The sequence below is a fragment of the Pelophylax lessonae genome, assembly GCF_965119305.1.
Source record: "Pelophylax lessonae genome assembly, chromosome: 2".
NCBI lineage: Eukaryota > Metazoa > Chordata > Amphibia > Anura > Ranidae > Pelophylax > Pelophylax lessonae.
The window spans coordinates 554,758,711-554,902,889 of NC_138769.1; the positions used below are offsets into that span (position 1 = coordinate 554,758,711).

The 144,179-nt window shown below is 45.2% G+C and overlaps 1 protein-coding gene across 1 annotated transcript; it reads right to left on the bottom strand.

The window, feature by feature from the left end:
* Positions 1-1,925: 1,925 nt before the first annotated feature.
* On the bottom strand, positions 1,926-108,071 carry FKBP11 (FKBP prolyl isomerase 11). The gene is made up of 6 exons (XM_082245106.1): positions 107,870-108,071; positions 104,966-105,028; positions 74,287-74,374; positions 48,855-48,888; positions 11,139-11,209; positions 1,926-2,164 (listed from the first exon to the last, which is right to left on the bottom strand). Exons 1-6 carry the CDS (start codon positions 107,978-107,980, stop codon positions 1,947-1,949), a joined length of 585 nt encoding a protein of 194 aa, XP_082101232.1. The 5' UTR covers positions 107,981-108,071; the 3' UTR covers positions 1,926-1,946.
* Between the last annotated feature and the right edge of the window lie 36,108 nt (positions 108,072-144,179).

The window sequence follows — 144,179 nt, forward strand, 5'->3', positions numbered from 1 at the left end:
TTTCTGAGCACTAGCACCAATAAAGGCGGGGGGGGGGGGGTAGTCTCAGTGTGTCAACCTCCTGGTTGGCTGGTGACCTATATGGAAACGGCTGATTCCAAAATGGTGCCAGTGCATCCGGCTCCAAGCAGAAGGCAGCCAGCCATGCCTGCACATAGACACAAGCCAGGGAGAGGCATATGGCACATGAACCCTATACCTTTCTAATGGTGCAACCAACTGGGACCTGAGGATCCCGCACAACAGGAGCACTAACACACAAGGAGCAGAGGTAAGGAACTGACTCAAACTTCACCTTCTCTTGGATATGCATATCCTGCAGGGTCCTTGGGGACTATGCTCTGCCACAGTAGACGACAGCCCTGAACCTTTAAAGCACCCCACCAACTAATTCACAGAGGCAACTGCCGACCAAAATGAAGGCTATGCACAGGAATGGATCCAGTGCCATAGCAGCTTACAGGACTCCATTGTTCTTCCACCGGGATATGCATACTACCCCTCCATAGGGACCACTCCAGAAGACTTCCACTGCCCAGCAGAAAAAGGCAGTTCAATGTAAAAATCCATGTATAAAAGCAAAAAAAAGACTCTCTCAGCAGAAAAGACAGGTCCATCACCTACGGACACTAGCAAAAAACTAGGCAATGCTGGGGAGAGGGAGGGGTTTTGTTGAGTGATCTCAAGCTTTAATATTTGCCATTGTCCCAACCACCTGGTAGAGCATAACCTTATAGTCTAAGAACTAACTCCCCTGTGATGTACGATTATGAAAATATGTAGGCTGCCATTGCTGACTGCCTTCCAAAAATCTAAGACACACAGGGGTTGACTTACTAAAACTGGAAAGTGCAAAATCTGATGCAGCTGTGCATGGTAGCCAATCAGCATCTAAGTTAGGCCCCTTTCACACATACCATCCGTTCAGTTCATCAGTTCAGTTACGTCAAATGTATCAGTTTTCCATCCATTTTTCATCCGTTTTTCGTCAGTTGCCATCCGTTTTCCGTCAGTTGTTATCCGTTTTTCATCAGTTTTTCATCAGTTATCCGTTTTTCATCCGTTGTCGTCCGTTTTTCATCAGTTGTTATCCGTTTTTCATCCGTTGTCGTCTGTTTTCATCAGTTGACATCCATTTTTCATCCATTGTCATCCGTTTTTCGTCCGATCCGTTTTTTTGACGGATGAAAAATAGGGCATTCATCCGTTCAAAAAACGGACATTGACGGAAGCGGATGAAAACGGATGTTAACTGATGATCATCCGTTGTCGTCCGTTTTTACATAGAGATACACTGATGTCCGTTTTTCATCCTTCAACGGATGGATGAAGAACGGACAAACGGACAGCATGTGTGAAAGGGGCCTTAAGCTTGTTCAATTAAGCTTTGACAAAAAAAACCTGGAAGCTGATTGGTTTCTATGCAGAGCTGCGCCAGATTTTGCACTCTCCACTCTTAGTAAATCAACCCAACAGACACAGTACTGGAACAAGCTTGCGGCCACAGTGTTGAATTGTTAAATTTGCATATATAATTTGGAGGAAATATTGCCAACCAAGCTTTGCTGTAACATATAAATAATGAATGTATCTGACCTGTGCGGTTTGGCAGGGACTACTAACTAGTGTTTTCTAATTCACACTTCTGTTTTTAGTCTTTCCCTGCTAGCTTAAATATTACAACAAACACACATATTAATATTAAAATAAATGAATAAGCTAACATTCTTTTGTTTTTATCATATGGTATCCCAGGCTGGATGGAAATTAGCACAAACGTTCCACTGTCTCAGCATTGTTCTTGTCTGGATTAGCTTCAGCAGCACATTGAATGATGTAAAAAAAGATGGTTTTCAATAACGATAATGTCTTGATCACCAAACACAAAAACACCCAGAAAATGAAGAACTAATCAGACTTAGCAGTTTGTTGAAATTAGAGTGTTTTTATTTCTTTTTGGCTTTGTTCCTTTTCTCTTCCTTTAATTTCTTCTTGGACACAGTCGGGGTCTTTGACTTGGAGTACAGGTGGTATCCAATCAATGCTAAGAGTGTGGGCACAATGGCAATGCAGAGCAGGGGCAGCACATCGTCCACCAGGGTCTGCCACTGTGTAGGCTTCTTTAGTGATATTACTTCAGTCTCAAACTGTAGCACAGCATTACCTGCAGATGGGGAGTTAACAGCTTGTTAGCAGGAAATGCAGTATATATAGAATATATACAAGTAAAACATCTTGCTTAGCCAGTTTATTGTTGTTTGTTTTTTCAGTTCAATGCTTAAGCCATTTTAATAATACATATACTGTACAGTACCATCAACAAAGAAAAAGCAATAGAGACTTTGCTTATTCAACCATCTAAAACAATCAGAACAGAAAGACTTCTGAAATATTTTGCATGTTTATCACTCCAACTGAATAGTATGTTTGGCCCTATTTGCAATTTTTGTGTGTTGATCTGCATTGTATTAAGGCAAGCCCATCCATTTTGAATTGGAGCCTCAAGGCATGGGAAAAACAGACTTGCATTACTTTTGGGCAATGCAGCTCACAGAGCATTAAAGCGGAGTTCCGCCTCCCCCTCCAAAAATTAAAAGTCAGCAGCTACACATACTGTAGCTGCTGACTTTTAATATTAGGACACTTACCTGTCCTGGAATCCAGTGATGTCGGCACTGCAGCCGATGTTTCTATCGGCTGTCGAGTGCTGCCGCCACCATTGCCGGTAAGGGAACCCGGCAGTGAAGCCTTGAGGCTTAACGGGCGGGTCCCTGCTGCGCATGCGCGAAGCGTGCTCCGCATTCCTACTGGCTCGGCAGCGGAGGAGGGAGGAGGGGGCCGAGCTTCCGAGGGACCGCGCCGCGGCACCGTATCCTGGAAGTGGGAGAAAGTACCTGTCAAAAACAGGTACCCGTTCCCCACCTCCCCCCTGAAAGGTGCCAAATGTGGGTGGAACTCTGCTTTAACATCGGTAGCTGTTCTTTGTTGTATATGTGGACACCAATCTAGGTTTTCTGAAGTTCATGAAAATTAGGCCTAAAATGCCCAAGAAGGGAATTTCCAATATATTTTAAAATAGATTTTATAGAATTTTCACAAGTAAACTGATTTCTATCACATCCATTGAGGGACACAAGTCCTATACGTTCAGGTTATACTGCAGCCTACAGGATTAAACACTGACAAAAAAAAAATTCCAGCTTACAGGTCATTGTCGTTGGCCTTAGAAATCTGCCTAGCATATCTTTCTTTCCAAATATTATGCTACTATTGCTTTAGTACTACTAATACTACTGCATACAGTACATTCATCTGTTCTGTGCCATATTTGGATCGTATCAGAAATGTAGAATCATTGTTCTCCACACAGTACAAGTTAAAGCACAAGTCCAGGCAACATGTAAAAGCATTCCGTTTACTGTCCCTCCGCACTCTTTGAATTTGTGACAGGAATGATGACAAATCTATTTGTTATAAGAAGCCAGTGTTGGATTTCTTTTACTTTGTTTTTTATTAAAGAAACAGTAGAAATGCTTATACAATTCAAGACAAATTTTGTACAAGTATGCATAAATGGAGAGCGAAGAGTGTGACCAAAAGAAAATATTCTCAGCATGTCAAATTTATGCTTATTACACACAATGAGAAAATCGGACAACAAATACTGTTTACGGAGCGATCGTCCAATAAGCTGATGGTGCAAAAATTTCATGCAAAATTACCCGAAGGGACAAGCACAAACATTTTTCTCATATGAGAACAGTTACAGAATGAACGCTTTTCGTTTAATTTAATAAGTACAGTATTTGTAAAAAATATAGTTAACATTTTAATAACTGTAGTAACCATTTCTGTAACTCTAGTAATTTGTTTTTTTATATGCGACAAGCATACCAAAGAAAAAAACAAACAAAAAACGGACGATTATTTGTCCAATATTCTCATCGAATGTACGAGGCTTTAGGATGTCTTTGTGGTAAGCAGGTTATTCGTGTGGTGGTGGATGCACAGTGTTGGTGATGGAAGTTCATTCGATCACTTTTTATACTTACTTCATCTACAGTTGGATTTCAATTGACTCTTCACTTATTTGGACTTTGAATATATTTAATTTTCCACATATATATTTTTTCACATAAGATTTATTTATTTATTTTGGACTTTCTATGGTGAATTAAATTTCTACTTTTTTGTAATACTCTTCACTTTATACATTACTATTCATTATTATTTATCATCAATTTTTATTATAGAGCAGCTTTTGTTCCTGTATCATTAGAATCACCATGACTTTCAAACTACAGTAATGAGTGTGCCTTGTACATGGGTGTTTACCTTGACGAAGCAGAGAGTAGGCGATTTCCACGCCCTCGCTAATATCCGTTTTATGGCCCTAAAGATGTGAATGATAAGTATGCACTGCCGAGGAGTATTGTGGTCTATTGGTTTATGCAAAAGAGTCTTCCAGAGGTTTTTAAAAACGCAGACTGATATGGAGAACAGTATTGACCATAGTGTATACCCGTATGCATAGTCGCATATCTCCTAGGTCCGAGCATTCAACAAAAACAGGAAGGTGATTAGGAGGGGGGGCACTTAGCAAGTCCAACGGAGGTCCTTCAACTTAACTTTAAAGGAATTTTCTGAGGCTAGTATATTACAGGACAATTTAAAAAAGGCCTCCTACAGTTTGTTCCAGTCTTAAGGGGATAAGTATCAAAATCGCGTTCCCATCTTGAACAATATATTGGAGCTTGGGTATTGGAGTTGGCCAATATGGATTACAGCAGGGAATGTTGGCCTTGGGTCATCAGGGATTGCGTTACATCTAGACTGAAGCACTGTCATGGTCGTGGAGCAGTCATGGTTTTTAGTCAAAGATTCCACCACTAGATGGTGAATTTGGAGGTAACAGAACATTTCAGAGTCTGGTATATCAGTTGCTGAAAAGAACAAAATTCCCCTTGAATTTATAAGGTAGCAGATTGTGGTAAAACTGCAGATGCACCACCAGGGTTTTCCAGCCCAGGAGGGAAAAGAGGACAACTGAATATTTGCAGAAGTGGGGGGTGTGGGGACAGCAGGTGAGCTGAATACTTGACAGAATTCCAAACAGCGAGAGTATTGATCAGTATCAAATTAATGGGCCATACACACTATAAGATTTTCTGAAGACTTTTTCCTTTAGACTTACCAAAACCAGATAATATGAGGTCAAACCTAAACACTTTCAATTTGTATGCAATCTGGCAGGCCCTTGCACTACATAGAAAAGGTAAATCTGAAGGAAATCTAAACACAAAAGTTGGATAGTGTGTATCCAGCTTAAGAGGTTTGCGGCGAAGTGAGGGTATCCAAAGAAGGGAAGAAAGGGAAATAGGATCAGTATCAAGCACATCTATAGGGGTCAATGAGGTGCTACTTTTACCTGCATGCAATTGAGTCAAGGGAGCTATCTGGGCTGCTTTACAGTAATAGGAGACGTTGGGACCCCAAGTCCCCCTCTGATCTTGGGCTTATATAGCAGATGTTAAGAGCTTAGGGAGAAGGGACATCTTTATCGCATGTATGTGACCAATCCAGGAGATGTGGGAATTATCCTAGCTGTCAAACAGGTGTTTAACAGATTTGATGAGAGGATGACAGTTGTTTTCATATAGCAATTGGTAGGTAGAGGTGAAGGTTATGCCCAGGTAGGGAATAGAATGCAACCACTGAAATGGGAATTAAGCCTGTATGAATTTGTACATGGACTTTGATAGAGATACATTTAGCGAGCATGACTTAGCTTGGTTCACATCTAATCCTGACAGAGATGCAAACCTTAGCAAAAAAGAAAACAGACCAGGTAAAGAAGTGTGAAGGGGTGTGTCATACAGCAAAATATCATATGCAAACAGGGCAACCTTATGAGAAATGTCTGCTAAGTCCACCCCATTTATGTCTAGAAAATGGGTGACAAAGGGTACCCCTGGCACATGCCTCGAAAGGTAGGAAACGAGGATGATTCGTAGCATTGGTATTTGACCAACGTAGAGAGAGAGGGCCATATAAAGAGTTCAATCATGCTTAAAGTGATTGTAAAGTCTCTATTTAAAAAAAAAACAAAAAAAAAAACATGTTATACTTACCTCCTCCGTGCAGTTGGTTTTGCACAGAGCAGCCCAGATCCTCCTTCTCTCAGGTTCCTCTTTGCAGCTCCTGGCCCCTCCCTCCTATCAAGTGCCCCCAGAGTAAGCAGCTTGCTATGGGGCACCCGAGCCGAGCTACAGCTCTGTCTGTCTATTCAGACATGGAGCTGGCGTTCTGCCCGCCCCCTCTCTCCCCCGATTGGCTGACTGACTTTGATTTACAGCCGTGGGAGCCAATGGCGCCCCTGCTGTGTCTCAGCCAATCAGGAGGGAGAGTCTCGGACAGCCAAGGGACTCATGGACATCGCTAGACAGAGATCAGGTTTAGGTAAGAATTAGGGGGTGCTGGGGAGGCTGCTACACACAGAAGGTTTTTTATCTTAATGCAAAAAATGCATTAAGCTAAAAAAAACCTTCTGACTTTACAACTCCTTTAAAAGGGCCCTCCCAGGCCTCTGTGGATTTGAGCAGAGCAAAGGTAAGACCATGAAAGTCTTGCAGAAATCCAAAGAAAACAGCACCATCTGTTGTCATCGTTGCTTTGCAATATAGGTAAGAAGGATCGCCCATCAAATACAGCCAATGGGGGACAAAACTGACTTGGTTCTTGTGCCCCAGTTTATATAGGACCTTATTCACATGTTTAGCAAGAAGTCTGGCCAATATTTTTAAGTCTACATTTTTTAGTGCTGTGTTTCACAGGAGTTTTGTGAAAGGAGTTCCACTTGGCTCCTTCAGGATTATACTGATGCTTTTTTTAAGCTCCACTTGAAAGAAGCCATGGTTTCTAGATCCTGCACTGGCAAGGGCTTACAATACTAAAACATAATATTTTTATATATTTGACACCGTTATGCAGGCAATACACAAGCCAACTTCCAACTGAATTTTCTTTCGAACTAATGATGTCACCAATGATTTCGAAAATTCCACCAACCAAGCCTTTCAATTTCACCACCTGTTGCTACAGAAAAGAGTTTTCGTGGCTGAAATCTTCGTTTCTTTCCGGGAAATTTCTTTTCTTGTGCTCATGTGCATTTATTTTTAGATTCTAATTCTCACACAATTCTCCCTTCATTAATTAGACATTTGTTTGTTTTTCAAAAAATTTCAAACATGCCTGATCCCTCAAATTTGTTGGACGCATGAAACTTGGCTGTTGCTGAAGCCCGCTAATGGTGCAAAATTCAAACGAAAATTCTTAGATAAGATTTTCAAAAGAAAATTCTTTCGAAATTCGACCCATGTATGGCCTGCCTTATGCTGGCCATACACTATACAAAAAATCGGCTGAAATTCGGTCATTTGGACAGTTCATTTGTTTTTTGGACATGACATTTTTGAGCGGAAAAAAAACGAAGGACAAGCTTGGAAATTTTCTGCCAAACGAACGATAAACTGAAAAGCAAAGGTGTTTCTCGTCCGAACTGTTTGCACTAAGTATATGTGACAAAAAAAACAAAAAACTGATTATTTTATGTTCATTGAACGATTAATGGTCATTATATGATGACACCATTGTTTGCTCTCTCGGCCGAGTGTTCGTTTTTCAAAAATTAGTTTGAACGATTTTTCGTTAGTGTATAACCAGCATTAGTGTGCTAAAAAGCGATAATTATGAACAATGCAAGAGGAGCTGGAAACAACAAAATTGGCAGGTGTACGGGAAAAGAGTCAGGAACTATGGCTGGAAGGTCTCACTATTAGAGTATGGACACACAATAGGCCATGGGGCTGACTAACACTTTTTTTATATCACTTCCCCGCTGACTAAGTCCTGCCCACAATAGGACGTAACGCATACGGGGAAACCACGTGACCCGTGGCCATCTTGGTACACCAACTATGCTGAAGTACACCTGATCAGCTGTGTGTGTTTTGCCTGTTATACGCTGCCCAAATGTAAGTGTATTACTTTTTAGTCCTTTTAATAAAATTTTAAAAATGGAGAGCACTAGATGTCTGCTTCCTTTTTATACTTATATGTACCGTGGAGGAGGTCAAGAAGCAGCCATTTAGAGGTATAGAAGACTGGAACTATAGTGTTCATATATGCCATTTGACCCTGCAGGGTCTGGGTCTGAAAGTGAGAGCATAAGTATTCCGTGGTGATGGGATCATGATAGGAGCACTTTGGTCATCACATTGCATGGACTACTATCACTCTGATTGCACTCTGGGGAATCCTTCTTTTACCTGATCTTAAATCAATATTGAGAGAAGTCTGCTCTGTCAATTGGTTTTGTAGACTGATATAGATTTGATTTTACTTTATTTGGCATGCGTGGCTTAATGATCAATTTATATTGATCTATTCATTTCTATGTACTTATCTTATACCCATTATTCCATGATTTATGTGGAAATTGTTCTATCATGATTGCGCTGTACTTGTGTGTATAATACTTGGTAGAATAACAAAAAAATGTGGTTTGAAATCAAGCTAGGGTAGTGAAAATAAGCAGCTACCACATCAACTGATATAAGTTGTAAGTACGCAAAATGTAAAAAAGTGCAGAGCTAAATATATAAATATATATAAATAATATGAAAAATGCAAATCAAACATATACAAGCAAACAAAAAATGTAGTGGTGCACCGAAATGAAAATATTAGTGTCGAAACCAAAAATTCAGGATGTACTTGGCCTGAAACCGACGTTTTAAAAAATATATATATATATTTTTTTTTTATAAAGAATTGTATTATATTCGACTTTATAATTAATATCATGAAATTAAACGAATATGCATTTTTTGTCGGCCATTATCAGCACTTTTTGAAGCAGTGTTAAAAATCCTGCTTGCTGCATTTTTTGTGCATATTTGGCAAATTCGCAACAAAACCACACCTCCCCATTGAAATGCATTGAAAATGCAGCAAGAACGCATCACAAATGTATCTGTGTTGCGTTTGTTATGCATTTTTTTTGTCACATGACCTATGAAAAACACTATAAGCTAAGTAAAATCACTGCAAAATCGCATCATCGTCGTGGCAAAATCGTTGCCTTTTCAGCAGCCATTATCTACACTTTTTTTTCTTTCGGCACAACCCTAAAAACCCTATTTTCGCCCGCTAATTTTGGGCTGCCGAAATTTTCGTGTATCACCAAAAAAAAAAAGGAAGGTTGTGCAGTGTCCAATTCGATGGAGACTAAATGTAATAATTCAAACTGTAAGAAAGTATAAATAGAAGTAAACACTTTGAAAGAGAGTAAGGCCACATCCACATAAATCCATGCTGAAAGGTAGAATGGCAACACTGCTTCCATACACCTTCACCATCCACTCAAAATATGCTTACCCAATGGGACTGACTTCCAAATTATAAGAAATCAGAATGCACCTGTATCACAGAAAAACGAGTGGCTCCACGGCAGCAAGGGATCGATGCGCTCTAATACCACTCACTCCAAGATCATACTCGTGGCTGACCGTCGAGTTCTCTCCATCAGACCAGGGTCAACCATGTTTAGTTCTTGTACAGTCGATACACTCAACTTGCCCGCTCATCAGTGTCTGATTACAAGGCCACCAACTGCCCAAGAGGAGAACCCATTGAAGACACCTTTGCTCCTACTTCAAGGCGACTGACCCCCCAGCTCGGTTTGTTGTCCCCTTGGGATGCGTGTAGATGTTGGTGCAGGCAATGTCTTCAAGTAGAGCTGCGGTCTTACCATGGGAGCACACGCGAACGAGTGGCTATGGCAGCGCTCCATAGGCAAAGGTGCCACCCTCCTTTATCTGTAGGTTTATAGTAGGTTTCTGTGTTTGTGACCCAGGAACAGAAACCTTTGTTTATGTGATACAGGCGCATTCTGACTTCTTATATCTTGGAAGTCAATCCCATTTGGTAAGCGTATTTTGAGTGGATGGTGAAGGTGCATAAAAGCGGTGTTCCCATTATACCTTTCAGCATGGATTTATGTTGATGTGACCTTATAAAGTGTTTCACTTCCTTTTATACTGAATTACAGTTTGAATTAGTACATTTGGACTCCATTGATTGGATACTGCACAACCCTTGTTTTGCTTGTTTGCTTGTATGTGTTTGATTTGCATTGCTCATACTTGGATATTTAGCACTGCACTTTTTTGCACTTGGTAGAATAACCCTTCAATTGTCTTATACCAAAAGTCTAAAGCCCCGTACACACGCACCGATTGTCGGCCGAACGATCGGCCGTCTTTTGTCCAGTGCTGTCGTGTTGGTTGAAAAGTGCTCAAGACTGCACACAAATTTTGTCGGCCAACAACAACCAACTTCAGAAGTGATGTCATGTGATGGTTAACTTTCCGTGTGCTTTTTCTTCTCTGAGCATGCCCAGTCTTGCTCATCTGGCTTTTGTCGGCCGAAATCTGTACTGACTGACGAACAATCGGCCGTTCTGGTGACGGGCAACAAAAATTTTATAGCATGCAGACCAGATTTTGTTCGGCCGAAAAGTCGCAGTCGGTTGTCGGAAGCATCATACTAACAAGCCGACAATCGGCCGATCGGACGTTGGCCGAACATTTACGGGCGACAATCGGTACGTGTGTACGGGGCTTAACAGTTTGCTCTGACTGAGAAAAGAATAATAATAAAAAAAAGGTCTTTAACCGACTTGTATTTTATTGCTTTCTCTTGTTCCTTTTAAGCCCCTCAGTATTGCTTTATAGAATATATTATACTGTAAACACAAAAAGGACAGGCTATGCTTTGCTTCAGCTAGCAGATGAAGATGTTAGGTTGGTTTGTATTCTGTTGACCCACTAGCTCATGATGGACAGCCCAAAATGAAGTGCAATTTGTGGAGCCCAAATCCCATGGTCCAATGCAGCGAGTAAGCGGGACATGTTTTAATCTAACAAGTGTGCACAGACCCAGCTGAGATTTGTTTCTTCATTTTATAGAAAGGCTTTAATTGCTTTTTGAGAATTGTTTTGGTGCATTATGTTTATCCTGCACTGAAAAAAACTAAACAGCACTATTGGAAAGAATTAGAAGCAATCAGAAATTACCTGGTATAGAAGGGGGGTATCCTCTTTTTCCATATGCCAAACTAGGTGGGATAACCACTTTGCGCTTTTCTCTGAAGACAAAATAAATACAGGATTATCAAGATGGCAAGTCAATAAATCAGCCTAAAAAAAGGCAGTGTGACAGCGAACTACCCCACTGTGGCATTGTTAGAAAAGGAACATGTTCAGAGCATTAACTCAGGAGAAAATTGTATCCTGCTACAATACACAGGGAAAGTAAATGGAAAAGTATCATGGGTGATGGATGGGGTCTGTCCCCCAGGAGCTGGCAGCAGGTGGTTTTATGTATTTAATTTGTGAAAATCAAATAATTTCCCTTGCCCAGCAGTTATCTACCACAGAAAAAATTAAGAAGGAAAATTGCACAGTACTTCCAGTCTTCACTCTCCAGTAAGCATTTAATCATTTTATTTAGCACTGACATACACTGTAAAATTTTACATAGCAATATTTACACCATCCCCTGTCGTTAAGAGCTTACAAAGGAATACCCCTACAACACATACGGAATACCCTGGTTTGAGTCCAATTAAAGTCAATTTCTGTAACTGTCATGATCTGCATTAATATACTTCTGTCACAACATACAACAGTATAATTTTTCATTAAAAAGCAGTCCTTGAGCTTCAGGCAGGTGCCTTTGTCTAGACTCAGGTGATGTCTGCCTGCTGCAGGTAGGAAGAAGCATTTCCTCTGTCCCTTCTTCCTGGTGATCAGACCTGCAACACTGTAACTATGTAGTAAGTCACGAGGCAGGGGCTGATCTACAGTATCTCACAAAAGTGAGTACACCCCACACAATTTTGTAAATATTTTATTATATCTTTATATGTGACAACACTGAAGAAATTACGCTTTGCTACAATGTAAAGTAGTGAGTGTACAGCTTGTATAACAGTGTAAATTTACTGTCCCCTCAAAATAACTCAATACACAGCCATTAATGTCTAAACCGCTGGCAACAAAAGTGAGTACACCATTAAGTAAAAATGTCCAAAATGGGTCCCATTAGCCGTTTTCCCTCCCCGACGTCATGTAACTCGTTAGTGTTACAAGGTCTCAGGTGTGAATGGGAAGCAGGTGTGTTAAATTTGCTGTTATCGCTCTTATTCTCTCATACTGGTCACTGGAAGTTCAACATGGCACCTCATGGCAAAGAACTGTCTGAGGATCTAAAAAAAAAAAAAAGAATTGTTGCTCTACATAAAGATGGCCTAGGCTATAAGAAAATTGCCAAGACCCTGAAACTGAGCTACAGCATGGTACCCAAGACCATACAGCAGTTTAACAGGACAGGTTCCACTCAGACCAGGCCAACCAAAGAAGTTGAATGCACATGCTCAGCATCATATCCAGAGGTTGTCTTTGAGAAATAAACGTATGAGTGCTGCCAGCATTGCTGCAGAGGTTGAAGGGGTGGGGGGTCAGCCTGTCAGTGCTCAGACCATACGCTGCACACTGCATCAAATTGGTCTGCATGGCTGTCATCCCAGAAGGAAGCCTCTTTTAAAGATGATGCACAAGAAAGCACGCAAGCAGTTTGCTGAAGACAAGCAGACTAAGAACATAGATTACTTGAACCATGTCCTGTGGTCTGATGAGACCAAGATAAACGTATTTGGTTCACATGGTGTCAAGCGGCTGATGGCAACCAGGAGAGTAGTACAAAGACAAGTGTGTCTTGCATTTAGTCAAGCATGGTAGAGGGAGTGTAATGGTCTGGGGCTGCCACACTGGGGAGCTACAGTTCATTGAGGGAACCATGAATGCAAACATGTACTGTGACATACTAAAGCACAGCATGATCCCCTCCCTTCGGAGACTGGGCTGCAGGGCAGTATTCCAACAGAACGACCCAAACACACCTCCAAGACAACCACTGCCTTGCTAAAGAAGCTGAGGGTAAAGGCGATGGACTGGCCAATCATGTCTCCAGACCTAAACCCTATTGAGCATCTGTGGGGCATTCTCAAACTGAAGGTGGAGGAGCACAACTCCACCAGCTCCATGATGTCATCATGGAGGAGAGGAAGAGGATTCCAGTGGCAATTTGTGAAGCTCTGGTGAACTCCATGCTAAAGAGGGTTAAGGCAGTGCTGGAAAATAATAGTGGCCACAGAAAATATTGACACTTTGGGCCCAATTTGGACAATGTCACTTAGGGGTGTACTCACTTTTGTTGCCAGCGGTTTAGACATTAATGGCTGTGTTAAGTTATTTTGAGGGGATGGCAAATTGACACTGTTATACAAGCTGTACACTCACTACTTTACATTGTAACAAAGTGTAATTTCTTCAGTGTTGTCACATGAAAATATATAATAAAATATTTACAAAAATGTGAAGGGTGTACTCACTTTTGTGAGATACTGTATGTCAGACATTGGTTAACACAGGTGAACAACTGCTGATGTACTAGAATTTACATGAATAGGTCATTTCTGAGGCAGCATTTCAGTCTAGAAAGTAGATTCTGAGTTTGGATACTGCCTGAGCAAAGATATCACTGTTTTAGAGAATCAGAGAGAGGCATTGTCTGCCGGTGTACTGTAATCTTGGTGACAAGTAATAAAATCTGATCCTCCCCAATACTGTATTGCTGGTACTATACCCCAGCTCATTTGGCAAGCATTCTTCCACAGTACTCTCCATTATGCTATCGTGGTTGTGCCCAAACAGGCATGATGGCACACATTTGGTGGATATGTCCAAGGGTGCACAGACTGTGGATCAGGGATTATGCGTTACTAGGTACACTACTTTACTCCAGTTTAAAAAAAAAACCCATATGAGGTTCTACTTCATAAACCAATCGACTCTCCCTTCTGTTCAGAATGACAATTGGCTGCCCACCTCTTTACAGCTACTAAATTAACAATCGCCAGGGCTTGGAAAACTTCTATCCATAGTTTTGGAGGTAGTAAAACACTGCACGAATGACATTAGGATTAATGAAAAGTTGACAGCCATCTTGGTAGAATCTCAGGATAAGTTCCTCCAGACCTGGTGCCCCTGGATTGATTATGCCCATTCATCTAGATTTGATCTCTTTCTTTTACATATCTGATCACATGCTCCCCAGGGATCTCTCTTTCTCCCTCCCCCCTTTTTTTGCTGACTTTCCTTCCCTTCCCATCCTTTTTTATTTATTTCAGCGATCGTTCGGAGCAGGGCCGGACTGGCCTACCGGGATACCGGGAAATTTCCCGGTGGGCCGCCGGCCCTGGGGCCGCTTTAAGATCGTGGCCGCTTTAAGACGCGGCCGCTATTGGTTACCGCGCCGTGGCCGCTATTGGTTGCCGCGCCGCGGCCGCTATTAGTTAACGCGCCGCGGCCGCGCTGTGATGGCCGCTGCAGCCCTGTCTTTCCTACGTCAGCCGCTATGAGCGGCATGACGTCACACATGGCGCCGGCGGGAGCGGCTGCGCGGAGCCGGCGGTGGATTATGGACTGTCACTGCTCCGAGAGTAGCCAACACACAGTACACAGTCAGTGTACTACACAGAAGCCAGCAGCATGATTTCACCTTGGGGAATCGAGTCCGACTGACCACCAAGTTAGTAAGAAAAACCAGCAGTGCAATTAGTGATCCCATCCTCCAACCTCCACCAGTCCAGACAACCACCCACCACTGCCCCCTGCTGATCTCACCACCCCCACAGACAGATCTTATTCCTGATAGGATGGGGGGGGGGAGCAGTGGCGGTGGGGAGGATGGCACCCCCCCCCATCACCACTGCCACTAATTTCCCCTCACCACTATAGCTTCCACTGATCTCACCACCACTACTGATCCCCCCCACCACCCCTGCCACTGATCCCACCACCCCTGCCACTGATCCCATTCCCCCTCACCACCACCGCTGCCACCGATCGCACCCCCCTCATCACCACCACCACCACTGCCACCAACCCCACCCCCCTCATCACCACCACCGCTGCCACCAACCCCACCCCCCTTATCAACACCACCGCTGCCACCAACCCCACCCCCCTTATCACCACCACCGCTGCCACCGACCCCACCCCCCTCATCACCGCCACCGACCCCACCCCCTCATCACCACCACCGCTGCCACGGATCGCACCCCCTCATCACCACCACCGCTGCCACCGATCGCACCCCCCTCATCACCACCACCACTGCCACCAACCCCACCCCCCTCATCACCACCACCGCTGCCACCAACCCCACCCCCCTCATCACCACCACCGCTGCCACCAACCCCACCCCCCTCATCACCACCACCGCTGCCACCGACCCCACCCCCCTCATCACCGCCACCGACCCCACCCCCTCATCACCACCACCGCTGCCACCGATCGCACCCCCCTCATCACCACCACCGCTGCCACCAACCCCACCCCCCTCATCACCACCACCGCTGCCACCAACCCCAACCCCCTCATCACCACCACCGCCACCAACCCCACCCCCCTCATCACCGCCACCGACCCCACCCCCTCATCACCACCACCGCTGCCACCGATCGCACCCCCTCATCACCACCACCGCTGCCACCGATCGCACCCCCCTCATCACCACCACCACTGCCACCGACCCCACCCCCCTCATCACTGCCATCGATCCCACCCCCCTCATCACCACCACCGCTGCCACCGATCCCACCCCCCTCATCACCACCACTGATGCCACCGATCGCACCCCCTCATCACCACCACCGCTGCCACCGATCCCATCCCCCTCATCACCACCACCGATGCCACCGATCCCACCCCCCTCATCACCACCACCCCTGCTGCCACCGATCCCGACCGCCCCCTCACCATCACCGCTGCCACTGATCCCACCCCCCTCACCACCACCACTGCCACGATCCCACCCCCCTCACTATCACCACTGCTTCCACTGATTCCACAACCCTCACCATCACCCCTGCTGCCACTCATCCCACCCCCCTCATCATGTCTGCAACCTCTGACATCTCCTGTACTATGTCTGCAACCTCTGACATCTCCTGTACTATGTCTGCAACCTCTGACATCTCCTGTACCATGTCTGCAACCTCTGACATCTCCTGTACCATGTCCGCTCAGCCTCTGACATCTCCTGTACCATGTCCGCCCAGCCTCTGACATCTCCTGTACCATGTCCGCCCAGCCTCTGACATCTCCTGTACCATGTCCGCCCAGCCTCTGACATCTCCTGTACCATGTCCGCCCAGCCTCTGACATCTCCTGTACCATGTCCGCCCAGCCTCTGACATCTCCTGTACCATGTCCGCCCAGCCTCTGACATCTCCTGTACCATGTCCGCACAGCCTCTGACATCTCCTGTACCATGTCCACACAGCCTCTGACATCTCCTGTACCATGTCCACACAGCCTCTGACATCTCCTGTACCATGTCCACACAGCCTCTGACATCTCCTGTACCATGTCCACACAGCCTCTGACATCTCCTGTACCATGTCCGCACAGCCCCTGACATCTCCTGTACCATGTCCGCACAGCCTCTGACACCTCCTGTACCATGTCCGCACAGCCTCTGACCTCTCCTGTACCATGTCCGCACAGCCTAAGACATCTCCTGTACCATATCCGCACAGCCCCTGACATCTCCTGTACCATGTCCGCACAGCCTCTGACATCTCCTGTACCATGTCTGCAACCTCTGACATCTCCTGTACCATGTCTGCAACCTCTGACATCTCCTGTACCATGTCTGCAACCTCTGACATCTCCTGTACCATGTCCGCACAGCCTATGACCATCTCTTGTCTTTTATCATGTCTGCAGTCTCTGAGGGGGAGTCTGGAGAGGAGACGGGAGTGGGAGTGCCCCCGGGATGGGGGTCACGGGAGAAGTCAAATGTCTGTGGACTGTGGACTGTGGAGAGAAGACTATAGGATAAACCCAGAGCCAACAAGCTGGAGCCAACTGACTGAGCCCTGCACGGTCCCCCTGAGAGGAGGTCAGTGACACTTCCGCCAGACCAGACTGAGTGGGGGTCAGTGATGTAAGGGGGAAATGAATACAGTAATGTAAGGGGGGGCATTGATATAAAGGCCCCCCTTATATCAGTAACCCCCCCTTCTATCTGCAGAAGGTGGTCTATGGTCACATTTCCAGAGTTCCTGGGGTTCCCCTTTACATCAGAGTCTGCAGAATTCCTCATTACAGTGCAAGGGGGAACTCTGCGGACCCTCATGTAAAGGCAAACTTTGATTATTTTTTATTCTGGTAATATATCACCATCGCAATAAGTGGACTGTTCTTGATAATTGCTCCACTTTTAACTGGAATTTGCTCGTATGTATGTATATATGTATATAAACCCTATGTGATTTCATATCTGTCTTATCTACATATAATACACACTTCACATGTGCTTTAAAATGCATGGTTTTCCCTTTTATAATCAAAAAAATGACGCTGTGCTGTTGGGCCGGTATTAAAATGCTATGGGGCTGGTATGAAATTATTTCCAGGGCTGGTTTTTATTCCCAGTCCGGCCCTGGTTCGGAGAGCATCATGGGAAATGGTGAACCTTGGCACCCTAGATGTTTTGGAACTACATTTCCCATGATGTCCAACCAGAGTGCATGAGCATCATAGGAAATGTAGTTCCAAAGCATCTGGGATGCCAAGGTCTCACCATCACTGGCCTATGTAAACAAGGCAGATTGCTGTTCTGCTAGTAAGAAAGACAGATCTTGTGTTTCTGCTAGGCAGGAACACGTATCTCTGTCTTTCTTCAGTTAAGCCCCCCCCCCCCCACACACACAGACATAGTAAGAAAGCACTCCCAGGGAACACAGTTAACCCTTTAATCGCCCCTGTTAACCCCTTCCCTGTCAGTGTTATTTATACAGTGACAGTGCATTTTTTTTTAGCACTGATCACTGTATTAGTTTCACTGGTCCCCAAAAAGTGTCACTTAGGGGGAAATTTACTAAAATTGGAGCATGCAAAACCTGGTGCAGCTCTGCATAGAAACCAATCAGCTTCCAGGTTTTTTTGCTAAAGCTTAATTAAACAAGCTGAAGTTATAGGCTGATTGGCTACCATACACAGCTGCACCAAATTCTGAGTGTTCCAGTTTTAGTAAATCTCCCCCTTAGTGTCAGATTTGTCCGCCGCAATGTCGTAGTCCCGCTTTCAATTGCTGATCGCTGCCATTACTAGTAAAAACAATCAAAAAAATAAAAAGTTCATAAATGTATCCCATATTTTGTAGACACTACAACTTTTGCGCAAACCAATCAATATATGCTTATTAGGATTTTTTTTTACCAAAAACGTGTAGCAGAATACATGGCCTCAATTGATGAAGAAATTAGATTTTTTAAATTTTTTTTATTGCATGTGTTTTATAGCAGAAAGTAAAAAATATTTTCTAAATTGTCTGTCTTTTTTTGTCTATAGTGCAAAAAATAAAAACCACAGCGGTGATCAAATGCCACCAAAAGAAAGCTCTATTTGTGGGGGAAAAAAGGACATTCATTTTTAATTGGGTACAGCATGCAATTGTCAGTTAAAGCAATGCAGTTGCAAAAAATGGCGTGGTCAGGAAGAGGGTAAAACCTTCCAGAGCTGAAGTGGTTAATTTTCATGTTTGTTCCCTAAATATGTTTACATATACATTATATTTTGTTGTACCATCTTTAGTTATGTCCTTGATATCTCATTCAGTAGATGTGTGTTTTCTACTACTTGGAATGTTGACATGGCCTCTGTTGGCTTTTTTTGTATGTACAGTTTGCGCTCTGTCAATAAAACATTTGGAAAAGAAAAACTGATCTTCCCCATTAACAGACATCAAACAACCACATGCCTAGGTTGTTGACCATGTGATCAGCAATGGAGGAAGTCCTAAACACTATTTTTACTGGGGAATATGTTTCAGCCCTTAAATTACTTTTTATTTATCAAGCAAGCAAAGCATGGCCATTGACATCGCTTAGGGACACCAGGGCTGCTGAAGATTAAAGACGGCCTGATGTGCAGTGTCAACAGTAGGTTAGATATGTATTAGCTGCTCTAGGTTTGCTCTACAAAAACCTGTATTGCTAGGAATACAAAATCTACCCCTGAAGAAGTCACATGTCATGACGTAACGCGTAGGGCATCCCGGATCAGAAGTGATGTGATCAACAGATGCTGAGTATTGTGACTGCTTTATTGCACTATTATTACTGGCTTGATGTAAGAGTTATTTTAATTCAATAAATTGGTGTTATTTTAATACCATACTATGGGAGGCAATTTATGCTTCGTGCTAACATGCTGATGAGCGCAACTATCGGCACCCTAAAGAGACCAGCACCCCAGGTTTGAAAATGTTCATGTGGGTGGATTAGGAGAACGTTTTGAATCAAGGATTACTACATCATCTATTGAGTTTTGATTATAAGGCGTATTTAAACATTGATGAGGTGAGAGTTCTGTGAGCACGGAGGTGTTTAACAGAGGTGGAAGCACACCATATGGTTTCACATTATCACATGTGGATTTACTCATATCAAGGAAGCAGACTATCACAATTGAAGATTATTGATTTGTCACTTTTTATACATAGCCACAATTCTTTGGCATTATCTTTGGCTGTGGACGTTATCACTTTATTTGAGTATTGTACAGATGTGTGTACATATGTTTTATCACTTTGGATAACCATCACAGATGAAATATTTTTATGACACTTTATAGTAAGTGCAACTTCATCAACATAACTTGGTTACTTTACTGTGGGAACATATTAGGAGTTGCAGCAACTACTCTAATATCATTTACACTTTGTATGCACAATATTTTACACACAGGTAGAGCAGAGGTATTTTTTGTCTATTTAATATAAAAGGCAGCCATTTGTGACCTATATTTCTGAAAACACTAGTTGCCTAGCCTTAATGCTGATCCATTGGCTTCAATTACTTTCTCCGGCCTGGAACAAGTAGGCAGATCAGGCATCCTAACTTCAATCGATACATGCTTGTTCAGGGCAGTAACTTCACACGGGTGGTGGATCGCTTTTCAGGGAGTGGCATTATGATTATTATACAGGATTTATATAGCGCCAAGAGTTTATGCAGTGCTTTACAACATGAAGGCAGACAGTACAATTACAATACAATTTAATACAGTAGGAACCAGAGGGCCCTGCTTGTTAGAGTTTACAATCTAGGAGGGAGGGTCAAGAGATACAAAAGGAAATAACTGTGGGGGAGTGGGTGATAGAAAAAATAAATATGCAGTTGTTAGGTGGGGGAAGGATAGACCTTTATGAAGAGATGAGTTTCCAGGGATTGTCTAAAAGGGGACAGAGTAGGAGATAGTCAGACAGATTGGGTTAGAGAATTCCAGAGGATGGCAGAGGCTCTGGAGAAGTCCTGGATGCGAGCATGGGAGGAGGTGAGATAGAGAGCAGGAGGTCTTGGGAGGAGCAAAGAGAAAGATTAAGTTGGTATTTAGAGACTAGGTTAGTGGGTTAGTGATGTAGCTGGGGGCTGAGTTGTGCATGGCTTTGTAAGTTGTTAGTATCTTGAATTTAATTTGTTGGTGAGTGGAAGCCAATAGAGGGATTGGCAGACACTGAGCAGTTGGTAGGGTGGATGAGCCTGGCAGCAGCATTCATGATGGAATTAGGAGGGGATAGCCTATGTAAAGGTAATCCAGAGAGGAGGGAGTAGCAGTAGTCGAGGCGAGAGATGATCAGAGACTGAATTGGAAGATATATGGTGTCATTGCTTAGGAAGGGGTGTATCTTGTAGATGTTACGGAGGTTGAGGTGGCAAGGTTTCGACAGTGATTTTATGTGGGGCCAAAAAGAAGAGTTCAGAGTCCAGGATTACACCTAGCACCCTTGCATGTGAGGACAGGTTGATAGTTGAGCCATTGATTTTGGCAGAGTGGTACTAGAGCAGCTGTCAGACATTCAGGAGGTGATAGTGCTGACTCCTAAAATTGAGCACTTTGAACGGATGTAGAGAAGAAAGGGCTGCAGATGAACAGTTACAACTTACTTCACTGGGTATATGTAAGTGCCCTATCCACTTGAATGGGTCACATTTGGAGGCCGTACTGCCTGCTGAATATGATATGAGTTATCATTTTTGCCATGGCATGTGCACAAACCTGCCCAGCCATCGAGGAAGCTTATCCACCATTTTCTCTATTGATGCTTCCAGTTTCTGATTTATAAATGCATTTGAATCATACACGGCCATTCCTAGATATTCTTTTCAAAAGAATCTGATACACAAACCAACTCCTTTATGTTGAATAGGTAAAATGAAAAGAAAGGAGGAAAAGGGGGCCAGATCAATGCGGGTAAAAACCACAACAATTTATTAAGTATCCACTTACATCAAAAAAACTTGGATGCTGCGTGCAGAGGTGGTGTGGTGTGCTGATCACAAAGACAGTAAACAGACTGGAGGGCACCTGTAAATCGCAGGTCGGAGCCCGCTGGGGAAAACATCAGGGACCGACTGCGTTAACAGGCTCCAAAAGCCCCACTGTCAGATGGCCAAGGATCAGGACGCCAAATGGAAGAGTGTTCGCTCACAGGAACCTGGACCCGCCCAATAAGGTAGCTGGAAATGACGGTGTCAACAGGTTCTCGCACCCCACCGTGGGCTGCAGCTGTGGCGAGAGGAGACACACAGGCTAGGGAGGGGCGGTCATCTGACGGTGAGGCTTTTGGAGCCTGCTAACGCCGTTGGTCCCTGGGGTTTTCCCCCAGCGGGCTCCGACCTGCAATTACAGGTGCCCTCAAGTCTATCCTGTCTACTGTCCTTGTAAACACCACACCACCTCTGAATGCAGCATGCAAGTTTCTTTGATGTAAGTGGATACTTAATAAATTGTTGTTGGTTTTACCCACATTCACCTGGTGCCCTTTTTCTCCTTTCGTTTAGGGTCTCTGAGAGATCCCATACCTCCATAGGAGCTGCCGGCTTGTGTGTACCTTTCCCAATTCTCACCTGCTGTATCATCCAATTTGCCCCCTGTTCCCCTGCTTTTTACTATCACCTTCCAACAGATTATGGACTACATGGACTTTTGTCTTTTGCTTGTGTCTATCTACACACACACATATACATACATTATATATATATATATATATATATATATATATATATATAAAATCTTATGTCAGTGAGCACTGACTCACTTACTTCTAGTTGGTGAATTGTTTGCAGGTAAAATGAAAAACATAACCGCTAAACCCAGAAAAGCTTATCGCAGTGTATCAATGTCTAGCTGAGAAGAGCTATTTACAGTATTCCTGTATAAAAGTCAGGATTCAATCATATCAGCTCCAGAACACGGGAGTTCACTTCATCGCAGTTTGATTCCAAAGGACATAACATAATTCTATTTCTTGTCACTTGTATGGCTCTATGGATTCCCTGGCATGGTATGGCGATAGTAGAAATGACAGGACCGTATAAACAGATATCAGTGAAGATGCTGGATTTCTAGAGCAGTGACCTTTGAGATTGGCAAGGTTTGTCTAAGTGGATCAATCCTTCCAGAAGCACAGAGATAACCTGACTGAAAAGAACAAGGCGCAGAGATTATGGCATATACAAACTAGGGATCAGCCGATATAGTTTTTTCAGGGCCAATACCAATTTTCCGGCCACCCTTCAGGCCGATAGTCGATATTAGGTGCCGATATTCTGCACATTTAAAGTTTTTATTTTTACACTGTCCCTTTAATTTATTTTTTTGATCACTTTTATTTTATTGGCAGTGACAGATACTCTTTATTTGAGGGATCTGGGGTCTTTGAGACCCCAAACCTCTCCTCTGCACTTAAAACACAAAGTTTGGCTGTTTTGAACACTGTCATTGTTTTAAAATCTGGCTCCTTTAAGGCTTCAGTATCCGGAAGTGATGTCATGACATCGCTTCTGGGTTACTACATCGGAGACCCGATCAAAGCCAATTTCGGCTTTGTTCAGGTCTTCAGCCAGCATACATAACAGCTGGTCACTCGGGCTTCCCGGTAGGATGAGAGACCCGGGCGGAGCGGTGGATGGCAGGGGGACAACCCCTCCTGCTGCTTGTAATAACAGCCAAGCTGCTGCTAATGGGCCATACACACTATAAGATTTTCTGAAGACTTTTTCCTTCAGACTTACCAAAACCATAAAATATGAGTTCAAACCTAAACACTTTCAATTTGTATGCAATCTGGCAGGCCCTTGCACTACATAGAAAAGGTAAATGTGAAGGAAAAAGTCTTCAGAAAATCTTATAGTGTGTATGGCCCTTTAGCCGCATCAGTTGTTATTACAAGAAAGCCAACTGTGGGCTGTAAAAAATGGTACTGGGGTGATGTTTGTAGCTGCAGGAATGACTCCAGTACAACCACTTGAAGCAACATTGGCCATATCGGCAAGTTTGTGGCCGATACTTCAAAAAAAGTGAATATTGGCCTTCTATAATTGGCACCACCGATAATCGGTCGATCCCTAATACAAACCATGACAGGTGTGCCCTGTCTACAAGAATAGCCCTAAACACTGGCCTTGTAAGAGCAAAGAGAAAGTGAAGGCAAAGATGCTCAGACAATCCCTCTGTTTGAATTTGAACTAGTAGCATCTTTCACCAAAAAAATCGTTGCATAGGTCTGTTGTGCAGTGCCATCAACCAAGGGCCAGACACACAGTGATGTATTCTTGACCTTTACCGACTGTATGCAGGGCAGGACGATACAAAGATTTATAACTGCTATAAAACTAAGAGTAAAAGAAGGTATCCACAAGAGAACAACAGGAATCTGGAAGAAAGAGAGGAAAGATCCCTGGTGCTGCACATCTACAGACTCCTATGGTGTAATGAGAGAGACAACCTCAGCCTGGGCTCCCCCAGGCCACGTCCCAATGCGTTTCGCCATCACTGCCCTAAGGGCTCTTCTGCCTTCCCTCCTTTTTTATTCCCAAATGTCCCTTATTCTACTTGTCTTTTCTGAGATCAACAAACAAAGACGAAAAAAATCAGCTGTATTCAAATGTTATTCTGATCTGTTTAAAGGAGATGTACAGCCAAAGCTCGTTTGGCTGTACATATCCTATGGGTCACAGGAGTGCAAATCGTTCTGCACTCTTGTTACCCCGTTTTCAGCAGAGAGTGGACTGAAGTCCGCTCTCTGCTGATGTCACAAAAGTCAGTCCAGGCTCCGCGTCATCATGACCACAAAGTCAGGATCCACCAGGTGACTGGACTGAAACCCTGCTCTGCCTCTCAGCGAGCCACTAAGAGCCTGAGCCGGCCGCTCCCCTCCACAGCCCAGCTCTCCAATGAGCAAAAAGGGGGCAGAGCAGAGAGCTGTGACTGACAGTCAGCAGCTCTCTGCTCGGGGAGGTGTCAGAACCAAGCGAGTGGCGGTGTTCGATCGCTCGGTTCTCAGTGTAAAGGCGCCGGGGGACAGATGCAGCATTGAACCGAAGCTGCATCCACCTAGGTAAGTATAAATGGACAATAAACCCAAAGCCCATACTTCTCTTTTAATGTCCGCCATTTTTTTTCTACTTTCTCTCTTTCTTTGGGCTCCTTGCATGTACCACTGGTGGCTTGAAGGGCAACTAATAGAAATTCTGTGCTTGAATGACACAATCAGTACTTCCAAGACATCAAAAGTAAATATGATGGAAATTTATAAAAACTTGGCTTACAAACTGAGCGATTAGTCAGCCAATCATCAATCAGATGCTTTTGGTTTTTCCTTATCAGTTGCCTTTTGATGTCTGCTAGCTCCCTGGAAGCAACAGTCTAAACTACTTTAAAGCAGCACTATGGCAGAAATATTATATACAGTAAGATGTATGTAGATTATAAATAATAATAATATTATTCATGATATCAATTCCACAAATTCACTTGCATACCAAGCTATCCAGGAAATACTGACAATGCCAGGGGACAAACTATAACCCTGATAGGTATACTTCAATCATATTTAAAGATTCATATGACAGGAATAGGAGGTAATTACTGTATTTTTATGCAGTACTGGTCCATTAATCTGACATTTGATGCTTTTTCTATCCATCTGGTATTTAACAGCCTTGATACAGAACATGAAATATGCATTCTTACATACTCATAAGCACATTCCCTGTTAAAGGTCTTCTATGGTAGAAATTTCAAATCATATAGAAGTTTCCACACTGTATTTGACACATTTCTAGCCTAGTTCTATTACTCTGAGTGTGTAAACTTACTTTGTGCATGCATTTACTTCCTTGAGCCCAGGTTCACACTGGTGCTTGGAAAAACACAGCATGTGATTCGCACAGGAATTGCACGGCATCTGCACCAAAATGGCGCAGGTCCCTCCCCCCCCCCACCCACCCACGAATTGCATTGTATGGATGCAATTCTGGAAATGGCAATGCATTTTGCGGTTTGATTCAGGGGGTGGTTAAGATAACATTGAAACTTGCAGCAGATCGCATGGACGCCATGTGCTTGCTTTGGAGTGCGATGCGATGTGGGGAAACGCAGTGAATCTAACACGTATCCACTATGCCCCTTGCATACGTACTACCGTGTCACACATTTCACAGAACCTGCCTTCTGAACTGTGGAGGTGCTGAGAGGGGAAGTTTCAGGGTCTGTACAACAATCACTGCTTGCAGGCAGCAAGGTACCATGGGATACACAATCCAAAGTACCATGGGATACATAGTCCCCATGAAAGGTTACTTTTCAAGTAAGCCTTTATTGGATTGTCAAATATAACTATTGTTTGTATCGCTATTACTATACTTATGTCAAACATTCCAATAGACACACTCCTGAACTTTGTGGACAGCCTTCCCAGAAGAGTTGAAGCTGTTATAGCTCCAAAGGGTGGGGCAACTCAATAACCCTACGGACTAAGACTGAGATACCATTAAAGTTCATGTGTGTGTCAAAGCAACATCTCCAAAATACGCGCCTTTCTAACCAATGACACAACAAAGCTCCTAGTTCACTCCTTGGTCATCTCGAGCCTCCACTACTGCAATTCCCTTCTCATTGGCTTACCTCTACACAGGCTATCCCCCCTTCAATCCATCATGAATGCTGCTGCCAGACTCCTCCACCTTACCAATCGCTCAGTGTCTGCTACTCCTCTCTGTCAATCCCTCCACTGGCTTCCGCTCACCCAACGAATTAAACTCAAAATACTTACAACATCTTACAAAGCAATCCACAATTTATCCCCCAGCTACATCATTAGCCTAGTCTCAAAATACCAACTTAATCACTCTCTTCGTTCCTCTCACAACCTCCTGCTCTCTAGCTCCCTCGTCACCTCCTCCCATGCTCCAGGACTTTTTCAGAGCCTCTCCAATCCTATGGAACTCCTTACCCCAATCTGTCCGATTATCTCTTACTCTAATAGCTTTTAGACGATCCCTGAAAACCATCCTCTTCAGAGAAGCCTATCCTTCCCACAACTAACAACCGTACTTCCATTTTCTCCATCAGCCCACCCCCCACGGTTATTGCCTTTTGTTTCACTTGGCCCTCCCTTCTAGATTGTAAGCTCTAACGAGCAGGGCCCTCTAATTCCTCCCGTCTTGAATTGTATTGTAACTGTATTCAAAGAAAAAAGGAAGAATCAGCGCAAGATGTCCCTTCTAGGTGAACCATAAATACATGAATAAAACTGATAAAATATATAAAATTCTTCTTAAATCTTCTAAAATAATACAAATATGTGAGTGAAGTGCAACCGTGATCAATAAGGTGCTTATTGTGTTGAATAAATATCAATAATAAAATTCTTATTGAGGTGATATAAAAGGTGCTCCTGTGTTGAATAAATATGACTCTAAAAGTGAAAAATCTTATTTAGATCATAAATGAAGTGATGAGTAAAAAGGAAAAGTAAAAAAGTGATGATCAAGTGGGTGCCCTATGAAGAGTGAACCCCTACAACCAATAGGTTGCACAATTGGTATATAAAATGAAATAAAACATGTGCCAGTGAGAAAGCAAACAAATTACAATCAGTTGATCTCCAAATATCCGGTGAATAAAAAAACCTAATAACTTCTCCAATAAGGAAGTCCCATAAAAGCAAAAAGCAGGGGGGTGCAATAGTGCACAGAAGAAAAATGATAGAAAAAAAACAGAAAAAAAAAATATTTTCTAATAAAAGTTCATATAGGTGCAGTGACACAGGACACTTCCGGTGACAACCCAGTGCAGACTTTGGTGAGCTAGGAAATCCACAATTAAGTGTAATGGCCGCTCACCTCCATTAACACTCAACTGAACGTTTCAGGTATATAAGGTCAACCTTCAGACCCTCTAGATCAGTTTCCAATTGATCATGCTCCTCAAATGTGGATACACTGGATGGATAGGATGGTTTTCTTCTCTAATAACCTCCGGTGTGTGGAAATGGCTGTATAATTCAATTCAGCAGAGAGAAAGAAGCATTCATAAAAATTGCAGGGAATCCCGCTGTTGCGGTCCGTTCCTCTACTTCCGGTCTCGGCCGTAGACCGGAAGTGACGTCACCACGGCTTCTCCCGACGCGTTGCGTCACAATCTCACATGACTTTATCAAGGGTACCCTACCCTAAGATCATGGGGAGATCATTCCGTCATCCCATAGACAAAAGGATAGGAAATAGTGAGTAAAACCACATCGTCACCAAACCCTGATACACGTGGTGTCAGACAACTTCATAACACAGTTAGCGGCACACACCTATAATCCTATTATCTCCTGTTATTGATGTCAAATTACAATTACTGATTAGATGTGCTTTTTATTTCTTCTCTGTTCGCCAGCAGGTGTAGGTTTGTGAAAAAGACAAAGTCGCTAATTCCTAAAGCATTTGCTGCCTGTTGTCATAACACACACCAGCAGACATATTTCACTTTTCACACTTGGCCGAGCACCGTGAAATAATTCACGTGTATAATCCTACTACCCAGCTTTTACTGTTTTCAGCTGATAAGTACGGATTGCATATTTCTTTTTTTTTTTTCCAGCAAGTGATACTGTCTGATTGCTGCAAACCTGAGAACTCCTGATATATCTGCTATCCGACACCTTTTTGAACATGTCATCATTAAAGTAAATATTTCTCTTTTCATGTATCGCTGACTATTGTGAATAAAAGGAGAAAAATAATGAGTGTGAAATCCTATTACCTTACAGCAGCTTTTACAGTTTGAGAAATTCTTTGTGTAGTTTTTCTATGCCAGTCACTGGAAGTAATCTTTTTACCCAACGGACGCCTCCAACTGGCAATTACCATTTAAGTTTTGCTATTTATTTGTATCATATCACATGCTTATATTGTGCAGGAGAGTGCATAGAATGGTATATACAGGTGTGCGTCTATCTCACTATACAATATACTAACACACACATATAGAAAGAAGGTAGATACACACACACACACACACATAGAAAGAAGGTAGATACACACACACACACATAGAAAGAAGGTAGATACACACACACACACACACACATATAGAAAGAAGGTAGATACACACACACACACACACACACACACATAGAAAGAAGGTAGATACACACACACACACACACACACAGAAAGAAGGTAGATACACACACACACACACACACACACACACATAGAAAGAAGGTAGATACACACACATATAGAAAGAAGGTAGATACACACACACACACACACACACACACACACACATAGAAAGAAGGTAGATACACACACACACACACACACACACATAGAAAGAAGGTAGATACACACACACACACACATATAGAAAGAAGGTAGATACACACACACACACACATAGAAAGAAGGTAGATACACACACACACACACACACACACACACAGGCTGAAAGCACTTCAGTATGACAGATCACTGACGTATTAACCACTTCTGAACTGGAAGGATTTGCCCCCATAATGACCAGGCCATTTTTTGCGATTCGGCACTGTGTTACTTTAACGGAAAATTGCGCGCTCATGCGACACTGTACCCAAATAAAATTGATGTCCTTTTTATCCCACAAATAGAGCTTTCTTTTGGTGGTATTTGATCACCTGTCGGATTTTTATTTTTTTGCGCTGTAAACAAAAAAAGAGCAACGATTCTGCTATATAACATTCCCCCCCCAAAAAATTAAAAAAATCTAAATTTTATAACATTTTAGGCCAATTTGCTTTCGGTTACATATTTTTGGTAAAAAAAAACAAAAATGCAATAAGCGTATTTTGATTTGTTTGCGCAATAGTTATCGCGTCTTCTAACTACGGGAAAGATTCATTTTTATTATTTATTTATTTTTACTAGTAATGGCGGAGATCTGCGATTTTTAGCGGGACTGCGACATTGCGGCGGACAGATCTGACCCCTAACTGACATTTTTGACACTTTTGGGGGGGACCAGTGACATTACTACAGTAATCAGTGCCAGAAATATGCACTGTTACTGTAATAATGACACTGACAGGGAAGATGTTAATACTGTGGATGATCAAGGGGTTAAATGTGAGCCTAGAGTGATTCTAACTGGGGGGGGGCGAGGCTTGTGAAATGATCACAGAGACATGTGATCCTACATAGAAGGATCACAGGCACTCTGTGATCATTCCAGAGAGACGAACGGTCAGCTGTGTTTACAACAGCTGACCGTCCTTCTCTCTCAGCGGGGAACGATCGCGGGGGTCAGGCAGCAATCGGAGCCACCTGCCCCATGCATCCGTGTCCCCGCTGCCGAGTGGGGGGCGGGAGCGCTCCGTCAGGGGCGCGACCGACGTATACCTACGTCGGTTTGCGCCGGAGGGGCCGCCTCGGTCCTTAAGTGGTTAAAGTCTCTTTTTAGTTGTAAGACATAAACCTACCTAAGGCCCCTTTCACACTTGTGCAACCTAAAAGTTGCACGATGTTGCCGCAATTTTTTTGCTGCGATTTGAACTAAACTTGAAGCAATGCCTATGTCTATGGACCTCAAAATGCATCAAAGTCGGACCAAAGTAGTGCAGGGACCACTTTGAAGTTGTTGCGACTGGAAGTCGGACAGATTTGAACAGTACTCATTGGAAATCATGGAGCACGACTTGTCATGCAGTCCCAAGTGTGAAAGGGGCCTAAAGGTGCTGACAATGTGGCTACTGAGTCATGCAAAATATGGCTGCTGAAGGTTTATAGTAACAAAAGACGGTGACACGAATATGCATGTGACATGACCCCTGATGACGTCATATGCACGCTGACAAAACGCGCAGGGCGGGACTAAGACGTGACATGCCACTTCCGCTTCCTGGAAAGCAGGTGGGACGCAGAACTTTCCTACAGGCTTGAAAACATTTGCCTCCTTCCTATTTTTCTTTCCTACCTACAATACATCCTGAGACTCTGCATGCATTGGGAAAACGAAACATATACAGAGGTCTATGGAACATTGTCATACTGAGTTTGACTACCTGTGATGGGGGCCAAATATTTCATGTGAGCGGCTTGTGCATGCGATTCTTTTGAAAAAGGCAGATATGCCGAAACATGTTAAGAGGACACCAGTCAGCTCAGCCATTTATACTCGATATGCCTTATAATCACGGATGTTTGTAAGTGTACCGGCTTTTTTATAAATAAATTGTTTTTAGCAATATTACGCTATGTATGTCCCCCTTCTTTTTTGATACACTGATACACCATCCATCGTTTGGAAGTGGAGATTCTGAATGATTACATCTGTCAAGGATCTACATATCACCCTCCATGGTCGGTGAATTCTGTGGGAATACATCTCTACTTTTTCAAGTCTGTTTGACCCCCTTGCTATATGGTATTCGTGGTCCCATCCATCTGGTGAGCGCATTTCATATATATCTTCACTGGTGTTGGGATTTGCTGCACAACCAATTTTTAGTTACAAGTTTGGATTATTTTCATCAAGTTTATCTTCACGAGATTTTCTCATGGGACTTTGTTCAATATATGTCGGACTATATTAATTTATTAGCGCTACACATTTTGTTATTTTGTATTTTTATCACTCTACTGTCTAGTGATTGGTGTTAGCTGCTTGCACACATTTTTAGTTAGCGCAGTATTTCTCCTTATAATTATTGTGCATGCGATTGTTGGTAGGATAAGGGATGCACTGGTGTATATGACTGGATGGCATTGGAGGAGTTTGAACACTCACCCGGATTGTATTCACTATTATTGGGACTTTTTGAGCAGTGTTTCACTTCATTATATATTTAATTGATTTTATTTGGATTTGAGTTCACATTGGAGCACAGTCTAATATTTACTCTTTATACAAATATACATGTACCCATCAAATGAATGAGCATGCTTTCACTTATGGAGAATGGAGATGAGCTCTTTACAGACACCTCTGACACCTGCTTCTAATATTATTAGTTACACAGGAGAAGCCAAACCTGGCTGATCAGCTCCCAAGAAGGTTTGAGCAGTAAATGTCTAGCATGGTTTGGTAGGTCAGAGTAATGCTGGCTATACACGGTTAGAAAATCATTCAGACTGGGTTCACACTAGTGGGAATTGGATTGGGGTTTCCCCGTATTAAATTTCCATGACAGGAGAGTATGCCTAGCTCTCAATAGAGCCGGTTCACACATCTCTGGCGGCTGCGGAGCAGATTGCACAGGGGTCGTGTGCGTCTTTGGCTCCGTTTCATGTACGAATTCAGGCAAAAATTTGGGCCTGATGCGTCCCTGAAAAAGAGAACAGGGACGCTCCGGACCCCTGCTATGAGCCACATCCAATTTAAGTGTGAGAGCCGGTTCACACTGCCACGACCATAAAGTCGCCCCATGTCGGAGCGACTTTTTACCGCGATTTTACCGCGATTTTTACGCGACTTGTGAATTATTTTGCAGGACTTATATGACAGACGACTTTGTGTTTGGCCAATCAGAATATGTTTTGTGACCTAATTCCCCTTTTCTGTTTTTTTTACTCATTTCCTCATTGCCCACCAGTGCCACGTATCAGTGTCCACCAGTGCCACTGCCCACCAGTGCCACGTATGTGTCCACCAGTGCCACTGCCCACCAGTGCCACGAATCAGTGTCCACCAGTGCCACGTATTAGTGCCACGAATCAGTGTCAGCCAGTGCCGCGTATCAGTGTCCACCAGTGCCACGTATCAGTGCCACATATCAGTGCCACGAATCAGTGTCCACCAGTGCCACATATCAGTGCCACAAATCAGTGTCCACCAGTGCCACGTATCAGTGCCACGTATCAGTGTCCACCAGTGCCACGTATCAGTGTAAACCAGTGCCACGTATCAGTGCCACGTATCAGTGTCCACCAGTGACACGTATCAGTGCCACGTAACAGTGCCACATATCAGTGTCCACCAGTGCCACATATCAGTGCCACAAATCAGTGTCCATCAGTGCCACGTATCAGTGCCACGAATCAGTGTCCACCAGTGCCACATATCAGTGCCACGAATCAGTGTCCACCAGTGCCACGTATCAGTGCCACAAATCAGTGTCCACCAGTGTCACGTATCAGTGCCATGTATCAGTGCCACGTATCAGTGTCCACCAGTGCCACGTATCAGTGCCACATATCAGTGCCACGAATTAGTGTCCACCAGTGCCACATATCAGTGCCACGAATCCGTGTCCACCAGTGCCACGTATCAGTGCCACGAATCAGTGTCCACCAGTGCCACGTATCAGTGCCATGTATCAGTGCCACGTATCAGTGTCCACCAGTGCCACGTATCAGTGTCCACCAGTGCCACCTATCAGTGCCACGTATCAGTGCCACTAATCAGTGTCCACCAGTGCCACGTATCAGTGCCACAAATCAGTGTCCACCAGTGCCACGTATCAGTGCCACGAATCAGTGTCCACCAGTGCCACTAATCAGTATCCACCAGTGCCACGAATCAGTGCCACGTATCAGTGCCATGAATCAGTGTCCACCAGTGCCACTTATCTGTGTCCACCAGTGCCACTCACACAGACCAAGCAGAGATAATGGAATATATATATATACCATTATATATATATATATATATATATATATATATATATATTCCATTATAGGCATGGCTGGCTGCAATGTGGGGAATGCCTGGCTAATCTCTTTCTTCTTCCTGGAAAGTCTGATAACAAGTCGTGTCAATTAAGATAAGGAGGCAACTCCCATTGAAGTATATGGGACAGTCGGATCACAGGTCGCCTCAAAGTAGTACAGGACCCTTTTCTGAAGTTGGAGCGACTTCAGTAGTGCCAATTAAGACGGCACTGATTGATTAACATTGCTTTTGTTATGTCAAGCTACCTGGGGCGACCTGGGGCAACCACAAGTTGCCTCACAAGTCGCGCTAGTGTGAATGGGCTCTGAACCCAGCCTCAAAAAAAGGGTTAGTGGGCTCATTTCGATTCTCGAAATGCAAATATTTATCCAAAAAAAAAAAAAAAAAAAAAGAACCAAAAAGTCTGATTTTTTGCACCAAAACAAACGATTTTCAAAACGGTTGTGGAATCGATCGAAAACAATTCAAACAAATCTATAACGCATGCACATGTTAAAATGTAACCCTAGATCATGTAATCGATCATCGAAAAATCTACCATTTATGTTATAGATCGATAATTAGGAGACCTCTATTGATACAATGATGGCGTTATTGCATGCACTTTCGACAGATCTTTAGAAATTCGACCGCTTTTTTTTGTAAAGATTTTTTTAACCATGTATGACTGCTTAAGGTAGGGTTGGGGAGGAATTTTACAGAAGAAATTCTATATTTACAACACGGAGCTGCCTCATAGCACTGTCTCACATCAATAGAGCATCAGCATGGCCTATGGACTCCTGATCATCTTTTAGGAGAGGCATAAAGTTTCATATTGGATATTCTTTTTACACTGGTAGAGGTTGAGATTGACTTTGCAGAAGGTTGGTTTTCTAGTTTTCAGGAGCATAAGGATGATTGAATCTGACAGGCCCCAGTCGCTCAGGACCTGGGCCTAAACAGCAGAGAAACGGCCGACTTTGGTGCCCCCTGATGGTTGTTTTAGGCCATCGCCTTGGCACTGTCAGACTAAACCCTGATTGGGTGACGAGTAGTTCAGCATTTCAGATAATCAAATTACCCTGAGTTTCAGCATTTTGATCAGAAGCCAGGCTTTGGCTGATGACCAAAGTCCTATGCACAAGGTGGGTATCCAGGGCTCTCCTCCTACCTGATAGGCTGGCGTCTATCATGTGCAACTTCCAAGATATCCAGAGAAAGGAATTCCCTAATTCCAATGCTTGATTGGAAATCCACTATGCTAGGGCAAGCCTGGTTTTTATGATCAGGCATATGGGATGCTCCAGAGACTGCTTGTCTCATGTAGCCAGAATGTTGAGTTACAATCGTCTGGGAAAAATTGGGCTGATGGTCTTGAAAGAGCCCTCTGGACAAGCTCCTGTCCTTCTCTCCCAAATTTGGACCCTCGCTATGGTCCAAGAGACTCCCCACTATTTTCTTTTGCATGAGGATCTTTGGCCTTATGGTTGTTTGTGACAAGCTAAACATGTTTTTTTTTTAATCTCTATTTCTTTTATGCTGATGGGCGAATGTTGCTTGAAAGGTAACCAGTGAACCTTGCTAGCTATTAGAATGTGTCTATTATTTTGTACATTGACGTCGGTAGGCAAATGTTGGTGCTTGTAATCTTTCAGTTATATCCATTTGCAGACTGCCCTATAACAGTTTTACTGCTACAGGGCAGCGGCGCTGTGTAGGATCACGTATATATATATACACGTGATCCTGCTCTTACAGGTAGCGGGCATGAGGGCGCGCTGCAAGCGGCTCGCTCCCACTGTGATTCTACACAGCAGTAGCCGGTCAGCGGGTTCATGGACTTCATGTCTGCCGGCATCCGCTGATTGTTCAGTACACAGGCAGATGGACAATCTGCCTATGTAAAACAAGGCAGATTGCCGTTCTGTCAGTACAGAAGGCATGGATCCTGTGTTCCTGTAAAGCAGAGGCACCAATCCATGCCTTCCCCTATTAAAAGCACCTCCCACACTACATTAAAACACTAACTAGGAACCCAGTCAACCCTTTGATCACCACTGATGTTAACCCCTTCCCAGCCATTGCCATTAGTACAGTGACAGTGCATATTTTTAGCACTGATCACTGTATTAAGCACTGATCACTCTATTAGTGTCACTGGTTCCCAAAAAAGTGTCAGTGTCCAATTTGTCCACTGCAATATTGTAGCCCCGCTAGAAGTCGTCGCTGATCGCCGGCATTACTAGTAAAAATAAATAAAAATTCTATAAATATATCCCATGGTTTGCAGATGCTATAACTTTTTATCGCAAACCAATCAATATACGTTTATTGTTTTTTTTTTTATCAAAAATATATAGCAGAATACATATTGGCCTAAATTGATGAAGAAATTCGATTTTTTTTACATTTTTTTTGTTGGATATGTTTTATAGCAGAAAGTAACAAAAAAAAAAAATTATATATACATACACACACACACACACACACACACACACACACACACACACACACACACACATACATACACACACAATATATAACCATAATCCTCCGTGGTTATATATGCATATTGGTCTTTAAATCAGCAGCAGCTTTAGAAATGCACGCTTAGGGTGTGCCCCCAAGGCCTTTGTTTCTTTCTTTCTTTGTATGTACTGTGTATATATATATATATATATATATATATATATATATATATATATATATATATATATATATATATATATACACACACACACACACACACACACAGTCAGGTCCATAAATATTGGGACATCAACACAATTCTAATCTTGTTGGCTCTATACACCACCACAATGGAATTGAAATGAAACAAACAAGATGTGCTTAACTGCAGACTTCCAGCTTTAATTTGATGGTATTTACATCCAAATCAGGTGAACGGTGTAGGAATTACAACAGTTTGTATATGTGCCTCCCACTTTTTAAGGGACCAGAAGTAATGGGACAGATTAACCCTCCTAAAACAAACTTTCACTTTTTAATACTTGGTTGCAAATCCTTTACAGTCAATTACAGCCTGAAGTCTGGAATGCATAGACATCACCAGACGTTTGGTTTCATCCCTGGTGATGCTCTGCCAGGCCTCTACTGCAACTGTCTTCAGTTCCTGCTTCTTCTTGGGGCATTTTCCCTTCAGTTTTGTCTTCAGCAAGTGAAATGCATGCTCAATTGGATTCAGGTCAGGTGATTGACTTGGCTATTGCATAACATTCCACTTCTTTCCCTTTAAAAAACTCTCTTTGCTTTCGCAGTATGCTTCAGGTCATTGTCCATCTGTACTGTGAAGTGTCGGCCAATGAGTTCTGAAGCATTCGGCTGAATATGAGCAGATAATATTGCCCGAAACACTTCAGAATTCCTCCTGCTGCTTTTGTCAGCAGTCACATCATCAATAAATACAAGAGAACCAGTTCTATTGGCAGCCATAACTGCCCACGCCATGACACTACCACCACCATGCTTCACTGATGAGGTGGTATGCTTTGGATCATGAGCAGTTCCTTTTCTTCTCCATACTCTTCTCTTCCCATCACTCTGGTACAAGTTGATCTTGGTCTCAACTGTCCATAGGATGTTGTTCCAGAACTGTGAAGGCTTTTTTAGATGTTGTTTGGCAAACTCTAATATGGCCTTCCTGTTTTTGAGGCTCACCGATGGTTTACATCTTGAGGTGAACCCTCTGTATTCACTCTGGTGAAGTCTTCTCTTGATTGTTGACTTTGACACACATACACCTACCTCCACATACACCTACCTCTTGGAGAGTGTTCTTGATCTGGCCAACTGTTGTGGAGGGTGTTTCTTCACCAGGGAAAGAATTCTTCGGTCATCTACTACAGTTGTTTTCCGTGGTCTTCCGGGTCTTTTGGTGTTGCTGAGATCACCGATGCGTTCTTTTTTAAGGATGTTTCCAAACAGTTGATTTGGCCACACCTAATGTTTTTGCTATCTCTCTGATGGATTTGTTTTGTTTTTCAGCCAAATGATGGCTTGCTTTACTGATAGGGACAGCTCTTTGGATCTCATTTTGAGAGTTGACAGCAACAGATTCCGAATGCAAATAGCACACTTGAAATGAACTCTGGACCTTTTATCTTCTCTATGTAAATGGGATAATGAGGGAATAACACAAACCTGGCCATGGAAAAGCTGAGCAGCCAAATGTCCCATTACTTTTTGTCCCATAAAAAGTGGGAGGCACATATACAAACTGTTGTAATTCCTACACCTTTCACCTGATTTGGATGTAAATACCCTCAAATTAAAGCTGAAAGTCTGCAGTTAAAGCACATCTTGTTTGTTTCATTTCAAATCCATTGTGGTAGTGTATAGAGCCAACAATATTAGAATTGTAAGCTCTAACGAGCAGGGCCCTCTGATTCCTCTTGTTCCAAATTGTATTGTAACTGTAATAAATACTAAAAAATAACCACGCTAAACACACTGTGAAAAATTATATGTGCTTGGTGAAATTGCACAACTAAAATTAAACTAAAAATCAAAGCAGCAGCTGAAGTGGGAACACACCAATAGAGAATATATAATAGAAGCCGCGCTAGTTTGAGACATGCACATTAAGAACAGGTGATAAATAATCAAATAGTGAAACAAATGATACAAAAGTAGTGCTGAAAAAGCAATCAAAAATAATGGTGATCAATACACATCAACATAATATAATAAGTGAATGAAGAGTACAGTCCAAAGATTGTGCAAAGTGTAAGAACAGGAATTCCTTCACCGTGATTGATGGATAGCTCTTCACTCTATACGAGCATAAGTGCCGCGCTATGCGCTTACCACAAATCAGATGTAAACAGGCTCAATAATGAATGGAAACAGCCAAGACACAAATTCATCCACCACAGTGCTTCAAACCGTGATGACAGGTGAAGATCACACTATGCGCTTACCGCAACTCAGGTGAAAACAAGCCCAACTCAATACATGGAACTAAGCTTCTGACCGATCCAACAGAGAAGGGATGATCTCTCCAACTGATGCAGCCTAGCGGGAGCGCCAATCACTTGCAGGGTTAGAGCACGAACCGTCCGGATCAACCTCATTCCGGCATAAGCCATTGTAACTGTAAAGTCTGCCCTCATTTTGTTAAGCGCTGCACAAACTGTTTAGCGCTATATAAATCCTGTACAGTATAACAATTGTGTCGATGTCCCAATATTTATGGACCTGACTGTATATATATAAATATATATATATATCTTTGTATGTACTGTATATATATATATATATATATATATATATATATATATATATATATATATATCTTTGTATATACTGTGAGATATATATATATTTTTTCAATTGTTGTCGTTTGTTTAATGGCCTACACTTAAAAAATTAATTGTTTGCACAAAAAATAAAAACCACAGAGGTGATCAAATACCACCAAAAGAAAGCTCCATTTGTGGGGGGGACAAACACTTTATTTGGGTACAGTGTCACACAAGCGTCAGTTAAAGCAGCGCAGTGCCGTATCGCAAAAAAGAAAAAAACCTTATCAGGAGGGGGGTATATCTTCTGGAGCTGAAGTGCATATTGTATGATGACAGGTGAATCCTCTTTGAAAATGATCAGTGAATAGGGCAAATTCACTTTGATAGTTGATACGCTGTAAAGTACAGATGAATAAATGTCCAGCAAACATTCACTGTGTGAATCACACAGTAAATCCTTCATAAATCTGTCCAATGTTTGAATATTAAATATTGTAGGTAACAAAGCCTCTTTTTTGATCCGGGTGTCATCATTCATCCGGACTTATTTATGGCTGCAAAGGGCAGGATAATTACAATGCAAATAAAGATTACGTTGTTGATCAAGTAATGCATGTATTATTTGGATTTTTAACTGATACATAGACCACTTCCCCCAGTAAATATATCCAATGAACATCACAAATTTTACAGCTTCTTTTGCTAGCTCCAATCTCACGATAAATCCCCGGCACACTGTAATTTCACAATACCACCTGCCTTCGTTGAGTAAAAAGGTTATTGCAGCTTTGTCCTACCTCTACAAATGAAATCTTTTTCTTTATGACATGATGCTGTAAACATCAATCACACCGGTATTCATCTCCAAACACATTACCCATGCTATTCAGACAACTCCGATTTATATTTTCTGAACTTAAGGACAAGAAGAGGACCAAAGCCAGGAGGATGTAAGAGCTGGCATTCATTCACCGAGAGCTTTTATCCATAGGATACAAGGCATAGAAGAAAATGTGATGTTAGAGCTTCAATAAAGCCAAGTATAATGAATGAACAAAGGACAACAACAATATCAGGCTTGTTCAGCAGCTTTGCTCATCTTTTTTTTACGTTCTTACTGAAAAAGTACATACTGTACTGTACGTGGGAACCCTACACAGCCATAGACACATTTCTTCTGCTTCTGATGTACAAAATGTCAAAATAAAAGTTATAGGTTTCTGTTATGTAATCCATATTTAGATTTTGTCTATTGCATATGGGAATACTTTAGTAGGTGAAAAGATTCTTAATATAAAGCAAGATGGACACTTCCTATATGCTGTCAGAAGTAATGGAGGATTCTCGCCCACATTCAGCTTTATATCCTCAAGCAGCAAGAAGCACCCCTCTTTCTGGTCTCTTCCTTCATTTTTGGCTTTTTAGAGCTCTCCTGTTAGTAGCTAACATTTTTCCTCCCACTGTTTTTTTTTTTATTATCATACATGTCTTCAGTGTCCTGGGTACCCTGTCCTTTGTGCTGACAGAATATGGAGACTGTCATTGCGGACCTCTTCTTATGATAATGCTAGCTGCATATAGTTAAGACATAGACCTTTCTCTAAGCCATAATTTGCATAATAAGAGTTTTGGGACTTCCAGGGCACTTTGGAAGAATATTTGTGCAGGTACATGAGCTATGAATTTCTGCTAATGCTTTAATAACTGCCTCAATTTCTAAAGCTGGTAGGCATGCCAAAAATTAAATCAACTTTTCTAAACAAAAACACCCAGAACATTTTCTGTGTTTCTTCATGCTTTAAAGTGGTTGTAAAACTCCAAAATGAAAAATGAACAAAACATATCCCTCTATAGTGTGCATTTTAGTTGAGTTAAAGCACTTATAGTGTTATCTCTGTCTCCTCTCTGCATGAATCACTTCTGACAGTATATGCAGGTATCAGACAATTCTGGGAGATGTCCTTGACCACCACCCCCAGCACACAGTAGGTGATTGACAGCCTCAGCTGTGCATGTTTCCCTATGAGACTGTATAGAGGGGGGTGTTTCTATCCCCTCCACTCAGGTTTCAGATTACACTCAGCTCCCTGCTGCTCTATGCTGTGCTGATCCTCGCCCTCTGCCTTCAGAAATGCTGTGGAAAAACCCTGTACTTTCAAGAGCTATAGAGTAGAAAGGCCTGCATATAAACAGGTACATTGTATATAGGAGAGTTTGTTTCATCCCTGTGTATCACCTGAGGCCAGTCACTTCACTGCGTAGAAGAATGGGTTTACAAACACTTTGAGGCTCTGTTACATAGTTAGTCAGGTTGAAAAAAGACACAAGTCCATCTGGTTCAACCAAAAAAAAAAACAGTATTGAAAACCCTGTCTTAGTGGGCGGCGCGTCACGAAGAGGCTGGAACTTTCCACGCCTCTCGGATCCGCCCTCAGTGCTCTGTTTTCACGGGATTGGGCATTGCATTTTTTGCGCCTTTCCCGGTCAGAGCTGGGGGCGGACCCTTTGCCGGACTGCGCTGACGTCACACGCCAGCACGGCGTGTCGACTCTCGCAGTTGGGGGCTATTTAGTCCAGACCGAAGCTCGGGTCGGTCTGGATGTACAGGTCACGGTTGCTCCAGCTGATGTCTTGATAGACATATTCTTATGGTTTTGGGTAGTGTTTCAGGTTAGTACTTCAAACAATGATTATATGGCCATGATATTGGCTTGGGTCTTTATTCCTTCTATGTGGTTTATTTTAATAATAAACCTCTTCACTTCCCCTTTTTTGTTTCCTGCTTTTTTCAGGCTTATTTTGTGCCCTATTGATTACTAGGGGGACGCCTGCTCAAAGCGTTTTCTACACACCACTCAGTCATTTGTGATTTGTAATACATACCGAGGTATGTTACCCTGTTTACTTTCTGGTCCCCATTAACATCACTTATGTATGTTATTATGCACATTATTTTCTATGTGCCTTCACAAAAAGATTTTTATATATACTTTTGTGTATCCATCCCTATTTCTATTGGTATTTTCTGGATAAGTGTCAGTGTGATTTTATCCTGCACTTTCACTTACATATACCCTATTTCCTTGTTTGTTTACAGTGAACATAGTCTTGCCCATTTGATACATATATCTACCACGTTTGACTGCTTTCCTGCATCCAAACGTCTATATATACGTTCTATTATGACCTCCTGAACTACAATAACCAACTTTCTGTCTAAGGGGTAAGATTTTGGATACCGTCATTTCCATTATTACTTATATCCCATTTCTTATGATATATTCTTCCTGCTGAGTTTTATTTATACATTATTATGTGTTTTTACTAGATTGTGATTTGATATCCTAAATATCCCCCCACCTCCGCCACCTTCCCTTTTCTTGGGTGGTAGTGGCACGCGTTTACGGACTCTGGCCCTTGTGCCCGCCCTGTGACCACAGGCATCAATACCTACACATTGAAAAAGTAGTGTTCTCTCACACTTCGCTATCAATATTGCTATATTGGTAAGAAAATATAGTCAATTTATCTCTGTGTTTCATGTGAAATATGCATTTCGATATCTGTGTATGCTCTTTTTTTAAAAAGATATATATATTTTTTTTTTTTAACGGTTTTTGTATGAATCTTAATTTCTTTTTTCTGTACCCTTATAGAATTGTTACAGTCTTCACATAACTCCTGAAGAAGCGCTCACCGAGCGAAACATGTAGAGTGTGTCTTTGACTGAAATAGATTACTGAATACCGAGCCTCCTAATACCGCCATCGTTGGATTTGGTTCTAACCACTTATTAAATCTATTGGGAACAGCCCCAAGGCGGTCTGTCATTTCTGTTTTGTACCAGTTCTTTCGACGTTATATTTCCCCCAATAAGGTGGTCACAGAGGTTACGGTTAGATTTACGAATATATCAGTATATATATGTTTTTTAAGATTCTGTCTTGATTTAATTATTTTTTTATGTTTTTTGTCTTGCACTTATGGTGGTATACATATGTGTATGGTTTTTAATATTTTCTAAATAAAACATTATATTTTTTATGACTTAATTGTCTGGTTATAGTGCCAATAAAGTCCATTCAGATTTACCCTCCCTTTAAGTATTGAAAACCCAACCATACAATCCCATATAGACAATCCTATAACTGCAGTTGATCCAGGGGAAGGCAAAAAAACCCCAGCAAAGCATGATCCAATTTGCTACAGCAGGGGAAAAGATTCCTTCCTGATCCCCCCGAGAGGCAATCGGATATTCCCTGGATCAACTTTACCTAAAAAAATTTTAGTACCCATTTATATTACGTACACCTAGGAAAGAATCCAGGACTTTTTTTTAAAGCAATCTAGTGAGCTAGCCAGAACCACCTCTGGAGGGAGTCTATTCCACATTTTCACAGCTCTTATGGTGAAGAAACCTTTCCATATTTGGAGACAAAATCTGTTTTCCTTTAGACGTAAAGAGTGCTCCCTTGTCCTCTGTGTTGACCTTAAAGTGAACAACTCAACACCAAGTTCACTATTTGGACCCCTTATGTATTTATACATGTTGATCATATCCCCCCTTAATCGCCTCTTCTCAAGAGAGAATAAATTCAGTTCCTCTAATCTTTTCTCATAGCTGAGGTCCTCCATGCCTCTTATCAGTTTGGCTGCCCTTCTCTGCACTTTCTCCAGTTCCCCGATATCCTTTTTAAGAACTGGTGCCCAAAACTGAACTGCATATTCCAGATGAGGTCTTACTAATCATTTGTACAGGGGGAAAATGATATCTCTCTCTCTCTCTCTGGAGTCCATGCCTCTGTTAATACAAGAAAGGACTTTGCTTGCTTTGGAAACTGTAGCTTGGCACTGCATGCTATTATTAAGCCTATGATCTACCAGAACACCCAGATCCTTCTCCGCTATGGATTCCCCCAGTTGTACTCCCCCTAGTATGTATGATACATGCATATTCTTAGCCCCCAAGTGCATCACTTTACATTTATCAACATTAAACCTCATTTGCCACATAGTTGCCCAATGAAACAGAGCATTGAGGTCAGATTGTAAGTTGGAGACATCCTGTAAGGAAGTCATTCCACTGCAAAGCTTGGTGTCATCTGCAAAGACTGAAATGGTACTTTTAATCCCAGACCCAATATCATTTATAAAGATATTAAAAGGTAAGAGTCCCAACACTGAACCTTGGGGTACACCACTGATAACCTTAGACCATTGAGAGTAAGAATCATTAACCACTACTCTCTGAATTCTATCTTTTAGCCAATTTTCTATTCAATTACAAACGGATCTTTCCAAGCCAGTAGACTTTACCTTACACATTAGCCGTGTGGGGAACTGTGTCAAACGCTTTTGCAAAATCCAAGTATACTACAGCCACAGCCACCCCTCTGTCCAAGGTTTTACTTACCTCCTCAAAAAGAAATCAGGTTTGTTTGACAACTTCTGTCTTTCATGAATCCATGCTGTCTGTTTAAAATATTTTTTTCCAGCAAGAACTCATCCATGTGGTCTTTTAATAAAGTCTCTAATATCTTCCCTACTATAGAAGTTAAACTAACAGGTCTATGATTACTTGGCAAATACTTTGATCCCTTTTTTAAATATAGGCACCACATTGGCCCTACGCCAATCATACTGGCATTAAAAGTAGGAGTTTGGGGCACATTTTTAACTCTCCTTAAACCTTCAGTAAAGCAGTCTGCAACTGATAACATGGAGAGCACACAGTGCTGTTCACATTATAACAACATAAAGAGTTTGCATTGCGTGGCTGCATTTAAAAAATAAAGCTTCGTGTGAAATTTGGAAAGAGTTGAAGCATCTTCCTATTCAAGGTTAAGGTAACACAACATAAACACGCTGGCACGCATTTGCAGAACATTTTCAATAAGATTGCGGCGGGTTGCGTCTTGTTCACAACAGCCCACAAGAAAAAGGCATGTCAAATGTATATAGGGAGTTTGAGGAGCAGTTTTAATGTGCCTTTATTGCATGTTAAATGCATGTTAAAAGGCAACAAACTACTCACATGAACACTATTGGCAAGTTTGTGAAAGCGGAGTTCCGGCCTGGAAAAAAAAATTTAGATAAAAATACCGCCGGGACAGTCAGGGCTAGTGCATTTCAGTAACGATAGCCTCTGAACTGTTCCCGGTTTCACTTACATTTTAGAAGAAATACTTACCTTGAAAATGTCTTGTCCAGTGATGCCATCTCAGGTGTGGGCAGCTGAAGCCGGAGCGTCCTCTTTGGTGACGTCGGAGTCCCAGAATGCCCTGCACCGGCCCTGCTCGTCACTTCCAGGGCAAGCGCGTCATCTCTGCACAGCTTCTGGGCATGCCTATAAGCTGTTTAGCAGGGAATGATGCGCCTGCACCGGAAGTGACGAGCAGGGCCGTTGCAGGCGCATTGACTCCTGGGAGCAGGGGAGGACTGGCAAGGGGGGCAGGGTGGCAATTGCCCCCCGGGTCACTCTGAAAAATGGTAAAAACTAGTAAAAAGGCCGCACTCAGGGCTGGATTATTGTAGGGGCCAGACACTCTATACAGCTGTCAGTCCAAAACCAGGTGGGCATGGATGGTGAGCTGATTCCATGGTTCAATAGGCCACTTGACTGAACTTGCCCCCCAGGCCTAAGACTGCCAGCCCTCCCCTGCCTGGGAGCGATGACATTCGGCTCCCAGGAGTCAATGCAAGCAGGGAAACACGACGCAGGCCGCGGCCACAGAGGGAGGAAGAGTAAGGAAGGTAAGTATATTTTCTTCAAAAACAAGGTAAGTAAACCAAAAAAAAAAAATTGTGATTATCCAATTCTTTTTCAGGTTACTTAGTATTTTGAGCAAGTGTAGACAAGGCCCAAGATCATTGGGAATCTTTGGGAAAAATGGTTTGCCTTTATAGTCAGTTTGAGTTGCTTCTGATGTGCTTATAGTTTTGTTGGCATTTAAATGATCTTGTATGGTACAAAAAACAATTCAGACATACCAGAACAGGAAATGGCGAAGTTATCCAAATACAATGGCAACACATCTATCCATGCAAACACTGCTCCATTGGTCCAAGTAAAAATTCAGAAATTGCATTTCAAATCATTTAGAAATGTTTTTGACAAACTCAGTTTGAAAGCATAAAAAAAGCACACAAGACCAAAGAAAGCCACTGCAGTGGCAGCTATCTATAGCATTACTACAGAACATGCAGCATTTAAAAGGCGCCTGGTTATATTTTGCATGGTCTTGCTTATACACCTGAATGTAAATTTTTCTTACATCTGTTAAAGGGTGACTGTACATTGCAAGGATTATAACAACATTTGTTGCAGATTCCTATCTTTTGTTATTCTGAAGAAATCCCTGTTTTTTTCCTCTGTGCTGAGTGGATCTAATGGGAGTGGTTTCATAATTAACCAGCTGTGCAGCTGCAGAGCACTAATGAGGAGATCTGCTGGGCCTCCATCCTTTTAGACGTATTCCTATTGGGAGTATTTCACCAAAAATGCAATTTTTGTTGCAGGGGATGCCAGAAATTTGACTTGTATTAGTGCAGACTTCTGGTGAAATCGGTGAGCCAATCACACAAGCAGGAAATTATGTTTCTGGGGGGCGTTCTGTACACAATCTGTGTACAGAACAGCTCCAGGTAGCCATATTGCATTGTATTTTCAGAAAATTACAGTGGCTGCAGATTGAAAACAAAAGGTCATTTTTAATAACATTCAATTACAATATGACATGAGTCGCAATTGTATACGCTATATTATTTTTTCTTTATTTGCTATTTTTTTCTCCACGGAAGTGGAGTTACCCTTTAATGTTTAAAAATGTTGCAGACCTTTCAAGGACTGCAGATTCTTCACACATTCTAGACTCATGGCTTAGATCAGCAAATCACCCGAGTTACCTAACTAGAGGCAGTACACATTTGTATGTGAATATATGTAAAAACCATTTTTACTGCAGGCAAATCAATCATTGTCATTAAAAACACATGCACCGGGAATATACAGTCAGGTCCATAAATATTGGGACATTGACCCAATTCTAATCTTTTTGGCTCTAGACACCACCACAATGGATTTGAAATGAAACAAACAAGATGTGCTTTAACTGCAGACTTTCAGCTTTAATTTGAGGGTATTTACATCCAAATCAGGTGAACAGTGTAGGAATTACAACAGTTTGTATATGTGCCTCCCACTTTTTAAGGGACCAAAAGTAATGGGACAGATTAACAATCATAAATCAAACTTTCACTTTTTAATACTTGGTTGCAAATCCTTCGCAGTCAATTACAGCCTGAAGTCTGGAACGCATAGACATCACCAGACGCTGGGTTTCATCCCTGGTGATGCTCTGCCAGGCCTCTACTGCAGCTCTCTTCAGTTCCTGCTTCTTCTTGGGGCATTTTCCCTACAGTTTTGTCTTCAGCAAGTGAAATGCATGCTCAATCGGATTCAGGTCAGGTGATTGACTTGGCCATTGCATAACATTCCACTTCTTTCCCTTAAAACACTCTTTGGTTGCTTTCGCAGTATGCTTCGGGTCATTGTCCATCTGCACTGTGAAGCTCCGTCCAATGAGTTCTGAAGCATTTGGCTGAATATGAGCAGATATTGCCCGAAACACTTCAGAATTCATTCTGCTGCTTTTGTCAGCAGTCACATCATCAATAAATACAAGAGAACCAGTTCCATTGGCAGCCATACATGCCCACGCCATGACACTACCACCACCATGCTTCACTGATGAGGTGGTATGCTTTGGATCATGAGCATTTTCATTTCCTTCTCCATACTCTTCTCTTCCCATCACTCTGGTACAAGTTGATCTTGGTCTCATCTGTCCATAGGATGTTCCAGAACTGTGAAGGCTTTTTTAGATGTTGTTTGGCAAACTCTAATCTGGCCTGTTTTTGAGGCTCACCAATGGTTTACATCTTGTGGTGAACCCTCTGTATTCACTCTGGTGAAGTCTTCTCTTGATTGTTAACTTTGACACACATACACCTACCTCCTGGAGAGTGTTCTTGATCTGGCCAACTGTTGTGAAGGGTGTTTTCTTCACCAGGGAAAGAATTATTTGGTCATCCACCACAGTTGTTTTCAATGGTCTTCCAGATTTTTTGGTGTTGCTGAGCTCACCGGTGCGTTCTTTCTTTTTAAGGATGTTCCAAACAGTTGATTTGTCTACACCTAATGTTATTGCTATCTCTCTGATGGGTTTGTTTTATTTTTTTCAGCCTAATGATGGCTTGCTTCACTGATAGTGACAGCTCTTATATTGAGTTGACAGCAACAGATTCCAAAAGCAAATAGCACACTTGAAATGAACTCTGGACCTTTTACCTGCTCCTTGTAAATGGGATACTGAGGGAATAACACACACCTGGCCATGGAACAGCCGAGCAGCCAATTGTCCCATTACTTTTGGTCCCTTAAAAAGTGGGAAGCACATATACAAACTGTTGTAATTCCTACACCTTTCACCTGATTTGGATGTAAATACCCTCAAATTAAAGCTGAAAGTCTGCAGTTAAAGCACACCTTGTTTGTTTCATTTCAAATCCATTGTGGTGGTGTATAGAGCCAAAAAGATAAGAATTGTGTTGATGTCCCGATATTTATGGACCTGACTGTACATCTGAATGTTTGGTGAATGTTACACTCATTTCTTTATAAATAAATTGACAACCATCTGATGGAAAAAAAAAAAAAAACACGACTAAGATAAGAGAACAGCATGCATTAACAAGTGTGTGCAGGCAAGAGGTAAAGTAGTTGTAAATCTCAGACATTAAAAATAATCAAAGAATATCCCTATAGTGTGTAGTTGTCTCAATCCAGAGCAATACATTTCATTTCTGTCTGATGCTTTATTCCTCTGCCACCAGCATGAATCACTTCTGACCAGTTTTCCTGACACCAAAAGAAAAAAGGGGACAGGGGAGGGAGCTCCAGCACACAGCCTGTGATTGACAGCCTTGACTCTGTTCCTGTGTGCTGTGTGAAGGGGGTGTGTCCCTTCCCTCCAATCAGCTCTCAGACCTCTTCTCACTGAACTCTGCAGAGTGTAATTTCAGTTCTTCACCCCTTTTTTTTCTAAAAGCTCAGACAAGCTGTATATGTAGAGATAGCAGATAAACAGGTACAAATTATGTAGGAGGATTTGTTTCATCTCTGTGTATCATCTGAGGCCAGTCCCCTTTTGGGTATATGTCAGATTTACAATCACATTAATGCATGTATAGGACGAACTTGTCTATTTAACATACCATCATCCAAAAACTGATCAGTAGCAATACAAAACGGTTTTGTCTAGAATGATTTTCTTTGAGATGTTAGTCACATAGGGATAAAAATGAAGGCCATAAATGAAATCTACCTCAAGACTAACATTTAGGTGGAGACACTGATGCTTACCCAACACACATTCCCAGCAGACTCTTCTCTAGACCTGTAGATACAGACAAGACATTTTATTAGTATATAAAAAGAGTATAGTTCCTGCATACTATGCAGAATACCAACATATGCTAGGTATTATTTAATGTGGATTCTCTGAACATTATCTCTATGCTGCCACTTCATAAAAAGCAAATGTGCTTTTATCTGCATGATCAAGCGTTGGCAAATTGACCATGATAACTACAGATGTGTTGCAGCTATGCTGTTTAAAGTCTGGATCTACTGACTTTACGCATGACGATGAATAAACTATAATGCTGACATACCAGTGATCATACGCAATTGGTAACATGCTCACATGGATCTTACTCGACATATGTATTTTTCAATCTAACTTTGTAACTCTTCATAGACTACTCCCTGCATTGTGCAATAATATTAATAGAAATGCATCAAAATGCTGAATATCATTTAAACATACATTGCTCTGGGCACAGACTTAGGGCTCTTTTGCCGTTGTGTTGGCACTCTGAAGACTGATCTACAGTGGATTGCTTTTCACAGGTAGTTTGACAGGTTTGGAGGAGACATTATGTCACCGCCTGTTTTAACCCCTAAAAGCCCACATCACGAAGCCTCATTCACTTCAATGAGTCATATTTGACAGGCAATAATGCCTGCCGAATGTGACAGCAGGAATAACGTTTGCAGCACCACAAAGTATGTGTATACATACCTGCCTTTGTGGTTTAGTAGGAGCGGTTGGGAATACAGCTTCACCCCTCAATCCCAACCGTTAGTGTACACAAGCCCTGCAGGAAAAAAATGTGTGTTTATTATTTTTTCCCTTAGGAGCCTGCACAGCATTACACCCATGATAAGTGGATCACGGGTATAATGTCTGGATCCTGCAAACAAGCCCTGAAGCTCCCAGCATGTATCTCTGACATGAGCAGACGGTTCACAAAATACAGGGCTTGTGATTGAACTACGAGGCTGTTCATCAGTTCCTCGCAGTCTATTAAGAACTACAAACCATCAGCTGCAATGGCTGATGATACTTGTAGTTCTCTCATTCACAGAACACTCACTGTGAATAAATGAGGTGGCCGCGTGGTCAGAGCCCCACACTATTTTAAAAAATGTGAAAGCAGGTGTGGGACAGCAGGATCCCCCGCATGCTGTCACGGGGAGGGGGGGTCTGGATCATGTTACACCCGAATTATGGGTGTAATGTGTAACATGCTCTGAAAGGTGAACCTATCCTCTAACTCAAAAAAGTACCTTCTATTTCTCTCAGCCCCTTCCATTTTTTTTTGTTTTGTTTTTGCTGTGATCCAACTTCCTGTTAGAGGGTGACTACGTTTGTTCTCCATGGTCCCACTGTATGTAGCAATGTAACTACCCTCTCTGGACTACAGTATGGACTTCTAGTGTGCATACGATTGCAACTAATGTTTCAAAGAAATGGAAACGAGGAGGGAAAGGGAGAGGTTTGGAAGCTTTTAGCGGATATTACAAGGAGGTACAAAAAAAACCCCAAACACAGTAAGAAAGGATTTAATGAAATATAGATTACAGGCAGTGCCGGGACAAAATCATCCGGCGCCCAGTGCAAAGATGCCAAATGATGCCCCCTTCCCCTATTTATGATGTTCAATTTTAGAGGTTCCTACACTCAGTAAACCCTCCCACCCACCCCTTGTCCCGGCCCTGATTACAGAACCATTAGGTAGTGGATGTGTATGGATTACTTTTTGGGAATAAGGAAATGGTTTAGGGTAATTTATCTACCATTTTGCAAGAACCAAAGGACCCTCATCCTCATCAATATCTGCATCAAATGGATGATAGTTGATGTTTGTATATTCAGTTAGTGTACAATTCCTTTAACTAGCAGTCAGTAATCCACTCTCTAATTTCATACCCACCTTTCCCTACCTCGTCTTTTCAGTACCCCCACTACCACCTTCTTACCTGATACAGAGAAAAATTACCAAAAATTCAAGTCCCCTCTCTCCTACTCAGGTTGACACAGGTTCATGTAATAAAATAGAAACTCTAATTAAATAAATGATAGAGCTCCAAACCTAACGTCTCTTATTGTAACAGTTTTCATTAACGCTGAATTGTGAAAAGTGAAGGCACATTACGAGTTACGTCCAAGGAACTGCATGACTTCTCCTGAACTTATCTCTAATATTTACATCTGGAAGAAGACTGTCGCAGTATTTACAGGAGCCTGATGCTAATGCTTCAGGTCTTCAACATTATGGTCAATGCAGCTGCTATGCCTGTGCCTCACCACTTCTGCACAAATCACTGAAGCCTTTGTAGTCTGTGAACTCATTAAAAAAAAAAAAATACAAAAGCTCCTCTGAATGGGAAGCAGAGTGGAAGGACGGGCATAGAAGCTCTGTGTGCCTCTCTCTTCTCTCTAACTGCCCTGGGTATGCACTGGCACAGCCATAAACTTTTCCAATCCAAAATATTGAGATAAGTTCAGGAGTCATTGGACTTGGACATAGGGTGTCTGCACTTTTTACAAAGTGGCCAAAATCCTGGAATTTATTTTTTAATGTACTGAGTGGCATCTTGTATATTACCTTGTCAAATTGGTACAATGCTTTATCCCGTGCCTCGTGTTTAATGTATTTATTCTAGATCATATAAATAAAAGACTTTATATAAAAAAATAAATAAATACAATTTTTTGTTTTCCATGCATCTTTAGGTGGTCTCCATTGACCACTATTGGAACACGTTTTCTTGAAAGTGCACATGCAGGACTTTGATGCCCTTTCATGAAAACACACGTTTAATAGAATTCAAGGCGAGTGCACCTAAAAATGGGGCAAACTCCGGCTGTGTCCGCTTGCTTAGCAGAGAATCTGTCCTCTTATCCCGCTGAGCAGGCGGATGACAGGTCAGTATCTGATTATGCAGAGCAGACACAGCCTGCTCTCCTCTATGGGCAGTCACGTGGAGCGTGTCCACAGTTTCTGGCCCAAGATGAGCTATTTAAAGAATGTCCTTGCTTACTGTCAGTGCTGACTGGTCTTCAGCTTTTCCTGTGTACTAAGTGTATCCTGTATCTGATCTGTCTATGACCCAGCTTGTTACTGACCTGATCCTGGATTCTGCTTGTACCTCTGCCCACCTGTTCCTGACTTTGGCTTCGTTCCTGACCACCCTTCTGCCTACGCTTCTGTACCTTGTTGCCTGCTACTAACCTTGGCTACCTCTATGACCTTGCTCTTACTTCCGACTTTGCTTCATACTACTTCTGAGTGTCTGCTTCAGCTGTCCTTCATAATCGCTCCAGTCTTTGCAGTGTGTCCCTACTTGAAGCCTGCTGAGAGCTTCAACAAGCCATGCTTCCAGAACCTGCAGTACATGCGGAGTGCTCCTTTTGCCTCAGCTGGTCCAGCGTGCATCATATATGCTCCTGGCCTGATGTTCTGTCTGACTTCTCAAGCCTGCATCTCCTGCTATCAAGTTCTGCCATCAACACCTGCCAGGACTTGTGTTCCTCCTGTCCCTCGGCACCATCTGTTCCACCTTCAGTGGGGCCTGGCCTGGAGATACAAGAGAAGCCAACCTCGTCAATTCAGTCTCCTACCAGATACAGTATATGACACGACTGCTATTTGATCCAATCTGCTGGACGGAAGGGGAACGGATCTCCATCCCTCTGTTTTTAGTGGATCAGATGTAGGTGGCTATAAATGGACACACATCCGTTTATACCTGCCACTCCACAGAGGAGAATGTAGGTTACAATTAGGAAAACTGACAGGTGAACCTGATCGAAGCAGTAATGTGAAAGGGACCTAAAAACGTACCTAAAAAATGTGTTGTGCCAAAAAAAACAGGGCCCACACGCATGAACGTGGCTAACATACGAGGTGGTATCAAAAAGTTTTGAGACTAGTTTTGTAACACGCCAACAGATGGCAGCACGAGCCCCGACCTTCATAAGTCAAGGTGTTTTGAGTGACACGTGTTTTTCTACGATCATCAGGCACAAGTTGCCAAATGGTTAAGTCATTTCGGGGGTTGAGTTCGTTGAAGGTCTTCCTTATGTCTCGTTGTCTTCCAGTGATGTTCTTCTGCTTCTTGACACTCAAAACACCTCAAACGACTCATTGCCGTAAACTTACCAAATCATATCACATGGAACTTGAACGGTTCAGCCTGGTCTCTAATTTTAAGATCAACCTTGGCAAATCCGAGATTCTCCCCGTCTGTGTGCCCCCACCCCTATCTGCTTCCCTGCGGGCTGCCTTCCCTTTTAGGTGGACTGACTCTTCCCTGACGTACCTGGGCATACAACTTACTGACCGCTTTGACACACTGTACAAGACTAACTACCCCCGCCTCTTGGCTGACATTAAACAAGACCTCCTACATTGGACTAAAATGGCCTTTACCTGGTTAGGCCGTGTGAATATTATTAAGATGAACGCCCTCCCCAGGGTGCTGTTCTATCTACAGATGTTGCCTATACCTCTGCCTCGCGGCTTCTTCCGCCTTTTGGACGGCCTGATTACGGGTTTCGTCTGGAATGGTAGACGCCCCCGCATTGCCCTGGCCACCCTAAAACGCCCTAAACTTCTGGGAGGCCTTGGCCTTCCGGATGTGAGACTTTATTACCGCGCTATTGATCTTCAACACATCCTCAACTGGCGCTTCCACACTCGATCCAAGCTATGGGTCCCTCTTGAAAAGTTCATGGCGGGTAGGAACCTTGCCTACGCCCCGTGGCTTTCTCGGGAATACCGGGGGCTGTCAGACAATGTCTCCCCCCTCACGGTCCATGCGCTGAAAGTGTGGGACCGAGTGAATAAGCTCCTGGACCTGGCGCCCCCTGTGTCCCCGCTGGCCCCCTTGGGGGGCTACCTCTGGTTCCCTCCGGGGGAACAGATGGCCTTTTTTGACCCATGGGTGGATGATGGCAACGCCAGTTGCGGGAAACTGATGGAAGATGGTAAACTTCTGTCCTATGACTCTCTGAAAGCGCGTCACGGCGGGTCCCCTATGAATTTTTGGAGGTACAGGCAACTACACCATTTCTTCGCTGTTCATGGCCCGAGGATTCGCCCTCCGGCATCTCTTACACCCTTCGAGCGTTTGTTCATTCGGGAAGACCCTATCCCCCACATGGTTTCCGAGTTGTACCAACTGTTGGGAGCTGCATCCTCTGATTCCGCACCTATATGTGTTAGGCTTTGGGAGCGGGACCTGGGAATGCGGTTTACGGCTACTCAACTTTCTGGCCTCTACCAACTGACCCACTCGAGTTCGGCGGACTCAAAGATGCAAGAAACAAATTATAAGCTCCTGAGGCGCTGGTACCGTGTACCGGCGGACTTAGCACGCATCTACCCCTCGGCCTCCTCCGCATGTTGGCGAAACTGTGGCGGTACCGGTACCCTGCTGCACTTGTGGTGGGAGTGCCCGGTGATCGCCCCTTTTTGGCGCGACGTCCGGGACCAGATCAAGTCTGTCCTGGATCTGGATGTGCCATTCAGCCCCCTCCATTTTCTCCTGCACGTGCCCTGCATGCCGCTCAGCCGCTATAGACGTAGCTTGCTGCCTCATCTCCTCAATGCCGCGAGGAGACTGATCCTGATTTATTGGAAGCGGCGGCAGGTCCCGGGCAGGGCAGAGTGGCAGCGGATGGTGGATACTATACGAGATGCGGAGGACTGTCGTGGGACGCGGGAGCGCAATGACCTGCGGTGGCAGCCGTGGACCGACCACTCTGGTGGTCTGTCCGCGATGCCCTTGAGCTTAGACCACGCCCTGCTGGTGTTGGCCGACCCTTCCCTAGCTGCCCTTCCCAGACCCGGCCCTTAAAACCCCCCCCATTAGTGGTCCCTGGCCCTCAAGTGGACTGGAGGATCCCGCAGTAGCGTGGCGTTGGCAGTGCTCCGGATTCCGGCAGGTATGCTCTTCTCTCTCCCTTCCTCCCTCTTCTTCCAGGGATGTCCTCCCTTTCCCCTCTGCCTACCCTTCCCTCTGGTCTCCTTTCCGGTGTCCCTGTTTCTAGACTTCTCTCTTGTTTCTCCATCTTTCCTTCTTTCCTACATGCTGCCTCATTCGCCTTGAGTGGGCGTTAATGGTTGATGTTTTGGAGGGTCTGCCGGTGTTGGCTACAAAACGTCCTTCTCCCCTTTGGCCCCCCCCCCCCGCTTCCGGGGTTGGCCCTAGGTCGACGCAGTCCCTCTGTGTGGTACCTCCCGGTCGCCTATTGTAGCCCCGCCGGTAGCTGTGGGGGGTTTGAGTTGCCTGGGGGGGGGAGCCGGCTGGGGTCGTCGCACTGGGGGCGGTATGATGGAGGCGGATGCCCCCCTCCCCCAGCGGCGTGCTCCCGCTTGGGGCTCCCTCGGGCTTGCAGTTGCGCCCTCTGGGACCCACAGACGTCTGTTGCTGACCACGACGAATGCCACCCGGCAGACCACCCTCTACTCTGTTCTGCTGACTATTGATTTGCACTATGGTGTGCTGCCGCATGTTACTGTTTCATTCTTATTATGCTATGCACCGTATTGCACTTTTATGCCCACTGGGAAGCGGCGATATTATGCTGCCTCCCATACTTTGTTGTTTTGTTGTTGATGTCTCATTCTTGTCTGTTCTCTTGTTCACTAAATAAAGATTCATTAAAAAAAAAAAAAAATCATATCACATGTCTCTGTGGCAGATTTGCCCAGTTTCACGCAGAATTTCAAGTTTTCTTTTTTGTTCTAACTTGGTGTCCATGAAGAAATAGCAGATGTGGTAACACACGTGGTCAGAATAGCACCATTTACACAGCTCCAAATGTACACCGGAAAATGTCTTTTGGCACACTGACTTATAAAGGTTGGTGCTCCGTGCTCCCTTTGACTCTGCGTGAAGCCTTATGCTGCCATCTGTTGGCGTGTTCCAAAACATCTTGAAACTTTTTGATATCACCTCCTACTTATTACAGGTTTTGAATCGGGTGGTTGGATCCTCAGGGAGAATTTATGGGAAGACCACTATAAACTATGACAGAATACAGTGCATGCAAAGTTCCACTGCTTGTACGAAGTTAAAACTGGAACATTCCACAGACCCCAGAGCTGAATATTCCATCAATCCTGATCTGAGGTCTGTTTATATGTATGTCAATGTCATAAAGAGGGTGCATTTAATAACCCTTGATTATTATTTTAGTACCACTTTAAAATTTATGTGAACCATAACAATACCAGCCCAACCATCTACGCCACCTACATTTGTCTGTAGCCATTATTTGCTTTTGTATACACTGTAGGATATCTAACAACAAACAGGGGCAATATGTTTTTACTGTGCATCTACCTACATCTTGTTTAGTCCCCTAAAGTAAGCACAATCCTCTATATCAGCTCTCAGGAAAAGTGAAAAAAGAAAGGCATGTTCAGTCTGTTCTACTTCGATTGCTGTATCTTGAGATCATTTGCAATTAAAGTCTAAATCTAGAAGCAGCAGAGAATTCCAAACACTGAAAGAAATTGCTTGTTAAATATGTCTTTCACAGCATAGACTGGCAAGGTGCTACGATCAAAATGACGAGAAATGTTTTTTCTTTTCAAGCTCTTCTTCAAAAGAACATTCTTGACACTTTAATAAATATGTTTCTCGGGTTTCTGCTCCAATTCAGTTTTTACAGAAAACACAGGATTCTTTAGTCTAAAATTCTTTGATTTTCTCTTGAAAACAATGCAGTATTGGATGACCCATGCCCCCAGTATCTGGAATATCATCTATGACCTTTTGGCTGCTATGGTAGCCTGGAAGAAGGCTTAGGATTACTTATCCCTCCTTCATGGTATGATCAGGCAATGCATAGTAATTATACTGCATGCAGTTAAACTATTCATAGCTGGAGAAAATAAGTATTTTCTAGGGATTATGTAATCTCTTATCCTTCCTGATCTCTTTTAACCAGGACCAGAAACATTGGTTACGTGTATGGCCAGCATGAGGCCAGAGTTACTTTAAGGGCTTATTTACACTTGTGGTTGGGGGTGGGAAATTCCCAGGGTTGAGTCATATTTTTACCTACCCTCAACAAATACGCCTTTAGTTGGGAAGGCAGGGGCCGGGGGTGTACACGTGCCGCAGCAGGAATTATACCCCCCCCACTCTATCGGACTCAGAGGGCACTACCAACTGCCAAACATGACCTATTCAAGTGAATGGGACCGCACTGCAACCCTGCAGTTGTGGTGCAGTAGTTCAGCAATTGGGGGAGGGAGGTCAAACAAGCAGTGGAGGCCACCTCACTGTCCGTCAAATGCTCTCTGAAGAGCAAAGCATGTGTAAACACGCCCTAAAGGTTATGGTTAAGACTCCATTCACACTAGTACGACTTGTCAGGCGACTTGTGTGCCCTCAAGTCGCCCCAAGTCGCTTGTCATAACAAATGTAATGTAAATGAATGAGAGCCGTCCTAATATGCACTACTGAAGTCGCTACGACTTCAGAAAAGGGTCCTATACTACTTCAAGGCGACTTGTATCCGACTTGTGCCAATAGACTTCAATGGGAGTCGCCTCTAAGTCGGATCCTTATCTTTTGTCAAGCGACTTGTTATCAGACTTTCCAGGAAGAAGAAAGAAATTAGCCAGGCATTCCCCACATTGCAGCCATGCCTACAGTTCCCATATACCATTATCTCTGCCTGGTCTGTGTGAGTGGCACTGGTGGACACAGATAAGTGGCACTGGTGGGCAGTGGCACTGGTGGACACTGATACGTGGCACTGATACATGGCACTGGTTGACACTGATACATGGCACTGATAGACACTGATTCGTGGCACTGATTTGTGGCACTGGTGGACACTGATTTGTGACACTGATATGTGGCACTGGTGGACACATACTTGGCACTGGTGGACACTGATACGTGGCACTGGTGGACACATACGTGGCACTGGTGGACACTGATATGTGGCACTGGTGGGCAGTGGAACTGGTGGAAACATACGTGGCACTGGTGGACACTGATTTGTGGCACTGATACGTGGCACTGGTGGACACTGATTTGTGACACTGATATGTGGCACTGGTGGGCAGTGGCACTGGTGGACACATACTTGGCACTGGTGGACACTGATACGTGGCACTGGTGGACACATACGTGGCACTGGTGGACACTGATATGTGGCACTGGTGGGCAGTGGAACTGGTGGAAACATACGTGGCACTGGTGGACACTGATTTGTGGCACTGATTTGTGGCACTGGTGGACACTGATTTGTGGCACTGGTGGACACATACTTGGCATTGGTGGGCACTGATACATGGCACTGGTGGGCAGTGGCACTGGTGGACACATACGTGGCACTGGTGGATACTGATACGTGGCACTGGTGGGCAATGAGGAAATGAGTAAAAAAAAAACAGAAAAGGGGAATTAGGTCACAACACATCATATTCAGATTGGCCAAATACAAAGTCGTTTATCATATAAGTCGCTTTAAATAATTCACAAGTCGCGCTGAAGTCGCGGTCAAGTCGCGGTAAAAAGTCGCTCCGTCATGGTGCGACTTATGGTCGCGGTAGTGTGAACCGGGTCTAAGGGTGCTTTTTGTTATTAAACTCTGTATTTGTGGTTACCATTTTAGTCCAATATTGCAAAGTTCTAAAACCTGGCAATTTATGTTCCAGTTGGTGGTGGCACACAAAAAGCAGGTAGGCTTCAGACCAGTTTGCTGCAGCGCGATTGTATGCATGTTTTACAAACAGTTTTAGGCTCAGTTCACACCTATGCAGTTTGCTTTTGATCCGTTTCTGCAGTGGTTTTTGCACACCTGATTTGCATTTTGCAGTTTTTTTTGGCCAATTTGTTGTTGGGCAAAATTAAAAAAAGCAAATCATGGTAAAATGCACTACATGCTTTTCTGCAACTTCTTCATTGAAGTCTATTAATAAAGCAAAAAATAAATAAATAAATAAATAAAACCCACTGTTTTGCATTAAAAGAGTCCCCTACCCTTTCCAAAAACTCAGCAGCTGAAAAAAAGCATATACTGTAGATGTGAACATGTCACATAGGAAACAATGTTTAATGAACTGTAGTGCGTTTCTGTAAAAAGCATAAAAAAAAAACGCATAGGTGGGAACCAGGCCTAAAGTGCGCTCCCATTGACTTCTATTAGATCATGCATTTTCATGAAAGTGCATCAAAGTCCTGCATGCTGCATCTTTGACGTGCATTCAGAAAACACGCGGTCTAACAGATGTAAAAGGGAGCGCACGTAAAATGCGCATTCAAATTCCACTGCACACCAGTGTGAACACAGTCATGTCTGTGTGGATAGGTTATAAAAGGATAAGAGCAAAGAAAGGAGTTTTTAGGGGCAAGGGTCTCTTGTCTATTTGGTCAGTGTTTGTCATTTCTCTCTTCTCTTCTTTTTTCCAGTTTATTTTTTCATTTCTGGAATTTTCAGATACTCAGGATTGCGATCTGCACCTTAGTGGGAAGCTCTAGGCTGATTGTTTGCTATCCCTATACCCCACTCAAAATTAGCTATGTACTTTGAGAATTGTTCCATAGCGATTGGCTCAGATTACACTTGGTCTTTAATATCATTGGTAATTTGTTGAGATGGACCATGTACCTGGAGATGATGCTTCTACCTCTTGCTACGTTTATGTACCTTTGATGTATCGCAGTTGTTTTGAGGATATATACCTCACTTACAAAGCATACTTAAACCAAACTAGTAGTTTTACTACCTGCTGGTATGTGCAGTGAAAAGAAAAAAAAAATTTGATCCCCTATCAATCAGCAAGAGTTCTGGCTCCCAGGTGTCTTCTATACAGGTAACAAGCCAAGATTAGGAGCACTCTGTTAAAGGGAGTGCTCCTAATCTCAGCTTGCTACCTGTATAAAAGACACCTGTCCACAGATCAGATTGCAATCTCTCCACCATGGCCAAGGCCAAAGAGCTGTCCAAGGATGTCGGGGACAATATTGTAGACCTACACAAGGCTGGAATGGGCTTAAAGATCATCACTAGGGTTGAGCGGACACCTAGATGTCCGTGTTCGACGGGTTCGGCCGAACTTTAAAAAAAAGTCCGGGTCCGTGTCCCGGACTTTTACCGAACTTTTCCCGGACACCGAACCCCATTGAAGTCAATGGGGACCCGAACTTTAAGGCACTAAAATGGCTCTAAAACACCAAAGGAAAGGGCTAGAGTGCTGCAAATGGCAGCAAAACATAATTAAGAGCATGGCAAGTGCTCTGCAAACAAATGTGGATAGGGAAATAACTTAAAACAACAAAAAAAAACAGAAAAATAAAACAATGTTCTTCTTCATCTCTGAAGGACGAGGCCCATATGGAGTAGGAGGGAGGTTGAGGTGGTGGTGGATGTGGCGGTGACATAGGCGTGCGCACAGGGTGTGCTGGGTGTGCCTGGGCACACCCTAATCACCTAGGGCACATAGCATTGCCAGTGAGGAGATGGGAAAGATCTCCCTGGGACCTGCTCTGCTCTATTTCTCCTTGCCTACAGGTACATGGCCCCGATACATTACTCTCCCTGCTGGCAAACACATGCATGTGTATTTCAACTTTGGGGTGCACACCTTAATGCAATAGGCTGCGCACACCTATGGGCGGTGTAGGTGGAAGCGGCGGTGGAGGAGGACCAGGGCCGGATTAACAGCATCATGGGCTTGGTGCTGAGGATTTTGAAGGGCCTTAAGGGCCGTGCCTTGCCATGCACCCAGAGGAGGAAGGGTGCAGCCATGCATGCCTAATTCAACATGGGATGCTGTCTCTGAAGCCCATAAACACATCCATGCATCGCCAACTGTCCCTCCTTGTCCGGCCTTCACGCTGTGTGGGGAGGTTCTGAGGGTGCTGCCTGGGGAAGCGAGCATAGAAGCCAGACTTCTGTGTTTACAAGTGACAGAAGAGCGGTAACAGTGAATATGGCCAACCCGGGGCCTATATAAAAGGTAGGGGCCTGGAGCTGCAGCTCCAATAGCCCCTACATTAATCTGGCCCTGAGGAGGAGGACGAGGTAGCCAACACTGCTTCTTTTCAAAAATTTTAAATGAGGGTACACCCCAAAAGAGTGAGAAAGAGCAAAAATGGAACAATGGGTGGGTAAGGTCGGTATCCATTGCTATTCTGCATAAGGTACGGAAAAGTCCCGTGGGATCCATGCCTGGTTCATTTTAATGAACGTGAGCTTGTCCACATTGTCTCTGGACAGGCGGCTGCGCTTGTCTGTTATAACGCCCCCAGCCGTGCTAAATACCCGTTCAGATAATACACTGGCTGCAGGGCACGCCAGCACCTCCAAGGCGTAAAGGGCAAGCTCAGGCCATGTGCCCAATTTGGAGACCCAGAAGTTGAAGGGGGCAGACCCGTCATTCACTACATGTAGGCGTGTGCACACATACTGCTCCACCATGTTGGTAAAATGCTGCCTCCTGCTAAGACGTTCCATCTGAGCTGCTGGTGCTGCTGTTTGTTGTGGCGTGCTGACAAAGCTTTTCCACATTTCGGCCATGCTAACCCTGCCTTCTGAGGTGCTGGCGGTGCCCTGGTTGCGTTGGCGACCTCCTCCTCCTCCTCCTCCTCTGCCTTGTGCTTCCACTGTGGCCCCGCTGTCAGATGGGAATGCCAGCAGCATGGCGTCTACCAGCGTGCGCTTGTACTCGCGCATCTTGCGATCGCGCTCCAGTGAGTGAATTAAGGACGGTACGTTGTCCTTGTAACGGGGATCCAGCAGCGTGGCCACCCAGTAATCAGCACAAGTTAGAATGTGGGCAACTCGGCGGTCGTTGTGGAGACACTGCAGCATGTAATCGCTCATGTGTGCCAGGCTGCCCAGAGGCAACGAAAGGCTGTCCTCTGTGGGAGGTGTATCGTCCGTGTCCTCTGTATCCCCCCAGCCACGCACCAGTGATGGCCATGAGCTGGCCTGGGTGCCACCCTGCTGTGAACATGGTTCCATCTCCTCCTCCAGCTCCTCCTCCTCCTCATCCTCCTCATCCTCCAGAACTGTGCCCCTGCTGGACAATTGCGTCCCTGGCGTTTGCGTGTGCAGGAACCCACCCTCGGAGCCCCTTGCGAATGACTGCCCTGAAAGCCTTGGAAATGTTACCTCTTCATCCTCCTCCTCCTCCTCATCCTGTGCCACATCCTCTTCCATCATCGCCCGAATTGTTTTTTCAAGGAGGCATAGAAGTGGGATAGTTAAGCTGAGAACGGCGTCATTGCCACTGGCCATGTTGGTGGAGTACTCAAAACAGCGCAACAAGGCACACAGGTCTCGCATGGAGGCCCAGTTAAATTAAATAGCGGAATAGAAAATATGATCCAAAAAAAGTGTATGTATATCACACGTACACAACCACACTGGGCCCCAATTACTATTGTTTGTACCCCTAAAAGGCTAGATGAGGAGTAGGGGGAGTATGGAACAGGCAGCACCCTCAAACCTTCAGAAGTATGAGATGAACCCCAACAACTTGGAAAGGTGGATCTCTCTCACACGTACCAACACAGACTATCCCCCAATTTAACTGATCCCCAAAGGTTTTTGATTAAATAGCGGAATAGAAAATATGATCCAAAAAAAGTGTATGTATATCACACGTACACAACCACACTAGGCCCCAATTACTATTGTTTGTACCCCTAAAAGGCTAGATGAGGAGTAGGGGGGGTATGGAACAGGCAGCACCCTCAAACCTTCAGAAGTATGAGATGAACCCCAACAACTTGGAAAGGTGGATCTCTCTCACACGTACCAACACAGACTATCCCCCAATTTAACTGATCCCCAAAGGTTTTTGATTAAATAGCGGAATAGAAAATATGATCCAAAAAAAGTGTATGTATATCACACGTACACAACCACACTAGGCCCCAATTACTATTGTTTGTACCCCTAAAAGGCTAGGAGTAGGGGGAGTATGGAACAGGCAGCACCCTCAAACCTTCAGAAGTATGAGATGAACCCCAACAACTTGGAAAGGTGGATCTCTCTCACACGTACCAACACAGACTATCCCCCAATTTAACTGATCCCCAAAGGTTTTTGATTAAATAGCGGAATAGAAAATATGATCCAAAAAAAGTGTATGTATATCACACGTACACAACCACACTAGGCCCCAATTACTATTGTTTGTACCCCTAAAAGGCTAGATGAGGAGTAGGGGGGGTATGGAACAGGCAGCACCCTCAAATCTTCAGAAGTATGAGATGAACCCCAAAAACTTGGAAAGGTGGATCTCTCTCACACGTACCAACACAGACTATCCCCCAATTTAACTGATCCCCAAAGGTTTTTGATTAAATAGCGGAATAGAAAATATGATCCAAAAAAAGTGTATGTATATCACACGTACACAACCACACTAGGCCCCAATTACTATTGTTTGTACCCCTAAAAGGCTAGATGAGGAGTAGGGGGGGTATGGAACAGGCAGCAACCTCAAACCTTCAGAAGTATGAGATGAACCCCAACAACTTGGAAAGGTGGATCTCTCTCACACGTACCAACACAGACTATCCCCCAATTTAACTGATCCCCAAAGGTTTTTGATTAAATAGCGGAATAGAAAATATGATCCAAAAAAAGTGTATGTATATCACACGTACACAACCACACTAGGCCCCAATTACTATTGTTTGTACCCCTAAAAGGCTAGATGAGGAGTAGGGGGGGTATGGAACAGGCAGCACCCTCAAACCTTCAGAAGTATGAGATGAACCCCAACAACTTGGAAAGGTGGATCTCTCTCACACGTACCGACACAGACTATCCCGCAATTCAATTGATCCTCAAAGGTTTTTATTGAATAGCGGAATAGGAAATATGATCAAAAAAAGTGTATGTATCTCGCACGTACACAACCACACTAGGCCCCAATTACTATTGTTTGTACCCCTAAAAGGCTAGATGAGGAGTAGGGGGGGTATGGAACAGGCAGCACCCTCAAACCTTCAGAAGTATGAGATGAACCCCAACAACTTGGAAAGGTGGATCTCTCTCACACGTACCGACACAGACTATCCCGCAATTCAATTGATCCCCAAAGGTTTTTATTGAATAGCGGAATAGGAAATATGATCAAAAAAAGTGTATGTATCTCGCACGTACAGAAACACACTAGGCCCCAATTACTATTGTTTGTACACCTAAAAGGATGGATGAGGAGGAGGAGGAGTATGGAACAGGCAGCACCCTCAAAGCTTCAGAAGTATGAGATGAACCCCAAAAACTTGGAAAGGTGGATCTCACACGTACCGACACAGACTATTCCGCAATTTAATTGATCCCCAAAGGTTTTTATTGAATAGCGGAATAGGAAATATGATCAAAAAATGTGTATGTATCTCACACGTACAGAAGCACACTAGGCCCCAATTACTATTGTTTGTACACCTAAAAGGATGGATGAGGAGGAGGAGGAGTATGGAACAGGCAGCACCCTCAAAGCTTCAGAAGTATGAGATGAACCCCAAAAACTTGGAAAGGTGGATCTCACACGTACCGACACAGACTATTCCGCAATTTAATTGATCCCCAAAGGTTTTTATTGAATAGCGGAATAGGAAATATGATCAAAAAATGTGTATGTATCTCACACGTACAGAAGCACACTAGGCCCCAATTACTATTGTTTGTACACCTAAAAGGATGGATGAGGAGGAGGAGGAGTATGGAACAGGCAGCACCCTCAAAGCTTCAGAAGTATGAGATGAACCCCAAAAACTTGGAAAGGTGGATCTCACACGTACCGACACAGACTATCCCGCAATTTAATTGATCCCCAAAGGTTTTTATTGAATAGCGGAATAGGAAATATGATCAAAAAATGTGTATGTATCTCACACGTACAGAAGCACACTAGGCCCCAATTACTATTGTTTGTACACCTAAAAGGATGGATGAGGAGGAGGAGGAGTATGGAACAGGCAGCACCCTCAAAGCTTCAGAAGTATGAGATGAACCCCAAAAACTTGGAAAGGTGGATCTCACACGTACCGACACAGACTATCCCGCAATTTAATTGATCCCCAAAGGTTTTTATTGAATAGCGGAATAGGAAATATGATCAAAAAAAGTGTATGTATCTCGCACGTACAGAAACACACTAGGCCCCAATTACTATTGTTTGTACACCTAAAAGGATGGATGAGGAGGAGGAGGAGTATGGAACAGGCAGCACCCTCAAAGCTTCAGAAGTATGAGATGAACCCCAAAAACTTGGAAAGGTGGATCTCACACGTACCGACACAGACTATTCCGCAATTTAATTGATCCCCAAAGGTTTTTATTGAATAGCGGAATAGGAAATATGATCAAAAAATGTGTATGTATCTCACACGTACAGAAGCACACTAGGCCCCAATTACTATTGTTTGTACACCTAAAAGGATGGATGAGGAGGAGGAGGAGTATGGAACAGGCAGCACCCTCAAAGCTTCAGAAGTATGAGATGAACCCCAAAAACTTGGAAAGGTGGATCTCACACGTACCGACACAGACTATTCCGCAATTTAATTGATCCCCAAAGGTTTTTATTGAATAGCGGAATAGGAAATATGATCAAAAAATGTGTATGTATCTCACACGTACAGAAGCACACTAGGCCCCAATTACTATTGTTTGTACACCTAAAAGGATGGATGAGGAGGAGGAGGAGTATGGAACAGGCAGCACCCTCAAAGCTTCAGAAGTATGAGATGAACCCCAAAAACTTGGAAAGGTGGATCTCACACGTACCGACACAGACTATCCCGCAATTTAATTGATCCCCAAAGGTTTTTATTGAATAGCGGAATAGGAAATATGATCAAAAAAAGTGTATGTATCTCGCACGTACAGAAACACACTAGGCCCCAATTACTATTGTTTGTACACCTAAAAGGATGGATGAGGAGGAGGAGGAGTATGGAACAGGCAGCACCCTCAAAGCTTCAGAAGTATGAGATGAACCCCAAAAACTTGGAAAGGTGGATCTCACACGTACCGACACAGACTATTCCGCAATTTAATTGATCCCCAAAGGTTTTTATTGAATAGCGGAATAGGAAATATGATCAAAAAATGTGTATGTATCTCACACGTACAGAAGCACACTAGGCCCCAATTACTATTGTTTGTACACCTAAAAGGATGGATGAGGAGGAGGAGGAGTATGGAACAGGCAGCACCCTCAAAGCTTCAGAAGTATGAGATGAACCCCAAAAACTTGGAAAGGTGGATCTCACACGTACCGACACAGACTATCCCGCAATTTAATTGATCCCCAAAGGTTTTTATTGAATAGCGGAATAGGAAATATGATCAAAAAATGTGTATGTATCTCACACGTACAGAAGCACACTAGGCCCCAATTACTATTGTTTGTACACCTAAAAGGATGGATGAGGAGGAGGAGGAGTATGGAACAGGCAGCACCCTCAAAGCTTCAGAAGTATGAGATGAACCCCAAAAACTTGGAAAGGTGGATCTCACACGTACCGACACAGACTATCCCGCAATTTAATTGATCCCCAAAGGTTTTTATTGAATAGCGGAATAGGAAATATGATCAAAAAATGTGTATGTATCTCACACGTACAGAAGCACACTAGGCCCCAATTACTATTGTTTGTACACCTAAAAGGATGGATGAGGAGGAGGAGGAGTATGGAACAGGCAGCACCCTCAAAGCTTCAGAAGTATGAGATGAACCCCAAAAACTTGGAAAGGTGGATCTCACACGTACCGACACAGACTATCCCGCAATTTAATTGATCCCCAAAGGTTTTTATTGAATAGCGGAATAGGAAATATGATCAAAAAAAGTGTATGTATCTCGCACGTACAGAAGCACACTAGGCCCCAATTACTATTGTTTGTACACCTAAAAGGATGGATGAGGAGGAGGAGGAGTATGGAACAGGCAGCACCCTCAAAGCTTCAGAAGTATGAGATGAACCCCAAAAACTTGGAAAGGTGGATCTCACACGTACCGACACAGACTATCCCGCAATTTAATTGATCCCCAAAGGTTTTTATTGAATAGCGGAATAGGAAATATGATCAAAAAATGTGTATGTATCTCACACGTACAGAAGCACACTAGGCCCCAATTACTATTGTTTGTACACCTAAAAGGATGGATGAGGAGGAGGAGGAGTATGGAACAGGCAGCACCCTCAAAGCTTCAGAAGTATGAGATGAACCCCAAAAACTTGGAAAGGTGGATCTCACACGTACCGACACAGACTATCCCGCAATTTAATTGATCCCCAAAGGTTTTTATTGAATAGCGGAATAGGAAATATGATCAAAAAAAGTGTATGTATCTCGCACGTACACAACCACACTAGGCCCCAATTACTATTGTTTGTACCCCTAAAAGGCTAGATGAGGAGTAGGGGGGGTATGGAACAGGCAGCACCCTCAAACCTTCAGAAGTATGAGATGAACCCCAACAACTTGGAAAGGTGGATCTCTCTCACACGTACCGACACAGACTATCCCGCAATTCAATTGATCCTCAAAGGTTTTTATTGAATAGCGGAATAGGAAATATGATCAAAAAAAGTGTATGTATCTCGCACGTACACAACCACACTAGGCCCCAATTACTATTGTTTGTACCCCTAAAAGGCTAGATGAGGAGTAGGGGGGGTATGGAACAGGCAGCACCCTCAAACCTTCAGAAGTATGAGATGAACCCCAACAACTTGGAAAGGTGGATCTCTCTCACACGTACCAACACAGACTATCCCCCAATTTAACTGATCCCCAAAGGTTTTTGATTAAATAGCGGAATAGAAAATATGATCCCAAAAAAGTGTATGTATATCACACGTACACAACCACACTAGGCCCCAATTACTATTGTTTGTACCCCTAAAAGGCTAGGAGTAGGGGGGAGTATGGAACAGGCAGCACCCTCAAACCTTCAGAAGTATGAGATGAACCCCAACAACTTGGAAAGGTGGATCTCTCTCACACGTACCAACACAGACTATCCCCCAATTTAACTGATCCCCAGAGGTTTTTGATTAAATAGCGGAATAGAAAATATGATCCCAAAAAAGTGTATGTATATCACACGTACACAACCACACTAGGCCCCAATTACTATTGTTTGTACCCCTAAAAGGCTAGGAGTAGGGGGAGTATGGAACAGGCAGCACCCTCAAACCTTCAGAAGTATGAGATGAACCCCAACAACTTGGAAAGGTGGATCTCTCTCACACGTACCAACACAGACTATCCCCCAATTTAACTGATCCCCAAAGGTTTTTGATTAAATAGCGGAATAGAAAATATGATCCCAAAAAAGTGTATGTATATCACACGTACACAACCACACTAGGCCCCAATTACTATTGTTTGTACCCCTAAAAGGCTAGGAGTAGGGGGAGTATGGAACAGGCAGCACCCTCAAACCTTCAGAAGTATGAGATGAACCCCAACAACTTGGAAAGGTGGATCTCTCTCACACGTACCAACACAGACTATCCCCCAATTTAACTGATCCCCAAAGGTTTTTGATTAAATAGCGGAATAGAAAATATGATCCCAAAAAAGTGTATGTATATCACACGTACACAACCACACTAGGCCCCAATTACTATTGTTTGTACCCCTAAAAGGCTAGGAGTAGGGGGAGTATGGAACAGGCAGCACCCTCAAACCTTCAGAAGTATGAGATGAACCCCAACAACTTGGAAAGGTGGATCTCTCTCACACGTACCAACACAGACTATCCCCCAATTTAACTGATCCCCAAAGGTTTTTGATTAAATAGCGGAATAGAAAATATGATCCCAAAAAAGTGTATGTATATCACACGTACACAACCACACTAGGCCCCAATTACTATTGTTTGTACCCCTAAAAGGCTAGGAGTAGGGGGGAGTATGGAACAGGCAGCACCCTCAAACCTTCAGAAGTATGAGATGAACCCCAACAACTTGGAAAGGTGGATCTCTCTCACACGTACCAACACAGACTATCCCCCAATTTAACTGATCCCCAGAGGTTTTTGATTAAATAGCGGAATAGAAAATATGATCCCAAAAAAGTGTATGTATATCACACGTACACAACCACACTAGGCCCCAATTACTATTGTTTGTACCCCTAAAAGGCTAGGAGTAGGGGGAGTATGGAACAGGCAGCACCCTCAAACCTTCAGAAGTATGAGATGAACCCCAACAACTTGGAAAGGTGGATCTCTCTCACACGTACCAACACAGACTATCCCCCAATTTAACTGATCCCCAAAGGTTTTTGATTAAATAGCGGAATAGAAAATATGATCCCAAAAAAGTGTATGTATATCACACGTACACAACCACACTAGGCCCCAATTACTATTGTTTGTACCCCTAAAAGGCTAGGAGTAGGGGGAGTATGGAACAGGCAGCACCCTCAAACCTTCAGAAGTATGAGATGAACCCCAACAACTTGGAAAGGTGGATCTCTCTCACACGTACCAACACAGACTATCCCCCAATTTAACTGATCCCCAAAGGTTTTTGATTAAATAGCGGAATAGAAAATATGATCCCAAAAAAGTGTATGTATATCACACGTACACAACCACACTAGGCCCCAATTACTATTGTTTGTACCCCTAAAAGGCTAGGAGTAGGGGGGAGTATGGAACAGGCAGCACCCTCAAACCTTCAGAAGTATGAGATGAACCCCAACAACTTGGAAAGGTGGATCTCTCTCACACGTACCAACACAGACTATCCCCCAATTTAACTGATCCCCAGAGGTTTTTGATTAAATAGCGGAATAGAAAATATGATCCCAAAAAAGTGTATGTATATCACACGTACACAACCACACTAGGCCCCAATTACTATTGTTTGTACCCCTAAAAGGCTAGGAGTAGGGGGAGTATGGAACAGGCAGCACCCTCAAACCTTCAGAAGTATGAGATGAACCCCAACAACTTGGAAAGGTGGATCTCTCTCACACGTACCAACACAGACTATCCCCCAATTTAACTGATCCCCAAAGGTTTTTGATTAAATAGCGGAATAGAAAATATGATCCCAAAAAAGTGTATGTATATCACACGTACACAACCACACTAGGCCCCAATTACTATTGTTTGTACCCCTAAAAGGCTAGGAGTAGGGGGAGTATGGAACAGGCAGCACCCTCAAACCTTCAGAAGTATGAGATGAACCCCAACAACTTGGAAAGGTGGATCTCTCTCACACGTACCAACACAGACTATCCCCCAATTTAACTGATCCCCAGAGGTTTTTGATTAAATAGCGGAATAGAAAATATGATCCCAAAAAAGTGTATGTATATCACACGTACACAACCACACTAGGCCCCAATTACTATTGTTTGTACCCCTAAAAGGCTAGGAGTAGGGGGAGTATGGAACAGGCAGCACCCTCAAACCTTCAGAAGTATGAGATGAACCCCAACAACTTGGAAAGGTGGATCTCTCTCACACGTACCAACACAGACTATCCCCCAATTTAACTGATCCCCAGAGGTTTTTGATTAAATAGCGGAATAGAAAATATGATCCCAAAAAAGTGTATGTATATCACACGTACACAACCACACTAGGCCCCAATTACTATTGTTTGTACCCCTAAAAGGCTAGGAGTAGGGGGAGTATGGAACAGGCAGCACCCTCAAACCTTCAGAAGTATGAGATGAACCCCAACAACTTGGAAAGGTGGATCTCTCTCACACGTACCAACACAGACTATCCCCCAATTTAACTGATCCCCAGAGGTTTTTGATTAAATAGCGGAATAGAAAATATGATCCCAAAAAAGTGTATGTATATCACACGTACACAACCACACTAGGCCCCAATTACTATTGTTTGTACCCCTAAAAGGCTAGGAGTAGGGGGGAGTATGGAACAGGCAGCACCCTCAAACCTTCAGAAGTATGAGATGAACCCCAACAACTTGGAAAGGTGGATCTCTCTCACACGTACCAACACAGACTATCCCCCAATTTAACTGATCCCCAAAGGTTTTTGATTAAATAGCGGAATAGAAAATATGATCCCAAAAAAGTGTATGTATATCACACGTACACAACCACACTAGGCCCCAATTACTATTGTTTGTACCCCTAAAAGGCTAGATGAGGAGTAGGGGGAGTATGGAACAGGCAGCACCCTCAAACCTTCAGTATGAGATTGTGTTCACTGTACCCCACAAAGATTGAGTTCACTGCACCCCACAATGATTGTGTTCACTGCACCCCACAAAGATTGTGTTCACTGCACCTCACAAAGATTGTGTTCACTGTACCCCCCAAAGATTGTGTTCACTGCACCCCACAAAGATTCTGTTCACTGTACCCCACAAAGATTGTGTTCACTGCACCCCAAAAAGATTGTGTTCACTGCACCCCAAAAAGGATGTTGTTCACTGCACCCCAAAAAGGATGTTGTTCACTCCACCCCAAAAAGATTGTGTTCACTGCACCCCACAAAGATTGTGTTCACTGCACCCCAAAAAGATTGTGTTCACTGCACCCCAAAAATGATTTTGTTCACTGCACCCCAAAAAGGATTTTGTTCACTGCACCCCAAAAAGGATGTTGTTCACTCCACCCCAAAAAGATTGTGTTCACTGCACCCCAAAAAGATTGTGTTCACTGCACCCCACAAAGGATTTTGTTCACTGCACCCCAAAAAGATTGTGTTCACTGCACCCCAAAAAGGATGTTGTTCACTGCACCCCAAAAAGGATTTTGTTCACTGCACCCCAAAAAGATTGTGTTCACTGCACCCCACAAAGGATTTTGTTCACTGCACCCCACAAAGATTGTGTTCACTGCACACCAAAAAGGATTGTGTTCACTGCACCCCAAAAAGATTTTGTTCACTGCACCCCAAAAAGATTGTGTTCACTGCAGCCCAAAAAGATTGTGTTCACTGCAGCCCAAAAAGATTGTGTTCACTGCAGCCCAAAAAGATTGTGTTCACTGCAGCCCAAAAAGATTGTGTTCACTGCAGCCCAAAAAGATTGTGTTCACTGCAGCTCACACACAGAAAAATGGATGTGGATCACTGACACCTGCCTATCTCCAATCCCACACCACACAGCAATATCGATTGTAGTTTGTAGAACACAGTTTCCCTAAAATTCAGCAGACTCTGTCCCTAACAGGATTGAGAAGAGATCGTAGATCAGGATTGAGTGCAGATTCACCCCACCCCCCACACAGCAATATCGATTGTAGTTTGTAGAACACAGTTTCCCTAAAATTCAGCAGACTCTGTCCCTAACAGGATTGAGAAGAGATCGTAGATCAGGATTGAGTGCAGATTCACCCCACCCCCCACACAGCAATATCGATTGTAGTTTGTAGAACACAGTTTCCCTAAAATTCAGCAGACTCTGTCCCTAACAGGATTGAGGAGAGATCGTAGATCAGGATTGAGTGCAGATTCACCCCACCCCCCACACAGCAATATCGATTGTAGTTTGTAGAAGACACTGACCCTATATAATTCAGCAGACTCTATCCCTAAAATGCCTACAACTCGCCCTGCCTAAACACTCCGACCTGTCCCTCAATTCTATCCGGACACAAATGGTTTTTTCCTGCCTATCTTTCCCTAATCAGCAGCCAGCACGTTGATGTGTGCTCTGTCCCTGAATCTAAGCAGCATAATGACGCCGCTGCGGCTGCCTCGAACTTATAAAGACTTGGTCACATGCTTCAGACGGCCAATCACAGCTACTGAGACATTTGCAGGCATGGCTGGGATGGCTTAAGGCACACCAGTTAAACGATTGTTGATTGGCTGTTGAAAGCCCGCCATGAAAAGAGCGCCAAAGCATGCAAAACCCGGAAATAAAACGACCGAACACGGATTTTTACCCGAACATACAGTAAAGTGTCCGTGTCCGTGTTCGGGTACAAAAAATCCAATTATTCGGTACGAACACGAATAATACAGTCCGTGTTCGCTCAACACTAATCATCACCAAGCAGCTTAGTAAGAGAGTGAGAACAGTTGGTACGATTATTCGCAATTCGAAGAAACACAAAATAACTGTCAATCTCCCTCGGACTGGGGCTCCATGCAAGATCTCACCTCGTGGGGTTTCAATGATCATGAGAATGGTGAGGAATCAGCCCAGAACTACACGGGAGAACCTTGAAATGATCTTAAGGCAGCTGGGAGCATAGTCACCATGAAAACAATAGGTAACACTTAATCGCGAAGGACTGAAATCCTGCACCACCCACAAGGTCCCCCTGCTCATGAAAGCACATGTACAGGCCCGTCTGAAGTTTGAACATCTGAATGATTCAGGGGAGAACTGGGTGAAAGTGCTGAGACCAAAATCTAGCTCTTTGGCATCAACGCAACTCGCCGTGTTTGGAGAAGGAGGAATGCTGCCTATGACCCCAAGAACACCATCCCCACTGTCAAACATGGAGGTGAAAACATTATGCTTTGGGGGCGTTCTTCTGCTAAGGGAACAGGACAACTTCACCGCATCAAAGGGCCAATGCCCGGGGTCATGTACCATCAAATCTTGGGTGAGAACCTCCTTCCCTCAGCCAGGGCATTTAAAATGGGTCGGGGATCGGTATTCCAGCATGACAATGACTGAAAACAGACGGCCAAGGCAACAAAGGAGGGGCTCAACAAGAAGCACATTAAGGTCCTGGAGTGGTCTAGCCAGTCTTCAGACCTTTATCCCATAGAAAATATGTGGAGGGAGCTAAAGGTTGGAGTTACCAAATGTCAGACTCGAAACCTTAATGACTTAGAGAGGATCTGCAAAGAGGAGTGGAACAAAATCCCTCCTCAGATGTGTGCAAACCAGGTGGCCAACTACAAGAAACGTCTGACCTCTGATTGCCAAAAAGAGTTTTGCCACCAAGTACTAGGTCATGTTTTGCCCAGGGGTCAAATACTTATTTCACTCATTAAAATGCAAATCAATTTAGAACTTTTTTGAAATACGTTTTTCTGGATATATTTGTTGTTATTCTGTCTTTCACTGTTAAAATAAAAACCTACTTTTAAAATTATAGACTGATAATTTCTTTGTCAGTGGGCAAACGTACAAAATCAGCAGGGGATCAAATACTTTTTTCCCCCTCACTGTAGGATTTGCCACAGAAGAGACTCTGTATGTGCAGAGTTTAGGAGTCAAGTCTTCCTGGGCCAGCCAATCAAAATGGCCGAAGACACCAAACCCAGAAGAAGACCGGGTGAATATGCTAGGGCTGGTGATACAGCTACAGTACTGTTCCAATTTGTTTCCCTTTGTTCATTTCTAGACTATGTGCAGTCTAGTATTTGTATTAAATATTCAGATCTACCCTTGATGTCCTTAACAGACTAGGTCAAGAAGATAGTTCTCCAGGGAACAGTGTGAAATCTACCACAAGCTGAGTTCTTCTTACCTGGTATCACTTGTTTCTTTCCAAGTATCACTACAAGTGGATCTCGGGATAAAGAGCTGTCAATTACACGCCCATCCTCCAGCCTTCCCTAGAGACAAAAAGTCAGCCAAGTTATACCTACAATCTTTACCGAGCAATGCTGAAAAAATGCAATGGGTAAGCACATGGACAAGCTATTGGGATTATTCAATAAGGCAAATGCAAAATTAAAATGTAAAGTGCATTAACCTGGCAGTGAGGATGGTATTAAATATAGTCAGCCTTTGGCCCCTTTCACACATGGGAATCCGTCGGCGGACTCCATTTTTTCTCAGCGGGGGATTGATCCACCGATCCCCAGCTGAGCAGGCGGATGGCAGCTCTGTCTCCACGCTGTGTGCGGAGACAGAGCTGTCAGGTCCCCGCTGTTCTCTATTGGCTCGTTTCCACTGAGCTTTCTGGTACGGTTCTGTTCGGTACGGTACGCTATTTATGCCGTTTCCATTGTGAATGGTACCCTAATTCTGAACCGTACCGTACCACTTTTTTGGGACCCTTGCGTTGGGGTACCAAGCACATTAGTACCGTACCAACAGGGTACACTCTGCAGAACTTGGATTGGTTGACAGAGAATCGTCTATCAAAGCTTTCCTGCTACACCACGCCTATCATGAAAGGGTACTATTGGCAGTGGAAACGCAAGGTGTACCGTTCCGAACCGTACCGTACTGAACCGAACCATACCGTACCGTACCACTCAGTGGAAACGAGGCATATGGGGGAATTGGATGAGAACAGACCGCCTGTCCGTTCTCATCCGATCCGATGGATAGATGGAAAATAGGGTTTCCATCCGTCCAGATTTGACGGACCGGATGTCAGCGGACATGTCTCCGCTGGCATCCAATGCCCCATAGAGATGCATGGGGCATCCGTTCAGATCCACCTGAAAAAACTGACAGGCGGATCTGAACGGTCCGCTAGTGTGAAAGGGGCCTTAGCTGTATTCTTCAACAGGAAGTCATCTGTGCCTGAAAACTTTTCATCCAATTATACCACATTTACTTTAAATATACTTACATACTTGAAAAATAATTATTCCAATGAGCTTCTGAAGATGAATAGATAAAACTCTATATAAAACCCTTCACGTTGGAACAAAAACTATTATAAATTCTAGTGAAAAAGAAGTCTGTAAAATGTAATCTTTATTTCAAGCATTTGCAGTTGAAAACCTGTATATTTCCCCATAATGTATAGTAATTAGTAACAGTTAGGGAAGAATTCCGTCCTCTTCACACATTAGAAAGAGATTCTGTCCTCGCCTTCAGTAATGATATAATTTACAATGTACTAGAAGTCCTGGAGAGAGAAAACGTTGTCTGAAAATACATTACATGACTATGATATGCTCACCATAACACAGATTGTTGCAATTAACTGCCTTTTTATTGTCCGTGAGATGCCATGCCTATGAAAATGGTTTGCCCGTAATGTAGATTAATGGTGCGGCTTCTTTTACAAGAGATAAAGGCTGATCCTGCACATTTCTCTTTCTAACTGCCATTGTCAACATTAATGTCTTTTTTTTTTTTTTAAGACCAATTTGACACCTCACAGCAAACACCATCATAAAAGTAAAGGAATATTTAAAGCTGAACGCTGGGATAAGCAAATATTGTCAAAATACAAGAGTCATGTGTATGCTTCCTTGACACTTGGTGTGTTTTGTGTATTCCTTCCAGATCTGTGCAGTAATCCTGTGTGAAACTTGCCTGCCTCTGTGAAGGAGTTTCCTATGTGAAGACTGGTCATTGCTGATCTCTCTCCTTGCACAGGGTGACTGGTCTTGTCTCCGCCCCCTCCTGCAGTTTTTGCAGACAACATGTAGAAGTGGGCCTCCTGGGCTGGGTCTGTCTGGGTTTGTAAAGGCATTTGGTGCACACAAAGTAGATTTTTGCTCTTTATGGTTGTTGAGGAAAATATTTAAAGAAAAGTTGTGCCCAGATTCAGCTTTAAAACACGTTCAACAGTCTTGGTGTTGTTATTGAATACGAGCAATGCATAGTTGCCCTTTTAACCACTTAAGCACCGGAAGATTTTACCCCCTTCCTGACCAGGGCCTATTTTGCGATTCGGCACTGTGTGACTTTAACGGACAATTGCGCGGTCTAGCGACGCTGTACCCAAATGAAATTGACGTCCTTTTTTTCCCCACAAACAGAGCTTTCTTTTGGTGGTATTTGATCACCTGTGCGATTTTTTGATCATGCGCTATAAACAAAAAAAGAGCGACAATTTTGCAAAAATAACAATATTTTTCACATTTTTTTATATGAAATTCCCCCAAAAAAATGTAAAAATCTAAATTTTTTAACATTTTTGGCCAATTTGTTTTCTGCTACATACGTTTGGTTAAAAAAAAATAAAAATTCGCAAAAAGCGTATTTTGATTGGTTTGTGCAAAAGTTATTGCGTTTACTAACTAAGGTAAAGGTTGTCATTTTTATTGTTTTTTTTTTTAAACGAGTAATGGCGGCGATCTGCGATTTTTTTTGCGGTACTGTGACATTGCGGCGGACAGATCGGACCCTTGACTGACATTTTTGACACTTTTGGGGGTACCAATGACATTACTACAGTAATCAGTGCTATACATATGCACTGTTACTGTAAAAATGACACTGGGAGGGAAGGGGTTAACTTTACTGGAAAGGGAGGGGTTAAGTGTGTCCCTAGGGGCATGTTTCTTACTGTGATTGGATGTGGCTTTGTGTGTAAAAGCACAGATCAACGGTCCTACATAGCAGGACCGAGTGATCTGTGCTTTTACACAGGGGAGAGTGACAGCCGGCTTTGTTTACACTAGCCGCCTGCCTTTCTCCCACTCTACCCGACGATCGCGAGTGACCGGCGGACATCGGGTCCGCCGGTCACACGCGACGGCTTTTTTGGGTACGAGCGGGAGCGCGCCTCCGGCGGCGCGCGCTTGCCCCCTATTCGCTCCAAGGCTAGTGACGTACCGGTACGTCACTTTGCCTGGGAGGGGCTGACCACCGCCTTATATAGTCGGGCGGCGGTTGGCAAGTGGTTAATATTCACGATTGCCTGATCAACATGATGGTCCAATAAGATGCAGAAAAGTTAACCATATATACACAGATTTCGTCACACAACACAATTGAAGCATTTTAGCAAAATTCCTAATGTGTACAGGGCACAAATAATCAGGCGGGCTGAGATCAGCTTCTTCAAGTAAGTAGGAAAATTTTCTGCTAGTTTTTTTTACATTTGTGCTGTACTAGACCCAGGACCTGCATTCACTATATCTGGCCTCCTATAGTACACAGAACATGAAAATGCAATAGTTTTAGTAAACATAAACTGATAAATGCTTTCTCATCATCTGTATATGGCAATTAGAGCAATCTTGTGACTTGTATAAGTGAGTGCTTAGAGTTTGTGGGCGTTTTTATTTCTCTCACAATTGTCCTATTAGGCTTCAAGACCCTTAATTCTCTGTCTGAACATGTCTGGACAGTGCTGATTGGCCCTGTGCTGATCACATGATCCAAAGAAAAGAACAAAATCATCCATCAATCAAGATGTGACATCCCACACACTGTGTTCTTTTTTAGTTACTGGGCATGGAGGAGGATGGAGAGGAGGGAGAGACTGGGCTGTCATTTAGGATCTGTATACACACCCACATGTGTGATAATACCATGTGACCTGAAAAGCTCAGCTAAAACCAGGAAGTGTTCTCTGAGTAATAGAGACCCAACTGAGCATGTGCAGCTGAACTACATCTATTACATACCTCCCAACTTTTGAAATTCAGAATGAGGGACACTGGAGGAGTGAAAAGACATGCGGCACTCTACATCATGGTAAATTGTGGGTGTGATAAAGCGCCTAGCAGTGGGAGGGGCTTAAGGGATATGTTTAAACAAAACCCCGGCTTCCTTGTACCTATAAAATATGCTTTAATTGGCATTGTCTGAGCCTACCTAAAGAAGAACTTTATTAAAATAATCAGGGACTGCATAGCAACCAGCAACTGTTGAGACAATGAAAAGTTTGGTAATAAGTATATATAATGTACTGTGTTGTGTATAGTGCAGGAGTGTGTAAAGCAGAGCACAGGGGTTGGGGAGTGCTGCAGTCAGTGATGGCTTTAGGATACACAACGCAGGCTGCAGGGGTCCAGGAGTACATAATGCACAGAATACAGGGTCCAGGAGTACATAATGCACAGAATACAGGGTCCAGGATTACATAATGCACAGAATACAGGGTCCAGGATTACATAATGCACAGAATGCAGGGTCCAGGAGTACATAATGCACAGAATGCAGGGTCCAGGAGTACATAATGCACAGAATGCAGGGTCCAGGAGTACATAATGCACAGTATGCAGAGTCCAGGAGTACATAATGCACAGTATGCAGAGTCCAGGAGTACATAATGCACAGAATGCTGGGTCCAGGAGTACAAAATGCACAGAATGCTGGGTCCAGGAGTACATAATGCACAGAATACATGGTCCAGGATTACATAATGCACAGAATACAGAGTCCAGGATTATATATTGCACAGAATACAGGATCCAGGAGTACATAATGCACAGAATGCAGGGTCCAGGAGTATATAATGTGCAGTATGCAGGGTTCAGGAGTACATAATGTGCAAAATACAGGGTCCAGGAGTAAATAATACACAGAATGCAGGGTGCAGGAGTACATAATGCGCAGTATGCAGGGTCCAGGAGTACATAATGCACAGTATGCAGGGTCCAGGAGTACATAATGCACAGTATGCAGGGTCCAGGAGTACATAATGCACAGTATGCAGGGTCCAGGAGTACATAATGCACAGTATACAGGGAACAGGAGTGTGTAATGCATAAAAAGAGTCAGAAGTACAAAACAAAAAGTGTGCAGGAGACAGGGGTGCATAACTCACAGTGTAGGGGTAAGGAACGGGCAAAATTCCTCCCACATACAGAGACGGTCAGAGACTGCGGACATGGTACAAGAGACGGTTAGAGACTGCGGACATGGTACAAGAGACTGCAGACATGATACAAGAGACTGTCAGAAACTGCGGGCATGCTACAAGAGACTGCAGACATGATACAAGAGACTGCGGGTATGATACTAGAGACTGTCAGAAACTGCGGGCATGATACAGGAGATGGTCAGAGACTGCAGACATGACCGAAGAGATGGTTAGAGACTGTGGACAAGGTACAGGAGATGGTCAGAGACTGTGGACATGATAGAGGGGTTGTTGGAGACTGTGGACATGGTACAGGGGTTGTTGGAGACTGCGGACATGGTACAGGGGTTGTTGGAGACTGCGGACAAGGTACAGTAGCATACAAGAGACTGTGAGAGACTGGAGACATAGTACATGACATACAGTGCCTTGAAAAAGTATTCACACCCCTTGAAATTTTCCACATTTTGTCATGTTACAGCCAAAAACGCAAATGTATTTTATTGGTATTTTTTGTGATAGACCAACACAAAGTGGCACATAATTGTGAAGTGGAAGGAAAATTATAAATAGTTTTCAAAATTTATTACAAATAAATCTGTGAAAAGTGTGGCATGCATTTGTATTCACCCTCCTTTGTAGAACCACCTTTCCCTGCGATTACAGCTGCAAGTCTTTTTGGGTTTGTCTCTACCAGCTTTGGAGAGTGACATTTTTGCCCATTCTTCTTTGCAAAATAGCTCAAGCTCTGTCAGATTGGATGGAGAGCGTCTGTGAACAGCAATTTTCAAGTCTTGCCACAGAATCTCAATTGGATTTAGGTCTGGACTTTGACTGGGCCATTCTAACACATGAATATTGATCTAAACCATTCCATCGTAGCTCTGGCTGTATTTAGGGTTGTTGTCCTGCTGGAAGGTGAAACTCCTCCCCACTCTCACTGCTTTTGCAGACTCTAACAGGTTTTCTTCTAAGATTGCCCTGTATTTGGCTCCATCCATCTTCCCGTCAATTCTGACCACTCCCCTTTCCCTGCTGAAGAAAAGCATCCCCACAACATGATGCTGCCACCACCATGTCTCATGGTGGGGATGGCGTGTTCAGGGTGATGTGCAGTGTTCGTTTTCTGCCACACATAGCATTTTGCATTGAGGCCAAAAAGTTCAATTTTGGTCTCATCTGACCAGAGCACCTTCTTCCACATGTTTGCTGTCTCCCCCACATGGCTTCTCACAAACTGCAAACAGGAATTCTTATGACTTTCTTTCAACAATGGCTTTCTTCTTGCCACTCTTCCATAAAGAGCAGATTTGTGGAGTACACGACTAATAGTTGTCCTGTGGACAGATTCTCCCACCTGAGCTGTGGATCTTGGCAGCTCCTCCAGAGTTACCATGGGCCTCTTGGTTGCTTCTCTGATGAATGCTCTCCTTGCCAAGCCTGTCAGTTTAGGTGGACGGCCATGTCTTGGTAGGTTTACAGTTGTGCCATACACTTTCCATTTTGGGATGATGGATTGAACAGTGCTCCGTGAGATGTTCAAAGCTTGGGATATTTTTTTAGAACCTAACCCTGCTTTAACCTTCTTCACAACTTTATCCCTAACCTGTCTGGTGTGTTCCTTGGCCTAAGGCCTCTTTCACACATGCTCTCCGTTTGTGCGTTTTTCATCCATCAGTTGATGGATGAAAAACGGACATCAATGCATCTCTATGGGAAAATGGATGTAAATCATCCATTTACATCAGTTGACATCCTCTTTTTTTTCTTCCGTTATAAAAACGGATCGGATGAAAAACGGATGTAAACTGGCAAACGGTCCGTTTTTTATACGTTTTTGCATTGGTAGTGGATGTAAAAAAAAAAAAAAAACTGATGAAAAATGGATGAAAAACCAGTCAGTATCTGGTGTAACCACCATTTGCCTCACACAGTGCAACAAATCTCCTTCACATAGAGTTGATCAGGTTGTTGCTTGTGGCCTGTGTAATGTTGGTCCACTCCTCTTCAATGGCTGTGCAAAGTTACTGGATATTGGCAGAACCTGGAACATGCTGTTGTATACGCCAATCCAGAGCATCCCAAGCATGCTCAATGGGTTACATGTCTGGTGAGTATGCTGGCCATGCCTGGTGTGGGCTGGTGTGGTTACACGTGGTCTGCAGTTGTGAGGCCGGTTGGATGTACTGCCAAATTCTCTGAAACGCCTTTGGAGACAGCCCATGGTAGAGAAATGAGCAATGAATTCACGGGCAACAGTCGGTGCGTTCCCATCCGATCGGCTGGACAGATGGAAAACAGGGTTTCCATCCGTCCAGATTTGATGGATCGGATGTCAGCGGACATGTCTCCACTGACATCCGATGCCCCATAGGGATGCATTGGGGGACTGTTCTGATCCGCCAAAAAAACGAACAGGCGGATCTGAACAGTCCGCCTGTGTGAAAGGGGCCTTAAGCTGGATACACACTATCCAACTTATGTGGTTATATTTCCTTCAGATTTACCTTTTCTATGTAGTGCAAGGGGCTGCCAGATTGCATACAAATTGAAAGTGTTTAGGTTTGACCTCATTATCTGGTTTTGGTAAGTCTAAAGGAAAAAGTCTTCAGAAAATCTTATAGTGTGTATGGCCCATTATTGTGGCCAGTCTAAGGCACACCTGTGCAATAATCATGCTGTCTAATCAGCATCTTGATATGCCACACCTGTGAGGTGGGTGGATTATCTCGGCAAAGAAGTGCTCACTCAAGGCCCGTACACACAATACGAAAATCGGAAGGGAAATTTCGTCTGACGAACGATCTGCCGATTTTCGGATTGTAAAGCCCCGTACACACGTACCGATAGTAGGCCGAACGATCGGCCGTCTTTTGTCCGAGGGCTGTCTTGTCTGTTGAAAACTGCAAAAGACTGCACACGAATTTTGTCGGCCAACAACAGCCGACTGCAGAAGTGATGTCATGTGATGGTTAACTTTCCTTGTCTTTTTTCTTTTCTGAGCATGCCCAGTCTTGCAAATCTGCTGTCTGTCGGCCGAATTCTGTACTGACTGGCGAACAATCGGCCGTTCTGGTGTTGGCCAACAAAAATTTTAATGCCTGCATGACAGATTCTTTTCAGCCGAAAGTGCGCTGTTGGCTGTCGGAAGCATCATACTTACAAGCCGAAAATCGGCCGAACATTTTCGTCTGACAATCGGTACGTGTGTACGGGCCTTGAGTATGGTGCTTTCGACATCCGATTACAGATTTTCGGACAACAAAAACTGGATGTGCAGGCTATAAAATTTTTATCGTACGTCAACACAACGTCCGATTTTCGGTTATTAGTACAGTTTTCGTCTGATAAAATCTTAAGAGCAAGACTAGACATGCTCAGAGACGAAAGAACACATACAAAACAATCCAACACATGACATCACTTCTGAAGTAGAATTCTGTCTTACGGGAAAATTGGTATGAAAAAACCTCTTCACTTTCCACATCAGACTAGCATGCAACAAAAAACAGACGACAGATCGTTCGATAATCTGATCGTGTGTACGGGGCTTAAGGCTGGGTTTACACTGGGGCAGCTTCAAAGTCACCCGACTCTGAAGCCGCCCCGTGCAGCGCGACTTTAGCAGAGCTTGCAAACGACTTCTCTAATAGACGTCAATGCAAGTCGCCCCCAAAGTAGTGCAAAGTAGTGCAGGAACCTTTTTCTAAGCCAAAGCGACTTGAGTTGCTCCAATTAGAACGGTTCCATTGCACTGAATGGAGTGCGACTTGTCAGGCGGCTAAGTCATCTGACAAGTTGCCCCAGTGTGAACCGAGGCTAAAGCAACGCACACGCAACGATTATCGGCCGACAGATCTTCCGTCTTTTGTCCAGAGTGGTGTTTTGTTGGTTGGAATGTGCCTAGACTGCACACGAATTTTCTCGGCCAACAAAATTCTACTTCAGAAGTGATGTCATGTGTTGGTTTGCTTTCTTTGTGTTCTTTCTTCTCTGAGCATGCCCAGTCTTGCTCTCTTTGTGTTCTTTCTTCTCTGAGCATGCCCAGACTTGCTCAGTAGATTTTTCCCTGTCGAAATCTGTACTGACTGCACGAAAATCGGCCGTGTTTTGACAGCAGACAAAAATTTTATAGCCTGCACACCAGATTTTTTTCGGCCGAAAGAGTCGGTTGTCGGAAGCATCATACTAACAAGCCAAAAATCGGCAGATCGGTCGTCGGATGAAAATTCCCTGCCGATTTTCGACGCGTGTGTACGAGGCTTAACACAGATTTAGACAGATTTGTGAACAATATTTGAGAGAAATAGGCCTTTTGTGTACATAGAAAAAGTCTTCTTAGATCTTTGAGTTCAGCTCAAGAAAAATGGGGGCAAAAACAAAGTGTTGCGTTTATAATTTTGTTCAGTATATTTCAGCTCGAGTCTAGGGAAGTATCTCCTTCTGCAGCCTGCCACAGCCATGAATTAATGTACAGCAGAGATGTAGCAATGCAGTACCCAAACAACATAAAAGGGAGTACACAACTTTCCTCTTGTATTCGCTATGTCCCTGCACTGTCACTTCAGCCAATCAGCACAAGAGGAGGCTACCAAGTCAAGGATTGCTAGATGGCGATTTATGGCATGTCAATATTAGGTTTTATGGTGCGGTGACTAGGCACACAGATTTAAAGCAAACAGAATGACAGCAGAAAAAAGCTGCAAGATCTCTGTTTTATTACCTGTCTAGAGACATCAAACCTCACCGTATTTCTTCAATGCTCTGAAATATTTTATATTGGTGGATCAGGGAGCAAAATATAACATCAGCTCGGCGATTAATAGCGCCCAAGGTGGAGCCAGCTGTAACAATGAACTATTTAATCCTCGTTATAATCACATTAAAACCAAATAATATCCAGATTAGGTGCTGTTAATTACTTTAATGTTTCCTTATCAACCTGGGCAGTGTAAGGGACTAATCGCTATAGGGACCAGAAAGCATGAATGGGGTGAAGAGAATCTATGCAGAATTTACCTACGTATGAAGTGAGAGGAAGAGCACCTCAAGTATCCAGTAATAATTAGGGGAATCTGAAAAAATAGAGCTGCGTCACACAGCTATGTAGCGGTTATGCTGCAATGCCATTATTTTAACCACTTATGAACCGGAAGATTTTCCCCCTTAATGACCAGGCCCTTTTTTGCGATACGACACTGCGTTACTTTAACTGACAATTGGGCAGTCGTGCGACGCTATACTCAATAAAAAAATTGATAACCTTTTTTTCCCCACAAATAGAGCTTTCTTTTAGTGGTATTTGATCACTTCTGCGATTTTTATTGTTTACGCTATAAACAAAATAAAGAGCGACTTTCTGCTTTATAACATTACCAATAAAAAAAAATTAAAAAAAAAAAATCTAATTTTTTCATAATTTTAGGCCAATTTGCATTCTGCTACATATTTTTTGGTAGAAAAATTCCAATAAGCATATGTTGATTGGTTTGCGCAAAAGTTATCGCGTCTACAAACTAGGGGAAAGATTTATGTCATTTTTATTTATTTATTTTTTTAAAGTAATGGCGGCGATCAGTGATTTTTAGTGGGACTGCAACATTGCGGCAGTCAGATCGGAACCCTAACCGACATTTTTGACACTTTTGGAGGGACCAGTGATATTACTACAGTAATCAGTGCTGAAAATATGCACTGTTACTGAACTAATGACACTGGCAGGGGATAACACCAGGGGCGATCAAAGGGTTAAATGTGTCCCTAAGGGGTGCTTTCTAACTGTGGTGGGATGGGCTTGCTGAATGAACACAGAAACCTGTGTTCCTAAATAAAAGGAACACAAGCTCCCTGTGTTCATAACTGACAGAACAGCGGTGTGCTGTGTTTAGAACGGCAGACCACCGTTCTTTCTTCACGGGGAGCGATCGCAGGTGCCCGATGAAAATCGCGGCTGCCGGACCTGCTGATTGGCTCCTCCTGTGGCCAATCAGCGTGTGCGCACGCCTCCACCAGCGGTACATGTACGTCGTTTCGCGGGACAGAACTGACCTGCCACAGGAAAACTATGGCGGCTGGTCAGCAAGTTGGTAAATGGCCTCCCAATGCACCTGTGCTGCAGCATGCCACAATGCACAGTAATGCACTGCTGTACATTGTGGTGCACTGTGTCCCTAAAAATAGTGCATACACCTTTTCTCTTGGTGTGTTAGAGACCTATTAAAATGAATGGTCTGCCTTAACCACTTTACCACCGGAGGATTTTCCTGCTAAAAGACCAGGGGTTTTTTTGCGATTTTTTACTGCGTGACTTTAACGGACAATTGCGCGGTCGTGCGACGCTGTACCTAAACGAATTATACGTCCTTTTTTTCCCACAAACAGAGCTTTCTTTTGGTGGTATTTGATCACCTGTGCGATTTTTTGATCACGCGCTATAAACAAAAAAAGAGCGTAATTTTTGCAAAAACAACAATATTTTTCACTTTTTTTTTTATATGAAATTCCCCCCAAAAAAATGTAAAAATCAAAATTTTTTTAAAATTTTCGGCCAATTTGTTTTACGCTACCTATGTTTGGTAAAAAAAAAATCGCAAAAAGCGTATTTTGATTGGTTTGCGCAAAAGTTATCGCGTTTACTAACAAAGGGAAAGATTTTTGTCATTTTTGGTGTTTTTTTTTTAACGAGTAATGGCGGCGATCTGCGATTTTTTTTGCGGTACTGCGACATTGCGGCGGACAGATCGGACCCTTGACTGACATTTTTGACACTTTTGGGGGTACCAGTGACATTACTGCAGTAATCAGTGCTATATATATGCACTGTTACTGCAAAAATGACACTGGCAGGGAAGGGGTTAACAGTATTGGACAGGGAGGGGTTAAGTGTGCCCTAGGGGCGTGATTCTAACTGTGCAGGGACAGGTCTACTAGTGTAAAAACAAAGATCAACAGTTCTACATAGTAGAACTGTCTGATCTTCACTTTTACACAGGGAGAACTGACAGGCGGCTTGTTTACATAAGCCGCTCTGTCTTTCTCCCGCTGTACCGGCGATCGTAGTGTGACCGGCGGACATCGGGTCCGCCAGTCACACTCCCGCACTCCTCCGTGAACGAGCCGAGGCGGGCGCGCGCCTCAGTGGGCGCGCGCCCGCCCGCTATTGGCTCTAGAAGGAGTGACAGGCGAACGACGTAGACCTACGTCACTCTGCCTGGCCGGGGCCGACTGCCGCAGTAAATATACTGTGCGCAGTCGGCAACCGGTTAAAGTGGTTGTAAACTCCCCTCTAATGTTTGTACCTACAGGTTAGCCTATAATAAGACTTACCTATAGGTACTGTAAATATCTCATAAACGTGCACCGTTAAGAAGATATTTACTGTATACTGCTCTGATGACGTCATCAGCGCATGCGCTCTGAAGGAACAGCCGCCCGTGCCGTTTCTTCAGAGCCCTGTGCCGTGACTGGCAGCTCCCACGCGCTTGCACGGGAGTGACATAATGCTGCTCCGGCTAGTAGCACAGCCGGAGTTGGCAGACCTAGAAGGAAGATGGGCGAAGATGGATGCGGCCTACAGCGGGGACAACAAGGGATTCGTTTGCAGGTAAGTGTCATATAATGCACATTATGCCTTTACTTTGCAGGTAAGAAAGAAGAAAAAAAAAAAAAAAAAAGCAGACTTTACTTCCTCTTCTTACCATGACACAAAGATGTAAATGGGCCTTCAAAGTTAATACAGATGCAATACACCTCACTTTTCTTTTCCAGGTACACTTTGTAATTTTTCTACACCATGTCGTAATAAAAAAGATGTTTGTTTTTTTTTGTAAAGAATACTACTTACCTCGGTCCAATGTTGCATCTGTCTCCTGGGGCCTCTAACACTGAGAACTGGGCGATCGAACACCACCGATTGCTCGGTTCTCACAGCAACCTGAGAAGAGAACTGGTGACTAAGTCCTCATTTCTCTGCTCTTCCCTCCCCAACGCTCACTGGAGTGCTGGGCTGTGGAGGGGGTGGGAGCGGCTGGCTCGGGCTCTCAGCGGTTCACTGAGAGGCTGAGCCAGCCCGCCGGTTCAAGCATGTGGGCGGATCCTGACTTCTTTGTCACAATCTTGCCTGAGCCTGGACCGGCTCTGTGACATCAGTCGACAGCAGACTTCAGCCCACTGTCTGCTGAAAACGGGTCACAGGAGTGCAGCACTAACTGCACTCCTGTGATCCACAAGAGAAGTACAGCCAAACGAGCTTTGGCTGTACTTCTCCTTTAATGTTTTTTCTCTTATGCAGACATAATCCATGTACGTCTCAAAATTTGTTCTTACAAATGGGTCATTGAAATACGAAAATGTACATGTAAAAAACACCTGCTGCACTTTTGGCGCATAGCCTTGCATTACCCAGTTCAATGCAGCAAAATTGGGTCTCTCCCTCAACTCTTGCAAAGATGTGTCCAAAATCAGGGCTGCTGATAGAAATGGGGGGCCCTGTACAGACTACCTGACAGGGCCCTCCCAAGAAAATATTAAAGATATATTTAGCTATAATTACAATAAATTCATTATTAGCAGACACAAATATAACATAGCTCACTTAATTCCTACTAAATCTTAAAGAAAAAACTTTTAGCTTTAAAAAAGTTAATAAATAAAAATGAAGAGGAGATGAAAAAAATATATACAGGCTGGGCAGTTGAAGCTCTGGGATCAGAGAGACAGAGGGAGAGAAACAAAGTTAGAGCTAACAAACTCAGGAGCAGAGCTAACATTAGAGCCAGGGCTGGGAGGGGGGCCCACACAGGGAGGGGGATTAGTGAGGGACAACTATACCTTTCTCAGCAGATAGAAGCTGGCAGCAGGGAGAGGGAGAGAGATTAGCTTTAAGCTGCTGGAGGAAGAGTTGTGCATTTGTTGTCCATCACTAATCCCCCCTCCCTGTGTGGGCCCCCCTGTGTGCTCAGGCCCCCTACAAGAGGACCGGTGGTACCCCCCTGTCGGTGGCCCTGTCCAAAATACACATGTATTGACAACTGTACTGATGATTGGTGAGAGATGAGCATTGTTGCTGGTTGCATTTGATTTATCTTCTTGATCACAACAAATTAATTATATATAGAGACAGTTGTCAATATAAGGGTTACATCTCCTGTGACAATCAATTAAATTCTCATTCGGAGCCCCACAAGTTAGGCCCCATGCACTCTGAGCTTTAAGGAGTTATAAAGGCAGAAGTTTTTTTTATCCTAATGCATTCTATGCATTAAGATAAAGAGCCTTCTGTATGTAGCAGCCTTCTCCAGCACCCTATAATACTTACCTGAGCCCCATCTCTGTCCAGCAAAGTCCACAAGTCCCTCAGCCGTCCGGGACTCTCCCTCCTTATTGGCTGAGACACAGCCGCAGCGTTATTGGCTCCCGCAGCTGTCAAAGTCAGTTAGTCAATCAGGAGAGAAAGGGGGCGGGGCCGAATGGCAGCTCCATGTCTGAATGGACACACGGAGCTGCGGCTTGACTCAAGTGCCCCATAGCAAGCTGCAAGAGGGAGGGGCCAGGAACGAGGGACCCAAGAAGAGGAGGATCCGAGCTGCTCTGTGCAAAACCAACTACACAGGGCTGGTAAGTATGACATTTGTTATTTAAAAAAAAAAAGAGACTTTACACTCACTTTAACCGACCGTAGACTGTAAAAATATGGCCTCAGTGCGGTCGTCTAGTTCTGAGGGGCCGTTCCTGAACGTCCTCCCAGAATCACGCACACGGGAGTGTCCATGCTCGCCGGGTCCCAGGGACCCGGCGCATCACGGATCGTGGTAAAGGGCCAATGAGAGCGGTCCTTTACCACGTGATCGCTCCGTCCAATGACAGAGCGATCACGTCACAACAAACCGGCGCATGTCCGGTTCATTTCTCTCCTCTCCTCGGACGCTGTACACAGCAATCGGTACAGCGTGCGAGGAGAGGAGAGAAACTGCAGCTGCACGCCTCCTCTGCCTCAACTGTGCCCAATTAGTGACCCATCAGTGCCTCATTCGTGCCCCATCAGTGCCTCAGCCGTGCCCCATCCATGCATTATCCGTGCCTCATCCGTGCCCACCCATGCCACCTCAGTGCTCATCAATGCCACATCCATGCCCACCCATGCCACATCCGTGCCACATCCATGCTCATCCATGCTTCATCGGTGCTCATCCGTGCCTCATCTGTGCGACATCTGTGCCTGCCCATGCTGTCTCAGTGCTCATCCATGCCACATCCATGCTCATCCATCCCACATCTGTGCCCACTCATGCCACCTCAGTGCTCATCCATCCCACATCTGTGCTCATCCATGCTCCGTCAGTACTCATTCGTGCCACATCCTTTCCATGTCAGTGGTCATCCATTCCACGTCAGTGCACATCCGTGCCACATCAAAGCCACGTCAGTGCTCATCTGTGCCACATCCATGCCACGTCAGTGCTCATCCGTGCCACATCCATGCCACTTCAGTGCTCATCCGTGTCACGTCAGTGCTCATCCATGCCACATCTATGCCATGTCAGTGCTCATCCATGCCACATCAGTGCTCATCCGTGCCACATCAATGCCACGTCAGTGCTCATCCATGCCACGGCAGTGCTCATCCGTGCCACACCCATGCCACTTCAGTGCTCATCCGTGCCACATCAATGCCACATCAGTGCTCATCCATGCCACGTCAGTGCTCATCCATGCCACATCAATGCCACGTCAGTGCTCATCTGTGCCACATCCATGCCACGTCAGTGCTCATCCGTGCCACATCCATGCCACGTCAGTGCTCATCAGTGCCACATCAGTGCTCATCAGTGCCACATCCATTCCACGTCAGTGCTCATCAGTGCCACGTCAGTGCTCATCCGGGCCACATCCATGCCACATCAGTGCCACAACAATGCTTATCAGTGCCCTACAGCGTCTCACAAAATTGTAATGGGAAGTTAGGAAATTACGGTGCTCCCTGCATGTTGGGCCTCTGTATGTGGCCAGGCTGTGGAAAAGTGTCACATATGTGGTATCGCCATACTCAGGAGGAGTGGCACAATCTATTTTGGGGTGTGATTTTTGCTATGTACATGCTATGTGTTAGAAATGTCTAATAAATGGACATCTTTGTGTAAAAAAAAAAAAAAAAATGGAGTTTTGGTTTTCTTTGCACATTTTCCAAAAACTTGTGGAAAAAAATGACATGTTCAAAAGACTCATTATGCCTCCTAGATCATGTGTTGGGTTGTTTTCTTTCCAAAATTTAGTGATTTTGTGGGTAATTCCATTGTCCTGGTGCTCCAGGACTTTCAAAAGTGTGATAGGTCGTCAGAAAATGATATGTGCAATTTTTGCTTCTAGAATGCCTGACGGTGCTCCTTGGATGTTAGGCCTCTGTATGTGGTCAGGCTGTGGAAAAGTGTCACACATGTGGTATCGCCATACTCAGGAGGAGTAGCAGAATGTATTTTGGGGTGTAGTTGCAAGTATGCCTGTACAGTGTGTAAGAAATAACTTCGTAATTTGACCATTTTGTGAAAATAATTAAAAAAAAGAAAAAAAAATCTTAATTTTCCAAAGAATTGTGGGAAAAAATTACAACTTCAAAAAACTCACCATGCCTCTTACTAAATACCTTGGAATGTCTACTTTCCAAAAAGGTCATTTGGGAGGTATTTATCCTGAATTGTCAGTACTTTAGGTGTGATCAATTTTCAATGATTGGCACCTTAGCTTGTAGACTCTATAACCTTCACAAAGACCAAAAAAATTATACTTATTTGGGTTATTTTTCCTAAAGATATGTAGCAGTATACATTTTAGTCAAGATTTATGAAGAAAAATGACTAAATTTGCAAAATTTAAAACCAAAACGAAGAAAAATGCATTGTTTTTTACAAAAATTTTCGGTCTTTTTTCATTTATAGCGCAAAAAATAAAAAACCCAATTATGATTAAATACCACCAAAAGAAAGCTCTGTTTGTGTAAAAAAAAAGGATGAAAATTTCATATGGGGACAGTGTTGCATAACTGAGTAATTGTCATTCAAAATGTGAGAGCACTGAAAGCTGAAAATTGGTCTGGTTAGGAAGGGGGTTTAAGTGCCCAGTGGGTAAGTGGTTAAAAACATTGCTTTTACAGCCCGTGGAAGCATCTCTATGGACCACCTTCACACATGCGTACCGTTCCTTTCATCAGTTCAGTCATGTTTTTTCAAAGAAAACATCAGTTTTTTACCTGCTTTTTACATCAGATTTTTTTTACATCCGCCAGCTACAGTGGTTATCCACTTTAATCCCAGAGCCGTTTTTCATGCAAAAACGGACCGTTTACATCCATTTCTTGTCTGATCCGGGTTTTTTTAACAAACAAAAAAATAGAGCTTCGATCAGTTCCAAAAACGGATGTTGACGGAAGCAGTTACGTATAAACAAATGTAAATGGATGATCATCCATTTACATCCGGTTTTCCATAGAGATGCATTGATGTCTTTTTTTATCCGTTAATGGATGGATGAAAAAAATGGACAAACGGTCCATATGTGTGAAAGGGGCCAAGTGTCCATGCACATATACAGTACAGTAGGTGTAAAAAACAGGAGTGGTGAAAAAAAAAAAAAAAAAAACATCATCTGTGCGTTCAGGAGAGGAGCTGAAGAGTAGAAAAACCTTTAGACGTGCCTAAACGCTAGCGTTAATTGGGCGTTAATGCTTTAATCAATTAACGCCATAACAAGTGCGCAATACACGGCTTTAATTACTTTTTTAAAGTCCCAGTTCACTCCGATCCAAATTCGATGTAAATTAAATCCAATCCGAAATGCATAGATTCGCATGTCATCTGAAAAAACATGGTTTTAAATGAAGGCTGTTCACCTCTATGTGGTGCTATTCTGATCCAGTTAAAAAAAGGGTTCTGTGTGAGTTTAGTGAGGATTTGGTGCAAATTTTATCTCCAGCTATGCCAAATCCCCTCAGAAATCGCATTACCTTTCATTAGAGCCGTACCTGTCACAACAGAAATGACACTGTGAAATTGCACTGTGAAATTGCATCAGATTCGCACCACATTAGTGTGAAGAGAGACTAAAGGCATTCAGGAGAAAATCAAACACCCCGTGTTCATAGAGCCTTACACTGCCACTGCCAACTGCAATAAGTCCCATATGCTCATAAGCAGTAACAAGAACCTCTTTGTTTGATTATCCAAATTCACATGTAGTAGATAACTCATAACCAATAACTATGCAAGTGAATTAGGGGGAAAATTATACAGCTGATCGCTGCCGAATACAGATCCTAATAACAGTGCTGATTGCCACTTTAAACAAGCTGTCAGCAGGCTTTGGCACTGCTTTAGGCTTGTTGAAAGCCTGCTAGCAGCTTGCTTAAAGTGGCAAGGAGCACTCCCATCAGGATCTGTTTTCAACATTTACAAACTCAAGTTAAATGGCACTTTAAAAGTTTTAACAAACCTTACTGAAAGCTCTGCAAATGCTTTGTCAAAGCTTGTTGTTCCCGCTGCTCTTATATATGCTGAAGCCTAAGGCCTTAGCCAGAGAAATGAACCATCACATGACTGCTGATTGCTCTGTTCTCAGTCCACTCTGAGCAGAGAGTGGTGACTGTCAGTTACCGGCTCTCCGCTCTGCCTCTCACTAGTGTGCTGAGCTGTGAAGGCAGCAGGAGCGGCTATGTCAGGCTCCCAGCAGCACGTTAAGAGGCTGAGCCAGCTGTCAATCAGTTATCTGTGTGGATCTTGATATTATTGTTGGGATTCTTCCAAAGCCTGGAGCAGATCTGTGGGTTCAACCAATGCCGGGGGGGTACTTTAACCACTGGACACCAGCGTTATAGCCAAAAGATGGCTACAGCACAGGCTTCAAATGCCAGGAGGGCGTACATGGACGTCCTCCCATTCTCACGGCGTGCTCTGTGATTGATGAGTTCTTGGGACTCGACTGATGACAGAGCAGGGATAAGGGCCAATCACAGCTGGCCTTTTACCACGTGATCAGCTGTCAGCCAATGACAGGTGATCACAGAAGTAAACAGAAGCCAGTTACCGGATTTTGTTTTCATCACGCTGTCAGCGTTAGGAAAGAAGAAAGCCATTACCCGGCTTCTGTTAGAGGGACATCGGTCCCCTAAGTGCCCATCAGTGCTGCTAATCAGTGCCCACCAGTGCCATCTATCAATGCCCAGCAGTATTGCTAATCAGTGCCCACCAGTGCCATCTATCAATGCCCAGCAGTATTGCTAATCAGTGCCCACCAGTGCCACCTATCAGTGCAGCTATCGGTGCCACCTCATCAGTGCAGCCTATTAGTGCCCATCAGTGAAGGAGAAAAATTACCTGTTTGCAAAATTTTATAACAAAATATAAAAAAAAAAAACATTTTTTTTCAAAATTTTCGGTCTTTTTTTGTTTGTTTAGCAAAAAATAAAAAACCCAGTGGTGAATAAATATCACCAAAAGAAAGTATTATTTGTGTGAAAACACATGATAAAAATGTAATTTGGGTACAGTGTTGCATCGCGCAATTGTCATTCACAGTGCTGAAAGCTGAAAATTGGCCTGGGCAGAAAGGGGGTATAAGTGCCCAGCAGGCAAGTGGTTAAGGTGCCATCAGACATAAAATAAGCATCCTCAACATCTGGTTCAGTCAGGCTGTTTATGGTCACCTTTAGGGCTTATTCATATGGGCATCTAAAAGGCCAGGTTTAGATATGTACAGTATATAGTTTTATTCTCATCTAAACTTAGCACTATAGGAATCATTGGGGCCACACAGCAGCGTTTACAAAAGAAAATGTGCACTGCATTTAGCAGCAGACAAAAAAAGTAGGACACAGCTGAGTCCGTACAGATCTGCAGACTTTGCATGTTTACAAATCTAAACTAATGCAATAACTGTAAATGAATGCTAATGCATATACCCATACATGGGTAAGGTCAATAGAAAAACTGTACATGCTGAAACGCGCATGCCCACTTGGGGACCACCTGCCACATATATACCGGCAGAGCAGCCCCCCTGCATGGCACGTACATGATCCGCTTCCTCCGGGTATCCCCATAAAGTAGAGCTGCATGATTCTGGATAAAATGAGAATCAAGATTTTTTTTTGCTTAAATTAAAGATCACGATTCTCTCACGATTCTGGGCGTATCATCTTTGACAGTCTACAAAAAAAAAAAAAAATCGGGCTAACTTTACTGTTTATTTTTTCCTATTCGTTGAAGTGTATTTTTCCCCAAAAAATTGCGTTTAAAAGACCGCTGCGCAAATACAGTGTGACATATAATATTGCAACAATATAATGTGACATGTAATACTGCCATTTTATTCTCTAACCAGGGTCCTCAATAGGCGGACTCCGGGCCTCGTCCGGATCCAGATGCGCTTCACTCTGGACCGCAGCGGCCTGGTTTAGACCGCCCAAGAGGGGGGGAGGAGCCTATGGCATGGACGTGAACACAGGGACTTCCTCCAGATACATTTGTGTCCCCAGCACTTCCTCCTCTCTGCACCTCACAATGGACCAGCTGTTGCGGCCACGCCCCCTCATGAGACCAGCTGACGTCAGCACCTGTTTGGTGTGTCGTTCCCGGGCCATAAGTGAGTGGTGGGGATTGCTGGGACGGCGGGCAGTCAGGGGTCAGGTAAAGGAAGTTGCTCTGTGGCAATGCCTAGTCTCCGAGGGGATGGGATCCGCTCCAGCTTGGCAGCCATGCCAGTCTCTGTGAAATTTAGGCGTTGCCCCCAAAAAATGTGTGTGGCTACTGGAGGTCCTCTAGTATAAGTTTGCCAAGTATGGTGCCCTGAACCCCCGTGGTTTGGGCTCTACATTTATAGTAGCTTGGCCTTCTATGTTTATCTATTGCAGAGTCTTAGTCTGGAAATTGAAGGGGCTACAGCCAGGACCCCAAATTAGTCCGGGGGCCATATTTGGCACAGAGGTAGGGGGGTCCTTCCTTTACCACCCCACAGCAGGGAGTGCTGGATACCATAGGACTATTCTGCGGTGGTCAGCTAAAGTCTACCCCAATGCAGGTCCCTGTGAAAATAAAGCATTGGCCCCAAACAAATGTATGTGCCAAATTTGGTGCCCCTGAGCACCGTGGTTCAGCTACCACAGGGCCCTACATTTAAGCTAGCCTGGCCCGTTATGTTAATCTATGGTGCAGCCGCGATCGGGAATTTGAGGGGCCACAGATCGGGCCCCAAATTAGTCCAGAGGCCCAGAGGTAGGGAAGGTCTTCCTTTACCACCTCTACATTTTTGAGGTCGCTAGCCTGAAGTTTTATGGTCAGCTTTTTAGGGGGCCCCTTGGGAGTGTGTGGCCCTCGGGCACTAATGCGGAGTGGGGATTGGTGAGTACTGCAGGAATCTCTGGACTCTTAGCTATTTAACAATATTTGCAGAGCCTGTCCTGCGGTGGTTGGGCAAATTCCACCATGAAGGTCCTCATGAAAATTAAGCATTGGCCCCAAAAAAATGTTGTGGCTCCTGGGGGTCCTCTAGTAACCCTATACCAAGTTTGGTGCCCCTGGGCAACATCGTTCCGCTACCGTGGGGCCCTAGATTTAGGCTAGTTTGGCCTAGCCTATGGTAATATATGGCGCAGTAGGGAATTTTGGAGGGGCCACAGCTTGGGCCCCAAACACTTTAGCCAAATACTGCAGAATATAGGTAATGCATTTGAGGGACTGCAGCTCGGGCCCAAAATTCGTCTGGGGGGCCATATTTTGCACGGAGGTAGGGGAGGTCTCCCTTTACCAAGCATTTTGGAGTCGCTAGCCCAAAATGTACTGGTCAACTATTTCCAGGGCCACTTGAGAGTTTGCGGCCCTCGGCCCGTACCATGCAGCGGGGAGTGCTGGATATCGCAGGAATCCCTGGACTCTTAGCTGGACTCTTAGCTATTCAGCAGTATCTGTATAGCGCTGCTCTGCAGTTCCTGTATTCCATAGTGGTTAGCCAAATCGACCCCTATGCAGGTCCCTGTAACAATTAAGCATTGGTCCTGAAAAAAGCATGTGGCCCCTGCCACGTTTGAGGCCCCTAGCCACCAGGGTTCAGGTACCACTAGGCCCATAATTTAGGTCAGCTTGGTGCTGTATGGCAATCTTCGAGTGGGCACAGTTGCAGGGCCCCAGCTCGGGCACCAAACAAGTCCAGGGGACTATATTTGGCACAGTGGTAGGGGAGATCTTCCTTTACCACTCTGAAAATGTTGGAGTAGCTAGCCTGAAATTTTCTGGTCAACTTTTTCAGGGGCCTCTTGGGAGTGTGTGGCCCTGGGGCAGTACCGTGGAGAAGGGACTGCTGGAAACCATATTATTCTCAATATTCTTAGCTATCCAATGTTACCTGCGGAGGGCTCACTGGTACCTATGTTCTACAGTATTTGTGCAAATTTGACGCCCATGCCAGTCCTCGTGAAAATTAGACATTGTCCACAAAAAAATGTGTGTGACCCTAGGGGTCAGCTAGTATCCCTGTACCAAGTTTGGTGACCATATCCCCCCGTGATTTGGGTACCACAGGGCACTAAATTTATGGTACATTGGCCCGCTATGTTAATCCATGACCCTGATGGGGGTGGGAATTTGAGGGGCCACAGCCCAGGCCCTGAAAGAGTCCAGGTTCCCTGAACATGTTTGGGGCCCAAGCTGTGGCCCCTCCAAAATTCCCTACTGCGCCATATATTACCATAGGCTAGGCCAAACTAGCCTAAATCTAGGGCCCCACGGTAGCGGAACGATGTTGCCCAGGGGCACCAAACTTGGTATACGGTTACTAGAGGACCCCCAGGAGCCACAACATTTTTTTGGGGCCAATGCTTAATTTTCATGAGGACCTTCATGGGGGTGGAATTTGCCCAACCACCGCAGGACATAGGAACTGCAGAGCCAGGCTCTGCAAATATTGTTAAATAGCTAAGAGTCCAGAGATTCCTGCAGTACTCACCAATCCCCACTCCGCATTAGTGCCCGAGGGCCACACACTCCCAAGGGGCCCCCTAAAAAGCTGACCATAAAACTTCAGGCTAGCGACCTCAAAAATGTAGAGGTGGTAAAGGAAGACCTTCCCTACCTCTGGGCCTCTGGACTAATTTGGGGCCCGATCTGTGGCCCCTCAAATTCCCGATCGCGGCTGCACCATTGATTAACATAACGGGCCAGGCTAGCTTAAATGTAGGGCTCTGTGGTAGCCGAACCACGGTGCTCAGGGGCACCAAATTTGGCATATACATTTGTTTGGGGCCAATGCTTTATTTTCACAGGGACCTGCATTGGGGTAGACTTTAGCTGACCACCGCAGAATAGTCCTCTGGTATCCAGCACTCCCTGCTGTGCCGTATGGGCCGGGGGCCACATACTCTCAAGGGGCTCTAGAAAAAGTTGATCAGGAAATTTTGAGCTAACAAACCCCAAAATGTTTGGGGTGGTAAAGGAAGGACCCCCCTACCTCTGTGCCAAATATGGCCCCCGGACTCATTTGGGGTCCTAGCTGTAGCCCCTCAAATTTCCAGATTAAGACTCTGAAATAGATTAACATAGAAGGCCAAGCTACTATAAATGTAGAGCCCAAACCACGGGGATTCAGGGCACCATACTTGGCAAACTTATACTAGAGGACCTCCAGTAGCCACACACATTTTTTGGGGGCAACGCCTACATTTCACAGAGACTGGCATGGTGATTGAGTTTGGCCAAATATTGCAGAACATAAGTAATGCAAAGCCCCGCTTTACGGGTAATATCGGATAGCTAAGACTATGGGGATTAACTACTTTTCGACCAGGGCATAGCCCAATGATGGCTACAGCATGGTCGGCCTATTCTGGGAGGGCGTACAGAGACACCCGAATCGCGCTTCCCACGGATTGTGTTAAAGGGCCAACGACAGGGGCCATTTACCATGTGATCGCTCCATCCAATGACAGAGCGATCGTTTGTCAACAGACCGCTGCATGTCTGGTTTAGCTCTCTCCTCGCACGCTGTACACACCGATGGGCACCGCCCCTACCTCATCCATGCCCATCTCTGCCTCATCCATGCCCATCTCTGCCCTATTTATGCCCACCTGTGTCTCATGCCCATCTGTGCCTAAATCATGCCAATGAGTGCCTCCTCATTTGTGCCTCATCAGTGTGTCCCTCATCATGCAGCCTGTTTCCCCCTGTCATTCAGCCTCTGTCCCCGCCGTCATTCAGCCCCTGTCCCTGCCGTCATCCACACTGTGTCCCCGCAGTCATGCAGTTCATGTCCCCCCGCCGTAATTTGGCCTGTGTCTGTGCCTCCGTCAGAGTCCTCCTTTACATCCAGTGTGTCCATGTCAGAGTCCTCCTTTACATCCAGTGCTTCCCTATCAGAGTCCCCCTTTATATCAGTGTCCCAGAGTCTCCCTTTACATCAGTGACCCATCAGAGTTCCCCTTTACATCAGTGTCCTTGTCAGAGTCCCCCTTTACATCCAGTGTCCCCGTTAGAGTCCTCCTTTACATCCAGTGTGTCCCTGTCAGAGTCCTCCTTTACATCCGTGTCCCCATTAGAGTGCTCCTTTACATCCAGTGCTTCCCTATCAGAGTCCTATTTTACATCCGTGTCCCCATCAGAGTCCCCCTTTATATCAGTGTCCCAGTCAGAGTCCCCCTTTACATCCAGTGTCCCCATCAGAGTTCCCCTTTACATCAGTGTCCCTATCAGAGTGCCCCTTTATGTGTCCCAGTCACATAGCTCCTTTATGACCCACGGTCAGAGTGCCCCTTTATTATTGCATTCAGAGTGCCCCTTTATTATTGCAGTCGGCGTGCCCCTTTAGTATTCCAGAGTGCCCTTTTATTATTGCAGTCGGCGTGCCCCTTTAGTATTCCAGAGTGCCCCTTTAGTATTCCAGAGTGCCCCTTTAGTATTCCAGAGTGCCCCTTTAATGTGTCCCATATGAGTACTGATCGTAGTATTCCAGAGTGCCCCTTTAATGTGTCCCATATGAGTACTGTTCGTAGTATTCCAGAGTGCCCCTTTAATGTGTCCCATATGAGTACTGATCATACAGAGCGAGTTAGAATCTGACATTAGATTCTTCCCGCTCTGTCTCTTGTCGAGAAATGCCCCCAACGGACTGCGCACGCGCTACAGAGCGAGTCAGAATCTGGCATTAGATTCTTCCCCGATCTGTCTCTCGTCGGATAGTGCCCCCGACGGACTGCGCACGCGCCAACCCCAGCTGATCGGAGAAATCAGGTGGAGTGACGTCACTTACGGAGCATGCGCAGTCCGTCGGGGGCACTATCCGACAGAGGGCATTATTCGACAAGACACAGGCACAGGAGGAGGAGGAGTGGGAAGTGTGAGGAAGGAGAGAAGGCAATCACAGGAGGAGGAAGGAGTGTGTGTCCATCACCTAGTTCCCTCAACGTACTGCTGTGAATCTGCCTTTTCATCCATGAACATGGTGAAAAACACTTACCGCAGCACACTCACCAATGAACACTTACATCAGTGCCCCCGCCTGGCCCTCACACCTTTTATGCCCAAGTTTAAAAAACTGGTGGCACAAAGAAGGGTCACCTTTCACACTAAAAAGGTTTACCTCCATGTCATTTTTTGTGTATATAGTTCAAAAGTTTTGGGGAATGCCTTTGTTTGTTTCACTTGTCAGGCATGTATCTCCGCTGACAGGGAAGTGAAGCGCTCACATAGTTATAGCTATTAGCGGCCGCTCGCCCTCCCGCCCGGTGTGTTAGTTCATTCATGCACAGATCGTAGTAGTAGTAGTAGTGACATCACCGGGAGGCGGGCCGCCGGCCAGAGGCGGGTTTTTTAAAAGGAAGGACACCGGAGGACTGGAGCTGAGAGTAAGGAGATTGCATTGGGAATGTGAGGGACACTGAGGCAGGGGGGGGAGGGATGCTGAGGCAGGGGGGGGGATGCTGAGGCAGGGGGGGGGGGAGTGATGCTGAGGCAGGGGGGGGAGGGACGCTGAGGCAGGGGGGGGGGGAGGGACGCTGAGGCAGGGGGGGGGGGGGGGGAGGGACGCTGAGGCGAGCTTACCAATGGTATTAGTATTATGCAGCATGAGGGGGTTAATGTATTGCCACTGCTGGTCACTGATGCATTAGTGACCTACCAGTGGCAGTTAATTAACCCCTTTGTGCTGCATTAGTGCAACCAGTAGCAGTGCAACTAGTGTTAATTAACACTGATACTGGTTGCACTAATGCAGCACAAAGGGGTTAATTAACTGCCACTGGTCGGTCACTAATTCATCAGTGACCAGCAGTGACAATACATTAACCCCCTCATGCTGCATAATACAAATACCATTGGTAATTAAATTAACCACTATACTGCGACAGGGAGGCAGCTACAAGTGTACACCTGCCTGTTTTTGGTGTATGCCCCTGTTCTATCTATTTTAAAATTATTTGGGGGAAAAAAGTCATTTTGGGTTTCGGTTTTCGGCCAAGAGCATCCTGCATTTTCGGTTTCGGCCCAGAATGATCATTTTGGTGCATAACTATATATATATATAATGTTTGGGGGTAATTTTCTATCAAACAATACTGATTTTAACTTGTAAGCAACAAGTGTCAGAAAAAGGCCTGGTCCTTAGGTGGTTAAACTGACCTCATTTACAGACTGAAGTTCTTCCCTTTGATCTAAAAGAACCAAATGATACAATGTCTCTCCTTATCTCTTAGCGCTGAGCAATGTTGTGACAAACTTTGGCTGTTTTTTTTCTTTGACAGCGGTCAGCTGTGAGCAGAGAAAGGCTCTGCACTGAATTGTGGAAACGCCGTACTATGATTGTGGGGGGGGGGGGGCAGAGTTGAATCGAGATTGCAATTCAACAATTAATCTTGCAGCTCTACCATAAAGGCTTTCAGGTACAAAGCTAGAAGAAGAGTGAGTTAACTAGGAGCTTACTAATAATCACCACATTCAAAGTACAAGTACAGTAAGTCCCCTTCATACGAATGAGTTCCATTCCGAGAGTACGTTCGTAAGTCCAGTTTGTTTGTAAGTCCAACAAAGTACCCGATCAATACAATCAGCCCAATAAATTACTGTAATAGGTTTAAAATACATTTCACATAAAAAATACATGGAAAAAAAAGGTTGAAACGTACACAGAAGCACGACCACTTGTCGGGGATGCACGTATAAGAATGTATGCCAGAAATGTGAACTCACATGATTGAACATACAAATGCATGTTCGTATCTTTGATCGTTCGTAACTTGAGAGTTCGTATGTAGGGGATTAACTGTACTTATTTTTTCATTCACAGGAAAAAGTGACAGCGGGTGCAGAAAGAAGGTCCCCTGCCTGCTGTCACAGAGAAGGAAGCACTGGTGGCTTTAAAAGCAAAATGAAATCTTGAATTACTTTCTAACTGTTCTAAGAATTTTTGGGAAACATTTTGTTCAAGTGAATACCCAGCTTTAAGCCCTGTACACACGATCAGATTATCGAACGATCTGTCGTCCGTTTTTTGTGGCATGCTTGTCTGATGTGGAAAGTGAACAGGTTATTTTCATATGAATTTTCCCGTACGACAGAATTCTACTTCAGAAGTGATGTCATGTGTTGGATTGTTTTGTATGTGTTCTTTCATCTCTGAGCATGCCTAGTCTTGCTCTTAAGATTTTTTTCCGTTGAAAACTGTACTAATGAGACGAAAATCGGACGTTGTGTTGACGGACGATAAAAATTTTATAGCCTGCACATCAGGATTTTTTCGGCCAAAAAGTTGGAGTCGGCTGTCGAAAGCACCATACTAACAATCCGAAAATCGGCAGATCGGTCGTCGGACGAAATTTCCCTTCAGATTTTCTTATCGTGTGTACAGGCCTTTAGGCTGCTGCTAGTGGAAAATTGCCAGTGGCAGTTTACACTTGTGTGTCTGACTTTTTCATATTCTCCAATTAAAGTCAATGAGACCGAAGAATGTCCCACCAAAAGAAGCGTTTGCCCCTTTTTTCTATGTTATGCAGAAATGCATTGCGAATGGGCCCCATAGACAAACATGGGATTCCTCTTGACGTGTGATGGCTGAAGTGCAAAACATTTGCACAGACGTGAATGTGAAACATGGGTTTCTGTCACACTATGGAATCACTCTCTTTTTAGCTGACGCAGTGATACACTATATTGTCAAAAGCATTGGGACGCCTGCCTTTACACACACATGAACTTTAATGGCATCCCAGTCTGAGTCCGTACAGTTTAATATTGAGTTGGTCCACACTATGCAGCTGTAACAGCTTCAACTCTTCTGGGAAGGCTGTCCACAAGGTTTAGGAGTGTTTCTATGGGAATGTTTGACCATTCTTCCAGAAACGCATTTGTGAGGTCAGACACTGATGTTGGAGGAGAAGGCCTGGCTCGCAGTCTCTGCTCTAATTCACCCCAAAGGTGTTCTATCGAGTTGAGGTCAGAAAACCCTGTGCAGGCCAGTGGAGTTCCTCCACCCCAAACTCGCTCATCCATGTCTTTATGGACCCTGCTTTGTGCACTGGTGCGCAGTGATGTTGGAACTGGAAGGGGCCATCCCCAAACTGTTCCCACAAAATTGGAAGCATGAAATTGTCTGAAATGTCTTGGTTGTCTGATGCCCTAAGAGTTCCCTTCACTGGAACTAAGGGGCCAAGCCCAACACCTGAAAAACAACCTCACACCATAATACCCCTTCCACTAAATGATTTGGATCAGTGCATTAATCATGGTCCATAAAGACATGGATGAGCGAGTTTGGGGTGGAGGAACTTGACTGGCCTGCACAGAGTCCTGACCTCAACCTGATAGAACACCTTTGGGATAAATTAGAGACTGCGAGCCAGGCCTTCTCGTCCAACATCAGTGCCTGACCTCATCAATTAGCTCCTGGAAGAATGGTCAAACATTCCCAAAGACACACTCCTAAACCTTGTGGACAGCCTTCCCAGAAGAGTTGAAGCTGTTATAGCTGCAAAGGGTGGGCCAACTCAATATTGAACCCTACGAACTAATGCTGGCCATAGTCCATACACTATATGAAAAAATCATTCAAACAAATTTTCTAAAATGAACACTCGACTGTGAGAGCAAACGATAGTGCCATCGTGTTATGACCGATAAATCATTCAATGGATGTTTTTTGATAGTTTTTTTCACATATAACCTAGTGCAAACAGTTTGGACAAGAAACACATTAACCTTTTAATCTATTGTTCGCTCGGCTGAAAATTTCCAAACTTGTCCTACCTTTTTTTGGCTCAAAAACCTCACAACCGATTACCGATTTGAGCCCATTAACGAATGAACTGTCCAAATGACTGATTTTCGGACAATTTTTCGTACAGTGTATGGCCACCATTAGACTGGGATACCATTAAAGTTCATGTGCATGCTAAAGCAGGCATCCTAATACTTTTGACAATATAAGGTATATCGCTTTGTCACTGGTCTGAATGCTGCTGAATCTCAATGGCCATGGATGGGAGTGACATCCCACCGCCTTGGCTACAAAAGGAATTGATTCCATAGCGACAGACAGGCAGCCTCTTAGCAATCCTGCTGCTGGCAATATTTCACTAGCGGCAGAATCGCACATCTGACATAAGCCTAAGGCTGCATTCACATGTCAGCGTATGGATCCCGGGCAGAATCGTCGCGATACCGCCCGCGATCCGGAAATCATGGCAAATCGCGGGACGCCTGTGCGTTGCCCGTGATTTGCAATAGCACCCCAAGCGCTGAGCGATGTTGCCGCGATTTCCGCCTGCCGAATCGCAGTAACATCGCGCAAAAAAAAATCGCGGGACGCATTACGCCCAAAAAAGTACAAGAGCTTCTTTGGAGCGTAATGCGTCCCGCGATTTTTTTTGCGCGATGTTACCGTGATTCGGCAGGCGGAAATCGCGGCAACATCGCTCAGCGTTTGGGGTGCTATTGTAAATCACGGGCAATGCACAGGCGTCCCGTGATTTGCAATGATTTCTGGATCGCGGGCGGAATCGCGGCGATTCTGCCCGCGATCCATACGCTGACATGCGAATGCAGCCTTAGCCATGCTGAACATACATGTTTATGAGGAAGTTTGAAGACAACGTTAGAGCTGCTTTTCTATATCTGTAAGCCCCCTCAGTCTGAATGCAATTTATTGCTTCATTTGATTCCAATGTTATTCTGCTAATGAATGGGATAATGAAATCTCTGCTATAAAGCAATTAGTAGGACACACAAGGATGCCTGCTACAAATCCTGAATGTGCAGCTTCAATGGTGGGATTGCCTGTAGGACAGATATGGGAAAATCACAAATGCCATTTAATTACACATCTTCCATGCAAGGAGGATAGAGTTATAAGAGAATGGATTCGTAAAGTGGGAAGTACAGCTAGAATCACCTGAGATAACCCCAGATGAATGTGTTAGTGCTCCTCTCCTGTGTGTGCGTTGCTCCCCCCTAGTGTATCTAGGAGCAGGCATGCTAGGTACTTGTGTAGTGTGACCTGAATGGGATACAGCAGGCAGGAGGGGCCCCGGCAGATCTCCACCTCCAGCCTCTCCTCCCCACCCCGTGTGTGAGTGTGTGTGTGCAGGCTGGGCCCTAGTGCTGACGTGTTATTGTTGTTACAGATGTTGCCGACTCTGGCCCAGATGTGGCCTGGGGCACAGAAAAAAAGAAACACTCACCGTGTAATGAAGCTGAATGGTGTCCCCCATCTCCACATTGTCCACACAAGACTCTGGCTTCTCCTGTTACAGGAAAGAGACGAATCATACAAGGAACAGCAAGGGACTTTATCACAGAGAGCAACAGGAGAGATGGGGAGATAGGGTATAGAATGGGCTTATTGTAGGACCACAACAGGAGAGATGGGGGGATAGGGTATAGAATGGGCTTCTTGTAGCACCACAACAGTAGAGATGGGGGGATAGGGTAAAACATGGGCTTCTTTTAGGAGCACAACAGGAGAGAGATGGGGAGGGGGGTGATAGGGTATAGAATGGGCTTCTTGTAGGACCACAACAGGAGAGATGAGGGTGATAGGGTATAGAATGGGCTTCTTGTAGGACCACAACAGGAGAGATGAGGGTGATAGGGTATAGAATGGGCTTACTGTAGGAGCACAACAGGAGAGATGGGGGGGGATAGGGTATAGAATGGGCTTACTGTAGGACCACAACAGGAGAGATGGGGGGATAGGGTATAGAATGGGCTTATTGTAGGACCACAACAGGAGAGATGGGGGGATAGGGTATAGAATGGGCTTCTTGTAGCACCACAACAGGAGAGATGGGGGTGATAGGGTAAAGCATGGGCTTCTTTTAGGAGCACAACAGGAGAGAGATGGGGAGGGGGGTGATAGGGTATAGAATGGGCTTCTTGTAGGACCACAACAGGAGAGATGAGGGTGATAGGGTATAGAATGGGCTTACTGTAGGAGCACAACAGGAGAGATGGGGGTGATAGGGTATAGAATGGGCTTACTGTAGGACCACAACAGGAGAGATGGGGGGATAGGGTATAGAATGGGCTTCTTGTAGGACCACAACAGGAGAGATGGGGGGGATAGGGTATAGAATGGGCTTCTTGTAGGACCACAACAGGAGAGATGGGGGGATAGGGTATAGAATGGGCTTCTTGTAGGACCACAACAGGAGAGATGGGGGGATAGGGTATAGAATGGGCTTCTTGTAGCACCACAACAGGAGAGATGGGGGTGATAGGGTAAAGCATGGGCTTCTTTTAGGAGCACAACAGGAGAGAGATGGGGAGGGGGTGATAGGGTATAGAATGGGCTTCTTGTAGGACCACAACAGGAGAGATGAGGGTGATAGGGTATAGAATGGGCTTACTGTAGGAGCACAACAGGAGAGATGGGGGTGATAGGGTATAGAATGGGCTTACTGTAGGAGCACAACAGGAGAGATGGGGGTGGTAGGGTATAGAATGGGCTTACTGTAGGACCACAACAGGAGAGATGGGGGGATAGGGTATAGAATGGGCTTCTTGTAGGACCACAACAGGAGAGATGGGGGGGATAGGGTATAGAATGGGCTTCTTGTAGGACCACAACAGGAGAGATGGGGGGATAGGGTATAGAATGGGCTTCTTGTAGGACCACAACAGGAGAGATGGGGGGATAGGGTATAGAATGGGCTTCTTGTAGGACCACAACAGGAGAAATGGGGGGGATAGGGTATAGAATGGGCTTATTGTAGGACCACAACAGGAGAGATGGGGGGATAGGGTATAGAATGGGCTTCTTGTAGGACCACAACAGGAGAGATGGGGGGATAGGGTATAGAATGGGCTTCTTGTAGCACCACAACAGGAGAGATGGGGGTGATAGGGTAAAGCATGGGCTTCTTTTAGGAGCACAACAGGAGAGAGATGGGGAGGGGGGTGATAGGGTATAGAATGGGCTTCTTGTAGGACCACAACAGGAGAGATGAGGGTGATAGGGTATAGAATGGGCTTACTGTAGGAGCACAACAGGAGAGATGGGGGATAGGGTATAGAATGGGCTTACTGTAGGACCACAACAGGAGAGATGGGGGGATAGGGTATGGAATGGGCTTCTTGTAGGACCACAACAGGAGAGATGGGGGGATAGGGTATAGAATGGGCTTCTTGTAGGAGCACTACAGGAGAGAGATGGGGGGGATAGGGTATAGAATGGGTTTATTGTAGGACCACAACAGGAGAGATGGGGGGATAGGGCATAGAATGGGCTTACTGTAGGAGCACAACAGGAGAGAGATGGGGGGATAGGGTATAGAATGGGCTTCTTCTAGGACCACAACAGGAGAGATGGGGGGGATAGGGTATAGAATGGGCTTCTTCTAGGACCACAACAGGAGAGATGGGGGGATAGGGTATAGAATGGGCTTCTTGTAGGACCACAACAGGACAGATGGGGGGGATAGGGTATAGAATGGGCTTCTTCTAGGAGCACAACAGGAGAGATGGGGGATAGGGTATAGAATGGGCTTCTTGTAGGAGCACGACAGGAGAGATGGGGATGATAGGGTATAGAATGGGTTTATTGTAGGACCACAACAGGACAGATGGGGGGGATAGGGTATAGAATGGGCTTCTTCTAGGAGCACAACAGGAGAGATGGAGGGATAGGGTATACAATGGGCTTCTTGTAGGAGCACCACAATAGGAAAAGCAACAGGCTGCAATCTGGGGGTTTGACAGGTAACAGAGGAGCAGAGTAATAATGTTCCATTGAGAAAGAAGGGAGGTTATTCCAGCTGATGAGAGGAAAGCAGTAGGGAAGTAAAGCATGCTGGAAGATGTGACAGGCAGACACTGACAGGAGGACACAGAGAACAGGTGGAGGAGCAGAGTTGCACACAGCCAGGACTGATCAGTGCCTGTACATGGTCAGTGACAGGGGATAGACATCTCTGGGCTGCCTGTGCTGGAACCTCAGGACATCAGGAGAAGAAAGGTCCCAGCAGGGATCTCAGTATAGAGTGTGACAGGAGGAAGAAGACAGCAACCAATGACAGCTGGAGGGGCCAAGTCACCCCCACCTGTGACAGGTCACTATTCACACGTGTACCGCTGGCACTGCTTACCACTGTCTCTATGCTGAGTTCGGTGCCATTCTCACTCTCCTCTTCCTCGGTGTCCGCCCAGATCAGTGCAGAGGAGGAGAGCACGAGCAGCAAGAAGAGAGCCCTGACCATGATGAGCCCGGAGCCCGGGATGGAAGAATGTGACAGCTGCCGGAGAGAGAGACAGAGAGGGAGATCAGTGGGAGCGTGGCAGAGAAAGGAGGAGGGGAGGGGCTCAATGCAGGGTCCGCCCATCATTGCCAGCCCTCCAACCCATCGTGTCCATGAGTCCGCCTCACATCATACCCCGCCTCCTCTATCACACACATCGAGCCGACCTGTGTAAACTGAGCTCCATCACTATTAACACTGCTTGTTCTACACACATACACACCAATACATCCTTACACACACCAATACATCCCTATACACACACACCAATACCTCCCTCTACACACACCAATACCTCCCTATACACACACACCAATACCTCCCTACACACACCAATACCTCCCTACACACACCAATACCTCCTTACACACCAATACATCCCTACACACACCAATACCTCCCTATACACACCAATACCTCCTTACACACCAATACCTCCCTACACACACCAATACCTCCCTACACACACCAATACCTCCCTACACACACCAATACCTCCCTCTACACACACACCAATACATCCCTCTACACACACACCAATACCTCCCTATACACACCAATACATCCCTATACACACACACACACCACTACCTCCTTACACACACCAATACCTCCCTACACACACCAATACATCCTTACACACACCACTGCCTCCCAACACACACACCACTACCTCCCAACACACACACCACTGCCTCCCTACACACACACCACTGCCTCCCTACACATACCACTACACACACACCACTGCCTCCCTACACACACCACTACACACACACCACTGCCTCCCTACACATACCACTACACACACACCACTGCCTCCCTACACATACCACTACACACACACCACTGCCTCCCTACACATACCACTACACACACACCACTGCCTCCCTACACATACCACTACACACACACCACTGCATCCCTACACACACACCACTGCCTCCCTACACATACCACTACACACACACCACTGCCTCCCTACACATACCACTACACACACACCACTACCTCCCTACACACACACCACTGCCTTCCAACACACACACCACTGCCTTCCTACACACACACCACTACCTCATAACACACACACCACTGCCTTCCAACACACACACCACTGCCTTCCTACACATACCACTACACACACACCACTGCCTCCCTACACATACCACTACACACACACCACTGCCTCCCTACACATACCACTACACACACACACCACTGCCTCCCTACACATACCACTACACACACACCACTGCCTCCCTACACATACCACTACACACACACCACTGCCTCCCTACACATACCACTACACACACACACCACTGCCTCCCTACACATACCACTACACACACACCACTGCATCCCTACACATACCAATACACACACACCACTGCCTTCAAATACACATACCACTACACACACACCACTGCCTCCCTACACATACGACTACACACACACCACTGCCTCCCTACACATACCACTACACACACACCACTGCCTCCCTACACATACCACTACACACACACCACTGCCTCCCTACACATACCACTACACACACACCACTGCATCCCTACACATACCAATACACACACACCACTGCCTCCAAATACACATACCACTACACACACACCACTGCCTCCCTACACATACGACTACACACACACCACTGCCTCCCTACACATACCACTACACACACACCACTGCCTCCCTACACATACCACTACACACACACCACTGCCTCCCTACACATACCACTACACACACACCACTGCCTCCCTACACATACCACTACACACACACCACTGCATCCCTACACACACACCACTGCCTCCCTACACATACCACTACACACACACCACTGCCTCCCTACACATACCACTACACACACACCACTACCTCCCTACACACACACCACTGCCTTCCAACACACACACCACTGCCTTCCTACACACACACCACTACCTCATAACACACACACCACTGCCTTCCAACACACACACCACTGCCTTCCTACACATACCACTACACACACACCACTGCCTCCCTACACATACCACTACACACACACCACTGCCTCCCTACACATACCACTACACACACACACCACTGCCTCCCTACACATACCACTACACACACACCACTGCATCCCTACACATACCAATACACACACACCACTGCCTTCAAATACACATACCACTACACACACACCACTGCCTCCCTACACATACGACTACACACACACCACTGCCTCCCTACACATACCACTACACACACACCACTGCCTCCCTACACATACCACTACACACACACCACTGCCTCCCTACACATACCACTACACACACACCACTGCATCCCTACACATACCAATACACACACACCACTGCCTCCAAATACACATACCACTACACACACACCACTGCCTCCCTACACATACGACTACACACACACCACTGCCTCCCTACACATACCACTACACACACACCACTGCCTCCCTACACATACCACTACACACACACCACTGCCTCCCTACACATACCACTACACACACACCACTGCCTCCCTACACATACCACTACACACACCACTGCCTCCAAACACACACACCACTACCTTCCTACACACACACCACTGCCTCCCTACACATACCACTACACACACATCACTGCCTCCCTAGACATTCCACTACACACACACCACTGCCTCCCTACACATACCACTACACACACACCACTGCATCCCTACACATACCAATACACACACACCACTGCCTCCAAATACACATACCACTACACACACACCACTGCCTCCCTACACATACCACTACACACACACCACTTGCTCTCTACACATACCACTACACACACACCACTGCCTCCCTACACATACGACTACACACACACCACTGCCTCCCTACACATACCACTACACACACACCACTGCCTCCCTACACATACCACTACACACACACCACTGCCTCCCTACACATACCACTACACACACACCACTGCCTCCCTACACATACGACTACACACACACCACTGCCTCCCTACACATACCACTACACACACGCCACTGCCTCCCTACACATACCACTACACACACACCACTGCCTCTCTACACATACCACTACACACACACACCACAAAATTTGACACAAATCTCTTAATAAACATGTTAATCTTTATTTATTAACATTTTTAATATTAAGTGCTCGTTCGTCACAACTTAACTGCATAAAAACTGATATGAAAACTTCAATTCCAGGGACATTTGCTTTGCATTTCACATCATCTGATCGTGCATTAATGCATAATAAAGTGCTGCAGTAGTGGACTCACTGCAATATGTTACTGCAGTGCAGTCAGTGCAAAACTGCTAGAAAAAAAGCTAGGCAACAACAACAGCTACACAAAATACACATACATAGTGGATTGGATGGACTGGAGTCAGTGGAGGAGGACTACCTCTGCAGTAAGGCACTGACTGCAACTAATGCAGTGCAATGTAGTCAGTTCAAAACTGCTAGAAAAAAAGCTAGGCAACAACAATAGCTAAACAATATACACCACATACACAGTGGATTGGATGGACTGGAGTCAGTGGAGGAGGACTAAATCTGCCGTAAGGCAGTGACTGCAACTAATGCAGTGCAGTCAGTGCGATACTGCTAGAAAAAATCAAGTAAACAGCTAGACAGTGGATTAGATTGGAGTCAGTGGACTACCTCTGCAGTTGGGCACTCACCGAAACTACAGCATTCAGTGCAAAACTGCTAGAAAAAAAGCAAGGCAACAGTTAGACATTGGATGGACTCTTAGCAGTAGGACACTCACTGCAACTACAGCAGTCAGTGCAAAACTGCTAGAAAAAAGCTAGGCAACAGCTAGACAGTGGATTGTATTGGAGTCACTCAGCAGACTACCTCTGCAGTAGGGCACTCACTGCAACTACAGCAGTCAGTGCAAAACTGCTAGAAAAAGAGCAAGGCAACAGCTACACATGTCACAGTGAGTTGGACTGGAGTCAGTGAAGGACTACCTCTGTCTGCAGTATGGCACTCACTGCAACTACTGCAGTCAGTGCAATACTGCTAGAAAAAATCAAGTCAACAGCTACACAGTGGATTGGATTGGAGTCAGTGGACTACCTCTGCAGTTGAGCACTCACTGAAACTACAGCAGTCAGTGCAAAACTGCTAGAAAAAAAAGCTAGGCAACAGCTAGACATTGAGGAGAGGAGAGATTGGCGCAATCAGATGGTCAGAACTGTAAACAGTTTCTATGCATATAGCAAGGTATGGCAAGGTGGGCTTCAGTACACAAAGTCCGGTGTGGCTTGCTAAACACTTCGATGGCTGTCTCCAGTGAAGGGTGAAGTAACCCTGTATGACCCAAAACAAGAAGAGAAAAGACCGGGCGCCGATCTAAGTGTAGCAATAAAACATTTAATAGCAATAGCAAGAGTACTACTCACAGGAGTACGTTAAAAACAGGCATCTCAATAGTGGGTGTGCAGAGTTCGTCCGTTCAGGACGGCCTGAAGAAGGAGCGCATGCTCCGCAAACGCGTCGCCGTTCAAGCACGCAGAGTCGACCAGGAAGTGACACCACGGCCCTCCATCCTACGGACCCACGCTGCCGGATCAACACAGAGAGATCAGCGCGTCCCGCACCAGGAAACCGCAGCATATCCCTCGCAGCACCAGTTCCAACAGGACTTCTGGAGGACCCCCCGGATGAACTCTGCACACCCACTATTGAGATGCCTGTTTTTAACGTACTCCTGTGAGTAGTACTCTTGCTATTGCTATTAAATGTTTTATTGCTACACTTAGAACAGCTAGACATTGGATGGACTCTTAGCAGTAGGACACTCTCTGCAACTACAGCAGTCAGGGCAAAACTGCTAGAAAAAAAGCTAGGCAACAGCTAGACAGTGGATTGTATTGGAGTCACTCAGCGGACTACCTCTGCAGTAGGGCACTCACTGCAACTACAGCAGTCAGTGCAAAACTGCTAGAAAAAAAGCTAGGCAACAGCTAGACAGTGGATTGGACTCTAAGCAGTAGGGCACTCACTGCAACTACAGCAGTGAGTGCAAAACAGCTAGAAAAAAAGGTAGGCAACAGCTAGACAGTGGATTGGAGTGTAGTCACTGGAGTGGACACTACTCTTTTTAATACTCCCAGTTAAGTAGAACAATATTATACTGCAGAAAGCAGAACATTTCAGCATGTCCATGGTCACCTGTTTAAGGTCTTCTGTTTTGTTCATACAATGCTGACACTTCATAAACATGCTCAGGAGGAGTGGAGGACAGAGGAGCAGAGAGAGAGAGGTATCTTCTAGCATGGGAAGCAAGTTTTTTGTAGTGTGCCTCATTTTCTCTCCACCACTGAAGAGGATGACTTCTTCCGTCAATTATGGTTCTTTCAAATAGAGATGAAGTTCATCATCCAGGCTTATCGTTGCAGATTCAGAAGAAATTGAATCATCCGCATGAGGCCCCAATAAAACACTGAAAATGTCCTGATCAATTAGACGACGATGAAGAAGACTCTCTTCTGTTCGTTGACGTATTTTTGGACATTTGTCTGTTTTTTCAGCATGCTGCTCTTCATGAAAATAGTGTTATGGACTTGTCTTTTCGTCAGGAACCTCCTGCACCTCCTATTGAATATCTTCTGTCAGCCATTGTTTCGCCTTAGCCAATACATCATCAGAAGAGAAAGCATGGTTCTTGTATCGAGGTTTCAAAAGACTTGCAAGCACAACATTTTTAATCTCTTCATGCTTCTTAAAACATATATCAATCAAAGCTCTTTGGTTTGACAGACCATCATTTGAAAGTTGGAGGGTGTTGTGTGCCATGGTGACACAGAGGTCTGACGTATCAGCAAGCCTCATTCCTTTAGGCATGTTTGCTCCACTGTCTCGAAGTTGCGCAAGCATCACTCGGTCTTTGTTGATTCCCCATTCTTCTAGCATGCCTAGAAACATTTCTCTACTGTACTCAGCTGTGTGGGATCCTTGCATCACTTTTGTATTCAACACCAATTGCCTTTTTGTCCATCCACTGTCAATGAAGTGGCATGTAAGAATCAGGAGTGACTCTGACTCTGTGACCAGCAGTCCGTCGTGAATGAGAGTGAGTTGCCAGTATTCTCTGGTTGCAGCATAGCCTTTACTTTGTCAACTACCTTTTGGTGTAGCTTTGCCAGCATTTCGGTTCGATAATACTTCTCCCCCTTCAGTGTGTAGCTTGGCTCAAGCATGGACATCAACTGCTTAAATCCTGAGTCACACACCATTGTAAATGGCTAGTTATCAGTGACAATCATCTCTGTGATTACTCTGTCCAGCAGTTGGGATCTTCCATCTGAATCTAGACAGTGACATCCGTTTTTTTTTCAGAAACATATCTGTTATTGTTGCCTGGGATAGTGGAGGAGGTATTGAATCAAAATCACATTAATATTCATTTTGTTTTTTCTGTGCTGCATGATACAATTCAATATGATGAACTATTAGACGTGCCCAAAGATTTGACGTATTTTTGTTTTTTGCAGTTACTGATCCCACATGTATTGCACACTGCTGCTTTTCCTGGAGAAGGTTTAAGACGAGAAATAGTCCCAGGCCACAATTTTACTCTTTCTCTCCTCATTCATCTCCATTTCAACTTGAAAGACACAAAAAATATTAAAGAAATGGCTTGCTGAAGTTGCTGCTGCTGCTGACACTGGCACCCTGTTGTGGGTTGGTGGCTGACGCCTGGCAGTGTGGCTGGCTTGGTGTCACCCTGTTGTGGGTGGCTTGCTTGCCGGAACACTGTGGTGGCACTGGCTGGCTGGCTTGGTGTCACCCTGTTATGGGTGGCTGGCTTGCAGGAACACTGTGGTTGCTGGCTTGGTGTCAACCTGTTATGGGTGGCTGGCTTTCAAGAACACTGTGGTGGCTGGCTTGGTGTCTCCCTGTTTTGGGTGGCTGGCTTGCAGGAACACTGTGGTGGCTGGCTGGCTGGCTTGGTGTCACCCTGTTATTGGTGGCTGGCTTGCAGGAACACTGTGGTGGCTGGCTGGCTTGGTGTCACCCTGTTATGGGTGGCTGGCTGGCTTGGTGACTGGTGTCACCTTGTTATTGGTGGCTGTCTTTCAGGAACAGTCTGTGGTGGCTGGGTGGCTGGCTTGGTGAGGTGTCACCCTGTTATGGGTGGCTGACTGGCTTGGTGACTGGTGTCACCCTGTTATGGGTGGCTGGCTTGCAGGAACACTGTGGTTGCTGGCTTGGTGTCACCCTGTTATGGGTGGCTGGCTTTCAAGAACACTGTGGTGGCTGGCTTGGTGTCTCCCTGTTTTGGGTGGCTGGCTTGCAGGAACACTGTGGTGGCTGGCTGGCTGGCTTGGTGTCACCCTGTTATTGGTGGCTGGCTTGCAGGAACACTGTGGTGGCTGGCTGGCTTGGTGTCACCCTGTTATGGGTGGCTGCCTGGCTTGGTGACTGGTGTCACCTTGTTATTGGTGGCTGTCTTTCAGGAACAGTCTGTGGTGGCTGGGTGGCTGGCTTGGTGAGGTGTCACCCTGTTATGGGTGGCTGACTGGCTTGGTGACTGGTGTCACCATGTTATTGGTGGCTGGCTTTCAGGAACAGTCTGTGGTGGCTTGCTGGCTGGCTTGGTGTCACCCTGTTATGGGTGGCTGGCTTGCAGGAACACTGTGGTGGGTGGCTAGCTTTAAGGAACAGTCTGTGGTGGCTGGTTGGCTGGCTTGGTGTTATCCTGTTATGGGTGGCTGGCTTGCAGGAACACTGTGGTGGGTGGCTGGCTTGGTGTCACCCTGTTATGGGTGGCTGGCTTGCAGGAACACTGTGGTGGGTGGCTGGATTGGTGTCACCCTGTTATGGGTGGCTGGCTTGCAGGAACACTGTGGTGGGTGGCTGGATTGGTGTCACCCTGTTATGGGTGGCTGGCTTGCAGGAACACTGTGGTGGCTAGCAGGCTTAGTGTCACACTGTTATGGGTGGCTGGCTTGCAGGAACATTGTGGTGGGTGGCTGGCTCAGTGTCACCCTGTTATGGGTGGCTGGCTTGCAGGAACACTGTAGTGGCTGTCTGTCTTGGTGTCACCCTGTTATGGGTGGCTGGCTTGCAGGAACACTGTGGTGGGTGGCTGGCTCGGTGTCACCCTGTTATGGGTGGCTGGCTTGCAGGAACATTGTGGTGGCTGGCTGGCTTGGTGTCACCCTGTTATGGGTGGCTGGCTTGCTAGAACACTGTGGTGGGTGGCTGGCTTGGTGTCACCCTGTTATGGGTGGCTGGCTTGCAGGAACAGCCTGTATGGTGCCTGGTTGGCTTGCTTGGTGTCATCCTGTTATGGGTGCCTGGCTTGCAGGAACACTGTGGTGGCTGGCTGGCTTGCAGGAACACTGTGTGGTGGCTGCCTGGCTTGCTGGAACACTGTGGTGGGGGGCTGGCTTGGTGTCACTCACCCTGGCCTGTTGTGGCGGGTAGCTGGCTTGCTAGAACACTGGTCACGGTGGCGGGTGGCTGGCTTTGTGTCATCTGGGTGGCTGGTTGCTTGCTGGCTGGGCTGGCACCCTGTTGTGGTGGTGACTGAGGCCAGGGCCTGTGAATGGATGGCTGGCTGGCAGCGTGACTAGACCAGACTGCAGCTGGCTGTAAAACAAGGCTGTGTGAGGCATGGGAGGCGGTCTCAAGTGCAGGGCGCGCTGAAATGGCATCACGTACGGGCCGCGCAGGCGTGGGAGGCGGTGTTAGAAGGCATAACGTGTGCGGCGCAACATACAAAATGACGTCACAGAAATATCGGCAATATCGGTGAATCCAAAGGCCGATACAGATATATCAGGGAAAGTGCATATCGGCCCCCAATATATCGGTGTTGTCGATAATTGGTCGATCTCTACTCCCTACACACACCAATATACACACACCAATTCCTCCCTACACACACCACTACACACACGCCACTGCCACCCTACCAGTGGCGGCCCGTGCATAGGGGGCGCCAGGGCGCCGCCCCCCTGCCCCTAAAAAAAGAAAAAGAAAAAAAAAATTACAAAAAGAACAAATAAAGTTGGGGAAAAAAAAAATTGGGTTCGCAGGCATATGCGGTGGCACTGTTGGCTATGGGGGGGTGGGGTTTACGTCCCAGAAGAGGCGCAGATTGGCTGCCTTCTGGGGGCGTAACCTGGGCGCAAGTCATTGCGATTGGTCACCCCCACTTTCCTGATATCCTGGCTGTGATTGGTCCAGGCTCCAGCCTGGACCAATCATCATCCAGGACATCCGATTGCGACGCCGCTGACGTCGCAATGGGAGCGGTGCCGGTGCGTGCATCAGTCACTCACCGCCCGGTCAGCTTCCCGCCGCCGAAGAGGAGTCCAGTCCTGTGAAGAAGCCGGCGCCGGTCACCCGCCGCAGAAGAGGCCGAGAGGGAGAAGAGCCGCTCACCTTCCCGCCGCCGAAACGAAGAAGAGGAGAGGGAGAAGCCGCCGTGACTCACAGGTAAGTGCACTCTCAGTCGGGCACGCACGCATAGCTCTGCATTGGGGTACATGTATACTGGTGGTCACTGGAGGCACGCACGCATAGCTCTGCATTGGGGGACATGTATACTGGTGGTCACTGGAGGCACGCACGCATAGCTCTGCATTGGGGGACATGTATACTGGTGGTCACTGGAGGCACGCACGCATAGCTCTGCATTGGGGTACATTACTGGTGGTCACTGGAGGCACGCACGCATAGCTCTGCATTGGGGTACATTACTGGTGGTCACTGGAGGCACGCACGCATAGCTCTGCATTGGGGTACATTACTGGTGGTCACTGGAGGCACGCACGCACGCATAGCTCTGCATTGGGGTACATTACTGGTGGTCACTGGAGGCACGCACGCATAGCTCTGCATTGGGGTACATTACTGGTGGTCACCAATACCTCCCTATACACACACACCAATACCTCCCTCTACACACACCAATACCTCCCTATACACACACACCAATACCTCCCTACACACACCAATACCTCCCTATACACACCAATACCTCCTTACACACCAATACATCCCTACACACACCAATACCTCCCTACACACACCAATACCTCCTTACACACCAATACATCCCTACACACACCAATACCTCCCTATACACACCAATACCTCCTTACACACCAATACATCCCTATACACACACACACACCAATACCTCCCTACACACACCAATACCTCCCTACACACACCAATACCTCCCTCTACACACACACCAATACATCCCTCTACACACACACCAATACATCCCTATACACACACACACCAATACCTCCCTATACACACCAATACATCCCTATACACACACACACACCACTACCTCCTTACACACACCAATACCTCCCTACACACACCAATACATCCCCCCACACACCAATACATCCTTACACACACCACTACCTCCTTACACACCAATACATCCTTACACACACCACTGCCTCCCAACACACACACCACTACCTCCCTACACACACACCACTGCCTTCCAACACACACACCACTGCCTTCCTACACACACACCACTACCTCATAACACACACACCACTGCCTTCCAACACACACACCACTGCCTTCCTACACACACACACACCACTACCTCCCAACACACACACCACTGCCTCCCTACACACACACCACTGCCTCCCTACACATACCACTACACACACACCACTGCCTCCCTACACATACCACTACACACACACCACTGCCTCCCTACACATACCACTACACACACACCACTGCCTCCCTACACATACCACTACACACACACCACTGCCTCCCTACACATACCACTACACACACACCACTGCCTCCCTACACATACCACTACACACACACCACTGCATCCCTACACATACCAATACACACACACCACTGCCTCCAAATACACATACCACTACACACACACCACTGCCTCCCTACACATACGACTACACACACACCACTGCCTCCCTACACATACCACTACACACACACCACTGCCTCCCTACACATACCACTACACACACACCACTGCCTCCCTACACATACCACTACACACACACCACTGCCTCCCTACACATACCACTACACACACACCACTGCCTCCCTACACATACCACTACACACACACCACTGCATCCCTACACATACCACTACACACACGCCACTGCCTCCCTACACATACCACTACACACACCACTGCCTCCAAACACACACACCACTACCTTCCTACACACACACCACTGCCTCCCTACACATACCAATACACACACATCACTGCCTCCCTAGACATTCCACTACACACACACCACTGCCTCCCTACACATACCACTACACACACACCACTGCATCCCTACACATACCAATACACACACACCACTGCCTCCAAATACACATACCACTACACACACACCACTGCCTCCCTACACATACCACTACACACACACCACTTGCTCTCTACACATACCACTACACACACACCACTGCCTCCCTACACATACGACTACACACACACCACTGCCTCCCTACACATACCACTACACACACACCACTGCCTCCCTACACATACCACTACACACACACCACTGCCTCCCTACACATACCACTACACACACACCACTGCCTCCCTACACATACCACTACACACACACCACTGCATCCCTACACATACCACTACACACACGCCACTGCCTCCCTACACATACCACTACACACACACCACTGCCTCTCTACACATACCACTACACACACACACCACAAAATTTGACACAAATCTCTTAATAAACATGTTAATCTTTATTTATTAACATTTTTAATATTAAGTGCTCGTTCGTCACAACTTAACTGCATAAAAACTGATATGAAAACTTCAATTCCAGGGACATTTGCTTTGCATTTCACATCATCTGATCGTGCATTAATGCATAATAAAGTGCTGCAGTAGTGGACTCACTGCAATATGTTACTGCAGTGCAGTCAGTGCAAAACTGCTAGAAAAAAAGCTAGGCAACAACAACAGCTACACAAAATACACATACATAGTGGATTGGATGGACTGGAGTCAGTGGAGGAGGACTACCTCTGCAGTAAGGCACTGACTGCAACTAATGCAGTGCAATGTAGTCAGTTCAAAACTGCTAGAAAAAAAGCTAGGCAACAACAATAGCTAAACAATATACACCACATACACAGTGGATTGGATGGACTGGAGTCAGTGGAGGAGGACTAAATCTGCCGTAAGGCAGTGACTGCAACTAATGCAGTGCAGTCAGTGCGATACTGCTAGAAAAAATCAAGTAAACAGCTAGACAGTGGATTAGATTGGAGTCAGTGGACTACCTCTGCAGTTGGGCACTCACCGAAACTACAGCATTCAGTGCAAAACTGCTAGAAAAAAAGCAAGGCAACAGTTAGACATTGGATGGACTCTTAGCAGTAGGACACTCACTGCAACTACAGCAGTCAGTGCAAAACTGCTAGAAAAAAGCTAGGCAACAGCTAGACAGTGGATTGTATTGGAGTCACTCAGCAGACTACCTCTGCAGTAGGGCACTCACTGCAACTACAGCAGTCAGTGCAAAACTGCTAGAAAAAGAGCAAGGCAACAGCTACACATGTCACAGTGGATTGGACTGGAGTCAGTGGAGGACTACCTCTGTCTGCAGTATGGCACTCACTGCAACTACTGCAGTCAGTGCAATACTGCTAGAAAAAATCAAGTCAACAGCTACACAGTGGATTGGATTGGAGTCAGTGGACTACCTCTGCAGTTGAGCACTCACTGAAACTACAGCAGTCAGTGCAAAACTGCTAGAAAAAAAAGCTAGGCAACAGCTAGACATTGAGGAGAGGAGAGATTGGCGCAATCAGATGGTCAGAACTGTAAACAGTTTCTATGCATATAGCAAGGTATGGCAAGGTGGGCTTCAGTACACAAAGTCCGGTGTGGCTTGCTAAACACTTCGATGGCTGTCTCCAGTGAAGGGTGAAGTAACCCTGTATGACCCAAAACAAGAAGAGAAAAGACCGGGCGCCGATCTAAGTGTAGCAATAAAACATTTAATAGCAATAGCAAGAGTACTACTCACAGGAGTACGTTAAAAACAGGCATCTCAATAGTGGGTGTGCAGAGTTCGTCCGTTCAGGACGGCCTGAAGAAGGAGCGCATGCTCCGCAAACGCGTCGCCGTTCAAGCACGCAGAGTCGACCAGGAAGTGACACCACGGCCCTCCATCCTACGGACCCACGCTGCCGGATCAACACAGAGAGATCAGCGCGTCCTGCACCAGGAAACCGCAGCATATCCCTCGCAGCACCAGTTCCAACAGGACTTCTGGAGGACCCCCCGGACGAACTCTGCACACCCACTATTGAGATGCCTGTTTTTAACGTACTCCTGTGAGTAGTACTCTTGCTATTGCTATTAAATGTTTTATTGCTACACTTAGAACAGCTAGACATTGGATGGACTCTTAGCAGTAGGACACTCTCTGCAACTACAGCAGTCAGGGCAAAACTGCTAGAAAAAAAGCTAGGCAACAGCTAGACAGTGGATTGTATTGGAGTCACTCAGCGGACTACCTCTGCAGTAGGGCACTCACTGCAACTACAGCAGTCAGTGCAAAACTGCTAGAAAAAAAGCTAGGCAACAGCTAGACAGTGGATTGGACTCTAAGCAGTAGGGCACTCACTGCAACTACAGCAGTGAGTGCAAAACAGCTAGAAAAAAAGGTAGGCAACAGCTAGACAGTGGATTGGAGTGTAGTCACTGGAGTGGACACTACTCTTTTTAATACTCCCAGTTAAGTAGAACAATATTATACTGCAGAAAGCAGAACATTTCAGCATGTCCATGGTCACCTGTTTAAGGTCTTCTGTTTTGTTCATACAATGCTGACACTTCATAAACATGCTCAGGAGGAGTGGAGGACAGAGGAGCAGAGAGAGAGAGGTATCTTCTAGCATGGGAAGCAAGTTTTTTGTAGTGTGCCTCATTTTCTCTCCACCACTGAAGAGGATGACTTCTTCCGTCAATTATGGTTCTTTCAAATAGAGATGAAGTTCATCATCCAGGCTTATCGTTGCAGATTCAGAAGAAATTGAATCATCCGCATGAGGCCCCAATAAAACACTGAAAATGTCCTGATCAATTAGACGACGATGAAGAAGACTCTCTTCTGTTCGTTGACGTATTTTTGGACATTTGTCTGTTTTTTCAGCATGCTGCTCTTCATGAAAATAGTGTTATGGACTTGTCTTTTCGTCAGGAACCTCCTGCACCTCCTATTGAATATCTTCTGTCAGCCATTGTTTCGCCTTAGCCAATACATCATCAGAAGAGAAAGCATGGTTCTTGTATCGAGGTTTCAAAAGACTTGCAAGCACAACATTTTTAATCTCTTCATGCTTCTTAAAACATATATCAATCAAAGCTCTTTGGTTTGACAGACCATCATTTGAAAGTTGGAGGGTGTTGTGTGCCATGATGACACAGAGGTCTGACGTATCAGCAAGCCTCATTCCTTTAGGCATGTTTGCTCCACTGTCTCGAAGTTGCGCAAGCATCACTCGGTCTTTGTTGATTCCCCATTCTTCTAGCATGCCTAGAAACATTTCTCTACTGTACTCAGCTGTGTGGGATCCTTGCATCACTTTTGTATTCAACACCAATTGCCTTTTTGTCCATCCACTGTCAATGAAGTGGCATGTAAGAATCAGGAGTGACTCTGACTCTGTGACCAGCAGTCCGTCGTGAATGAGAGTGAGTTGCCAGTATTCTCTGGTTGCAGCATAGCCTTTACTTTGTCAACTACCTTTTGGTGTAGCTTTGCCAGCATTTCGGTTCGATAATACTTCTCCCCCTTCAGTGTGTAGCTTGGCTCAAGCATGGACATCAACTGCTTAAATCCTGAGTCACACACCATTGTAAATGGCTAGTTATCAGTGACAATCATCTCTGTGATTACTCTGTCCAGCAGTTGGGATCTTCCATCTGAATCTAGACAGTGACATCCGTTTTTTTTTCAGAAACATATCTGTTATTGTTGCCTGGGATAGTGGAGGAGGTATTGAATCAAAATCACATTAATATTCATTTTGTTTTTTCTGTGCTGCATGATACAATTCAATATGATGAACTATTAGACGTGCCCAAAGATTTGACGTATTTTTGTTTTTTGCAGTTACTGATCCCACATGTATTGCACACTGCTGCTTTTCCTGGAGAAGGTTTAAGACGAGAAATAGTCCCAGGCCACAATTTTACTCTTTCTCTCCTCATTCATCTCCATTTCAACTTGAAAGACACAAAAAATATTAAAGAAATGGCTTGCTGAAGTTGCTGCTGCTGCTGACACTGGCACCCTGTTGTGGGTTGGTGGCTGACGCCTGGCAGTGTGGCTGGCTTGGTGTCACCCTGTTGTGGGTGGCTTGCTTGCCGGAACACTGTGGTGGCACTGGCTGGCTGGCTTGGTGTCACCCTGTTATGGGTGGCTGGCTTGCAGGAACACTGTGGTTGCTGGCTTGGTGTCACCCTGTTATGGGTGGCTGGCTTTCAAGAACACTGTGGTGGCTGGCTTGGTGTCTCCCTGTTTTGGGTGGCTGGCTTGCAGGAACACTGTGGTGGCTGGCTGGCTGGCTTGGTGTCACCCTGTTATTGGTGGCTGGCTTGCAGGAACACTGTGGTGGCTGGCTGGCTTGGTGTCACCCTGTTATGGGTGGCTGGCTGGCTTGGTGACTGGTGTCACCTTGTTATTGGTGGCTGTCTTTCAGGAACAGTCTGTGGTGGCTGGGTGGCTGGCTTGGTGAGGTGTCACCCTGTTATGGGTGGCTGACTGGCTTGGTGACTGGTGTCACCATGTTATTGGTGGCTGGCTTTCAGGAACAGTCTGTGATGGCTTGCTGGCTGGCTTGGTGTCACCCTGTTATGGGTGGCTGGCTTGCAGGAACACTGTGGTGGGTGGCTAGCTTTAAGGAACAGTCTGTGGTGGCTGGTTGGCTGGCTTGGTGTTATCCTGTTATGGGTGGCTGGCTTGCAGGAACACTGTGGTGGGTGGCTGGCTTGGTGTCACCCTGTTATGGGTGGCTGGCTTGCAGGAACACTGTGGTGGGTGGCTGGATTGGTGTCACCCTGTTATGGGTGGCTGGCTTGCAGGAACACTGTGGTGGGTGGCTGGATTGGTGTCACCCTGTTATGGGTGGCTGGCTTGCAGGAACACTGTGGTGGCTAGCAGGCTTAGTGTCACACTGTTATGGGTGGCTGGCTTGCAGGAACATTGTGGTGGGTGGCTGGCTCGGTGTCACCCTGTTATGGGTGGCTGGCTTGCAGGAACACTGTGGTGGCTGTCTGTCTTGGTGTCACCCTGTTATGGGTGGCTGGCTTGCAGGAACACTGTGGTGGGTGGCTGGCTCGGTGTCACCCTGTTATGGGTGGCTGGCTTGCAGGAACATTGTGGTGGCTGGCTGGCTTGGTGTCACCCTGTTATGGGTGGCTGGCTTGCTAGAACACTGTGGTGGGTGGCTGGCTTGGTGTCACCCTGTTATGGGTGGCTGGCTTGCAGGAACAGCCTGTGTGGTGCCTGGTTGGCTTGCTTGGTGTCATCCTGTTATGGGTGCCTGGCTTGCAGGAACACTGTGGTGGCTGGCTGGCTTGCAGGAACACTGTGTGGTGGCTGCCTGGCTTGCTGGAACACTGTGGTGGGGGGCTGGCTTGGTGTCACTCACCCTGGCCTGTTGTGGCGGGTAGCTGGCTTGCTAGAACACTGGTCACGGTGGCGGGTGGCTGGCTTTGTGTCATCTGGGTGGCTGGTTGCTTGCTGGCTGGGCTGGCACCCTGTTGTGGTGGTGACTGAGGCCAGGGCCTGTGAATGGATGGCTGGCTGGCAGCGTGACTAGACCAGACTGCAGCTGGCTGTAAAACAAGGCTGTGTGAGGCATGGGAGGCGGTCTCAAGTGCAGGGCGCGCTGAAATGGCATCACGTACGGGCCGCGCAGGCGTGGGAGGCGGTGTTAGAAGGCATAACGTGTGCGGCGCAACATACAAAATGACGTCACAGAAATATCGGCAATATCGGTGAATCCAAAGGCCGATACAGATATATCAGGGAAAGTGCATATCGGCCCCCAATATATCGGTGTTGTCGATAATTGGTCGATCTCTACTCCCTACACACACCAATATACACACACCAATTCCTCCCTACACACACCACTACACACACGCCACTGCCACCCTACCAGTGGCGGCCCGTGCATAGGGGGCGCCAGGGCGCCGCCCCCCTGCCCCTAAAAAAAGAAAAAGAAAAAAAAAATTACAAAAAGAACAAATAAAGTTGGGGAAAAAAAAAATTGGGTTCGCAGGCATATGCGGTGGCACTGTTGGCTATGGGGGGGTGGGGTTTACGTCCCAGAAGAGGCGCAGATTGGCTGCCTTCTGGGGGCGTAACCTGGGCGCAAGTCATTGCGATTGGTCACCCCCACTTTCCTGATATCCTGGCTGTGATTGGTCCAGGCTCCAGCCTGGACCAATCATCATCCAGGACATCCGATTGCGACGCCGCTGACGTCGCAATGGGAGCGGTGCCGGTGCGTGCATCAGTCACTCACCGCCCGGTCAGCTTCCCGCCGCCGAAGAGGAGTCCAGTCCGGTGAAGAAGCCGGCGCCGGTCACCCGCCGCAGAAGAGGCCGAGAGGGAGAAGAGCCGCTCACCTTCCCGCCGCCGAAACGAAGAAGAGGAGAGGGAGAAGCCGCCGTGACTCACAGGTAAGTGCACTCTCAGTCGGGCACGCACGCACGCACGCATAGCTCTGCATTGGGGTACATGTATACTGGTGGTCACTGGAGGCACGCACGCATAGCTCTGCATTGGGGGACATGTATACTGGTGGTCACTGGAGGCACGCACGCATAGCTCTGCATTGGGGGACATGTATACTGGTGGTCACTGGAGGCACGCACGCATAGCTCTGCATTGGGGTACATTACTGGTGGTCACTGGAGGCACGCACGCATAGCTCTGCATTGGGGTACATTACTGGTGGTCACTGGAGGCACGCACGCATAGCTCTGCATTGGGGTACATTACTGGTGGTCACTGGAGGCACGCACGCGCGCATAGCTCTGCATTGGGGTACATTACTGGTGGTCACTGGAGGCACGCACGCATATCTCTGCATTGGGGTACATTACTGGTGGTCACTGGAGGCACGCACGCATAGCTCTGCATTGGGGTACATGTATACTGGTGGTCACTGGAGGCACGCACGCATAGCTCTGCATTGGGGTACATGTATACTGGTGGTCACTGGAGGCACGCACGCATAGCTCTGCATTGGGGTACATGTATACTGGTGGTCACTGGAGGCACGCACGCATAGCTCTGCATTGGGGTACATGTTTACTGGTGGTCACTGGAGGCACGCCCGCATAGCTCTGCATTGGGGGACATGTATACCGGTGGTCACTGGAGGCACGCACGCATAGCTCTGCATTGGGGTACATGTATACTGGTGGTCACTGGAGGCACGCACGCACGCATAGCTCTGCATTGGGGTACATTACTGGTGGTCACTGGAGGCACGCACGCATAGCTCTGCATTGGGGTACATTACTGGTGGTCACTGGAGGCACGCACGCATAGCTCTGCATTGGGGTACATGTATACTGGTGGTCACTGGAGGCACGCATGCATAGCTCTGCATTGGGGTACATGTATACTGGTGGTCACTGGAGGCACGCACGCACGCATAGCTCTGCATTGGGGTACATGTATACTGGTGGTCACTGGAGGCACGCACGCATAGCTCTGCATTGGGGTACATTACTGGTGGTCACTGGAGGCACGCACGCATAGCTCTGCATTGGGGTACATGTATACTGGCTGCACTGGAGGCACGCATGCATAGCTCTGCATTGGGGTACATGTATACTGGTGGTCACTGGAGGCACGCACGCACGCATAGCTCTGCATTGGGGTACATGTATACTGGTGGTCACTGGAGGCACGCACGCATAGCTCTGCATTGGGGTACATGTATACTGGTGGTCACTGGAGGCACACACGCATAGCTCTGCATTGGGGTACATGTATACTGGTGGTCACTAGAGGCACGCACGCATAGCTCTGCATTGGGGTACATGTATACTGGCTGCACTGGAGGCACGCACGCATAGCTCTGCATTGGGGTACATGTATACTGGTGGTCACTGGAGGCACGCACGCATAGCTCTGCATTGGGGTACATGTATACTGGCTGCACTGGAGGCACGCACGCATAGCTCTGCATTGGGGTACATGTATACTGGTGGTCACTGGAGGCACGCACGCACGCATAGCTCTGCATTGGGGTACATGTATACTGGTGGTCACTGGAGGCACGCACGCATAGCTCTGCATTGGGGTACATGTATACTGGTGGTCACTGGAGGCACACACGCATAGCTCTGCATTGGGGTACATGTATACTGGTGGTCACTAGAGGCACGCACGCATAGCTCTGCATTGGGGTACATGTATACTGGCTGCACTGGAGGCACGCACGCATAGCTCTGCATTGGGGTACATGTATACTGGTGGTCACTGGAGGCACGCACGCATAGCTCTGCATTGGGGTACATGATCGCAATGTATCTCCACAAGAGCTCCAAAATCTCCTATTACAGTCTTCACATCCAGTGTGTGATAAGCCAGAGGTAAACAGATGACTCCGAGACTCCGGACAACATGTCATAAGAAATAAGGAAACTCCAATAGCGTAATATTGCCATATAAAGAGATTTAATAAAAAGTAATGCACTTACTCCATAGTGGTAAGTAAACGCCACAGTAGTACAAATCGTTCAGCTTCTCCTGGTGGATGGGACGCCGCTTCCGCGTCTGCGTTCCACCTCACCGGAACTCTACGGTCTCACGTTCCCGACGCACGTTTCGTTAGGCGTGCTAACGTCATCAGGGGATCCTGATGACGTTAGCACGCCTAACGAAACGTGCGTCGGGAACGTGAGACCGTAGAGTTCCGGTGAGGTGGAACGCAGACGCGGAAGCGGCGTCCCATCCACCAGGAGAAGCTGAACGATTTGTACTACTGTGGCGTTTACTTACCACTATGGAGTAAGTGCATTACTTTTTATTAAATCTCTTTATATGGCAATATTACGCTATTGGAGTTTCCTTATTTCTTATGACATGTTGTCCGGAGTCTCGGAGTCATCTGTTTACCTCTGGCTTATCACACACTGGATGTGAAGACTGTAATAGGAGATTTTGGAGCTCTTGTGGAGATACATTGCGATCATGACCCCCTATAACTAAGGGGTCAACTTCTTTTGGTAAGAAGTATTTTATCCGAGCACTGGGTGTATGGTGATTGGTGAAGGCATTTCACATCAAGTCCAATTGTATTTGCTGCTGGAACTTAAAGTTTGCACCGAGCACTTTTCAAGGACTATGTTTATTAATTCTATTATTGCTATATTCATTGGAATATTCACCTTTAAATAATTGGTTCATATGTTTATGTTATTTATGCATTAGCACTTTATTGTGAGTATACTGCTGAGCGCAATAACCCATATTCACTATCACATATTGCGTTTTCACGTTTTTATTGCTGCTCGCTAGAGGAAGAAATTCCCTAATTTTTCACATTTATTTATTTATTGTTAAATATCACTCCATTTGCGCAGTTCTTTTTTTCGGTTACACCGAATTTTGTTTTTCTATTGGGGTACATGTATACTGGCTGCACTGGAGGCACGCACGCATAGCTCTGCATTGGGGTACATGTATACTGGTGGTCACTGGAGGCACGCACGCATAGCTCTGCATTGGGGTACATGTATACTAGTGGTCACTGGAGGCACGCACGCATAGCTCTGCATTGGGGTACATGTATACTGGTGGTCACTGGAGGCACGCACGCATAGCTCTGCATTGGGGTACATGTATACTGGCTGCACTCGAGGCACGCACGCATAGCTCTGCATTGGGGTACATGTATACTGGTGGTCACTGGAGGCACGCACGCATAGCTCTGCATTGGGGTACATGTATACTGGCTGCACTGGAGGCACGGACGCATAGCTCCTCTGCATTGGGGTACATGTATACTGGAGGCACGCACGCATAGCTCTGCATTGGGGTACATGTATACTGGCTGCACTGGAGGCACGCACGCATAGCTCTGCATTGGGGTACATGTATACTGGTGGTCACTGGAGGCACGCACGCATAGCTCTGCATTGGGGTACATGTATACTGGTGGTCACTGGAAGCACGCATGCATAGCTCTGCATTGGGGACATGTATACTGGAGGCACGCACGCATAGCTCTGCATTGGGGGACATGTATACTGGTGGTCACTGGAGGCACGCACGCATAGCTCTGCATTGGGGGACATGTATACTGGCTGCACTAGAGGCACGCACGCATAGCTCTGCATTGGGGGACATGTATACTGGCTGCACTGGAGGCACGCATGCATAGCTCTGCATTGGGGGACATGTACGCTGGTGGTCACTGCATTGGAGGCACGCACGCATAGCTCTGCATTGGGGACATGTATACTGGTCACTGCATTGGGGACATGTATGCTGGTAACTACATTGAAAGGGGGCATTTATACTGGTCACTATATTGAAGGGGGCATGTACTGTGGGGTTTGTGCTAGGGGCCTGTACTGTGGGGTTTATGCTAGAGGGCCTGTACTGTGGGGTTTGTGCTAGAGGGCCTGTACTGTGGGGTTTGTGCTTGAGTTGTTTGTGCTTGAGGGGTTTGTACTGTGGGGTTTGTGCCACTCTCAGTCCATGTATCCCATAATAGGATGTCTCTCACAGTATATCCCATAATAGGGCCCCTGTTCCCTATTATGGGATATACTAGCACTGATGGACCCCTTAATATGTGATATATTGGGAGAATTGGTTCACGCAAGCAAAATACAGGGGACAAAATGGGTGGAGTCTATAAGGGGTGTGGCTTCTTAGAAATGGGAGGGGTCAAAATGGAAGGGCGGGGTCTTGCGCCACTGCACCCTACACACACCACTGTCTCCCTACAGACACCAATTTACACACACCACTACACACACGCAACTGCCTCCCTACACACTACACACACACCAATACCTCCCTACACACACACCACTACCTCCCTACACACACCACTACACACACACCACTGCCTTCCTACACACACCAACACACACACACACCACTACCTCCCTACACACACCACTGCCTCCCTACAGACACCAATTTACACACACCACTACACACACGCCACTGCCTCCCTACACACACACACACACACCAATACACACACACACCACTGCCTCCCTACACACACCACTACAAACACACCACTGTCTCCCTACACACACCACTACAAACACACCACTGCCTCCCTACACACACCACTACACACACACCACTGCCTCCCTACACACACACCACTGCCTCCCTACACACACCACTACACCCACACCACTGCCTCCCTACACACACCACTTCCTCCCTACACAAACAACACTGCCTCCCTACACACACCACTACACACACACCACTGCCTCCTTACACACACCACTACACACACACACACCACTACCTCCCTACACACACAACTGCCTCCCTACACACACCACTACACACACACCACTGCCTCCCTACACACACACCACTGCCTCCCTACACACACAACTACACACATACCACTACCTCCCTACACACACCACTGCCTCCCTACACACACTACTATCTCCCTACACACACCACTGCCTCCCTACACACACCACTACACACACACCACTGCCTCCCTACACACACCACTACACACACACCACTGCCTCCCTACACACACCACTACACACACACCACTGCCTCCCTACACACACCACTACACACACACCACTGCCTCCCTACACACACCAATACACACACACCACTGCCTCCTTACACACACCACTACCTCCCTACACACACTACTACCTCCCTACACACACACACCACTACCTCCCTACACACAACACTGCCTCCCTACACACACCACTCCACACACACACCACTGCCTCCCTACACACACCACTACACACACCACTGCCTCCCCACACACACCACTACACACACACACACCACTACCTCCCTACACACACCACTGCCTCCCTACACACACACGACTACCTTCCTACACACACCACTGCCTCCCTACACACACCACTGCACACACACACCACTACTTCCCTCCACAAACACCACTGCCTCACTACACACACCACTACCTCCCTACACACACACACCACTACCTCCCTACACACACACACCACTACCTCCCTACACACACTACTGCCTCCCTACACACCCACACACACACCACTACCTCCCTACACACACCACTGCCTCCCTACACACCTCACTACACACACACACACCACTGCCTCCCTACACACACAACTACACACACACCACTACCTCCCTACACACACCACTGCCTCCCTACAGACACTACTACCTCCCTACACACACCACTGCCTCCCTACACACACCACTACACACACACAGCACTGCCTCCCTACACACACCACTGCCTCCCTACACACACCACTGCCTCCCTACACACACCACTACAAACACCACTACCTCCCTACACACACCACTACACACACACACATACAACTCCTTGTGGGCCTTTCGGACATGATGTTGATACAGATCAATATAGGGTATACGCAACTGACCAATAGATACTCAATGACCTGATATGATGTAATCAATAGATGAGCTGTGGTGGTTATAGATGTACGCAAGTGACTGATTAACAATACTCTCACTGATATGATGTAATCTATAGCCCTATAAATGAGCTGTTCCTGGCCCTCCCTACACTTCTAGGAATGTCTCACTGGCACTGTCTGACAAACTCCAAAAAAAGCTACTCTCACCCTGCCTCACACGCGTCCCTCTCCCTGTCTCCTCACGCGCACAATGACGCTGCGTGGGTAGCCTTTATGTAGTGTGGGGCGTGTACTTGGCCCCTGAGCTGCCTGCCTTTAGTCCAATCATGGCAGAAATCATTTGATTGGCCAAAGCATGAGGTCAGGGTGCATGCTTTGGCCAATCACATAATGTGCTGCACGTGCGGTGCGCGTGCAGTGCATTATAGGAATCTCAAATTTTCAGCGAAGAAGCACATTTGTTCGTCATTCGACGAATGATCGAACGACCCATGTTTGAGTAGAAGTTAGCTTCAACTCGAACTCGAAGCTCATCCCTATTGGAGATATATTTTTTATTTGCCCAAGATATATGCAATGCTTACCTCTTAAATATTGTCTATTCTAGCTTGGTCCTTTTTGTGCCTCCTGTAGTCACAAGGTTGCCCCCTCCCCTTTGGATGTGGACGGTGTGGTAGGCTCGCACGGGTGGGTTACCAGGTAAGCTTGGAATGGTTAGGACAGATAAATGTGAATACTGTAAATAAATACAGACAAGCATAACTGTAAAGATATGTATTATATATATATATATATTACTGTAGCAGTGTTTCCAGGCATTGAGCCTGATGTGGGTCTGCCATGGTTACCGTTAACACCAACAGCACATTTAAGCTGATTGCCCAAGTGTGAGATCTGAGACAATGATCAGTCTGGCATCTTTGGTTTGTTTTGTTTATTTTATATGGGGATGGGAGAAGGGAATGAGTGGGATCAGGGGAGGGCTGGCAGCCTTAGGCCTGGGGGGCAAGTCCAGTCAAGTGGCCCATTGAACCATCTAATCAGCTCACCATCCATGCCCACCTGGTTTTATAATGGATATTGATGTTATGAAGCAAGACAAACATGATGCAATGTGGTAACATAATTTAATGTTAATAGCAACAAAGTAAGTTTAACAAAAATACATGAAATCACACCAGGCGGGGCCTAGGAAGCTCCTGTCGAGTGGAGATCACTCTGCCTGACAGGAAAGTGACTGTGTTAGTATTATGCCACCGGGTCCAGGAGCCCACTCTGCACACTCATACCGCTTCTGCAAATATAACATTGTGTAGTGGCAACCAGTACAAGCAGTACAGTGTCTGACCCCTACAGTAATCCAGCCCTGAGTGCGGCCTTTATCTAGCATCAGAGCAGCCCGGGAGGCGATTGCCACCCTGCCCCCCTTCCCAGTCCTCCCCTGAGTGGGATACTCCTCTGGCTCAACTAGGTACAAATTGGAACACTTGAAGAAAAATGCCTTTAAACGCTGGCTTGACGTCTGCTGAATGCCGACCAACGCTTGCTGCCGCTTGTAGATACTGACTTGCTATCACTGAACTGAAGACTGACTTCTGACACTCTGGTTAGCTCAAAAGTCATTTACTTTGCTTCCTCCAGTCCTTCCTGACTGAGGTAGCCACTTGTAGACACTGCTGCAACTCTCATCGCTGTAATACTGTATACTTCAGGGCCAAACCACTGGCACCCCCTTTACTCTTCAGGGTTAACACTGGCAACCCCTTTGCTCTATTCCTGCACCGGCTAGCTAGCTTCTGGATCCCTCTGACCTTCTCCGGAGTGGTCCCCTCTGACTAGGCAGACCCCCAGGGACAGTTCACAGTACTCACGACTCAGAATGCTTTCCTGGAACTCGACCCTCACAGCTCCGCTGGTCCTCAGCACACTGGATCCGTCTGGCAGCTCAGCTCAGCCCTGTATCCCCTCAGGCCAGCCGCCCGATTCCTCTTGACAGGAGGAAAGACAGCCGTCACCTCTCTCCTGGGACTCTGCTTCCCGCCAAAGACGCTGCGTCTTGTGCTCCCGTCAAAATTATACCCCCTCTCAGAATGAAAATAGGAATATGAACTATACAGTATCTGGTAAGTGTCATCTCATGTGTAACCGAATACAGTACCTGGGCCATGTTGTGGAGGCTAGAGGGATGTCCCCTGATTTAGCTAAGATCCAAGTGGTACGGCATTGGTTGGTTCAAAAAGACAGTGACAGAACTGTGCTCTTTCCTGGGGCTGGGTGAACTACTGGCATTTCATCCCCAAGTTTGCCTAGATTGAAGCTCCTCTTACACAGTATTATGTGAACATTCCTTCCAGCAAAAAGGCAGGACATATCTCTTCATCCAATCCCAGCAGGAAGTTGCTCAAGGGGAAGCTTTCAAAACATTCAAGAAACCGATAGGTACTGCTCTCCTCTTGGCACATGCTGATTATAAAAAACCTTTTTGTTTCTATACTGATGGCAGTTTCCAAGGACACGGGGCTGTGCTCGTCCAAGAACAGGATGAGATTGAGCATGTTACTGCTTACAGTTACAACTTGCGACCATTGCAGTGTTAATTTTGGCAGCAAATTTCAATTTAGTTTTAGTCTTAGTCTTAGGACTAAAATGGCATTTTAGTTTTAGTCCCATTTTAGTCTTCTGCAAGTGTTTTAGTTTTAGTCGTATTTAGTCGACTAAAACTCCAGTACATTTTAGTCAACTAAAACGTCCTACATTTTAGTCGTCTAAAACTCATTTTAGTCATCTATAATCGAATGGGTGTAGTTCAATTGTAATTTGTAATGCATTATTTAAGCATTTCTCTACAATTTCCAAACTCATTGTATACTACTGCTGGTCCTGGAGTGAAAAATCTAATATGTTATCATTTATGGTATTAAGCTTTGAGCATGCACCAATTTTAGCAGCAAATTTTGATTTCGTTTTAGTTATAGTCTTTTGACTAAAATGCCATTTTAGTTTTAGTCGTATTTTAGTCATCTGAATTGTTTTAGTCGTATTTTAGTCGACTAAAATTGTGTTCATTTAGTCGACGAAAACGTTTTAGTCGGTTTTAGTCGACGAAATTAACACTGGACCATTGCAACCTAATGTTGTTGAGTGTGCGAGTGTCTTACTTTCTTTTTGTTTGTCTGTTTGTTTTCCTTATTTGGTTACTTGTCTGTTCATTTCATTGGTAGTTTGGTTCTTTTTTTGTTTGGTTCTGGCTATTTGTCTTGGTTTTTGATATTATTTGCTTGCTTGGTAGTTTGTTTTGCTTGATAACCACAGCGATGTCACTTTAAGAGCACGAATGTTATTGGTTGAGCCAGATGGATTTGTGTCTTTTTTCAACCTGACTAACTATGAATGTTAATCTGGGACTGCCAGCTGCTCATTAAATGCCCAAGCTAAGAACTATAGACAGTTGTTAGAAATGTAAAGCACTTATCACAGCGCTGTCCCTATCATGCAGCCACAAACACAATGTACGTATACCTTTAATGGACAAAAAAATACTTTGTGCAAAAAATCCGCAAAACAAATGTCCCAATGCAGTCCGAAAAAATGAAACACACAAAAAATATATGAATAATTATATATCTGTCTTGTAAAGTGTCACTGTGCTTAAAATGCTCCAAAATATGACTTCATAAGGAGCTCCAATGTAAAGTGTTTCTGTGCTGCTTTTCCTGCTTTACAGTGCTGCATACATTGCTCTGTGCCCAGATTCTTTTGACTTCGTGCTTCTCAACAACAAAGTCTCCCAGGCTTGTGGATATTCCCCTCCGGAGTTTTTTTAAGAATGATACACAGCACCTCTCCTTTACCACTCCTCCAGTCCCTCAACTCCTCATGCCACATCCACCATGTATAGCAGTGATGGCAAACCTTTTTGAGCCCAAGTGCCCAAACTGCGACACAAAACCAGCTTATTTTTTTCAAAGTGCCAACACTGCAATTAATAACAGCCACAGATAATGGCCGCAAGGGCCTCTCACCAATCCCGGCGACACAGCAACACTTCCTCCTAACAGATGTCCACTCACTCTCGGTTGCCCGTGACAAGGCCCGCAACTGACACTGCAGGGGAGGTATCCTCGCAGCGCCTCTGTCCCTGGCTCATAGTGAGCTGCTCCAGTCTTTCTCCCAATCTCTCTCACAATCTCGATCTCTCTCTCTTCCCTCAGTCTTCCGGGACTAAATGCCTCATGGTGCACTTGTCAACCTCCTCATTGGTGCTTGGCTGCAGCCAATAAGGAGGCAGGAGGAATCAGAGTGGGCAGCAATCTCTGCAAGCGCCCCCCTGTCCATCGCTGCTTGACAGTAGGGGGGCGAGTGGGGAAATACACTGACAGTCCACGCTCGCTTCCCCCCTTGTCACAGCGCCGCTGCCATGCAGGAGGGGGGAGGGAGGATTAGAGAGCCCAGGCATTAGCGGTGGGAGCTTCCCAGTATAGCTAGCGTGCCCACAGAGAGGGCCCTGCGTGCCAGCTGTGGCACGCGTGCCATAGGTTCCCCATCACTGATGTATAGGAACAGAAGGGGGGCTTGCATAAAATAATATGTTTTTATTAAAATAAAAACATTCCTCTAATGCATCACTATTACTTGTTTAAAGATAAAGACATGCAGTAAAATCAGGAAATATTCCACAGACTGGAAATGATGTCACCTTTGGTGACATTATTTCTGTCGGTGACATCATTTCCAGTCTGTGGAACATTTCCTGGTTTTACTGCATTTTTTTATCTTTAAACAAGTTAGTGCGATGTATTGAAGAAATGCTTTTATTTTAACTACTTATCCACTTGGCACCCAAACCCCCTTCCTAACCAGACTAATTTTCAGCTTTCAGTGCTCTCACATTTTGAATAATAATTACTCAGTCATGCAACACTGTACCCATATGAAATGTTCATCCTTTTTTCACACAAATAGAGCTTTCTTTTGGTGGTATTTAATCATCGTTGGGTTTTTTATTTTTTGCGCTATAAATGAAAAAAGACCAAAAATTTGGTAAAAAAAATGCATTTCTCTTCGTTTCAGATTTAAAATTTGGCAAATTTTGTATTTTTTCTTCATAAGTTATACTGCTACATATCTTTGGTAAAAATAACTGAAATAGGTATATATTATTTGGTCTTTGTAAGGCCCCTTTCACACAGGCGGACCATTCAGATCTGCCTGTCCGTTTTTTTGGCGGATCTGAACAGTCCCCCCATGCATCTCTATGGGGGATCGGATGTCAGCGGAGACATGTCTGCTGACATCCGATCCGATCCGTCAAATCTGGACGGATGGAAACCCTATTTTCCATCCGTCCAACGGATCGGATAGGACGGGATCGGATGAGAACGGACCGACGGTCCGTTCCCATCCGATTTCCCCCATAGAGATGCATGGGGAACTGACAGCTGTGTCTCCGCACACAGTGGCTCGATCCCCCGCTGAGAAAAACGGAATCCGTCCGACAGACGGATAGTGTGAAAGGAGCCTAAAGGTTCTAGAGTCTACAAGCTATGGTGTCAATAATTGAAAATTGATCAAACCTGATTTACTGACAGCCTATCTCATTTCTTGAGACCCTAACAAACCAGGAAAGTACAAATACCCCCCAAATGACCCCTTTTTGAAAAGTAGACATTCCAAGGTATTTAGTAAGAGGCAGGGTGAGTTTTTTGAAGTTGTAATTTTTTCCCACAATTCTTTGCAAAATGAAGATTTTTTTTTCCACAAAATTGTCATATTACCAAGTTATTTCTCACACACTATATAGGAATACTTGCAACTACACCCCAAAATACATTATGCTACTCCTCCTGAGTATGGCAATACCACGTGTGAGCAGGGCCGGTGCTAGACTGTTTTACGCCCTAGGCAAGATCACACAGAGCACAGTGTCCCAGCCCATTTCCGTTCACATCACCAACGGGACCCCAGTTGTTTACAATTCTGGGGTGTTGAGCGGGTGACACCCCCGTGGAGGGGTGCCAATTGGGTTAGGGAATTATCAAAGTGCGAAACAAAATGGATATTCCAGACCCAATCTTTGAGCCCTGTAGGATTAAATATAGAGTTGGATTTAAATTGTTTTATTAGTGATCATTGATTTTAGTTTCCAACTCTATATTATATTATTTTATACTTGATCTTTCATCTTTGGATGATGTGCGTTGGGAGGACCGTGATCCCCCAAAGTGTCCGCACACACAAATGTCCCTAGGCTTGTGACTCATGCTGTCTAGCGTTGGTTATGGGCTTAGGGTTATTTTAAATATTTTAATGATTTTACTTATTTATATTTAGTTTTGCCTATTAGTTTCCAATAGATTTGTGTTCTTTTTTCTGGTGTGACATGTTTTTGTTTATTATTATGATATTTTTGGTATATGGATTATACTTCCATACAAATTTTCCTTACATTGTTACACTTCCATTGGTAGATGGCACTGTTGTGCATAGTCTCTTTAAATGTGCATATAATTAACAGGTGTATTTTCACAATGTCAGGACCCAGACTTGAACCTGTGACCTCCAGTGTGTTTGCCAATGACTCTACTTGCTGAGCCACCTGGAATGCTGGAGCTGCTGTTGTGCATAGTGTACTGAGTACACATAAATAACTTCTTGGTCTTCCTGGTGGGTGGAGCCCATACATCCGGCCGGGACTCTATGTTATTATTCTTCCGGGTCATGGAGACCTTACATCCGGCCGGGAATCCGTGCTATTATTGTTCCGGGTCATATGTTAATTAAGGAGGAAGTTTTAGCTGATTGGGCGTAAAGCTGAATCACTATGATTGGTCAGAACACGATCGTCACTACCAATGGAAAGTGATGTAATTTACAGCGTTTTAAGTATGTATATACACTAGCGATTTTGTATGGATACTATCGGTCTATTGGTGGTTGAGTGGTTGGTGTCTTTTTGCTTTCAGCATAAGGGTGCAATTAACTTCCTGTGTGCTATACTTCCGGGTCGTAAGACGGCCCATTGTAGTGAATAGTGGCGAGATGGAGGGTTACTGTGCTGTCTTAGCCTGCTATTGGCCAGTATTCTACAGGCATCCACCAATAACCGATGGTGTGAACCTCGGCACCACCCTACTTCCGGGTTATAGGGTAATGTACCATAGAGATTAGTGAATTGAGAGGAAGTGATCCTGTAAATCTAGTCTGTGATTGGTCGACACACCTGAGCAACCACCAATGGCCGATGATGTCAACCCTGGCCCCGCCCTGTGGGTTGATGGGCATGGGTATTTAAGGTTACCGCCAAGCCGCCGTGGTCACGCTCCCGGGGAAGAAGTGGAAATCACGAAACGCGTCGGGGCGTGACCAGGCGATGTAACCAGGCTGTGTAAGAGGAGTTCGGATTACCCAGAAGGCGCGGCGTCCACGGCGTGGAGCCTGGACATCATCTCCCGAAGGGTATCCCTCCCCTATTCGTGACTGTTTTTTTGCGTTGGATGACATACAAGACATGTGAGTGTGTTACCTTATGTTTTATTTTATTTAATAAAACCCTTTCAAACGGTATCACGCTATTGGGATTATGTTCTCTCCTCCCCATATGCTGCTGAGCTTTTTTTGACTGCGCTGGTGCGATTCCTGTTGTGGATACTCTGGACCAGTGACCATCATTATAAGCCTGAATGCTCAAACACGAAAGTGGGTTGGGCCACAGCATCTGGTGAGTGGGCAATTCTCCTCCCCCCTTGGAGCACGGTGGTGGTGGTGATCCTTTTGAGAAACACGTCTTCGTACATTATCATCCCAGGAGATAGAGTGAAGGATTATGGACTGTTTGAGTCATTTCTGAACTTTTTCCTGCTGCCTATGTGACATCTATTGCATTTCGGACTTTTGTGCAGTGGGCACAGTATTTTTTTGGCACTTGCTTCTTGACAAGTTTGCGCTACTATATATATATAGGGATATTGCTGAGTATCTATCTATTATATATCTTTCTCCATATGTTTTAGTTAAGTAGCTGCATAGCCAATTTATTTATTGGTGAGTGGTCCTCATTTGAAGCGCTTGGGATAGCTTATACCTTTATTTGGTTTTCGTTGGGCATTTAAGCTGTCATATTATATACTTCTCTACATTACCGAGCTGCTATGGATGCTATCAAATTTTTGGGATCGAGACAGGTTGATCTCAAGAATATTTTTAGCTCCAATCAGGTTATTACACCTGATGAGGATATCACCGCCACTTTAAAGATTTTGGCCTTCACCTTAGAAAAGCAAGTGAGAGCCTGGTGGGATATCAATACCATTGAGATCTACCTATCTGAAGGACTTATCAGTAGGGGTCTCAGATGGGATATGGCACCCCAGGATGGCCTGACAGATGATGAATCCACGAATGAGTGGTATTCATTCTTCCATAGAGCAGGCATAGAATTACAGTCTCTTATACTCAAAAGAAAAAAACGCAAGATGGAATTAATTAATGACAAGATCAAGGAACTACAGAAAAAGATAGAAAATATTCAGGAAACTACGGCAATTAAGGATTTTAATGAGAAAACTAAAGCGAAACTGGACAAGATTGATAAGGAGACACAATTAAAGAAAGTTAAAAAATTCAACAGGGATCTTAAAGATTTCAAAACAAATCAGGTTTATTGTTGGCAGGCTGAACCCTCTTTATATGGAACAGTTCCGCCAGTTCCCGTAGTCCCCGAAGTGGGAGCATCCGGAGCTCCATCGGGAACAATGGAACAGGGAGATGAACCCAGGACACCGAATGTGGTGAATAGGTTTCCAACTAGACCCCAAACCCCGTTTGAAATACCCCAGTGGACGGGACCCCCAAGGAAGGGACACCATAAACAACGTGGTAGGTCCCGTGGAAACCAAAGGGGAGGCACTAGAGGCTATCCCCAGCCTAATTATGTGAATACACAAAATTACTATCAACCATTAGTGGGACAGGATGCAACCAGAGATGGGACCCCACGCCGACAACCTTTTTTAGGGAGAGGCAGGGGCAGGGGGAGGGGGAAGAGTCGACCCCAACCCCAGGGACGTCAAGGGGAACATTGGGGAAACCCAAACCCCAACCCAAATCAGTATCCAAGCAACAACGAGGAGTCAGAGCGGGACGGCGAATACAACGCCAGAAAAAGAAGGAGGGAATGAGAGGACAGGGCATTTATAATATTAGCTCTGTCACTCTAACAGACAAAGAACTCCATATACTGGACCAGGGCCTGAAGTGTGCCCCTAAACGGACCCTTAACAAATTTAGTACTTATATTGACACACATAAGTACATACGCAAACTTAACATCAAGAAATACCTTATTAGTAACCCCATTAATTCCGTGAGTAATACTTATTCTGGTATGGCAGTGAATAGTGGTTTGAGAAACAAGTCCATATGGAATCCCCCGGTTAGAAACAACCAGGCAGTTGAAATATTCAAAAGTTTAGTTTTGAAAGACCTCCAGCACCTACCGATTGATCATTCTGTTAAGAACAAAAGTAGACACATACAGGAGGGGCTGGAATCCCTTGAACAAAGGATAGACATTATCATCCGACCCGCCGACAAGGGTGGGGGAGTGGTGATAATGGATCCAGAGTTTTATCACCAACAAATACAGGGTATGTTGGCAGATGAAACCACGTATGTACTGTTGTCAAAGGATCCAACTAGTGATTTTGAAAGTGACCTCAGAGTTTTGGTAGACCAGGGGTACAAAAACCATGTGCTAACAAAAAAAGAGAAACAATACCTGGTCCCGAGTGCGTGCAGAATACCGATAGTGTACACGCTACCTAAGGTCCACAAGGATCCGAATTGCCCACCGCCCCGCCCGATAGTTAACGGGATAGGGTCGGTGTGTGCTAGGTTGGGCCAATATTTGGACACCTTCCTCCAACCCAGTGTCGTAACTACAAGGGCTTACCTTAAAGACACTAAGGACCTGCTTATATCGTTGGATGATGTGGTCTTGGGGGATGACTCGTCCGCTTTCTTAGTGACGGCGGACGTGTCATCCCTCTACACCATCATCCAACATGATGATGCTCTATTGGCCCTTAATTGGGCCCTGAGTAAGAGGGATGATTTACCACATAACCAGAAGTTGTTTATCCGGAATGCCCTGGACTTTTGTCTAGGGCATAACTATTTCTGGTATAATCAGTCCTTCTACAGCCAGAAGAAAGGTGTGGCAATGGGAGCGAAATTCGCTCCCAGTCTCGCCAACCTTTTTATGGCAGAGTGGGAGGACAAACATGTATTTTGTAGGGAGAGACCAGAACTCCTTTTCTATCGTCGATTCATAGACGATATTATTTTTGTATGGAACGACACAGAGTCCTCATTATTGAACTTCATGAGCTATTTGAATACTAATACAAATAACATCAAACTCGAGTTCAATTGGAGTTTAACGGATATCCACTTCTTGGACGTAAATATAAAGAAGGGTTCAGGCAGACTAACTACGTCTGTCTTCTTCAAGTCTACAGATAGAAACAGTTACCTGTCTATTCAAAGTGGACATCACCCGAACTGGCTGCGTAATATACCGCGTGGCCAGTTCATGCGAGTACGACGGAACTGTACATTTGAAGAAGACTATATCGCCCAAACCAATGTTCTTAAGGAGAGGTTTATCCAAAAGGGATATGACGAACAATGTCTTGAGAAAGAGATTGAAAATATTCTGGATATCCCTCGAGCTGCATGCTTGCAGAACGTGACGAGACCCACAAATGGATCTGACGATAAACAATGGAGTTTTTTGTCTGATTACTGTGAGGACCACAAAAAAGTAGAAGCCATCTTCAAAACCCATTGGAACATCTTGCAGATGGATGCAGTATTGGGACCTGTGTTGCCCGATGTTCCATCCTTCATTTACCGTAGGGCCCCGAGCTTTGGGGACAGGGTGGTGAAGAAGATCCTTAATCCCCCGGATACTTCCTTCTTTCCGGGTAGACGAGGGTTTCACAAATGTGGGAGATGTAAGTCATGTTCGTATACCCCCCAAAATCAGAGGAGACGTGAGTCCTTTTATGTTGCAGCAATTGACAAGAGTTTCGACATTAGGCATTTCATCACATGTGATACCACGCATGTGGTGTATGCTTTAATGTGTCCCTGCAAAATCATTTATATAGGACGAACTAAACGCACTTTGACAATTAGAGTTGGGGAGCACATCAGCAATATTATTAAGGGCAAAACAGAGCACAGTGTCCCAGCCCATTTCCGTTCACATCACCAACGGGACCCCAGTTGTTTACAATTCTGGGGTGTTGAGCGGGTGACACCCCCGTGGAGGGGTGCCAATTGGGTTAGGGAATTATCAAAGTGCGAAACAAAATGGATATTCCAGACCCAATCTTTGAGCCCTGTAGGATTAAATATAGAGTTGGATTTAAATTGTTTTATTAGTGATCATTGATTTTAGTTTCCAACTCTATATTATATTATTTTATACTTGATCTTTCATCTTTGGATGATGTGCGTTGGGAGGACCGTGATCCCCCAAAGTGTCCGCACACACAAATGTCCCTAGGCTTGTGACTCATGCTGTCTAGCGTTGGTTATGGGCTTAGGGTTATTTTAAATATTTTAATGATTTTACTTATTTATATTTAGTTTTGCCTATTAGTTTCCAATAGATTTGTGTTCTTTTTTCTGGTGTGACATGTTTTTGTTTATTATTATGATATTTTTGGTATATGGATTATACTTCCATACAAATTTTCCTTACATTGTTACACTTCCATTGGTAGATGGCACTGTTGTGCATAGTCTCTTTAAATGTGCATATAATTAACAGGTGTATTTTCACAATGTCAGGACCCAGACTTGAACCTGTGACCTCCAGTGTGTTTGCCAATGACTCTACTTGCTGAGCCACCTGGAATGCTGGAGCTGCTGTTGTGCATAGTGTACTGAGTACACATAAATAACTTCTTGGTCTTCCTGGTGGGTGGAGCCCATACATCCGGCCGGGACTCTATGTTATTATTCTTCCGGGTCATGGAGACCTTACATCCGGCCGGGAATCCGTGCTATTATTGTTCCGGGTCATATGTTAATTAAGGAGGAAGTTTTAGCTGATTGGGCGTAAAGCTGAATCACTATGATTGGTCAGAACACGATCGTCACTACCAATGGAAAGTGATGTAATTTACAGCGTTTTAAGTATGTATATACACTAGCGATTTTGTATGGATACTATCGGTCTATTGGTGGTTGAGTGGTTGGTGTCTTTTTGCTTTCAGCATAAGGGTGCAATTAACTTCCTGTGTGCTATACTTCCGGGTCGTAAGACGGCCCATTGTAGTGAATAGTGGCGAGATGGAGGGTTACTGTGC

Bases quoted from the DNA above. Each gene is read 5' to 3' on its own strand.
- FKBP11 (XM_082245106.1), bottom strand. From the start codon at position 107,980: ATGGTCAGGGCTCTCTTCTTGCTGCTCGTGCTCTCCTCCTCTGCACTG. The intron at 74,375-104,965 runs GTGAGTGTTTCT...TTTTGTCTCTAG, and splicing joins CCATTCAGCTTCATTACACG to GGAAGGCTGGAGGATGGGCG. The intron at 11,210-48,854 runs GTAAGCATCAGT...TTTTGTCTTCAG, and splicing joins CTGCTGGGAATGTGTGTTGG to AGAAAAGCGCAAAGTGGTTA.